The sequence below is a fragment of the Myzus persicae genome, unplaced genomic scaffold, assembly GCF_001856785.1.
Source record: "Myzus persicae strain clone G006 unplaced genomic scaffold, MPER_G0061.0, whole genome shotgun sequence".
Lineage (NCBI taxonomy): Eukaryota > Metazoa > Arthropoda > Insecta > Hemiptera > Aphididae > Myzus > Myzus persicae.
Genome location: NW_019103539.1, coordinates 113,586 through 257,764, shown reverse-complemented (window position 1 = coordinate 257,764; position 144,179 = coordinate 113,586). Strand labels below are relative to the sequence as shown.

The 144,179-nt window shown below is 29.0% G+C and overlaps 12 protein-coding genes, 1 long non-coding RNA gene and 2 pseudogenes across 18 annotated transcripts in view; 7 read left to right on the top strand and 8 right to left on the bottom strand.

Annotated features, from left to right (window-relative positions):
• LOC111034705 (ATP-binding cassette sub-family A member 3-like) overlaps positions 1 to 9,994 on the top strand; it is a 17,443-nt gene extending 7,449 nt beyond the window's left edge. The window contains exons 8-21 of the mRNA XM_022316039.1: positions 1 to 208; positions 719 to 783; positions 2,417 to 2,529; positions 3,391 to 3,625; positions 4,242 to 4,465; positions 4,522 to 4,804; positions 4,871 to 4,996; positions 5,075 to 5,290; positions 5,362 to 5,625; positions 5,693 to 5,934; positions 6,009 to 6,156; positions 7,126 to 7,336; positions 7,409 to 7,625; positions 9,137 to 9,994. The exon at positions 1 to 208 is cut by the window's left edge and continues 107 nt beyond it. Coding sequence (XP_022171731.1) covers positions 1 to 208; positions 719 to 783; positions 2,417 to 2,529; positions 3,391 to 3,625; positions 4,242 to 4,465; positions 4,522 to 4,804; positions 4,871 to 4,996; positions 5,075 to 5,290; positions 5,362 to 5,625; positions 5,693 to 5,934; positions 6,009 to 6,156; positions 7,126 to 7,336; positions 7,409 to 7,625; positions 9,137 to 9,316 — 2,732 coding nt within the window. The 3' untranslated portion in view covers positions 9,317 to 9,994. The remainder of the gene's footprint in view (positions 209 to 718; positions 784 to 2,416; positions 2,530 to 3,390; positions 3,626 to 4,241; positions 4,466 to 4,521; positions 4,805 to 4,870; positions 4,997 to 5,074; positions 5,291 to 5,361; positions 5,626 to 5,692; positions 5,935 to 6,008; positions 6,157 to 7,125; positions 7,337 to 7,408; positions 7,626 to 9,136) is intronic.
• A 1,296-nt stretch (positions 9,995 to 11,290) lies between these two features.
• LOC111034707 (zinc finger protein 706-like) lies at positions 11,291 to 13,059 on the top strand. The gene is made up of 3 exons (XM_022316040.1): positions 11,291 to 11,667; positions 11,780 to 11,929; positions 12,876 to 13,059. The coding sequence occupies exons 2-3, from the start codon at positions 11,786 to 11,788 to the stop codon at positions 12,966 to 12,968; spliced, it is 237 nt and encodes a 78-aa protein (XP_022171732.1). The 5' UTR covers positions 11,291 to 11,667; positions 11,780 to 11,785; the 3' UTR covers positions 12,969 to 13,059.
• Positions 13,060 to 13,161: 102 nt separating this feature from the next.
• On the bottom strand, positions 13,162 to 15,542 carry LOC111034706 (annotated as a pseudogene).
• A 14,525-nt stretch (positions 15,543 to 30,067) lies between these two features.
• On the top strand, positions 30,068 to 41,774 carry LOC111034702 (mutS protein homolog 5-like). Its single transcript, XM_022316032.1, has 15 exons — positions 30,068 to 30,189; positions 35,536 to 35,662; positions 35,733 to 35,804; positions 35,941 to 36,020; positions 36,107 to 36,282; positions 36,694 to 37,023; positions 37,580 to 37,704; positions 38,085 to 38,214; positions 38,310 to 38,500; positions 38,629 to 38,674; positions 38,746 to 38,887; positions 39,349 to 39,571; positions 39,646 to 39,795; positions 39,906 to 40,525; positions 41,582 to 41,774. The coding sequence occupies exons 1-14, from the start codon at positions 30,068 to 30,070 to the stop codon at positions 40,191 to 40,193; spliced, it is 2,202 nt and encodes a 733-aa protein (XP_022171724.1). The 3' UTR covers positions 40,194 to 40,525; positions 41,582 to 41,774.
• An 89-nt stretch (positions 41,775 to 41,863) lies between these two features.
• LOC111034712 (uncharacterized protein C45G9.7) lies at positions 41,864 to 43,614 on the bottom strand. The gene is made up of 4 exons (XM_022316043.1): positions 43,220 to 43,614; positions 42,973 to 43,101; positions 42,825 to 42,902; positions 41,864 to 42,746 (listed from the first exon to the last, which is right to left on the bottom strand). Exons 1-4 carry the CDS (start codon positions 43,274 to 43,276, stop codon positions 42,636 to 42,638), a joined length of 375 nt encoding a protein of 124 aa, XP_022171735.1. The 5' UTR covers positions 43,277 to 43,614; the 3' UTR covers positions 41,864 to 42,635.
• Positions 43,615 to 47,945: 4,331 nt separating this feature from the next.
• LOC111034699 lies at positions 47,946 to 53,178 on the bottom strand. Its single transcript, XR_002604574.1, has 4 exons — positions 51,654 to 53,178; positions 51,265 to 51,355; positions 49,807 to 50,121; positions 47,946 to 48,149 (listed from the first exon to the last, which is right to left on the bottom strand). It is a non-coding gene; the product is annotated as an uncharacterized LOC111034699 (long non-coding RNA).
• Positions 53,179 to 58,292: 5,114 nt separating this feature from the next.
• Positions 58,293 to 62,585, bottom strand: LOC111034700. Its single transcript, XM_022316031.1, has 2 exons — positions 62,493 to 62,585; positions 58,293 to 60,485 (listed from the first exon to the last, which is right to left on the bottom strand). Exons 1-2 carry the CDS (start codon positions 62,583 to 62,585, stop codon positions 58,293 to 58,295), a joined length of 2,286 nt encoding a protein of 761 aa, XP_022171723.1.
• An 8,129-nt stretch (positions 62,586 to 70,714) lies between these two features.
• On the bottom strand, positions 70,715 to 79,298 carry LOC111034704 (the record flags this gene model as incomplete). The annotated part of the gene is given in 21 exon segments (XM_022316038.1): positions 70,715 to 70,944; positions 71,003 to 71,164; positions 71,235 to 71,316; positions 71,406 to 71,501; positions 71,573 to 71,680; positions 72,446 to 72,600; positions 72,676 to 72,749; positions 72,814 to 72,851; positions 72,853 to 72,999; positions 73,075 to 73,238; positions 73,320 to 73,384; positions 73,453 to 73,583; positions 74,693 to 74,835; positions 74,917 to 74,996; positions 75,061 to 75,194; positions 75,261 to 75,355; positions 75,625 to 75,904; positions 78,175 to 78,319; positions 78,382 to 78,458; positions 78,523 to 78,726; positions 79,167 to 79,298. Coding segments are annotated over 21 exon segments (2,616 nt in total), but the record flags the coding sequence as incomplete, so codon positions are not given.
• A 6,396-nt stretch (positions 79,299 to 85,694) lies between these two features.
• Positions 85,695 to 109,481, bottom strand: LOC111034703 (eukaryotic translation initiation factor 4 gamma 3-like). 4 transcript variants are annotated; one of them, XM_022316033.1, is made up of 31 exons: positions 108,930 to 109,481; positions 101,967 to 102,107; positions 101,849 to 101,895; positions 99,904 to 99,966; positions 98,970 to 99,044; positions 98,643 to 98,694; positions 97,710 to 98,020; positions 97,468 to 97,569; positions 96,856 to 97,258; positions 92,932 to 93,068; positions 92,308 to 92,515; positions 92,078 to 92,238; positions 91,891 to 91,995; positions 91,616 to 91,816; positions 91,160 to 91,297; positions 90,636 to 90,839; positions 90,492 to 90,568; positions 90,278 to 90,422; positions 89,711 to 90,005; positions 89,363 to 89,457; positions 89,140 to 89,273; positions 89,007 to 89,077; positions 88,759 to 88,940; positions 88,497 to 88,681; positions 88,358 to 88,437; positions 88,144 to 88,292; positions 87,132 to 87,239; positions 86,966 to 87,061; positions 86,802 to 86,880; positions 86,570 to 86,731; positions 85,695 to 86,512 (listed from the first exon to the last, which is right to left on the bottom strand). In XM_022316033.1, the coding sequence occupies exons 1-31, from the start codon at positions 108,985 to 108,987 to the stop codon at positions 86,310 to 86,312; spliced, it is 4,467 nt and encodes a 1,488-aa protein (XP_022171725.1). In that variant the 5' UTR covers positions 108,988 to 109,481; the 3' UTR covers positions 85,695 to 86,309. The 4 variants fall into 4 exon arrangements, with proteins under 4 accessions (XP_022171725.1, XP_022171729.1, XP_022171727.1 ...); XM_022316037.1 differs by lacking the exon at positions 108,930 to 109,481 and adding an exon at positions 104,342 to 104,451 and having other exon boundaries at positions 86,310 to 86,512; XM_022316035.1 differs by lacking the exon at positions 108,930 to 109,481 and adding an exon at positions 102,475 to 102,648 and having other exon boundaries at positions 86,310 to 86,512.
• Positions 109,482 to 116,355: 6,874 nt separating this feature from the next.
• On the bottom strand, positions 116,356 to 118,751 carry LOC111034693 (solute carrier family 35 member E2-like). Of its 2 annotated transcripts, XM_022316020.1 has the most exons (9): positions 118,635 to 118,751; positions 118,198 to 118,357; positions 117,989 to 118,127; positions 117,804 to 117,919; positions 117,368 to 117,500; positions 117,250 to 117,303; positions 116,987 to 117,190; positions 116,754 to 116,916; positions 116,356 to 116,502 (listed from the first exon to the last, which is right to left on the bottom strand). In XM_022316020.1, the coding sequence occupies exons 2-9, from the start codon at positions 118,322 to 118,324 to the stop codon at positions 116,452 to 116,454; spliced, it is 987 nt and encodes a 328-aa protein (XP_022171712.1). In that variant the 5' UTR covers positions 118,325 to 118,357; positions 118,635 to 118,751; the 3' UTR covers positions 116,356 to 116,451. The 2 variants fall into 2 exon arrangements, with proteins under 2 accessions (XP_022171712.1, XP_022171711.1); XM_022316019.1 differs by lacking the exon at positions 118,635 to 118,751 and having other exon boundaries at positions 118,198 to 118,606.
• A 51-nt stretch (positions 118,752 to 118,802) lies between these two features.
• Positions 118,803 to 120,673, top strand: LOC111034694 (eukaryotic translation initiation factor 6). The gene is given in 2 exon segments (XM_022316021.1): positions 118,803 to 119,055; positions 119,812 to 120,673. A coding segment is annotated over 1 exon segment (741 nt). The 5' UTR covers positions 118,803 to 119,055; positions 119,812 to 119,841; the 3' UTR covers positions 120,583 to 120,673.
• A 49-nt stretch (positions 120,674 to 120,722) lies between these two features.
• Positions 120,723 to 122,583, top strand: LOC111034690 (annotated as a pseudogene).
• Positions 122,584 to 122,814: 231 nt separating this feature from the next.
• Positions 122,815 to 131,654, bottom strand: LOC111034688 (chromatin-remodeling complex ATPase chain Iswi). 2 transcript variants are annotated; one of them, XM_022316013.1, is made up of 21 exons: positions 131,393 to 131,654; positions 131,168 to 131,317; positions 130,324 to 130,395; positions 130,073 to 130,251; positions 128,510 to 128,749; positions 128,270 to 128,411; positions 127,734 to 128,021; positions 127,602 to 127,670; positions 127,415 to 127,524; positions 127,173 to 127,338; positions 126,976 to 127,116; positions 126,565 to 126,759; positions 126,226 to 126,507; positions 125,851 to 125,963; positions 125,660 to 125,786; positions 125,454 to 125,567; positions 125,079 to 125,204; positions 124,918 to 125,017; positions 124,673 to 124,824; positions 124,443 to 124,603; positions 123,288 to 123,549 (listed from the first exon to the last, which is right to left on the bottom strand). In XM_022316013.1, the coding sequence occupies exons 2-21, from the start codon at positions 131,273 to 131,275 to the stop codon at positions 123,288 to 123,290; spliced, it is 3,147 nt and encodes a 1,048-aa protein (XP_022171705.1). In that variant the 5' UTR covers positions 131,276 to 131,317; positions 131,393 to 131,654. The 2 variants fall into 2 exon arrangements, with proteins under 2 accessions (XP_022171706.1, XP_022171705.1); XM_022316014.1 differs by lacking the exon at positions 131,393 to 131,654 and having other exon boundaries at positions 122,815 to 123,549; positions 131,168 to 131,275.
• Positions 131,655 to 132,440: 786 nt separating this feature from the next.
• Positions 132,441 to 135,945, top strand: LOC111034689 (nucleolar complex protein 2 homolog). Its single transcript, XM_022316015.1, has 13 exons — positions 132,441 to 132,588; positions 132,652 to 132,911; positions 133,040 to 133,149; positions 133,231 to 133,346; positions 133,409 to 133,572; positions 133,745 to 133,972; positions 134,027 to 134,215; positions 134,281 to 134,400; positions 134,467 to 134,598; positions 134,674 to 134,889; positions 134,971 to 135,228; positions 135,291 to 135,400; positions 135,772 to 135,945. The coding sequence occupies exons 1-13, from the start codon at positions 132,441 to 132,443 to the stop codon at positions 135,866 to 135,868; spliced, it is 2,148 nt and encodes a 715-aa protein (XP_022171707.1). The 3' UTR covers positions 135,869 to 135,945.
• Positions 135,946 to 137,350: 1,405 nt separating this feature from the next.
• Positions 137,351 to 137,897, top strand: LOC111034708 (28S ribosomal protein S21, mitochondrial). The gene is made up of 2 exons (XM_022316041.1): positions 137,351 to 137,400; positions 137,469 to 137,897. Exon 2 carries the CDS (start codon positions 137,490 to 137,492, stop codon positions 137,751 to 137,753), a length of 264 nt encoding a protein of 87 aa, XP_022171733.1. The 5' UTR covers positions 137,351 to 137,400; positions 137,469 to 137,489; the 3' UTR covers positions 137,754 to 137,897.
• The last annotated feature ends 6,282 nt before the right edge of the window (positions 137,898 to 144,179 follow it).

The window sequence follows — 144,179 nt, the reverse complement described above, 5'->3', positions numbered from 1 at the left end:
ATGTTGACCAAGTGACCAATTTAATTCAACAATATGTGCCTGAATTTGTGTTGATGGCTGATATGGAAATTCAAATTATATTTAATCTACCAGCTAGAAAAAGAAATCAATTTGGTGCCCTATTTTCTGCCCTTGAATTTCAAAAACAAAATTTTCACTTGAAAAGTGTTAAAATAACTAATCCAACTACAGGGGACATATATCCAAAGTAATAATATTTTTATATATTTTATGACATAATACTGAATATTAATTTACATTCCTATGAAATATATAAACTTTAATGTAGGATAGACAATAAAAAGAACTCAACATTGAATAATGGTTTTTGTGACAGCAATAACCAACGGTGAGAAGTTCATACATGCTTGTAATTTCTTATACTGTCATCTGTCCTTAATTGCATTATTGTGTTCACTGACTGTTGGTTGTTCTTGTTCGTGAATCACGTGTAATTTAATATTTAATACATTAAACGGTTAAATTATGTTCAGAACATTTTAGCCATTTTTCACAATAGTTTTTGTTGAACTGTAATAAATTCAATCATTGTTATTGTAGATATCATTTACACATGTTAATAAATATTTCTGTACAAATATTGTAATTTTCAGTATTTATTGTAAATAATGTATATATATATATATATATGATTCGAGATTCTTAAAATTATTAAAAAAAGATGTCTAGTCTGAACATATAATTTTTTTAATTTTAGTTCAGTCACAGCTGGAGACGATGGAGATGAACAAAAACAACCATCTAATAATGAAGTCACACAAAGTAAATTTTTTATTTTTTATTTTTATGAAACTATAGCAAAATTAAACATATTGTTGGTGAGCAAATAACAGCTTATCCTAAATTACACCCTTTAAATTAAAAAAAAATAGTTAAATTTTGTACTCTACATTAATTATTTATTTATTTAACATGTTGACTGCTTACTGACGCCAATTAGCGTCATGAGTATCAATCAGCAACGTGTTTGACGCCAAATGGCGTCCACAATATATTAAAAGTAAATGGTTTATTACTCGTTAAGCATGGCTGAATGTGGTTTTTTATTATTTAGCGTGATTAAACACATGGTTTAAAATATGTATTCATACTCCGTTTAGATGTATGTACATATAGGATCAGTTCCTTTGTACGTAAAAATATGTACCTTAATGTACGCAGTGGGCGGGAAATGCAAAAATACATACGCAGTCAATGTGTAAATCAAATATTGTGATTTTGTATTTTCACTCAGTATGCTCGCCCCCATTTTAATCTTTATCAATGAATTTATTCAGACTCTGGTTTTTGGAATTTTTAACTGTACTCAAACACCATTTTTTGAAATTGTTAAGATTTTTTGTACTTCTTAAGGAGTGCTCCGTTGCTTTCCAAACTTCTATTTTTCAGATGAAAGCATCCCTTATTGTAAATTATTTAGTGGATACCTTTTTTTATTACATTTTTAAATCTGAAAGAGTAGTTTCTCAGTTTTAAAATGTTTATAATAAGAATAATTGTCCTTAAAAATGGTTTTCATATATTTCTTTAAGTAGTACAAAGATCTCAAGACTTTAAAAATATGGTCTTTAAACATATTTAAATATTCAAAAAATCAGATTTTGAATAGCTACATTCTTCAAGAAAAATGGACAAGCATGCTTGGCGAAACACTCTGTATGTATGATATTTGTATTGATAATTTTAGATAAAACATCTTGTCTACTATCTTAAAAAAGGATTGATTCATGGACCAATCCCTGTATGATATTTCCCCAAACAGAATATGTTGTAATTGGTTTTCCATTTTTATAGGGAACATATTATATAATTGTAGTAATTATATTGTTAAATGATCTAATTATTTAGTATTTTTGAAACATTTATAAAACAAACAATAACTAATAAATCAACTGCAAGAAATATATTTTTATACAAGAAACTTGTTAGTATTGTACTTTATAATGTAATTTTTAAAACACATTTCCTTTATGTACTAATAAGTCTTGATTTTATAACTCTTTATAATTTTTAAAGCTATAAGGTACTTAATGTTTGAAAAAATAATAAATTAAATACATAAATTGTAATTTATTTTAAATAATACAACTCTAAGGAGACAATCCCAAAAAAATGTACAAGAATTATAGTTACAAAACTGTAGTCTTATTTTAATTTTTAACTTTTATACTTGCATTCATATTTAATTTCTTTGAATTTATTAATTTGTCTGTTAAAAAACAAAAAAATTAAGTCTGAAAATGTACTCTCTTAATTTAATTAATTCAAATTGTATGAACATTATAAATAAAAATACAATTCTATATAGTACATTTTTAATATTTTATTATATTGTTATATTTTATCAGTTAAGTATTACTTAATACTAATCATTGACTATCATATATTTTTTTAGCATTGATGCCAAAGTATACAAGTGGAATATTTTTAATGAAAAATCAGTTTAAAGTATTATTGGAAAAAAAAGTCATTTATACATATAGAAGATGGCTTTTATCATTATTTTTTGTAAGTTATATTTTTGTTCTTTATGTTCCCTAAAAAAACTTAATTAGTATCAAAAATCATTGTTATTATTATTAGTGATGGTTTACATGAATACCCCAAAAAAATGAATAGATTTCTAAAGTAGCTTATAATTAATTATTGTGCATATAGCATATACCTAATATAAAAATTATTTATTAAAAAAGAAAAAAATTTTTGCAACTTTTAATGTTGAAAAGTTTGCCTATAACTGATTTAATAATTCATGAAGTTCAAATTCATTGTAATTCGGATATTTTCGATATATGCAATCATGCATTCGGATAAATATGAGTTACATGCTTCGACACATTGATGAGTTCTATATAGTACTCTAGTCTCTAACAGCTTTTGGAGCACATTTAATGTATGCACCGGACCTATTTTTATCAAGCTATGGAGTAAAGTCAATTGTTAAAATAATAACACACCATCATGCATTGGCCATTACTGCAACCACTGTGTTCTCATATCTCTTAAGGTAAACTTTTAACCTCCCAAAGTACCAACTAGATCCAATTTTCTAACTGAATCCACATTGAAGTTAAAGATTGAACATAATCTAGACAAAAAATATTAAATATTATTATACCAATATATTTATCGCTCCACTCAGAATCTAATATACATGATAAATTATTGTTTATGGTTAATATATACACACACAGTTAAAAATTATTATTTCATAATTGTACTTAATAAACACATAACAATTTCCATAAATATTCACTAAAGTTGTTTGGTGTTAAGGTAATAAGTACTTTAATATGCCAGGCTAATGAGGTGATACCTGATAACATACAAATAGCATTTAATTACCAATTGTATTCTCATTCTTTCCAGGGAATTGGACCAATTCTGTTGGGCTTGTTAGTTATGAAATCAACTAATTATTTAATCAATCAAACCGTGGTTTCTCAAGGATTAAATATATCACTTAGTACCTACGAAGATAGCAGTGTCTTTTACCGTGCTGGAGATAATTCTCCTGAAAATTTAGAACCGACATTTGTAGCTATTTCTAAGGCAAATAAAGCTACTGTTAACGAAACATCGCCAGAAAACAATATAATTGATGGTAAGATCTAAAAAGCTTTATTAGCGGATTTATTTCATTAGCAATTTTAACTCGTCAGTACATTATGTATACATATAAAATTAAAAAGTGTACAATTTAATTCAACTATATCATTATCACAATTTAAGTTGTATTCGAACCATGATCATTATTCTTTAAAACATTTTATAACATGTCAGTTCTCAATAACTTCTTCTATCATCATACTCTTATTTTTTCTTTTTAATGTTAAAGTCCTTAGTATAAAGTATATTGAAATTAGGAAACTTAAATATTATGAATTGGATGAGTCACATTTTAAATATATTTCAATGTAATATTATGCTGAATAAATCAATTGAATGTTATGCAGAAGAGTTATAGTACATTTTTAAAGTTATAAATACGTTTATTTTTTTTTTTTATTTACTGAATATATTATATACTAACAAATGTTATACCACGGCTCCAATAAATGCACCATTGATTTAAAATTATTGTTACTTAGAATCTAAAATATTTATAATACTCAAAAAATCTTGAAGACTACATATTTTAATCAACCAATTTGAAATAATCGTTCATAATTGTATTGTCAAATTAAAAATGTATTTATAATAAAATATTTGTTTTATAGATCTATTAAAAATGTGCAAAGATGATGTATTCAATTATAGAACAAATCTTATGATTGCTGGTGACTTTAACCGAACAAAATCAACTGTTATATACAATAATATAGCTATTCATACCCCTGGAATTGCAGTAAACATGTATTCCAATGCTCTACTACAAAAGTTGTCAGGAAATAATGAATCATACATTTCAACTGTTAATGAACCGATTCATATAGATAATATGGTAAGGTATTTATAGTAATTAAATATACGGTTGAGATACATTTTTTTTCTTTTTAGAATGTATGTGATGAAAGACTTGGGATGGCATTAGTATTTCTCTGGATCACTACTTTCACACCTGGATTACTGTATTTAATTGGATATTTTATAGCTTTACCATTAAATGAAAGAGTAAGTGGCATTAAGCACTTACAAATGATGACCAAACTTTCACCAATCATGTATTGGGTTACTTGTTTCATTTGGGACTATTTTTGTTATATAATTGTGGTTTTATTAACATTGGCCGGTATGTATTTCTTGGATAAAAACGACATATTTACTGGTTCAAATGAAGTTGGTAAGTTAATTTACTATAAAGTTTAAATTGAATGAATAATAGTTATATTAAATATGATTTTTGCAGGTGCTCTATTAACATTATTACTTATTTATGGATGGAGTGCAATACTCTATGCATATGTTTATAGCTATTTAAAAAATACCCTTGTCAGTTCCATGTTATTGTTTATTGCAGTTAATTTTATAATAGGTATTTTATATACATTTTTTTAAGTTGCAGTTATTATAATTTACATTATTGATAATGCTATGGTTAATTATTTTACAGGAATGTTTATAAATACTGGATTGTATATTTTAAAAGACTTAATTAGAGAGAATAATAAAACTAGTTCCTTTAACACGTTAAATATAATAAGGTTAATAGTTTTAATTGTTCCACATTTTTCATATTCATCATGTATATCAGGATTTCTACAAATAACATGGGAAAACAACATGTGCAAAGTATGTAAATCCCCTTTTATGGATGAAAAGTGTAAAGGTAAGTACTTATATATTTTTTTATTTTATGCCAACTGTCATTATTTTTAATCCTATACTTAAACATTTTAGATATGTATTCTACACGAAAAAGTTATTTTGTTTTCAAATCTGATAAAAATCCATATGGCATACTAGAAGAAACTTTATTTTTATTATTTAGTAGCATATTGTATACATCTATTATCTTATTATTTGATTATAAAATATTTCATCGGATATATCAGTTTGTTTTTAACAAAATCATTGGCACTGGTGTTAGCTATAAAGATATGAATGAAGATCCAGATGTTGGTGGTGAAAGAGACAAAGTTGATGCAGCTAAATCTCTTTCAAGTAATTAAAAATGTCTGTATACTAATTATTAGTATATTTAATTTAACCCCATGTTTATGTTTTTTAGATAATTCTTCATCACCATTATTGCTAGTTGATGACTTGGTTAAAAAGTTTAGTTTTAAATTCACTGGGGTCAGGGGTATAAGTTTTGCCGTTTCCCCGGGTGAATGTTTTGGCTTACTTGGTGTGAATGGAGCAGGGAAAACCACTACATTCCGAATTTTAACTGGTGATACATTTCCTTCAAAAGGTGACGCTTCTATTCTGACGGATAAGTTGTACAAGCTCAGCTCTAATATAAATCAGGTTAATAGAAAAATAGTAATAATTATTTTAGGATTTAAAAAATTTTATATGAATTAATTTATAATGCTGTGTAGTATGTTTCTTTGATTGGTTATTGTCCTCAATTTGACGCAATAAATGATCAACTCACTGGAAAAGAAACTTTAAGACTAATGGCAATTTTGAGAGGAATATCGCCAACCAACACTAAAAAACATGTTGATAAATGGATTAAACTTTTAGGTATGTAAAATGAGATGTGGAGGTTATCTATAATGTTTATTTATTAAAATTATGAGACTGTATTTGTATAATAATAGTCAATAGACTTATTGAATTTAATATCAATTATAAATATATCATTTTAAAATAGATAAAAAATTAAATGGTTAAAAATATTTTATGCTATAATTCAAGGCCGTAGCCAGAGGGGAGGGGTCCAACCCCCCCCCCACAAATTTTTTTTGGCCCGTATGAGTGAATACAGAGATATTGAAATTGACACTGAAGATGTTATCAGAAGATTTTCAAATACTTCAAAGAAAATTAAATTAGTATAGTAGTGTTGTAGTATATTATATATATTTAACTTGTTTACTAAATTATAATTAATGTAGAAATATAAGATAATGTGCGTAGTAACTTACCAACATTTAAAAAAAAAATGTCATGTTCTTTATTTAAATAATATTTTTATAATTTCATATTTGACTACACAATATAACATATTTATACTCTACCCCCCCCCCCCCCCCACAAAAAAAAAAATTCTGACTACGGCCTTGCTATAATTTGCCATTAAAAAGTATCCACACTGTAATTTTCATTAATTTCCATTTATTATAGTTTATTGATTTTACTAAATAATTTATTACTTTATTAGTTTTTTTTTATATATAATTCTGTCACTTTTAAGTGATTTGGTTTCAGGTACAAATGGATAATTAATTAGAAGTTCTGTACTTTTTTATGCGTTATTCTTGTTTTAACTTGATGTGTACGACATTAAATCTTTAGAAACAGTGTAACTTATATTTTATTATTTGTGCTAGTAAGCATTAAATATTAAAATAATATTAATATAAATCAACAATTTTTTCTAAAAGTTCCTACAAAATAATCATAAACTATTCATATTGAATACTTAAAAATGTGTATACTATGATTAATATGTTTTTGTCAGCATTTTCATTATTATTATCATTGTTATAGGTCTTGAAGAATATAAAGATCGAGTCTGCGGTAAATATAGTGGTGGTAATAAGAGAAAATTAAATACTGCAATGGCATTAATTGGAGATCCACCCGTTGTGTTTTTGGATGAACCCACTAGTGGAGTAGACCCTGTAGCAAGACGTAATTTATGGCAATTGTTAGCTGCTAGTCAAAGAGGTGGACAAGCCGTTGTACTTACATCACATAGGTAAAAACATTGTTTAATTTGTATATAATGTCTATATTGATTTATAATTATTTGATTTGCTTAAATACCCAGTATGGATGAATGCGAAGCACTTTGCAACCGTTTGACAATAATGGTGGACGGTGTAATGAAATGTATTGGTAATATACAATATTTGAAAAATCGTTATGGACAAGGGTTTACAATAATGGTAAAACTACGTTATATTGATTATTTCAATGTTACTGAACTAAAATCTGATATAGAACGTCAGTTTGCTCCAGACATTAATTTAAAAGACGAACATAAGGTAAGATTGAGCTATCACACTTTTTTTTAAATTAAAGTAACTACATTCTAGTCTATAAACTGTAGATTACAGTACCTTAGAGCAATGGTTTTCAAGTTGGTATGAGTGTGAGTTGTAATCAGTGTGAATGCGATTGTATATGGGTACTGGCCACTACTGGGCTATCTGGACATATCAATAGCACTGCCGAACAAAATCGAAAACCATGATTATTTGCTTAAAATACAATTCACTGGAATAACTCTCATGCCTTGCAGAATTGTTTGATTTCATTTAAATGATATATTTTTTTTACATTACAAAATGAGATGATTTTTCTACAGGTCTCATTTAACTTTGGTTCTTTATTTACGTTGTTTAAAACAACAATAATAAAATAAACAAAAACTTGTAAAAATTGGTTCTTTTTAAAATTTGTATTATATGGGTTGGAACAGCAGTCGCCAACCGGTGGTCCGCGAGAAAATTTAGGTGGTCCTCTGTAAAATAGGTAGAAATCAGCTAGAAATAAGTAAAGCTCTATGACTTGCAGTGATTACATTGGAGCAGAAAATTGCACGAAATTCTTCAACACAAACAGCAACAAATATCACAATAAAATTTAGTTAAAACTTGAATCTTTCATCATATTTAAAAATTAAACCTTTTTTATTATTTTACGTATGTTTTTTTAAAATATTAATTTGGTGTAAAATTTATTAGTATTGAAACGGTATTTAGGTATAAAGCTATTGTAAGCTATACATCGTCTGTAGAATTTAGAACATAGTTTTAGTGGTCTGCAAGGTCCAAAAGGTTGGCGACCACTGGGTTAGAAAATAGAAGTATAATTTTTCAAATCTAAGTCTCAGTTTTTCTTTCAAAAAAATAAAAATATTCAAATATAAAACAATCATTAAAAAAATACACTTAGCTTGTACTACCACCGTTGCTCTTTGCGTACAATCCTTGTAACTACGTTTCCGCCAGTTTCTCGGCGACGAGACTTCCCTTACCTGTACTTGTGGCAGTGTTATATAGTACACTTTATGTCACCTTAGAACATCTCGTTTCATAGGCCTGACTTATCCTAATATATATAAAATAATATTATATCGACGACTGTCTACGACATCTGTAAGGCAGTTTTGGAGCAAAAAAACAGGTCAGCTCCATAAACGCTAATAACATTATACACATAAATTCCGCAATTGGTGGTTTTCAATTTTTTAACTTTCATACTTTTTACCTAGATTAATAAGGTTTAAATTGTTTATTTATGAGAACTTGTGTTTTTTATTAATGTCCCTCATAATGTTCACACCACTAGCTTAAAAGTTTGGAATCTTAGTTCTAATTTATCGAGACTCCTTTCTAAACAGTATTGAAATGATTTAAACTTTATGTATTATTAATAAGGAAATTAATATAGATATACATTATAATCAAGTTTCTTTTGTATCTCATGTAATAAATTAAACCAAATTAATTTTTATAAAACTATTGATATTAAATTGTTATTTATCTTGCAGGGTTTATTGCATTATCACATTACTAATCCAAATATACCACTGTCTGAGATATTTGGTCAGATGAAAGTAATTAAGGAACATTATACTGCAATTGAAGACTACACTGTTAGTGATACAACACTTGAACAAGTCTTCATAGCATTTGCAAAAAAACAGGCAGTTTTAAATACAACAGCTTAAGGTTTTGTTTGAATTACTTTTGCATATTTTTACTTTTAAATTTACTTTGTGTTATTTTCTTCATTTTATTTATTAGTATTACAAACACAGTTCCTCAACTTACAAAATAAAACTGATTTAAAACTTGAATTTAAATCTTGAAATTGTTATTTTTAATATTGTTATTAAAGTATTTATACTAACTTATTAATACTTATTTATTGTACCCAAATTAATTGAACATTCTAAGAGGCTAGTGATAAAATATGTTTTATAATCCTATTAATAAATGTAAACATCGGTGATTCTAAATTTATTTTTCATTACCTACTAAAGTTTTTTATTTAAGCTTCGGCCTGATAACTTATACATTTATAGTATATTTTACTATTTACTATTGTTTCAAATTATATTTATAATAATCTTAAAAAATTATACCATAAAATATTATTAGAATTATGTTTATGCTTTGCACTTTCTTGTTACCAGATTCAATATGGTAGGTTAAATATTAAATTCAAGATTTCTAATTTTTTATTTTTGAGCATTAAAAATGTATGAACTCTGTATCCATCATGATAAAGTCAATTTAAATTGTTAATTGTCTATACTCTATACTTTAAATTCTGCACTACATGATATCCAAGCTTTTGTAAAAAACCTATATTAAATCTATGAATAAATATTTTTATAGATTCATGTTGTTTTTTTTTTAATCTATTTAAATTAATAAATAGGTATATTTGATTTATTTAAGACTGTCTCTCTATTAGTTTCTGCTTACTTGGTTAAATATTCAGTCATTGTTATTTTACTTAAAAATGAAAATATCTTCTATTATGAAAGCAAACCCCAATCAAAGTCCTAATCAATTAAATAACATGCATAAAGAAATAAGACCAAGACTTGTTTCAGCAAATAGAGTAAAAATGCTTCATTTTTCTGGTAGAAAAGTGAATCTAGTTGGTACTTTGGGCGGTAAAAGTTTTAAAATTCTCAATCGTTTTTAAAAGCAGCTGGATTAAGTAAAAAACAAAACAAAAAATTAATACAAGGTTCCTCGTAAGTTGTTGTTTGTTAAAATTAAAAAAAAGTTGAGCTTAAATTCACAATATTTTTTTAAGCGTTGGAATTTTTAGAATTTTGACAAAATTCTTAAAAATCACCAAAATTTGTAAATTATTTCGAGGTAGAAATTCATAATAATTTTTCTTTTTATATTTAAGATTTGAAAATGTATTACAAGATTCCTTAAAAGTTTGTATACCTAAATCAAAAAAAAATCTTTTCAGAAAGTCAAATTAAATTTTTATAAGCGTTTGAAGTTGATATTTTTACAACATTTACGATTTTCTTATTTTGTTATTATTCAAAAACGAATAACTGCAGATACTTGAAATTTACACCATATGTTAATTTTTTTTTATTATCATTTAAAGTTCAAATTTTATTAAAATATATTTACTTTTTTATTTTTTTGAAAGTAATTTTAATCTGTATCCATACTAGACGCAATAAGAAAATGTGATAAAGGTTAACAATGTTAACATATGAGGTTTTGTTGAAAGAAGCCACCTATTGATAGCACTTTCTGCTAGCTTAATAATTATTTATTTATTTATACATATATATTATATATATATATATATATACCATATATATTTAATTTAAATGAATTTAATTTAAGAGATCTCGACACCACTTACGCTTCAGACGTTTCGGAGGATTTCCAGATATTCTGTGAATTACGGTTTTACGCTATCGAATTATTACCCAACGGAATAATTACTCTATGGATTACCCATATTACCCATATTGGATAATAATCATCTTAAAGTCCTTAGATAACAACAATTAATGGGCGTACCAGTATTATCATTATTACAAATAGCAAATAACCACAACTGAGTTGTGGTGGTGATTGGTAGCAGTTGTTGTTGTCCCCGGTCGTGGTAATAAATGGTGATAACGGATGTCGGACTACAGACTGTCTACTCGTGGTGACTCCGACTCGTGACCGGTGAGCGTGAGTGCGTGACTCGGGACGAGTGGAGACCGGAGAGATCGACGCTCTTAAACGGCGTATCGCGTTTCGTAGTTTCATACATATTTTCTCCCGTTCACCCGCGGTCCCACGATATCGTACGACGGTCAGTAGCCACGACCTACCAAAATCAGTCACGAATCACAATTCACAGTGACGTGCGATCAGATCGTGCGATTTCATTACCATTTTCCAAGAGTGATCTCAGAACCCTTCCCTCGAACGTCGTGGACAGCCGAACCAGCGGCTGTCGATACGATCACTGTTGGATACAGTAGTTGATATAGTAATAAAGTGTAAAACGCATCAGCCATTTTTTCGCAATTCGGTAAGTGTGTTCAGCAACCTAATAAATTACCCAACTTAACCTATCTAATGAGTAGCGACCTTGTGTTTTTGTTTACTAAATATATTATTACCATTTTATTCACTACCATCAGTTTGTCATGGCCCGGGGACAACAGAAAGCGCAGTCACAGGCCAAGGCCGCAGAAAAACAAGCTAAGATGAAGAAGCAACAGGGTCATAGCGCCAATGAACAGAAGAAAGCTGCACAGAAGGCGTTAATTCACGTTTGCACTGTCTGTAAAGTAAGCTTATTTTGTTCTTATCGCTTGTACATATGGTAAAAGTACCTAAATAAGAATGTAATTTTGTTATTATACCTACAATTTGTAAACTTTATATAAATCTTTGTTTCTGTATTTATTTTGGCTGTTTGATTATTCAATTAAATAATACTGAAACATTGAAATTAATACTGAACATACTCAACTCAATTAAAAATTAAAATATCATAAAAACCAACAAGAGAACACAGCTAATTTCCATCTTATAATATGTTAGTTCATTCTAATATCAAAACTAACGGTACTCTATTGAAACTGTGATCTCAAATTGCGAAAGAAATTCCCGAGAATTCCAAAGACTGAAACAATACATGTGAGTGCTACATCCTCTTAATTTATGTGCATTAATAAAATGCTAAAACATGTAAACACATCTGAATCTTGTTCACATGAATAATTTTAATTGGTATCAACTTAAAATTGTTATTATTTATTATTTACATTACATCAAAAATACAAATTCATATATACTAATTAATTGTATAAAAATAAATAATTATTAACAAATGATTTCTAGAAGATGGTCAGATATTTCATTACCTTATCTAACTAGTTGTACTTTGTGTTATTGGTCATTAAATTAATCTAATCTATGTTTATCTTGTGAGTAACATTATCTCTAAACTATGAATAACAATACAGAACTAAATAAGTGTAAACGTAAATAATATTATAAATTCGCAGACAATTTTAAGCAATGGATCTTATACATCGTATCTTAATTTCACATAAAATAAAGACCCCTAGAATGTAGAATAAATATGCTTATATTTTTTAATTAGGTTTGGTAATTATTATTTTTTATTCAGATTTTAGTATTAATTGCAATAAATAATACTAGGTATATACTTAGTATAATGTAATTTGTTGTACCCCAATAATTATGAGTAAAAACTTTTATTTTTAGGCCCAGATGCCAGATCCTAAAACGTATAAACAACACTTCGAAAACAAACACCCTAAAAATGATATGCCTGAAGAACTGAAAGCTGTTTCATGAATCAATGGTGATCGATTAAATTGTATTTAATCAAGTGTAAAAACAAATACCTAAACTAAGTAATATTAAAGTTTTTTAATGATTGATATAATTGTTTTATTTTATTTTTATTTTATAGTGTCTGAATTGTATTATGTAACACTTTTTCTATACCCTTAGATTATGAAATCTATAGTACTTCTTGTACTTGTGACTTCCAGTGATCCAACACCCTTATTCCTCCTTTTTAAGTTTCTAACACCAAATTTGAATAAGGAATCATGTGTTTCTTACTTTCTTAGTCACACATTCTAAAAAAAGCTCAGTAGTTATTGTCAACTGTTTCATTTTGTTATGAGTGTAATGTGGATTAATATGTTTATTGACTTTAAATCATTATACTTATGAATCTTAAGTATATAGTACAACATCAATACAGCCCCAATAATTTTATTATTATTTTTTGGTTCATAAGTTTTTATTCAATCTATTACATTGAAAAAGAACAATAAGAACAATTGATGGTAAATAATGTAAGATAAAATAAATAAAAATAAAAAGGCAGATTAGACGGACTGCAGAAGCCTCCCAGCGGAAGTACCATAACATAGTAAAGAATTTTGTTAGGCTAGCAAGCTACAACACCACTGTCTTTTGAGTCGTTTAATTGGGTTGCCTGGGATAGAAGCGGATGATAGATCAGACATTAAGGGATTCTTATGGTGTGGTAGGCGGCTGGCTATTAAAACGTTTGTAGTAGGTTTTTGTTAGTTCAGAGACAAATGGTATGTTGTGATCATAATGTAGGGTGTGGTTGGACTTAGAATAGCGCTTTTAAAATTGTACATGGGTTTAAGATTGGAATCTTTAATGCGGTTGATGTTGGAAGTTTTGGCAGCGCCCCATAGTTGGATCCTATTAGTTCAAATGAGCCTGAGAAGTTTGTAGAGTAGGAGCTCATTGGAGAGCTTTATGTGCCTAAATGTTAGAAGTGGTCGAAAGAGTCGGAAACTGTCATTAAGTGTACAGATTTTGTTAATTATGTGAGGTTTTCAGGTGAGACGACGGTCAATAAGTGGGCAGAAGGAAGCGGTTGATTATTGAGATAAACTATTGGACATATTCCATGGCGAAGTGCAAAGGTACGGTGGATGAAAAAAAATGTATAGAGGAGGCCTGAGTGCCAGTCTCTATCACAAGCTTGAGAGACGTCAAGTTCAGTATAGTTTTTTCCTCCAGGGCAAATGCAATTCTGTCAGCCAGGCGATAAACCTGATAGATCGTTGAGTGACTGTTGCGGAAACCGAATTGAGAGTCGAGTAGTATTTTGGCTTCCTCAACTATTGGTAATATACGTTTGAGAAGGAGTTTTTCAAATAGTTTGGAGAGAGTTGGAAGGAGACTTATAGGTCTATAAGAGGAAGGACAGTCTGGTGGTTTTGTGGTTATAGTATGAGTATTATGATAGAGTATTTCCATAATATAGGAAAGTGTGATACATATAAATTTAAATGTTTTTAATTGGAAAGTATATAATTATAATTCATGACATCACTCTATTATAAAACACTGTTAAATGTTTAAATGACTTTATGAATAGTTTGATGTATATTTAAAGCTGATGGTTGAGAAAATGTTTTTTTACAAATATTGCATTTAAATGGGGGTTTTTCCCGTATGAATTCCATGAATTTTGATGTATTCTTTATGTGAAAATGATTTATTACAAATATCGCATTTATATGGTTTTTCTTTAGTATGAACCCTTACGTGAGTTTTAAGTTTCCTTTAAGTGAAAATGATTTACTGTAAATATCGCATTTAAATGATATTACAGACTTTTGAATATATTTTGTGTAATTAAAGTTGTTCCTTAAGACAATTGTTTTTTACAGACGACTAATTTGTATGTATTATCTTCAACAGTAAGAGTTTTCATATAATATTCTTTTAGTAAAATTGTTTTATTACAAGTTTTGTCATTCGATTTGCCAAATTTATGAAATATCATGTAAGTTTTCATGTCTACTTTCTGTACAAACGACTTTTTGCAAATATCACAATTAAATGGTTTAACAGCGTTATGAATTTTTTGTGAGTAATTAAAATTGATGCCTGAGAAAATGATTTTGTGCAAATGGAATATTTGTAAGGTTTTTCTTTCATATGAATCCAAATGTGAGTTTTCAAGGTTCCTTTCAGTGAAAATGATTTATTACAAATACCACATTTAAATGGTTTTTCAGAGTCAACATCGTTTTGAGAAAGGTATTGTTCTTTTTTATACGAAAGTACGAAACTGTTTTGTGTTTAGGATTAGGAGGTGTTAAATTTATAGTCGAGGCTTTAAAATTCAAATTGCAATTTGTAGGCTTGCCTTTTGTGTCATATTTTGTAGATGTATGGCACATAATGGTTAATGGATCATAATTGTAATTCTCTCTCATAAAAAAAACTTTCATAAATAGTATCATCAATTATGTCCACTTCAGTTTTTATTTGTGCTTTGAAATTTACTGCAGAATATTTAGAATCTTGCCCTGACCCAAAACTATATTTTAAATTAAAAATATTACTTTGAATTTTACAATTTATATTTTAAATATGACTTTCAAAACTAATAATTGAAATGAAGATAGCTAAAATGTGTAGCATGTGAATATTAAAAAAAAGTGGACCAGTGAGTATCAGTCTGCTGTAGAGTAGTTGTCAAGCATGTTATTGTAATGGATGTGTTGTATTTGAATTCAAATAAAGATCCTGAGCAGAGACGTTGTGTCACCTAAACTTGCATAAATACATGTATAAATAACCAAATTGAATTGCTAAAAAAAATAAGTTCTTAGATTCTAAGAGGTGCGATGAATGTATTAATTATACAATGATGAGGGTGTTTTTTTTTTTTTTTGGTTGTGTATACGATAAGTAGTCGATATACTGCTTAAAGCAGGATTAGGATAACATTAACAGGAATTAACAATGGATAACACCTGAAAATTTTAGTTTTCTAAGGAAACTTGTAAGGTTGATTAGAAATCGTAATTCGAACACCTTCTGAAAACTTAGGAGAATCATCAATTATTTTTGCCTAAGGCAAGGGGATGCGCTATCCCCTGCAATTGTCGGACTTCCCGAGTTTTTGGGTACTTGGTTCGTTTTTAAACGATGCTCTGCGAGATCGTCTTATTGTGACTTTAAGTGATGAGGCGTGTCAACGAAAGTTACTTGGTATAGACTCTCTGACGTTTGAAGGAGCACGTAAAATTGCTTTGGATGCGGAGTTTGTGTGTAAGCAAACATAACAAATGAATAATAGATCACAAGTAAACTTTGTCAATAATGGGAAAAAGGTGTCTCGTTATACACATTCGTCATCGAAGTCGGAACAAGTGGAACGAAAATTCTGGAGGAAAACCGTAGTCTGGGAAATCGTCAAAAAAGTGGTTAGTCAGTTCAGGATGGCAGTCAAAGTTCTCGAGCTCTTAAGTTTGGCCAATGCTTCAGACGCGGAAAGAAGCACGATGTTCGTACATGGCCAGCCAGAGAGTGGGATTGTTTCTCGTGTAAATTAAAAGATCATACGTTGAAAATGTGTAAGACAAAAATTAAAAATAATTTAAAGTATTGATTTAGTAAATGTGTCTCAGAATAGTGAGGAAAATTCACTTGTGATTAAAATCAAAGACAATAATAAAGTTATTCCGTTATTTGAGGAAGATAGTGGAGAGTCGGTTTCAGTTACGCTGAGTAAATATTTTATATGTACTTTAATAATTCGTGTAAACTAGAAAAAAAACTTATTCAATTAAGTTCTGTAAATTGTGAACCAGTTAGGTCTTAGGTCAAACACTTGTAAATGTCGAGATGTTAAATCAAAAAAATATTTAATTGTACTTAATTGTAAACGGGAAATTCTGTAAAAAAGTTTTATTGGAGATTAGATAGATTAGATTAGATTTAATTTTATTAGATTTATTTTTTATTAAGATCGACATCTTGGTTAGATAAATTATATTCGAACTGGAGATTAAATATGTGAACAATTAATAGTGTAGATTGCAAAATCGGGGAAAATATGAATTCCGTAAATAATAATAATTGTGTTCTAAGTTAAATAGACGTAATTAAAAATGTTAAACTCATGTTTCCTGGGGTGGTTAAATTAAATGATAAACCAGCTGATTATATAAAAAACCATGAGGTAAATTTATCTTTGAAAGAAAATAGCGTACCAGTTTTTCATAGATCATATAAAGTACCGTATGCACTAAAGTCTGCTGTAGAAATTGAGTTAAATCCATTAGAAGTTGAAGGGGTTATAGGTGAGGTTTCAATTAATGACTGGGCATCCCCTATTGTAGTTTTACCAAAAAAATAAAATTAGAATATTGTGTAGATTTAAAAATTACCTTAAATCCAAAATTACAAATTGAACAACACCGATTACTAAGAGTCGATGATGTGTCTAATAAGTTATCAGGGAGAAGTGTTTTCACGGTTATGGATTTAGCAGAAGCATATTTGCAATTACAGGTTGCCCCTGAAAGTCCTAAGTTTCTTACAATTCATATTTCATACTCATAAAGGGTTGTATTTTATGTTATGGAGTAGCGTCAGCGCCGAGCATAAACCAGTCAAGCGTGGAAAATATTTTAGGAGGTGTTTCTAGAGTACAAGTATATTTAGATGACATAATAATCTGTGGCTAGTCAAGGTCAGAGTGTGAGAAAATGTTAATGGGATGTTAGAACGTTTAAATGAGTATAGAGTAAAAGTAAATTTCGAGAAATGTCAGTTTTATTGTTCAAATGTGTTATTTCTAGGTCATAAAATAGATTATCAAGGAGTACATCCCTATGAAAATAAAATGGATGCGATAAGAAATGCGCCGTGCCCTAATGATGTATAGTGCAATTAAAATCATTCCTCGTTCTCATTAACTATTATCAACGTTTTATTCCAATGTCGTCATCTACATTAGCTTTAGCTCCCTTGTACAATTTAACAAAAAATAAAATACCTTGGAATTGGCCAGACGAGTGTCAGTTAGCTTTTAAAAATGTAAAAGAAGCATTAATAAAAAGTCAATTATTAGTCACATATAATCCAGACTTGCCTCTGGTAGTTACGTGTGACAGTTCAAACTATGGTGTTGGTACATTTCTTAGTCATTTAATAGAGGGAGAGGAAAAGCCAATTGTATTCGCGTCTAGTATCTTATCAGAGGCAGAAAAAAATTATGCACAAATTGAAAGTGAAGGTTTAGCAATAATTTTTGCAGTAAAGAAATTCCATAAATATTTGTTTGCACGTAAATTTAGTTTAGTAACTGATCATTTGCCGTTAAAATCAATTTTTCAGACCTGGGTTAACCAAAATCATACTCGGAGATATATTTGGCAAAACCACGAAAATACAAAGGGCTTAAAAGTACAAACAGGGAAAGGCAGTCACCTTATAATTTGTCACGCTGGGTCTCTTTCCTTTGGTTTTGTCAAAGATGCAAAATTAATTTTTCGTTGCAACTCTGGCAATACCAAAGATTATCATTCACTGATGAATGCTACTATCTTTGAAAATTGGTATGTGCAAATGTCGATGAACTTGGAAGAGCCCAGTGTTATTGTTATGGACCACGCGTCATATAATTCTGCATTACTCGAAGACTACCTGAAGTCAAATAGTAGGAAGGCGGATGTTCAGCAATGGTTGCGCGAAAAAAATATAGGCTTCTCCCATAGAAACTCTTGATGAATTACGGGCGAAAGTAAAACTTGCGATACCGCGAGGAAAAGTGTATAAGTTGGATCAATTGACACACCAAATGGGACACGAAGTGGTAAGCTTTCCACCTTACCACTGTCAGAATAATCCCATAGAATTAATTTGGGCACAATGTAAAGGGAGAGTGGCTAAAAAAAACTCAAAATTTAAAAATTGCTGATGTTGAGGTACTTGTCCATAAAGAAATTGACGCGGTAACTGCTGATGATTGGGCCAAATGTGGAAAATATTGCGTGAAAATTCAAGAAGAAGATTTCTATAAAGCAGGACTGAGGGACGAAATATTAGAGCCGATAATTGTAACAATTTATCCAGATGACAGCAGCTCGAGCGACGATGATGACGACGATGACGATGAGTAGAGTTTTATACTTATTATTAAAATTTGAAAACAATTGCAAATTTTTTTTTTTTTAATTTTTAATTTTCAATTTTTTTTTTTTAATATTTTAAATGTTATTATTATTTTATGTTTGATAATGTGATAATAAATTAATAAAAAATGTGTATTACAGAAATATGAAATGTTATGTCTTTATAGTAAAGGCCCATTTCATAGTCACACGTAAGAATATACGATACTCGCGCGTACCGTACAAGTAGCTGTGAAACAGGTTAGGTTAACAACAAGCCGTGTTTGAAATTACTTTATGCGGGAAACCATTCTTCGCAGCCCTAATGAAAAACGGCCACTAGGGCGCGTGACCGTCAAGCTTCTAGTTTCGACCATGAACTAAGATATATCTTAGTTCATGATCATGATTAAAGATAAACTGGTTACACAACTGATACATAAAATAATACGAATTTGTGGCCCCCTCCGTTATGTTCACTTTAGGCTCCTAAATTCAAGTAGAACTAATGTTTAGCGCTTCTAGTGGAGAATTGAGATAACTATCAATTTTTTTACATTGAATATTATCACGATTATAAATAGTAAAATTATAAAAGTATAAATAACAATATAACATATAATGTATTCAATTGTGTATTTAAAATGTATCATTTGTAGCTACGTATGTTGTAATACAAAATTTGTTTTTTGTTTCATACTTAAATAATACTTAAATAGTTTTGTATTTTGATAATATAATTTTTGATTAATCCTGATTAAAACTTGTACCAAATCCTAATATTATTAGAAAGTTGTTTTGCTCAGCATGCAAATTCTGAAAATTCATTTGAACAGACAAGAATTTTTCAAAATAAATAATTTACAGTTGAAATTCCCTTGTACTGAGCTTAAGCCTCAAGTTATGTGTGATATATTCACATACTATATAACTATGAGAATGCGTCAGTACACATATATGGTTAACCAAGAAAATAAAAAGAGCAATAGAAATAAAAAAAAATATCAAAATTAACTGACAATTGATAGCTATAGTAAAAATGAACATACAATTGTATGCCAATCTGCAATTCTGCATGATATTGTTTGCATTTTTGTTATTATTTTTCTTACTACAATTTTTTTAATTACCTATTTATATTGATTATTATTATATACTTTTAACATTATTTAAGATGTACAATGTAATGTATAATAATTTAATATTGAATGTCTAGTAGGATACAAGGTATAGGTAATACAAAATTAAGAATAATATAATATAGAATCTGTATTACTCATTTACTCATGTGTAATATCAATTTAAATTTTTTCATTTTAATTTCAAAACTGATAACTTTAAAATAAGTTTATGTTATTAAAAGACATATTATTCATCTTATTGTTGATTATTTATTAAATTTTATTATTACACGGTGAGAAATGAATAAAATGTATATATGTTGGCTGTAATGCCAATCACAAACGATATTACAAAATATTTGCTGCAAATCTGGTATAAGTCTGTACCTAATTAATATTCTATAATGTTCAAGTACATTGTAGTAATTTACAGAAATTAATAAAACATACTACTCATACTAGTACTATATCTAAATCCGTGGACCGTTGTAAAAGGTACTAAAAAATAAGTAATTAATAATATTTCTACTTCTTCAATTTTTGAAACTCATTTTGTAACCACTATTTAAGATTTTATCCCGTAAGCCAATTAGCCAGTCGTTAAATAGTTTCAACTTTTTGCCACCAAGAGCGCTACAGATTAGTTCTACATGCATTTTCATGACTGAACGGGAGAGGCCATTCTTTTCCCACTAGTTGTTTAAACAGTATATCTTTAATCGTGATCGAAACCATGAACTAAGATTTATCTTAGTTCATGATCATAATATTATATTATATTATAGCATAGAACACTATAGAAGCGACACTCACCCCTCCAATTTTATTTTCTTCATTTCGGAGCGACCAGAATGATGTTGTAAGCTTGGCGGTAAGGCATGATGTTACGAACATTTTTATCATCGAAATGCATTGCTCGAAATCAGCCCGCCAATTTTTTAAAATAAAAGGTCCCTGCATATTTCCACTCACTAAGATTTGTATAACCCCCCTTCCAAGAAATAGATGAAGTTGATAATTTATTTGATATATTTAATTCTCGAATGAAAATAAGGCCACAAGAAGACGATGAATCAGAACCTAAGGGGGCAAAACGATTTTGCTTACCTTTAAAAAATGCTGAATATCAAAATAATTTCTTATTAAAATGTTTAATTTTTTTTAAAATATAAATGTACAAAAATTTAATACATTAATAAAACAATGGCACAACATTAAGAAAAGCTACAACATTAAATCTCTGACAGGTTGGATGATTTCAATAGCAGGATTAATTAAATTACATATATATTATCAAAAGAATATGATGATGAGATTGAACTAATGACAAGGAGATTGAACCAAGATTGTTTGGAAAATTTATTTGGTACTATGTTAATTCAGAATAGTAACTGTCTACACCCCACAAATATTCAGTTACAGCGCACCTTCAAAAAATTATTTTCACTAAGCTATTTTGAATATAATGGAGGTGCAAATTGTTTGGAAGACATAGACTAAGTACTTAGTACTTTAAATAAAATACTAGCTGAGGATTTAAAAACAATATTCCCTGAAAACCAAAAGGTAATTCAATTAATCCGTTACCCATTGATGCCACCAATTACAGATCATAAGAATTGCCAGAAAGAAATGTTTTTACATATATGTATATGTGGTTATTTAATAATGAAGTATTATAACATGCATTCTTGTGAAACGTGTATAAGATATGGCAGATCTACCACAAAGTTATCTGATGAACTTTTTTTCACACACTTCAAATCACATCAACACAGCTCTATATCTATGTTTTCATCGTTAAAGGCTCCAGATTGTAATTTTTACCAATATATTTTTGAATTAGACAATTTATTTATATATCGATTTCCTACTTTAGCACCATCACCAAAAGTTGGGAAAAAACTTAAAACTTTAATGTTAAATGTATACTTTGAACATCCCTGTGAACAATTCCCCCATGACTATTTGTTAAACTTTTGTATAAGATTTAGAATTTATACTATTTTGACCAGAACTAAACGCAATTTGCGAATACCTCGCATGAAAAATAGAAAATTGCAAATTTTATGTCATTTATAAATATTGTTATGTATATATTTTGTTAAATTGTCTCATAGAAGGTAGATAATTCATATTTATTATCAATGATATTAAATAATTATGAATTTTAATAAAATCATATCCGAAAAACAAACTACATACAAATTTATTGAATAAATATCTTAAAAATATATTAACCATCATAAATTCAATATTCATATCATATAACATAAAAAATCGAAAAAAATTGATGTTATATATCAAAAAAATCTTATCACATTTTATCACATATTTATTGAATGAGTTGTAGTCGTAATAACAAGAATGATGTTGTAAGCTTGGCGGTAACAAGAAGTTACAAACCATTTCAAGGCCATTAAGAATTCTAAGCACATTAACATTGGCCGCCCGAGAGTGTCGCTTCTATAGTGTTCTATAATGATATTAGGTAATCGTGTGGTAATTCCAAAGATTGGGTACCGACTACCGGCCATAATCAAGGAGTTGTAGGTAGTCAATTTCTGGTTTTTCACTGTTACACGTTGTCGCTGTGTGCGTAGTAAGTGAACATTAGTGTGAGTGTTGTAATCTTACACCCTATCGTCAGCACCCGCGGGCCACAGCCCGAACAATTCATTGATGTCAATGAAAACAATAAAAATAATAACCGGTTTTTCGTTTTCCGCGGATTTTAATCTAAAAATTGTCGCGATTGTGGGTTGCATAATATGGGTCATCGGCCGTGGGGCAATGATATATACACTGACGTATTTACGTCCGTGGTAAAAATAAAACAATTTTCTTACTGGATCTATTTATTTACGACTATAAAAGACTTTTTGTCTGAAGTAATAATTAACCCCCAGTTATTAAAAGTAAGTTTTTTTCTAACACTTTATTTGAGCATATTATTATGACGGTATCAGAAACTTCAATTTTTTTTTACAAAATATTTTTAATATTGCTCAAAAATTATATATAAAAATGTATAAGTCATTTACACCAATATTATTTTGTATACTGATATTAAACATTAGTAAAAAAATTATTATAAACCAGTCCTCTGTCAAACCATGAGTCAATTAGTTCAGGTAACAATAAGGCACTCCATGTAAAATTTTACTAAACGAGGCTCGATTTTCATCCAAAATTTATCGTTTTTTGTAATTTTATCAACAACCATCCCTAGCATAAAATAATTAAATTGTAAATATTATTTTACTCAGCACTGGCAAACAAAATACCGGCCAATGCCGGGTCAGGACAGCAAATAATATTATACAATTTAAAACAAATAGTAATAATATAAAACTAAATAATACCTTTAGGTGTCCATACAACAAAGTAACAATATTTTCTTTCAGCTATGTGTAACTACCCCTGTATTTGATAATCATAATCATGAGAAGTTTTTAATTTTAACTCGCCATTAATAAAATTCATAAAGTTTAATTTTTTATTTTCAAAAGCTTCTTGAGGTGTAAAATCTTTTATTGACGCTGGACATTTAATTTCTACAATAGAATTATTGTAAATCAAACCGTATGGGCTAGCTGCTAGAAATGTTGATTTTTTGTCAACAAACAGACCACATGATAGAATGTTGATACGGCATGAACCGCATGCCATAATCTAAAACGGCCGTTCTCACGGCCAACAAATAATTACTAATGACGAGAATAAACAATACGGTTAACAATGTTAAGTCGTACAAATGAGGCGTTTTTACACAAACATTCAGAACAAATGATACAAGTAAAAACAATACCAATCGACCTGGTGATCGAAGACATGTTCACTTGTCAGAACGCACAAACAACCGTCAATCAAAAGAACACAAGTGCCGGTCGATGAGTATAAATATGGGCTTATATACAATACAACAACAAAATACACAGTTTAGTATTTCAGTTTTGTCAGTTCAACAGTTCAACACAACATTATTACCGCATTTCACTCCAAAAGACCGTAAGTACCTTGCACTACTACACCTCCTCAGACCACGAGGTAAGTACACCTGAGGTGTGTAAGCAGCCGGGTCACTCACCGCAATCGCACCCAAAGCACAGATCTCACGATCTACCATCGACATGGGCAGCCATCGCAGTGGCTCAAGTCGCAGCACAAACAATGAAACAACGAAATAGCTAACTCAGAAAAAGCCCAAGGAGCTAGCGTTATGAAGCTCAGACACCGGGAGGCAGCAACCTCCGCCGAAAAAGGACCCCAGCGTCCTGAACCAAAGTCACCGAGTCCCTCCAGCAACGAATTTTCCAACGCCACAAAGTCACCAAATCTTTCTTCAACAACCACCAACTCTATCGACAGCTGGGACAACAGCGAATCCCTTACCTCGCGCTCAGATATCGAACCACGTCATGTTAAACAAGAAAGAATTCCACCAATCATTTTAGAACCAAGTCATTGCATTAAAGCTGCCCCAAAAATCATGTCACTATTTCCGAATGGTTAACTTACGGCCAAACTTATCAACAACAACATCCATGCTCTAGCATTCGAATCTGCAATCTTTCGTCAAGCTCAAGACTCTTTGGAAAAAGCCAAAATACCTTTCCACACCTTTTCATTACCAGTGGATAGATCCTTAAAAGTCTTACTTCGAGGAATACCCAGCAACACCCTAGTACAAGACCTTCAAAACGAATTCCACGAGCTCAGTTTCGAAACAACCCGCATCAGACAATTCCTAAAAAAATGGAAATCCACTTCCAATGTACATGGTCACTCTTCTCTGCAATCCAACCAACAAGATCATATTCAATCTGACATCAATCTTCTACATCTCAATCACAGTTGAACAATACCGAGTTTCGGGGCCCTCTCAATGCTTCAACTGTCAAAACTTCGGCTACTCATCAGCAAACTGTAAACACTCCGCCCGCTGCGTTAAATGCAGTGGTGCCCACCAAACAAGGGAATGCACCGAAAACGTAGAAAAACCCACACAATGCTGCAACTGGGGAGGAGCAAATTTCAGACAATGCCCTGTTTTCTCAGCTCAAATGACCCTCAAATCCAAAACAAAAAACACAGCAGCTAAATTACCATCACCAGCCATTACGGCAAATTCTACACCTGCAGTTAAGGAACCCAGCAACTCGACCTCCTCTTATGCTTCAATTACTGCAAACCACTTGGACAAACCTAACAGCAAATCCAAAGATTCGCTCACCAAGCTTCTTATAGATACGATACAAAAAATATCATCATCCACAGATATCAAGGAAACCATCATGTCGGCCCTCTCGGCCATGCTCATGATTATCCATAATGTCTAACAATCTCCATATCCTATACTAGATCTGCCGTCTCCGAAAACGCCTCTAACTCCTTGAACTAGTTCAAAGGAAAAAAATCGACATTATTCTACTAAACGAGACGCATCTGAACAACTCCCAACAATTCAAACTTACAAACTACCACTCATCCATCACTAATCGTCCCCAACGGCTAGGAAATCGGCCACGGGGAGGCACAGCTATTAACCGAAAAATCGTTCACCACCAGATCAAGACCACTACATCTTCAATAGAAAATACCTCAATCCAAATTCAAATAGGCAACAAAGAATTAAGACTATCAGCGGTCTAAAAAAGACCTGATACTCCACTACTCACATCGGATCTCGACTCTCTGCTTAATACCTCCCACTACGTCGTCATAGCCGGTGACTTAAATGCTAAACACCAATTCCGGAACAGCAGGAGACATAATACAGCAGGAAGCACGCTCCCCAAACTCTCCGATAAGAGACGAGACATAGCTGCCCCGACTTCTCCCACTCACTATCCTGACAACCTAAACCACAACGCTGATACTAGACGTAGCTATTCTCAAAACAGGGAAACTAAGGTATACAATAGAAAATCTCACAGCCGAACTTTCTTCCGATCATACCCCTATCGTTCTTGAACTACAAGCCCATGGCACTGAAACCCTACCCTCCAGAGCTTTTAAACACGCGGATTGGACCAAGTTCAATCTCGATACAAAAAACATAAGCTTTGCTCTCAAGAAAATGCAAACTACAGATCACGTTGACCAAGCCATCACTGAACTCACAACAAAAATAGCTGCCCTCGTAAACAGTAACACCCATGTTACCAATCCAAAAGATCAAACCCGCAACCTGCCCATCAACATCCTAAACGCAATCCATAAAAAACGCAAATCGAGAAAAAACTGGCAACATACCAGAAATCCAGCTATAAAGACTTTACTCAACAGACAAACAGCCCTAGTCCATGATATAATGCATTCACACAGGGACAACGAATGGGTCAACTTTCTGAGCAACATAGACCCCACAAGTGAAGGCTGGACAAAGATCTATAAACTAAACAACAAACTCATGCACAAACGACCAGCTGCACATCCACTTTCGGACAATCAAAATATTCTACAATATGATGCTGTCGTCAAATCGGAATTATTCGCTGACTCAATGGAAAAACAATTTAAAACACCAGACCACACGACTCAGACTGACGAATTAGTCAAGTATGCCATTGAAGATCATTTTAAATTACCTTACATCAAGAACCTTTTCACACCTTTTTACTAATTTTTTCACACCCTTTTACTTTCTTTCTTCACACCTTTTTACTAATATTTTCCCAACTTTTTACAAATTGTTTCACACCTTTTTAATTTCTTTTCTCACACCTTTTTACTAATTTTTTCACACCTTTTTACTAATTATTTCACACCTTTATACCAACATTTCACACCTTTTTACTAATTTTTTCACAGCTTTTAACTAATTTTCATAAGTGTGAAAAAAGAATGTAAAAAGGTGTAAAAAGTTGGTAAAAAGGTGTGAAAAAAGAAAATAAAAAGGTGTAAAAAAAGAAATTTAAAAGGTGTGAAAAATAAGTAAAAAGATGTGAAAAAAGAAAGTAAGAATGTGTGAAGAAAGAAAGTTAAAAGGTGTGATAAAATTAGTAAAAATTAGTAAAAAGGTGTGAAAAAAGGTCAAAAGGTGTGATAAAATAAGTAAAAAGGTGTGAAAAAAGAAAGTAAAAAGGTGTGAAGAAAGAAAAGAGTAATTAAAAAGATGTGAAAAAAGGTGTGAAAAAAATTATTTTTTTAAATTAATTTATTAAATTTTTTACCTTTTTAATAATTTTTCACAACTTTTTACTTTCTTTTTTCCCACTTGATGTGTCTGACCTGAGCTGGAATTTTTTTAGGTGACTATATATTCTTACTTATTTAGATTCACCGTTTATGATGGTATAGTTCTGTATTCAAAATAAATCATCTGATAAAATTTTTTTTACTATCTAGATTTGGCAAATATGAGAAATTTTTATGTCAAGTATCAACAGATAGAAACTAACCTAAGTATTAATTAAACACAAATTTAGAAGTGTAGCATAGATTATATTCGTAGAAAAAAGTGATCAAAAAAATAAGAGTTGCAAAATTATCATGATAAAAAAAAATTTTAAAAATTTAAAAACAACACTGCGGTTGGATTGCTTACCTGATTAGCTGTAGGACATTGACTTCGATCCAACGAACTCAGATTGCTTACCTAGGTAGCTAACTTGATGCTAAACGATTTTCACTTGAGGTGACGGACTTGCTAAATATCCCAACATTAATTTCGAATTTACATTTTTTTACATACGAAAAAGCATCGGACATGCGACGGGAACCGTATTATTCAATTGCCGATTTTCGTGGGCGGAGTGAGATTTCTAGGCACTGAAACTGGAATTTCAAACATTCCAGCGTTGGAAACGAAACCTCCAAGACTTATCAAAAATCCTTATCACCTCCTAAATTTTTGTTTTTTGACCACCCATGACGTCAACAGGAGTGACTTCTATAAGTAATTTCAACGACCTTGTCGTCTGCATCGCCGAGTCTCACAAGCCCCCGAGTTTCACGACAGCGAGTTTCACTGGCAGCTAGTCTATTATAAAAGCTTAAGTAATTTTACTAACCTGATCGTTTTTCTGTGTTTTTCGATTTTTTACTTGTGCTGGTGTTCTAGTGACGCTACAATGCAAGCCGTTATCGTCATCTGCATAGCAAAGCAAAGCATATTTAATGGTCATGCCATCATAGTGTTAAATATAGGCGAATAGCAAAATTAAAAAATAAGCAAATGCAAAACCATTACTAAATGCTATAATATGAGATTATATATATATGGATAGAACTTTTGAATACTGTCACAAGTTATTTACGCAATTGTTTACTTTGCATGGTTTATGCAATGATCATTATATACCACTTTTATTTGCATTACTTCCAGACAAAAAAACTGCAACTTACGTAAATTTAATTAAAAATATCACACATTTGTGTAATGCACGTGAACTTTCTCTAAAACCAAATTTATTTATATCTGATTTTGAAGACGCAATTCATGTAGCATTGAGACAAGTCTGAGATGACACTAAAATATTTGGTTGTAGATTTCACCTAACTCAATCGTGGTATAGAAAAATTCAGGAATTAGGCTTATCCAACGTATATCAAAATAATAAAACAGAAGAAAGCAAGTGGCTAAACCATACATTTGGGTTTGCAATTTATTTCTCCAAATGAGGTCAGTAACTGTTTTATTGAAGATTTTATGTCATCGATTCCTAATGACATGAGATTTCAAAAATATGCTGATTATTTAGTTGACACATATATCTGTGAAGAGTCTACATTTCCACCAATAATTTGGGCTGCGAATATCGCGTCACTAACTCTCACTAATAATGCTTGCGAATCATATCATTCACGTTTTAATTCTGAGTTCTATCACCCACATCCTACTATTTACCACTTTTTGGATGTACTGAAATGATTTCAAACCGAAACTTTGATTAAAATTAAAAGTATACATCTTAAAAAACGAAATTCTACTAAAAAGTGGAAACTTTGGAAACTTTTCAACAAATATATGAAGACGTACAGACAAAGAAAATTGACAAAAAATGCTTGGTTTCTTCATTGAGCTATAAATATAAAAAAAAACGCAAGTAAGCTAAATATTATAAGTAGCTAGGTATTTTAATTCAAAAATTAAATGTTATATTACGAAAATTGTACATACTAAACGAAAATTTATATTTATACATTACAATATTTATACGTTTATTTATAATTATAACATGACTGATTTTTATATGCTTTAAGTAGAAGATTTACTTATTTAATATACATGGAGTTCGTGTTACTTGTGGCGCTAATTACAATTTCAATAAGGTGAACTATGGCGCAAATTACAATTTTTGTAGGTAAACGATGACGCAGATTACATATTGCCTTTTTATTTAGTTTTATTTGGCGCAAATTACCAAAATACAATTTTAGATGTGGCGCAAATGACATATATATTTTTTTTTTTTTTGAGGGGGGGGGTGTTTTTGGCGCAAATTACATAAGCCCACAAAAACAGTCCGATTCCCTAAAAATTAAATTACATATATACAAAACCTATCTAAGGCCAATGTTTACATACGCAGGACCAGTATAGGCCTCCAACATTGACCAAAATTCTTGGAAACAACTGGAGAGTACTCAATCAAGAATATTAAGAACCATCACAGACAGTCAATGGTTTGTTAGAAATACAACCATCAGGAACTTTGCAGGAATCCCTTCCATCAGACATCACATACACATTGAAACATCAAAACTAAAATCCACCATCTCAAATTCAAAATTTCTACATATCTCAAATATAAGCACAAGAACCTCACCTAACCAGCTATTCATAAACAGACCAATCTCCTAAATCTCCTTCTAAACAGAAAATAGCTAATTCATGAACCATATCACGCCCAACATGAAACCCTCTGAAAGAAGCATCAAAGCTTGGAACAGAGAAACTAAAAATAAAGCAATGCAAAAAAGCACTCGACCGACCAAGACACAGTTCCTTCTCCACCTTCCTAGACTTCACAACCAGTACAAATACTCACTGCTGACGTCTATGAAGAAAGGAAAAACTAACAGCTATCGCCGAATATAAGATCGAGACCGATCACCGCCATTCTCGAAGACATCGCCGATTCCGCATCGCCAGCCAACCAAGAAGAATACTACTGACGCTGGTCAATACCTACGGGCTTCGAACTCGTGACCCCAACCGTCAAATCATACGGACGGTTTAGCCCAGGACCCGCGGTACATAGCGAGCTTGAAGCGTTGCAGTCCATCAACAGGGGATCGGATAGACTGCCACCGTCAGACCTCGAAGACCACTGGCGGGAAGAATAAAATAGCCTTTGTCAGGGCTACCTAAACGTTAGTCAGTCTCCCCCAAGCGCGCCTGCCTAGGCCACGCTATCCGGACGGACCCACGAGTCAACGCCACTTTTCTAAGCGGGCCGAACGTGGCAATCCGTTCCCTTATTGTACGGAACCAAAAAACAATCTTCACATACCTGTCAAGATGGTCTCGACTCCGTGAATCGCACGGATATTCATTTATCAATAATGTATATTCATTATTTTGTAATTACCAATGTTCTTGAACGTAGACCTATAAACTTAACTACTTAAACTAATTTGGAACCACAGATATAAAAAAACATACATATTAATATATTATACCTACATATTATATCTGTGCTTGAAACACGGATTACTATTATTAGCTTGAAGCAATAAATATCGAGTTCCGCAAAAAATAATAATTATAAATAGTATTTGATAAAAACAATATTGATATCAAATAAGCTTAAAATTAATAGTCTAAAATTACAGTGAATTATAATAATTACAAAATATTAGTTCACATATAAGTTAGTATAGTATTATAAGTGATCGATACTGACATTCTATTGAAATTTGTTTCAAGTGTATAAAAAATAAATAAATAAATGTAACATACATTTTGTGTAATAATTTGTATAAAATACTAGCTGATCCCGTGCACTTCGTTGACCGTTAAAAATGCCATCTCTATATTCGACACACGATGGTGATAATGCGAGCAGTATATTATCAGGTAGGCAAGGCAATCCACCTGTGGTGGATTGCAGCCCCGCTAGGTGCTAGATTACCATCTATATTCAATATGATTATTGCTAGGATTTTAATGACCTAAAAAATACACAAAAATGCAGTAAAAAAAATACAAAAAAAGACCTAAAAATGTACTTGGAAAACCCAAAAAAATTTAATTTTAAAATAAATGTTACTATTAATTATTAATTATGATATATTCATTTTTATATTACACAAAAAAGGAAAAAATTTGTTTTAAGAAGTAAATTAAACAAATATACTCAAACTTGAGTTGACTTGTGAGTGTATCGTATTGACTACTAAATCTAAGCTATTGTATATGACTATATACCTATATATTTTTGGGTTAATTCGATATTTAATCTTATTACCGGATAAAACGACAATTAATTATATTACTTTTACGATTCATATCCACTTCGCCAAATCCCAATTCAACGACAACTCAGTTTCCCGACCAATATACCAGTTTTAAAAATATATTTTTAGTATTATTTTATTAATATAGGTATAGTTTAAATTTTCCCGATTCGCCGACAGCAGACAACAATTTTATCGAAAACGGGTATAACAGCAATAATATGTAAGTTGTCGATATCAGTTCAAAGGTAGGTACTATTAAGTAAGTACCAGTAAAACTATAAATTAATAAAAAAAAAAAGGCGTTTCAATTGTATGCATGTTTATACAGCAATATCTGATCTGCCCGATGAACCACTGTAGGCAACCAATAAACAAAAAAAAAAATACCAATTTTTACTAAATATATTTATATTTCTCCTATAACCAATAGCAACCGTATATAAGCAAATATTTCCTTCGTAAATCCCTGTTTGAGCAACTCCCCGGGTCGGACCTATCGGGTCCAATTGTAAATCTAATCCATCCAGGGCGTCACCCAAACGTATACAAAAAAATTCATTCAAATCGGTCCAGCCATTTAGAAGGAGTTTAGTGACATACACACGTATAGTAGAATTATAGCTATAAAGATATAAGAAAAAAAATTTAAAATTGGGTGTAAACAAACATTATTATTCAAAATGTATTGGCAAGCACTAAGCAATCATAATTTTGAAAAGGGGGGCTTAAGATCCTAGCTACAGCACTGGTACTAACCTAACGTAAAGTGTGTAGGTACTTAAAAACTTTTAAATATGTTAAACAATAAAGGATTTATTTGTTAAAATCAATCTGATAACATGTTGTCTATATATACCAAAAATAAATTTTAAAAAGCATTATATATCTTTATTTAGCATTAAAATAATTAAAAGCGCGGTAAAATGGAGCAATGTGTGAATGCGTAAAAGTCGCAGAATCGAAAACTTCATTAGGCTATACTATATAAGCCTCTAAACAACAAAACTATAAGTTAGACTGACAAATTGTGATTACACCATCGTTTTAAATCAAACTTGTTGTACACACGTACACACGTTTCAAAAAAAAAAATCAAGATAAATACCTAGTTGTGGAAAATTAGAGTGACGTTTGAATGCGTAAGAATCTCAAAATAGCGAACTTTCTCAGGCCATTGCTTTTAAACGAAATCCTACAGCCAAATTCTAACTTCCACCATAATTTTTCGAAGGCAAGCCTTCCTGACATTTTTTGTGCTTAAAATAGCAGGCACTGATATGTTTGAAGATTTTATGCACGATTATAATATTGGTAGTCGCCGAAAGAAAATAAAACCCAATGGGCAATGATCAGTGTTGTATTCGGGGAACGTTACACGAAACTACGAAAGCACTGCGCAACATTTTTCTTTTATGGTGCACTCCGTGGTGTATACCTATTAGGTTGAACAGGACGTAAACAACTGGCTAGTGGTTACGACCGTAAGCACTAAGCGACTACTTGCAAAGTTGCAACACATAGTTAGCTACTCAGACTTACAACCTGCTAATATTAAGTTGTTTCGTGTTTTTTTAAATAAAGATATTAACGAGTATCGTTAATATTAATGTAAAATTGTAACTACTTCCATTAAACATGTAAGTATAACGATTGACAATTCAATATTCCTTAAACTTATAAAGTTATACAAATAATGAAATAACTATTCAAATATACCCTAAAAAGGTATTCTAGTAAAAATGTATGATCTAGTCGTGGATCTAGAAAAATGTTCAAGAAGGGGTGGGGCACTGGTGCACCACTTTAATCTATGGGTTTTTTTGTTCACCCCCCCCCCCTCAGAATTTGGTTCAGCTCCCCATGTAGAATGTACCATTTGATATAACTCTCGCGTGACACAGAATATAAGGTTACCTATACGACATGCGTACTCCGCATTTCCGTCGCACCTACTCGGAGTGTCATGTGAAAAGGCTGAAGAGTATCTTACATATTGTTTTCGATTTCGTCCGAATGATATTATTATTATTCATCACAGTTACTGCAGTTACCTATATTTATACAGATTAAGTTTGGTTTTGGTTTCAGACGTTATTTAACTATATTATGACTTATAACTTATGAATTAATGAATTTGTCTCCGTTGTTTTAAATCATTATTAATACACATTTATTCAGTAACATGAAAAAATATAAGGTTTGAAAATAAATTTGATATTAGTTCATTATATATCATTGAAACAAAAAAAAAAAACAAAACATGAGATAATCAATGATCAATGAATGTGCCAATGAAAATTAATTTGAAAGGAAAGAAAATACAATTATACTGTAATGAATTTAAACATAATAATGATGGAGCTCCCTATTTATATTTTGTGAAAAATATGACTGAGTTGGCGTAAAAATTAATTGAAATTTGTGAAACATGAGTACCCAGGTATTAGGTATTTAACTTTAAATTATTTGTAATAATTTATTCTTTTTGAATAATAGCATTTTTAGTAAAATTAAAAATTAAAAATGTTTATACTCGTACTTTTAGACTCTTGAGTGAAGTGAAACGTAGGAAGTCAGAATTTTGACAAACTGCATGAAACATTTTCTTATAATATCTAAGATTTGAAAACATAATATAAGATTTCTCATAAGTTTTTCTCTTTTTAACAAAAAAAAAAATACTAAACTCAAATTAATTTTGAATTCAAATTTTTAAGACATTATTTATTCGACCATAAGCTAACGATTTCTCATCGAACAATTTTCTTATTCTGCTGTAATTCAAAAACAAACAATATTGTAATTGCACTTGAAATTTTCAACAAATATTTCTATTGGCATTTTCTATACATAAATACATAATACATTTAAAAAAATTGTTCAACTTTTTTTGACTATTTATATAGACAATTTCCATTTTTTAATTTTTTTTTTCTATTTTTTTCTATTGATGAAAATTGTTTGCTTCCCCAAAAAGCTTTAAAATTCAATACAAGGCTCCTCCTAAGTTATTATAATTACAGTTAAAAATAGTAAAGATACATATGCGTGATTTTTTTATAAGCATTTAAAGTTTGTATTTTGAAAAAAAATGTTTAAAATTACAAACATTTTACAAATTATGGTGTGGTAAAACAATTTTAAAATGTTTAATTTTTATAGCTTAGGATTTAAAATTTAAAACCTAAAATAAACCAAGTTTCTCATAAGTTTAGTTTATACCATATCCAAAAAATCTAAAAAATATATTAACACTGACTTTTTATAGACATTCTAAGTTAAAATTTGGACAAAAAATAACGATATGTTAGTAATATTGATGTAATCCAAAAACATTATTTGTGGGGATTTATAAAATTATAAATATTACTATTTGCAATGCCATTTTCAAAATATTTAGATTCATTTTAATCTACTACCTATTTGAACCATAAACCTATTCACACTGAATTTAATTGAAATAATGATTTAAAAAACGGGTACCAAACATTCTAAGGTAATAAACTCCTGGCTCCGGGAACCAAAATCTTTCCATCTTAATATTGACCGAGGACGAAACGTCGGTTACCGTATCCATATAAGTAACTAAGTATATTTAAATAATATTATTGAATTAGAAAGAAAAAGAACACTGATTAAAATTTTAAAACTTACAACCATTGAAGTTTATTGTCAGGTAGAATCTTATTAAAGTTCTTATGACGTATACTCACTCCGACTTAAGTACTAAACAATTATAACTACCAATATTGTTCAGCAGTAGGTAACACCTTCCCACATTTCTTCTAATCAAGCTCGGTGCTAATTGTTGTTTTCATGTATAAAAATACCTGCTTCAGTGGTTTGGTCTATTTAACTCCAACTACCATGTGTATCTTCAATCTTATCAAATAAGGTTTACTGTTTTCATATTTTTAGGGATCTGAGTAGAAGTGCAACCTGTTCGAATGCAATTGATTTTTCATCTGTTGATTATTCAAACTATAATGATGCAAATAACATTAATAAATCTGATTCTGATACTACATTAAACGCTGATGATAAAGTAATATATTATTAAAAAATAATATTTAATAGAGTTTACAAACTGAATAGTTTTGATTTTTAAATATTAGGATATATTTCTCTCAATCTATTGGAAAAATGGTATGCTGGGAGCTGCATCTTATAATAGCCAAATATCTGAAGTAATAAAAAATCATTAAAATAGTATATTACTGTTATCCATTTATGACCATATTGTGCATATCTAAATTTAGTATTTATAATAGGCACCTAGGTAACTAATGTATTTAATATCTTTTTTGGGGAAATTGTAAATAGATACAAATTTTGCACGATGTCATAGAAAGTAATTTAGACTTTAAAATGTTGAATGCTTTATTTATGCAAGTTAGACCTGCGTAAGTTGAATTTATTAAACTAAACTATTATATAATTATACTTAAGAAAACTGCCTACAATTAAAATTGTAATATTTGTATTGTAGAAATATCGTAGTATGTAGTTTACAAGGTGGACATTTTTTAAAAATTATTAAGCAGTTAGCTCATAATGGCAAAATAAATATGTATTCTAGTCCAACTAGTACTGATGATTATAAATCAGATGAGATAGTGCATATATTACCCAAACAATGTTTCAGTAAGTATCTATATTTACTACTTTTATAAAATACAACATAAAATATTTTATTATAATTTATAAGTTATAACTATATGATTAAAGAATTATTATGTATATTAGCATATTACCATCTATACAACTATAACCAATATAATGTGGATTCAAAATTCTACATTAAATTAATTTAAAAATGATATATTTATAAGATCTGTTAATTGAAAAACATGACTGTAAAACATAATTCCTCAACATATTTTTTTAAGAGCCAATTAGGTACTTAGCTACCCAGCAAAAGTTGATAAAAACAGCTATAACATAATATATGATATTATACAATATAGTTTATAATAAGTAATAGTCTTATTACATTTTTACACATTAATAATATTTAAAAAGGTACAATTTTTTTCTGTATAGATACAATTATGCATAGTACATTTTTATTTTTAGATTTCAAAACATGTGAGCAATTAATTTTATCCATGTCATTGGCGTCTGCTCCGAAAAATGAAAAGTCCCGCAAAATATATATACGCAGCTTAATAGATTTCACTCAAGAGTTAGCTGTATGTGCATTAGGTGCATTACTACATTTCTTGGACACTCCATTGATAAAATTAAATTTACCAACCAACTTCACAATAATGTCATTAAGAATTCTTAACATGGATAATCTAGTTTGGCTTGGTATTAGTACATATGAGTCATTGCAAATATTTTCAGTACATGAACACCCATCTGCATACAAATGGGCCAAAAATTCAACTAAAGAAGGCCCAAGTATTTTTAGTTTATTGAATCGGTGTAACTCAGTTTTAGGTTCAAAGTTTTTAAAGAATATTTTAGCCCAACCTACCAAAAATATTGATGTTATAAGATATAGACATGAATTTATAGAGTTTTGCATTAAACCTTGTAATGAAAGTGTAATACTCTCATTGATTAATTGTATCAAACATTGCCGCTGTGTGTTAGTAAGTATTTTATTTTCTTAATAATTGTAATTTATTGCTTGGATTTAATAATTGTTTGTATCAATTATACAATGTAGAGTATAAAATTTAAAATATATATCATACAATGAGGACAAGTTTAAATTATTATATATTATAATTTATAATATATTAAATACATGTATTATTTTAAAATTAAGATAAGGTATAACAAACGTAAATAAAATAACATTTTATGTTTTTAATAATATAATGATTTTAGTCTTCTGTAGTAAAAATTAATGCTGGTAATGCCTCAATGTACCAATGGAAATTATTATATCAAGTAAATATTAAGTATACTTTTGAAATTAAAATTTATTTTTATACAAAAATTAAATGAGTACAATCTGCACCATTTTTACTTACTAAATGTATATCTGATTATATATTTCAGACAGTTATAAATGCTGTAACAATTGGAGAAATTTGTGAAAGATATTCAGAGCAAATTACTTTTTTTACAAAGGTATGTTTTTTCTAGGCAGTAATAAATGTGATATTTAAACATTATTCTTTAAATATTGTACAGTGTACTTGAAAATTGTAATGATTTTTCATTGTTGAACCACCTATTTGAGAAACAATGTAAGTCCATAAAAGGTAATTCTGAGAAAACAAAAAAAAACTGTTTTTACGTTACCAGTGATACATGGTTATTTCTCTTGCATACTGAATATTTACAGTGGTAAAATTAAATTTTTTTTTTTGCAAATGTTCCCACATGATCCGTCTATAATTTGATAACATATTCCACACAAAATCTCAATTTCTGATATTTTGTGACTTACATCGTTTCTTAAATAGGTGGTTCAGTAACAACTATAGCAGAGTATAATATAATTATAGATTAAAGAAACATTAAAAGATAGTCTTTATACTATGGTTAATTCTATGTCCTGTATAATTGACTTTGAAAAATCCACTACCCAAGATAGATTTGTAGTAAAACCCGGATTCATACCAGAACTTGATGAAAGTACAGTAACATCTTTAAAATAACTTGTATAATGTAGATACTTATTGGTCAGGTATTGTTAAAAGATAGTTAGATAGATAATTATTATTTCATAGAAAAATCAAAAATTGAAAACATATCTGAACTATTAGATGAAATAACATTAAAAGAACTACAAGAATTACCTTCATACATTAACGAGTGTTCAATACGTAAAATGCCAGAAATTGGATTTCTATTGTGTCTTCCATTTTGGAAACCTTCTAATGTGATGACTGAAAATGATTATAAAATCCAAAATTTAGAATTTAAGGTACCTATATTTTTTATTTGTTTAATTTAAAATGTATAGTAACTTCATAATTAAGTAGTGTATTATTATTTATTACTTCAGTGAATTGTTTAAAATATAGAATATCTTTGTATTGATTGTAGTTTCATCTGACAGATAATGTATATTACAAAACTTCAAGGTGTTATGGTTAGTACACTACATGATTTGAATAAATAATTGTGTAGTAAGAGTATCCAATCTTAAATCAATGTTTTTAGAACTTGATAAATATTTTGGTGAAATTGAATCAAGTATTATTCAAGAAGAAATTCAAATTATGACAAAACTGTCAGAGCTTATTATACAGAACTGGATAAGCGATCTACATTTAATTTTAAAATTAATTGCTGAATTAGACTGGTATGTGTGATATAAATACTACATATTATAAAGTCTAATACACTAATGATATTATTTCTGCATAAATTAAATTTTTTTTTTTTAAATCTTTTTTTTACTACCAATATTATATTGCTATTAAAGCTTAAGCATTATTAAGTATTTATTACCTATTTATCATCCCCTCTCAAAAACCTACATCTGATTGTTCTAATAAAAAAATGTATTTGTTTTTTTGAGATCTAAGTACCTAACCTAGTATTTAAACGTTTTAAACTGTGATCTAATAGTATTTTCATAATTATTATTTCTTGTATAGATGGGTATACAATCAATTGTTATCATATTATGTATAATATTATTTTGTTTAATCTGCCATAATGCATATTATACAATTTAAATTATGCAAATATTTTCATCTAAAAGTTGTTTGCACACTTAATATAAAATAATTCTTCATTTAACAAACAAATAATTATTAGTTTAATAGGGTTTGCTGATGTTGCCAAAGATTTGAAATTAATAAAACCTAATATACTTCCTAAAGAACACTGTATAATAAACATAATTAATGGTCGACATATTTTACAAGAAAAATATGTGAATAAATTTGTGCCTAACAGTTATTATTCTTCAAAAATAAATCAATGTATCAAAGTTATAACAGGATTTAATTCAAGTGGAAAAAGTATTTACTTAAAGCAGGTCCAACATTTTTGTTACTTAATGAATTTACTTTCCTAATAAGCTGGTTATTTCATATTTGTAAATAATAATAGGTAGCATTAATATCATATCTATGCCATATTGGATGTTACATACCAGCTGAGTACACAGAAATAAGTATATTAGATCATATTCATACAAGAATTCAATCAACTGAATCTGTAAGCTCTTTAATGTCAGCTTTTATGGTTGATCTAAAACAAGTTAGTACCTATTAGTACCTACAAATTAAACATGATTTATTAAAAAATCAATATAAACCTCATATAACAAAAAAAGAAAATGATTTATATGATTTACTTATAACAAATAGATGTCAGTGGCATTAAATGAATCAACATGTAGCTCTCTCGTAATATTAGATGAATTTGGAAAAGGTACATCTGAAGTCAATGGGTTAGCTTTGCTACTAGCAAGTATTTGTCATTTTGTGCATAGACCATTACATTTATTGCCTCACATCATTGTTTCAACTCATTTTCATTCTTTACCAAATCTTCTTCAACAAATAATAAATAAAGATATTTTAAATGACAATATAAAAGTGAGTACCTACATAGTAGACAACTGTTTGAATAATATCATAAATAATAGAAATTAATAATCAACTAGTTTTTTAAATAAATGTCTTCTATTTAGTACCTTAGCATGAGCCACACGGTAGAATACTCCAAAATAGTATGCTTATATAGAGTAGTAGATAAAATAAAAAACCAAAATATGAGTATGGCTCACAGCATAGCAGCACAAAATGGTTTACCAACATGTATAGTTGAAAGAGCTAATAAGGTATAAAATAATGATTATGAATTAGTAAATTATTATGAATAATTAAAATATAAATTGAACTATGTATAAGGTTCTTCAATCAATCCAACATGATGAATGTGTAAGCCCAATGACAGAAAATCTCAGATACAAATTATTTTCTAGGTATTACAACAAAAATAGTTTTATTTTTAACATTTTTAGTTAAGTAGGTATTTACATTGTTTAATATATCATACATTCAAAATCTTATAAAATGTATTAATACGTAAAACTGACAGATCCCTGTGCAATTTTATTTGTGTAATAAGTTATAACTACATACTATAGTGTAAGGTATATGGTTATAAGAGGGTCACTGCAATGAATGGTGTTAAATTTGAATTCAATGATATAAAACCATTGCATACAAAAACGATTCTGAGCGAAGCGGTCTGTCAGGCTATAATATTACTTAGTAATTTTGCATATTCGGTGATATTATTGTGATTAAAGTAATTTTTTTTTTTTATTTATTATAATTAAAATGTTTCAACAAATTACATGTTATACAAGTTTGTTATTTCAATTAATACAATTTACAATTTAGAATTTAGAATTTAATTGGATAAAGTAATTTATTTTACTAGTAAGCATTAGTACTACCTACGCAGTAGATTAAATTCAATTTTTCCAAACTTGAAGTCATTGTGAGTATAAAATATAATAATATACTTTCAGAGTTTCAAGTATCCAAAAATAATATTTTTAATTTACAACAAAATAACATAAATCATTATTCTTGGTTACTTAATATGTAATTTTGTCCACATTTAATTATTTGATGAATGTAGAAAAACTTATAAAGATTCTTGTATTACATTTTAAAATCTAAAACACAAATAGAAATATTTTTATGAATTTCTAACTCAAAATAATTTCTATGGTCATAACATATGACCAATAATTGTAATCAGTGCCATGGGTCTAACATTGAACTAGGATCCATTACCATAACACACAAAAGAGACAACATGACAACTGTTGATGTAAATAACAGCTTTAGATACTATCTATAGCCGCGATGTAAATAGTTTTATTATGTAAAAATTAGGATGATATGGTTTTCACTAGAATTTTTAAGTATGTGTATGGGATGGGAACTTCATTCAGTTTCATGACAATTTATTACTGACTTAATCTAGCATACATTTAAATTTGAAACTTTTTCTGTTCAATTAGGAGGAAACATTTTATTGAAAAAGTACTAGATCTATTGCAAGACAAAATGACAGATGATACTTTCAAAGGACTAGTAAATGACATGGAAAATATAAGGTATCCGTAAAAATGCTAGAATTAAGCTTAATCATTTTGTTATATTTTCTTCATTCAAACTTTAACAACATAAATTATATGATTATAAAATGTAAAAACAATTAGAATATTAACATATGAAATTTAATTCAAGCTTATATCTAATTTTTAGTAACTATATATTGTATTAATTACATATAAAATTGGACGGGACTGTTAATAATATAAGATTATTTTACTAGTCTAATATGTTTTAACATAATATTTAAGTAATGGGTACTAATAATATTAAGTTATAAAGTTGTATTCTTACACCTAATAAAATGCAGTTTATACTACAAATAAAAATAAATGTATAAAATTATTTTCATTAAATTTTATACTGGGTAACTTATCAACATATAGAAAGATAATTATATTTAATTATCTTAATACATTTTAATATACTGAAACATCTGAAGAGTAATGTAAAAATAATATAAGCTATAACAACAAATAAATTTGGTTAAGAACATTTGGAATAATTCTAGAATTTATATAATATAGATAAATATAAATCAAAACAAGTATTTTGTTTTCAAATGGAAAATTGATTTAAAATTGGAACTTTTAATAATTTTTAAATCAATACGTATAAATTACAGAACACCCGTTATTTTAATTTGTAATACATGAAATCTCAAACATGAAAGAATAAAAAATTGGAATATAAAAGTAAGAATTGAAACTATCAGGGTAAATGCACAATAACAATGATGATCAGTTTTGATATAAACATGACCATATTTAAAAAAAATATAATAACATTACTTCATTTACATAGAAATAAACTAAACATATAAATAAAATCATTTATTTTAAAATAGGTGGTATAAAAACATTACCATCTATGGGTAAATAGGATAAATAATTTAATTAATTAATAAACCTTTGGTTGTATGTAGTAATAATAGATGACTTTTTTCAAGTTTGTAATATTTTATGTTGATGTAACACCTCTTCGAGCAACTAATAAATTTAGTATTTTATGCTTCTTAATATAATCCACAGCTTTTTTATGGGTTACCATTGTAAAATCATATCCATTACACTAAAAGAATTTAAGAAAAATAAAATAAAATAATTTATACTTAACTATTATTGTTTTATAGATAATATATGCTGGTACTTGTAATATTTTGTCATGTATACGTAATCCAGACCTAGATGCGGGACTTCCATCATGTACTTCAGTTACATAAATACCCTTAAAAATTAAAATTGTAAAATGGTTGAATTAAATATATATTAAATACTCGACAAATCTAAGTTCTCACATTATCTGTATATCCTTGAGGACTTTTCCTAAAATCTTGATCAATGCCTCCACCAATTTTGAACCCGCATTTTAATAATTCACGACCATCAGTATCAATTGCAGATTCTTTCGTTAAAGTAATAGGTATCTAAAATGATAGGTAATAAATATACTTAAAAGTTATATACACTAAATTGTTGTATAGGTACACTTCAAAGTTATTAATAAAAGTATTGGTTTTAAAGTATTTTAAAATAGGTACTTACACTAAGGCATTCCATGGCGGTGCCAGGTTGATGAGTGAAAGCCATTTTAGCACACATTGTGTATGGTTTTTGATTAACAGAGCTCGATGGGAAAACACAGGGACGAAACCTTTCAGATAGGTACCAAAGTTATGTTATTACTTCTAACACAAATATTATTGTTAGATGTCAGTTTGTCACAATACAATTAATTACGGCGTTAGTTATTAAGTAGCATATTCAATATTGAATGCTGAATAGAATTATAGAAATATGTGTGGCAGTAGTATCAAACCATAGTATCCAACTATCCGATGCTGTAGAGCGTAGATGTAACTGTTAACTGTAAAGTGTAGAATGAATACTATCAGCTCTTCGGCTTCTCACAACGGTGTGTCACTGTGGTTTGTGACTGTGGTGTTATTGTTAAATATATCACGGTGACGTCATACGATTACTAAGTCTTATCACCAATCAAACGTTTCTTACTTTTATTGTTAAATTAATAGGTAGATAATATGGGTATTATCATAAAGGCTAAAATATAAAATAAATATATTTTATAAATAGAATTCTAGTCTTATGGGTATTAAATCCAGTGGCGGATCCAAGGGAGGGGTAAAAGGGTAAATACCCCCCCCCTTGAGCTTATTATATTTAAATTTTATAAATTTATTTTTAAAAAAAAATGTCGGTTGAATTTTTTCGTTTATTTTATAAAAATGTTGTCATTGATCCCAGTTTGTAAGAATAAATTCTAAATGGTGAATATTAATAAGGAAATAATGAGTAATTAATGTTTATATTAATAAGCATATTATTAAGTAGGTATGAATAGTATCTGATGGATATATTTTTATTACCCCCCCCCCCTTGATGAATTTCTGGATCAGCCCCTGATTATATCATATTTTTAACCTAACCTCAAGAATCATCTGCTACGATTTAATAATACTCCAAATGTATTACTTTGAAGTTTGAACCATGAAGAATAAAGATATATGTATATGTATACATACATCTATATTCTTCATGCTTTGAATCACGATGTAGATATAACTAGATAATACAGTGTATATTATAGAAACTCCACAGAATATGTATACATATTTTTATATATCTGTGTCCTGTGGGCTGTGAGTAACTGGGCGTCGAAAAGTGAGTCGTAATTTGACGACATTGTCCGCCAGGAGCGCTAAGAAGGTCGATTTTTCAAAAAATACCGTGTAGCGGTATACGCATTTAAATTTTAGGAACTAAAATTCCCATTTTTCCTTAATTATTTTGGGTTTTCACATTTCTAAAAATGACTGTAATGAATCAAAAATAAGCTTGTACAGTTGTACGTTGCTATTCATGATACATGACCTTAGAATAATATATTAACTTAGTTGTAGTTTTAATGGATAGTAATTGACGATAAACGGAAAAAAAGTCTCATATCCACCTACATATCATCTACCTATCATACATTCATACGTATCCAGTTTCATATTAGAACGGTTGTACACGAATGTAATTCAAGTGTGTAACCATGGAACTTTCTTAAGTCAAACAAGGGAAATAATATAATTGCACTAGACGGGCATACTTATACTATAAAAAAGATATGCCAAAGTATAAACCGATGAAAATGTTCCAAAAAACTTCAATGAAATGTTCAGCAATGCTAATTACCATTTTGAAAATTACAAAAATCATACGATTTGAAGAAGAACACTGTCATGGTGCTAATCAGTGGCGTATATAGGGGGGCCCCCTAGGCCAGAGTCCATAGTGAAATTGCAGGTTCAATTAAAGCATTGCATGTATAATTACACTGTTAACAGTTTTTCACCATGATTAAGTTAGCCGGTTGATTAAAGTCTTTTTTGAGGAATCAACAAGGAAATGTTATATTGACGGGACTTGCTTTAATGACTTATTGACTTTGATGTTAAACTCATAGTAAGATAACATTAAAATATACAAACGACACTGTCAATATTTTTAAAAAAAGAAACAAAAAATTAATTTTACATAATAATTATAAAATTGAATTGCGCAATTTTTATTTGAACTGCAGTATAATATGTCATAATATTATTAATTATATAACCACGCAGCTGCTCCCTTAAAAATGTATAATTATGGCTATGCTGCTTGACTAGTGATAATTGATAAATTGGCCCATACTGAAAATAATTCGTATATATGCCACTGGTGCTAATAAAGGTGCAATAAGAGCCATGAAAATCAAACAAATGGTAAAGGATTGTTCAATTCAGACTTGTAACAATCCAGGACAAATTGTCAATCAAGCTGTATTTTATAGTAACAATTTTTTTTTAATAATTATTTAAAGTTCAAATATTGACAAAATACGTAAATATGACGAAAATTTGCTAATTATTTTGAGTTAAAAATTCATAAAATTTTTCTTTTTAAATCTAACTGACATACCGTCTTTGCTCATACTGAGGTTGAAAATCGATGCATTATTTCAAATACTTATCGTGGACACATACACAAAAAAAAAATCAATACATTTAATCGCTCCACTCAGAATTTAAAAATACCATAACCTATGGGATATGAATAATCATAAATGTCTATAATGTGGAGTATTATTACTAACAGAAAAATAAATTAAAATTCATCATTATTTGTACCATGGTTTTAGATGAGTGGACATCTTGTGGAAATGAAACATTTTTATTGAAGGATAATGGTCCAGAGTCAAGTGAACGGATTATAATTTATAATATTTGCTTTAGATAGTTATAATAAGACATATTTTACACATCTTTTTTTCTGAGACTTTTTTCGGGGAACTTTTTTTCCTATAATATCGTAATTGACGGGGTTAAGCTTAAGAGTAGCTAAGGTCCAGAGACCAGAATTTCCATTTCATATTTTTAAGATTATATATTGTTATGATTAATCGGGATCGTAAGTGCAGATTTATAAATATGGGTTGTATACTTATTACTTTTTAGTACATGAGTACATCTGAGTCTGCGTGTCTTATTAACTGTTATTGTTGGTAATCCTATTATTTATGATCATTAATAAATAATAACTCAAAAGCAGAATAAATAAAAATACCGCTCATCCCTATATTAATATTTAAATTTGATATTAACTTTAAGTATCATTATGATTCTCTTCACTTATAAGTGCTGCAGTGCTGGAGAATAATACCAGATGCAAGTATTGCAATTACGTTATTTATTACCTTCCTCCAGGTGTTCAGAGGGCTCTCGAGGCCGTGTGTTCGAGAATTCGATCAAATACACTGTACAATATAAATGTATAGGCAAATGTACATATAATATAATGCAGTCAATAATAATATATTTTACATTAAATGTCTTACCTGACTTGTAGCTGTCTCTGGGTTATGCTGTAGCCTGTAGAAGTTTTAGGTGACAAAAATTAATTATTCAAAATACTCGAATCAAAATAATACAACACACTGATCATTGCTCGTCATGAGGAGTCCAGGTTGTCGCTCGTAGGATTCGGTATAGAGAAGTTGTTACTCTGGTGGTGCTCATGCACTGGCGAAGGGACGACCCTGTTGTGCCAACCAGAGAGTGATAGGCGGGCAGGCGGATTCATCAAAAGCATGTTTTGTGCATCCGAGAGGTATAGATTTCTCTTCTGCGACAAGGACCCTTTTTTACCATATCTTTTCTCTGGCAGTATGTAAGAAACCTACACGCCCTACGCTTTATCGTTACAAACATAAGTATACGTGTCAATTTTTTAATCCGTGACCGTATATTATAAGTAGACTATTTTTGTCTGTGAGTGACTGACAATAATTTATTGGGGTCGGGAGATTTCCGATTTGTGCTTGCGACAGTTTATTACCGTTTTAAAGAATTGCTTTAATGATGTAGAGCATATCATTACAGATGTGTGAATATAAATCATTATAATTTCTTACCTGGTTGAAGTCGATTGGATGATTGGATTGATTGAATGACAATGGAATGAAAACGAGAACTTATTATTTTGATGTTGGAATAATATAAGAACACAGTTATTGTATTTAAGTCACGATTGACGATATTAATTTGATACATCACAATTCATAACAAGAAATGAAGGTCAATAATTGATTAAGTTAATAAGTGAGAAAAGACGGTGTAAGCTGTAAGAGACAAATTGGCTGTTCGAAACAGGGTAGGTTGCTGAAGTCAGATTAGCTGTGGAATTGAAATTGGGTTTTAATTATATTTATATTGTTGTTATTTATTTTAAAAGGTACACAGGTACAAAATGTGTTATTGTTACATTTTGTGTTTTTAATTACATTGCACATACATATAGTTATTAGTATTTTGTACTTGATTTATAGGTCATAGTAAAGTAAATGATACACTTAGTTTATTAGGTTTATGAATGACATTTTTAATGGTAATATGATGATATTAAGTTATGAAGTAAGTATTGTGAATATCATTACATTACTTACTTAGAATTTTTTACGAATTGGTAACTACCTTTTTAGTATGATTTGACTATGCACAGCAAAAAAAAAGAATTTATTTTATTTTCTTATTTATTATTTGAAACGTATGAAAATAATGCATAGGTATATATTTTGTTGTAAAACTAATAGAACAAATAATTGGTTTACAAAAATGATAAAAAAAAAAATTATACAAAAATTTACATAAAATAGTCTGTGAAAATAAATAATTCACTAACAAAAAAAGACTTATAAAAATGAATAACAACTTATACAATTTCTGAGTTGTAAGTAAAATTTACAAAATTAAATTCGGGTCTAAAAATACCAATTTGCTAGTGTAGTTTCTCTATTTTCTTTTAATAATAAGTGCAAAATTAGTTTTTAAATTTTTAATTAAAGTAATAATTGTCATTTTGTTCATTTGTAATCAGTGTATAAGAACATAATTTTCAAACATCTCGTACAAATGCTCTTTCTTGCCAACGTCTATAAATTACACAAATACACAATACATATTATTATATTATTATTATTATTATTTCTATATTATTATACTTATTATTATTAATCGATCGATATATCAACACAGCAGTTAAAGCGTATAGTACAAATTATAATTTGATGAAAATCAGCAGTAATTATTACAAATATATTTGGTTATTCCATTTTTTATTTAAGAGAGGACGTAGGTATACAAACCCCCTTTATCATACAACAATCACCAATGTCGTGTCATACTGATTTTATAATACTTGAATAATACTGCACACTGCGCAGTCAGGATGTTTGGAGCAACGATTTTTAATTTTCATATAAGTAGTTAATGTTATTGATAACGGCAACCAGCTCCAGCAAACTTCCAAGAGGTAAAGTATCTCCTGGGTAAAGTTAATTGGCTGGACTACTCTAAACTAGTTTTCCCAAATAAATAAATCTAAATAAATGAATCCATTTCATGTACTCAATAAAATATTTCGAGGGACCCAACTCCTGAAATCTCTGAAAGTTTGAACCCAAAAAAATTAGATTATCTTTTTGTTTTGATAGCAGTTTAAGTGACATCTAAATTCTAAATCATTTTATCATGTAATAAAGATTCATTTTTTTTTGTAAAGACGATGAACTCGTAAATAGTATGTCGTAGTGTTGGATTTGAGATTTTCTCATAATGGGGACAGGGGATATAGGTACCTATAACTTTAATCTACATAAACTGTAATGTATATTATAAAAGATTTTAGATTTTTTTTCATAAAACAAATATAATTTCTTAGGAGAGTTCAGGAGTGTGCATTTTTTTTATCTACCCGCAGATCAATCATATACTCATATCTACTTGTCTATTCATGGTAATGAGCTAAGAAAGTATGACCGAACATTATTTATTTATTTTGTAGTACTATAGGTTATAGCATCATGACAGATTTTAAAAATACAAAATATTTTAAGGTATCTAGTCGACAAATAATAACGTAGGTTAAAAATTTAAACATCAATACATCATTAATGAATACGTTTAATAAGAACGTTGAACGGTGCAATATGTGACCCTAAGGGTCACCCGAAGTTACAAATTTCTCGAACAAAAATGTCTATACAACATAGTAGGTACATACTGTTTCCTGTTTGATAAAGAGGAGAGTAACCAATATCCATTAATGAATCGGGTTAAGAAAACCTATAAGATGTAGTTTCGTGTTCATTGATTTTAATCATTATAGGTAGGTGCACTAGTAGGTATTATACGTAGGTAGGTATAGGTACACACTACACCAGGGGTCTTCAAACTTTTTATGCAGCGGGCCACGTATTATTTTTTAATAATCTTGCGGGCCGCATTCGTAGTAAAAACATGTATTTTATACAAAAATTCAGTTTTATTATTAATATTTTCATGATTACATTTTAAATTACAAATTATTCTTATAATTATAAATACTATAAATTTATCTTATCGCTTATTTCCGATAGCGATGGCTTAGCCGTTATAATTTTATCGAAATAGAAAATATACATGCTTAATTACAAATGTGATCGCGGGCCGCATATTATGACAGGGCGGGCCGCGGGTTGAAGACCCCTACACTACACACTTATTGTTATTTATAAAATATAAGAATAATATAGCCATATAGGTACTCACAATGTTTCAATGTTTGTGTCTTCTTCAACCATGATCAAATGTTGGTTCCGAATTCTTATTCAAATTGATTGTATTTAGTGTTACTTTAATTAGTATAATACAATCTGTACATTTTGGAATTTTGCACCCGCACGTTTTCTCAACGCTATGGACAATAAACGCAAGCGTTCTGTTAATGATGATGATGATGTTCACAACATCCAAAAGAATCCAAAAACCACTAGTAGACAAGTACCAAGTACACGCCCACGATGCCGCTGTTTCTGACTTTGATAACTCTTCTCCAAATTCTCAATTCTAAGTCCGAAATAAACTCTGCAAGTTAACCCGAGAATCAATTGCTTTAATAACGAAATATACCCATTTACAATAAACTATCTTTATTAATCGATTGATAACAGTGCTAAACTTTTATTATTATCAGTATATAGAATAACGTTTGTGGTAACTCGATCGTTTAAATAAATAATTGAGTGGAATATATTAATATTAATATTGCATATTTTATTGTATGATTTAGTCTCGACCTCATCAGACGCATATTGTATAGGATGGGCCCCTTGCGCAGTTTCGTAGAAGGAAGTAAGAGTAACGTTCATTCCCAGTGATTGAAGTTTCGTGTATAATATTTTAAATATATATTTGTTTATTTAATACCTATATACGATACTTCAGTGCGACTTTCCTACATTTTTTAGTTGATTTTTTTTTATATTTTATTTTTTACGTATACCGTTATAATCTGAATATGCAATTAAAAACGTCAATATATAATAAATATACATTTTTCATTCGATGACAATGTCAAGGCCCCTCTACTAAAAAATAACATATTTTCTTTAAGATAATTCGTTCACGTTTGTGTTAAAAAAAAATAGTCCTTTATTTTGTCAATTATTTGATTTTTCGAGTCATCTGATTAAACATCTGAAAACATTTTTAAATTCTTTGTAATATACTTGAAAAATACTTCCCCGATATTTGAAAACTGAACTCTTCAAGACGTTAACCGTTTTAACCATTCAAAATTATATTTTTAAATTTTGAATTCTAAAAATATTAAAATGTTATAACCTACCCAATATTTAAGTGGACAAATTTATTTAAGAATGTAAGAAAGTAGCATTTGATTTAAAATATATTTTCAGGAATAGTATCTAATAAATAGGTAATTTAATACAATAATTGGCAAAAGATTGATAATTCGTTGAAATATTGTAAATTACTTACTACGACACAGTTATACACGACTCGGAAGCACGAGTATAGAAAATGGCATAATTTAATGTATTAAACATCAATACTCCTTAATTTTTAATTCGATCAATAACGAATCCCCAATAATATAAATTAATAAATCAATTATAATCTACAATAATAAATAAACCGAAAATTAATAAATGAATAGCATTTCATCATAGATTGTCTAATATATTATAGGGAAAATGGGTTACTTACTTAATTTACCGGGAACTTGAAATCTTAGAGTGCACAGTACGTTTATCACACCGGTGTCGGGGATGCGATCTGATGAAGTCGAGTCTAAAATCTAAATCATACAATAAAACAATATTAATATTAATTTATTCTAGATACTGAATTATTGATGTATACGATCGAATCAACACAAAATTTGTTATATACTAATAGTAATAAAAGTTTGACTCTAATACCGATTGATTAATATCTATACCAGGACAAATATAATTTGTTATTATATATTATATATCGCAGTTGACTTTTGGCTCAACTTACAGAATTTATTCTGGAATCGGAATTGAGAATATTGTTGATTACCGAGCTGTAAAAAATGTACCTGAACAATGAAAACGTCGGCGTGTACTTACCTACAACATTACGGGTTTTGGGCATTTTTTGGACGTGGTTATCATCACCATCATCAATTGCAGATCGCTTACGCTTATTGTCCATATCGGTGAGGAATCGTGCGTGCGAGAAATTTATAAATTTACAAATTGTATTTTATACTTATTAACGTAACACAATCGACGTGGATTACAAAATTTAAACCCGAGCAATTACGTTACCGGTTGGAGTTAAACTGAATAATAATTGTGTATTTTTACATCGAAACCAATCGATCGGCAGTATCTCCATGGTTGCGTGTTTAAGAGTTATTTTTCATTTTCAGCCATCTATTAAATAAACAATGGGTAATTATTACGGTCACATTTGCATTATTATATTATTTTTACACTTCAGATTTGAGCTTATAAAAAATATCGTTATGTTCGAAGTTTAATCTAGACTAATATCGCCGACCATTTGATTTTGACCGAAAAATACACATAATACATACCTAGTTTAATTTTAAAAACAGAATAGATTTATTCTACCTGAAATTCCATATGAGATCGTACGGACTGGGTGAAAAACGGATAGAATCGGCAAACCGCAACCCACCACGGTCCAGATACTATATCCGTGGTTTTCACCCTGACGTCCGTGTCCAGGTATATGGCTCACCGCTTTTCACGAAACGTAGTGTCCACGGGTATGGCGATGGTGACGTCATAGAGTAATATTACTCTATGGGTGACGTCCGTGTTTCTAGCTATTAGTTCTATATCATTCAACCGTATAGTACTCTGTTGTTTCCGCCATAACGAGTCGCCGTCTTGTGCGCAGTCATCGTCGTGGTAGATATCGTCGGGACTGCGCGTCGTTGTCCGCGCCCTAACCTAACCTAACATGACCTGGTCGCCTAGCCGCCTTGTCGTCGTCGTCCGTCGCGCCGAGAGCGACCTAAGCAGCCGGGCCCGCGTCGAGCCGCCAGTAGATTTCGCGGGGGTCAACTATCACGAGTGCGTTAGACGCCAGGCCTGGTGGCTTGGCCATTTTGTTAGATTTTTTTAAATTTAATTTAATTTACGGAATATTAGTAAATGTTAAATGCGTCAAACATTTGTTTCTATTAAATTATTGTATTACAAATAATAGTACATAGTAATGGCCTCGCACAATCGTATGAGAAAGCTTAAAAAATGAAATTACAAAATATTTGGTACATAAATACATACATCAAATAAAATCAAAGCAATGTATCGATATTGACTGGTTATATTTATAATAAAACATGGAAATAGATAATAATTTATCATAAATGCAATTGGTAAGAAATCTAAGCTATTATCTAAATTATTATTTTAAATGTATAAATCTTTTTTATTATATTGTTTATAATTTATGTATGCATTTATTACTTATCACCTTATACCTACTCTAACTAAGCCATTAAAACACAATATATAATTATTAATACAGTGGACGCCGCTTATAAAGATCTAGGACTAATGGACGTGGGGACAATAGGACGTCAAAAAAATATGATCAAAATTTTAAATCAGTAAATAAAATTAGTAAGTTATTTATATTATACTATAGTATTTATGCGTCAAGCAAAAACGAATATACGAATTATTTATTATATAAAATATTAAAATTAAAAATGTATCTAAAACAATTTTTTATTACAATTATGGGTACACCAGCAATTAAAATACAATATCAAAAAAAGTTATTTATAATAATTATTATAATACGTTCAAAATATAATATAAAAAAAACCTTTTAGATATTTTATACATATATATGTAAAATATTAATATATTATAAAAATATTTAAAATACATAAAATATCTAAGAAGTTTTTTTTAAATATTAATTCAGAGAAATAGTTTGAGCGATTCCGCGTAAAAATGATATTTTAGTTCTTATTATAATTTAGTCTGTTCTACCAGTATGCACACAGGCCTACATTCTCTTTTATACTTACATCGCCAAAACCGTTTTAAACCATCAGAACTAAAAGCGTCAAATAAGTACATGAAACCGTCATCCAAAAGTACTTCACCATCGCGATTTGATTTAATTAACGACATTTTACATGTATATGTATATTGTATACTTGTACGCAATAATTTGTACACGACTAACACGATAAGTGTTACACATTTTCGTGTATCGCCGTGTTTCGATAAAGTGTGATGCACACAAAAAAAAAATAACGATCAAATTCAATCTATAGGTAATATCTAGGTAAAATTCAATAATAAAAACGATAAGGTTCGATATTATACGATACCATTTGTTATATTATGAACATTTAATATCAATGGTTCTATAATTTATAACTTATAAGCATAAATCAGAATTATTTATTTTCAATTTTTTTAAATATATTTTGATGATGATCTATTAAAATAATATTATTTATTTAGTTTATATTTTTTCTTTTTTCTTACGTTCAATTGTTCCCACGTCCAAGCGGCTACGTCCATCTTCGCCGCTTATAAGACTCACAGATATATAAGGTTCAGCCGCTTATTAGACTCAAAATCGTCTGAAACGGTCCGGACTTATCCTGCAAATACATTATTTTACATTCAGATAATTGTCTGAAGCCATGGTTCGTGCTGTGGTCGCCGTGTATGCTGCCGGACATGGGCATAATATAATATATTAATACAATTTGTATTGGTCCACGTCGACTTGCAGGTCATATCGGAAAATTATAGCGACTCTCAGGTTTTGTTGTTTTTTTCTGCAGAGTTATTCTGATGTACCGTCGAATTAATATAGTTTATCATTTTGTACATTGCGTTCGTTTGTGTTCCGAACCGTTTTCGCATGTCATTAATTGTTGTGTAATATTACTAACTAGTAACTATATACGTCAGCCCGTTACCACCCACGCATGAAGTGCTGTGGCTCGTGTTTTGTTGTTGTTGTTGATTCGGCATCACGCATCTGTCGATGACTCGCGGTGTGTATTGTTTCTTTTGTGGGTGATTAAGCCGGGCTATCTCACGGTCACTTACGACACTTTTCGTTGCCTCAGTGAGCAGCTTAACAATCACGACCGTCACGACATTTGAACATAATCGTAAATCACTCACACAAACGGCCATTAGACGATAGACCGATTATAAGGCCAGTCGACTGCGATTGATCTTGCTGATTTAGCCCTAGCTGTGTGAATGTACCTTTTTTTTTAAATTTTTGCACTTTTTGTGTAACTATATTGATATCAATTCCAGCATGATTATTATTTTTGTTATTTAGTTATACACAGTATTGGTTTTTTTTTTTTTTGGTATTTGCCCTTTTATTTGTATCAGTGTCATTCGAGGACAGTGCAGGGAAGCGTGTGGTTGACGTGGAATCAATCTAACCTCTGAGAGCTTTTTCCCCGTCATTACGTCCGCTCATAAAGCTGTGTCAAGACCGTCGCGCCATAGTTGGGCTGTTTTGTTAATTTTGGTTAGGTACCAGTACTAGCAGTACTGATATATACTTGCAATTTTGCACCGGCCGTACGTAACCACGTATAGTGTTATATAATGTACCAGGTGTCCAGGCGTACCCTTTTTGTTGTGGTGCCTTTCGCGACCCGTCTATATACTTTTTCCAGACGACGCATATTATGCTTTAAGTCGTCGTCAATATACATCGAATTTGATATTGGTAAGTCGATATCGTGCTTTTTGTAACGCTGTGCAGCCTTTAGCCTCCCGTTATTCAAGTCATCAGCATGTGAATAGTATCTGGTGCATCTGATCTAGTCAACTGGTATAGACATCGTTGCTTCAGCGCAAATTTTGTGCGTGACTGTCAGCAGGGGCGGACTGGCAGCCATATTATATAACACGTTGGGCATTTGGCCTTACATTATTTTTAAGAATAAAATATGAAAATATACGAAAATGCGTCTTGTATAGTATGACGAATTCCAAACACTGGATAATACACAATGTTTATGCCGAAAATTAATGAAAATTCACATTTTATTTTTGTCATCGGCTTATTCTATAATCTATTATGTGGTAATTGTCCACAATTAGTGTATTAACTGGTAAGAAAACGTAATAGTATATTAGTATTTTGATAAAAAAATTGACAGTTATATTCATTAATTTCCTGTAAAAGATGGCCAGAAGTCTTAAAATCACTGACTGCCAGTCTACAAAACCTCGTGTATGCTCACACAATGCCTTGTTAACTTTCCTTGACACCCCGGCTAGGGCAATAATATTTTGCACCCCTATTAAACGTACATATTTAAAGATTTGTCGCCTTTGAAAATATTACAACATTCGGCACCATCCTCTCCCCCATTGGCATTGCACTGTATAGTCACAGTGGCGATGCAACCTCGGTCACCGGGTAATTGTGCTGCATTAATACTGCACTATTATTATGAATGTGCAATTAATTTTAATCCCGACAGCATTCGCTGCCTGAAAAACAAAAGAAAACTTAACGAAGACACTGCTAAAAATATCATCAGAATGCCTATTGGTCTGTATGACTGTATCCAACATTATATATGCCTATCCAAGTTCCATACGAGAAAAAGCCATTTCACACAAACAGATTAATTGGATATATTATAATATGTATTTAACAACTGTATATTCTCCTAAATGTATAAAAATAATTAAGTTCTAACAAGTAGGATCCACTTTGCATTTTTTAAATCGTCCAAGATCGCGATCAACTGTTTGGCAGCCCCTGATAAATATTATAATTTATAGTGTATTAGTGTGTCGAGCTACCATAACCATCGGCATATAAAATATTCTATTATATGCATAGATACCGGTCAGGTCCTTTGTGCAGTTTTCCAAGATTATCAAAATTTTCAGTCACAATAAGCCGCAGGCAGATGTCGTCACTGCACCTGGAGATACCTACTGATCATTGTTTGTGTTCACCTATATATATAATACACGGGGTTTGTAATTATTTTGTAATTATTGATTTGTTATCATTACTGTTAGGCTGTCCTTAAGTGACATCTTCGTTGTGATATTTTATATTTGTACAGCTAATTGCTCACCGTTTGCGCAATTACAGAATAACATTTGATCAGGACGATCGGGTACTATATATCGTTCGTCGTCTACATCGTTGAATTTTGTGGAGGATACCCGTCATTGAGCAGTAGGACTACAAATCGTAAGGTTCGGTCAGTGTACATGCATATGCTCGTGTTGTGTGTCCGAGTGTATCACCTCTACTGGTCGTCATGGAAATTAAACACTAGCCCATTTCGCTTATTATCTGTTCTTAGTTTTGCGTTACCTCTTTCCATCACTGTCCGCTTACTGCATACCGAATATCGACTCGTCTGCTGCTACCTCTGTACCGGGTGTAGTATGTCGTTGCAACGTTACGTCATTATTATAGCGTTAACAGTTTCTCTGCACTGCTATAAGATGTAACGTTACATAACGCCAAAATGCGCAATGATAACCATTTATATCGCCAGTTCCTAAGTCTTAATAAAAACAGTTGGCCAGAAATCAACGGCGGAGTTTAGCCATAAAGGTCAGGCGTCTGCTATAGCCTAAGATGTGACCATAATATTGGTTCAAAGCGTATAAGCGAAAAAGCCCAAAGTCGTATGTGAAAACGGTTTTGTGAACGAGTGCGCAGCTGCAGTGAAAACGAATATATTTAGCTCGGATCGAATGCGCGGCGACGACGCGCGACGTGATGATATAATATTAATATACAAAATTTAAATAATAGCTAAATGCTCTGAGTCTCTATGAATTATCTCTTGTTATAACTTTTAATAATATCGGTTCATTAGTTTCTGGGATTAAAATAATCATTTCACTTTTATATACTATATATATACTACAGAATGTAGTATGTACACATAAAGAGAATAATAATAATTATCTTTATTACTTAAATCATTTTACACAATATTTAACAATTTATAACTTAAGCTATAGTTAAAATATATTACATTAATAAATGTAATGATAAAAATAAAATAAAAAAGGTGGACAAGTATAGGTACCACTCTGCTGTAAAGTAGTTGTCAAGTAGGTATATAATTGTAATGGGTACATAATGTTAGATTTGAATTTTACGGTGAATACGAAAAGTGATTCTTAGTGGAGATGACGTGTGCCATGCGTGTATAAATAACTAGATTTAATAATTAAAACAAAATTAATAAAAATCGAAAATATAATATATCATGGCTATAAATAACTTTACTTCCCGGTGAACTTTTTTTTGTGTTTTGTTTAAGGTAGAAAAGCATATAAAGAATCTTTTATTAAATTTTCAAATGTTAGCTATAAAAACCAATATTTTTACGAATTTCTAACCGAAAAAACATGTAATTCATATGAACATAATCGAACCTATGTGTTTTTAATATTTTTAAATTGCTATAAAAACAACTTGTAAGGAATATTGCATTCAATGTTCAAGCTTTTTTTACCTAGTGAACCACATTTTATCTATCATGGTTTAAAAAAAAACAATGGAAATCTCTCATGGCTATAAAGAGCTCATGAAGTGACAAAATATTTTGGAAATTATATCATGAATTGAAAAAATATTTAAAAAAACATACATAATTGATAGTATTGCTTAGAATCTTATAAAACCGTGTATTAAGGTAGCTAGGGGGCATATAATTATTCATGATCATTTTCTCAGGTGTCTGCACTTATTACGTACCGATTTTTCGTAATGATGCGATACAATGCAACACCTACGGCGAATAGTAACATCGCAGCCGAAACTATAGCGACACCACTGCAACAGGAGAAAGTGATGCTGGCGAATAGGAGCGATCGACCACCGCGGCCGCCGCTGCTCCAGGCGTCCCGGTGGATGAGTTTTTTCTGCACATCACAAACGTACCCGCCGTCGCCACCCACGGTCACCACAATACGTTGAAGCCGGCCGAGAACGGTGGCCGTGGTCGTGGAGGTCGGCTGGCATACGATCTCGTGCCGCGACAAGGACGTGACGTTGCAACCACCCGTCGAATTTCGAAACTGGACGGCCACGTCGCCGGCCGCGTACCCTTGGGCCGACGAAGACGGATGGCCTCTGCTTATGACGACGGCACCGTCGCGGATTTCGAAATCAACGTAAACGGGATCGGCGTACACAGAAAACGGACTGCGAACGGCAGTTGCGGACAACCGTTGCTGCTGTGGATGCCGCACCGGCATGTCTAACGGACGACCCTCATCACAACCCCACGCCTGGACACCAAAATCCGGAAACACTGCGGTTGTGGCTACGTCGACGGCAGACAACGAGCGCCGCATGTCCGGTGACCGGCATTCCATGAACGTGTCATTCACCACTCGGCAGCCGGTGGTGTGCTGGTATTTGGTGCCGTCCCTGTCGTGCACGTAAAAGTGTGCGTCTGCCAAGCAGGAAAAACGGACGCCGTGGACTGGCACCGAGGTGCCGCCTGAAACAATGCCGCTAAACGTCTGTCCAGCTTCTAACGCCGCGTCACCATTCTTACACAACGTCCACGAGGCGGGACTTTGGACGTACTTGATCGGACCACCGTCGAACTGGACTTTCACCCGGGCCGACGATGGGCTGGAAGAGTTATAATTGCTGTGGGGGGTGGCCACGGCGGTCCGGCAGACGATCGTGTGCCTGTCGCGTGATACAGTGTCACATGTCATGAGGACCGTTTCGCCGACTTCTGTTTCGTTGACGTTTGATACGATAGACACGCGTACGGCGTTACCGATGTCCAGGAATCGGCCGCGCACCGTCAACGTGATGCCGCCGGAAATAGACCCGCAGATCGGACGCACGCTCGTCGTCTCGGGATCGACGAAACCGATCACTTCTGAAGATCTGAGAGCGAACCTCGTATTCTGCGATGGCCGTGTCGACGACGACGCAGACGAGTACACAACTTCGGCCGGACCTGCGGAGGCTACAGCGGTGGTGACCGACGGCTGCAGCAAGGAGCAAGTTATCGTCTGGTCGTCGTACGTCGCCGGGTCATCGCAGAGTCGTCCGGCCACGGCCACCGTGACGGTTCTGTTCTCGGCCAACATCCGGTGGTTCCGGACGGTTATCGTCATCGTGGTGGTGCCGCCGCCATTCCGTGGCACGTTAAGCGGCCGCACTGACACGATGCTGATCTCGGCGCACCTTATGCGCACCACGTCGTCGTCGTTGTCGGCGAACAGAAATTTCTTGTCACCGTCCGCGTCTCGTTTATCGTAGATCTGATACGACCCCGTACACGGGTTGCTTGTCGGACACCATTTCAAGTAATGCTTGAAGCCTCTGTCGCTCCACAGGCACGTCGCGCAGTGGTCAGCAGCTGCGGCCGTAGACGCCGCGCAGTCGCGGTCGTAAATGGTGTAGTAGTGGTCGGCGTCATTGTTGAACTGCAGTTTTTTGTCGCCAACCATGATGTAGATGTAGGAGATCAGAGCTCTCGCGCCGTTCGCAAAGTACGACCATGGTGTGCGTATCGCCGCACACGTGATTGAGTCGTCAACCACCAAACCCCGGAAGTCGCAGGACTCGATGCAACACGTGATCGTACTGCTGTTGAGGAACGACGTGACCGCACCGTTCACGTCGTTTGATATCTTGACCGTGTACTTAAAAGACACGCCGGCTACGGACGATTTGTTGACCACCGTGAACCGCGGACAGTGCATCTCGTTATGAACTGTTAGATTGCCATGTGGTTTTTGTAGCAGATTCGTGTTTATACACACTTGCAGTTCGACGGACCAGCTGCACAAAGATTTGTTCGTACATGTCATGCATGTATTGAAGTCCGGGCAATCGATTTCATTGATCGAATCGGTTTCTAATGAATTTGCGTGTAACGTGAACGTAAATACCTGTAAATGCAATAAAAATAAGAACGGTTAAATACTAATACTATACAACAATATTTTTATAAATAAAAAAGCAAATGTTTTCAATTTTTGATTAATACATATTAAGTATAATTTACATACCTATAATATACTCCTTAAAATTTTTAAAAACGATTATTCGTTTTTAAGGAGTTTGGACGAATTACAATAAATTGTATTTTTATTTTTTAATACCTAGGTATTTATTGATTGATATTTGATATATAATATATAACTGTTTATTTTGTCAAAGTTTTTTTTCAATTAAATTACACAATACATGAATGTTTTTTATAATATTACCTATTAGTATACAATCTGTTCATATTTTGTGTAGTAAGCATAAGTAATACAATTAATTTTAATTATATTTTAAATGATGAGGGGAGGGCCCATTGGTTTGCTCCACGCAATACTATTACAGGATTATCAAAGGTCATCGACGCAGCCACCAGTGCGATATAACTATTCATTTACGGATAGACACATTAAAGGTGATCATAAAATTATGTACCGACTTGAACGATAGATTCCTAGCTGTTATCCCCTGGGACACTACAATTTTTCGTTTTTAGGAGGTAAACAAAGAAATAACAAAAATCAATTTTAGCGAACAAATTATTATTATTTCTATTACATCCAACTTTTCTTATCACGCCCAGATGATATAACGAGACAATACTACAATATGAAATAGCTGTTGGATCAGACGACGCATTAACTGCAAAGATTATAATTTACCAATTATATACTATTATAATTATTAATTACCATAATATAAGCATTAAGCACTAACACAAGATTATCGAATTATTTTCCATGGGTCATAATGACAGTAGTATCACTAGTATAGTAGTATCGTATTAAAAGCTAATAATAAAAATGAAAGTAAGACAGTATTTCACTATTGTCTATTACAGACTTCAGTATTGACTAATTATCGTTGACTATTCTCTCTATCCGAAAGTTTTATCATATTTTGTGATACACAATATACAGAGTGATTCACCATACATGCTCACCCTTTTTTTCTTCAATTATGCAGTTATTCAAAATCTAATTTTTTAAAAAAATTTTATATATTCTTTAATTAAGACCGTACTTATTTTCAAATTCTTGAGATTTTTTGTACTATCTAGAGAGTGTCCTGTGGAGATACGAACTTCTGTTTTTCAAATAAGAACACCCCTATTCAAATGGTAAAAATATTATTATTAAACATTATTTTTATTATTATATTGAGCAGAAGATAATTTTTCTGAAATGTTTGACGTATCAAAATCAAAATCCGTACGAGTAGTTTTTGAGTTTTTAAACAATTTGTGTTCTAATAAATTGCAAATTTTTGTGATGTTCACAGATTTTATCAATATTTTATCTTCAGACACTCATAAAATATTATTGTGGATTTACCCTCAAATTGCTTATAATTATTAATCAATAATCACAATAACTTGCCATGGCGTATATGAAATTCTAATACACACATTTGGTGAACATTTTAAATATCTATCTATAAGGTTATTTGTTTCTGAGTTACACAAAAAAACGATTTTATCTAAAACTGATTTGCGTAAAATTTTTGAACATTTCTGTGAATTTTTAGTCTTAATTTTAAAAATGACTAACTAAATTCTACTTTCTCGCTAGAAAATATACTCTAGTTAAAAATGGAAGCATTATTTTGACTAGTTATCGTGTATGCTATATTAAACATACACATAAAAAAAAATCACATCATTGTAAAATCCATAAATTCATCGCTCACTGTAAACTGTACACATTTGAAAATAAATAAATGTACAAACTATATTAAATATAATAATATTAATAATAACAATTGACAACAAAATATGTAAAGACATAAATGTATGTCTTGCATACGGGCCTCAACACTCAACAGGAGCATGTTCAGTGGGGCTCATGCCCCATTATCTTCTAGAATAATAATTGAAAATTTATAAATTTAAATACATATTATATACATACCATTAGTACCATTGAAATTACAAGTAAAATGTCTTTAGTTGAAAAAAGGTCCCAATTATATTCATTTTCTCTTGAAATTTTGCTGTCTACCATATTGTTTAAAATGTGTGATGAAAACCTTTAAAAAGAAACAATTACGGTTTTTTTAGATACCAATATTGTTTTTAAATTCTTGATTAAAATCTTTTTGCGAAGTATTATAATAGGTATATGAACCCGTTATTAAGGAAATTATTATATTGTGTACAACACTGTACTTATTATATAATAATATAACTTATAAATGTATAATGTGTATTGTTCAGAATGTATATATTTTTAATAGTTTATGCCAAAAGGCAATTTGAAAAAAACACATGCAAAATAAATTAAAATAACAATATACAATATCAATAACTATAGTTAAGTAAAAACAGGATTAGCTGGTATATAATAAAAGAGTGAACAAAGATTAATTATTGGGTATTATTATTGTTATATATATATTATATTAAATTTTATATATATTATATTTATTATTGTGATATTATTAGCATTACAAATTTACAAAACATGCAATGGGGTCGATGTACCATGTACGTGTACACCAACTAATAGCTGTACCTATAAGCGCATAAGTTCTGAACTAAGCGATGGCGATTTGGGTTCATTATTTTATAAGAAAATAATTTTATAATTTTTTCCAGTACAAATAGATTTATGCTGCGGAATTTCACTAGATTAGGTGAACTATAAGGGGATAACCTTTTGTTACTTAACTAGATCAACATGAGAACATAAATTAACATAAGTACTTACCTACTTTAAGAGCCAAGAAAGAAATATTTTCCGATTTCCTTGTTATTTTAAAGAGCGTTACTAACTGTTATAATGACAAATTTTTAGGTACTATATTATTGGGTTTTAAAGTATGGATACACTTACAAAAATTCAATATTATAATAATACATTTAGCTTTAAATTTAGAGACACCCCTGCATTTTCATCTAGAGATGATAACAGTATCCACACAAGTACACAACTCTTATATAAATTTACAATTATATTTATTATCTATTGAAGACCATCTTTAGAAAATATAAATTTAATTTGATACATATTTTAAGAAATAATTGCATAATAATTAATAACGTACCTGTAATATATTAAGATCAGTTCGTACTATTTTTCTGAAAAAAATGTGAAACTCATTTGAATAATATAATTGAAAAATTAGATGTTGTCATCTAATACCCTGAAGCACTACAGACTTGTAAGTAAATAATAACTATTTACAACGATTCAGAATCGATTAATTATGTTTTACTATGACTTATGAGTTCCTAATGAGTGATGACACAATGATAGGTATCCTATATAATATTAATATATTATATAGCTATTAAGCTATACGTAATACAAAGGCGAAGAGCTGTTTCAATGGAAAATACATCCATAAATCTACTAACTAGATTCTTGCTCTAATGCTCTGTATTAATAATAATAAACCAGAGTAAAACAATGCATCAATATTACACGCGGTACATATATATAGCTTCTAACAGAAATATAACGCTTGCATAATTTAAGTACTTAGTGTCGTATTTACGCCGATAATTTCTGACGTAGGGTATGCCTGATGAACACACAATTAAAATATAACACTTTATAACTGGGTTGTTCTATCGCGATCTCATTACGCTATAACTGCTTAAAAAACTATTTTTGTCTACTCATAATATCTTCTATATAATATTAGGTATAGCTTAATCTGGTTTCTAATCAACTTTCTAGTTGCTACATTTTGTTTTTACTCCCTTAAAGTCAACAAAACTCGGGGGCGGAGTGGACAAAGTCGGCCCACTAAGTTTTCCGTAGTTTGCCGGCCACTTACTATTTGGCGGCCCTTGGCCCAAAATCGTTTTTAGTCCATCATTTACTTCGTAAAGCTTACTGACTAACTTTTAATAAAGACAATTTACGTAGAGCACAAGAGCGTCTCCTTAATACTATAGCCACATAAAATTATGTGTCAATAGCCAGCAGGTACATCAATGTAAGTAATATAATATAACTACATATTTTTAAATTTATAACTTATATGTAATTACCTATTAAGCAAAAAAGTGTCAGTTCCATGGGCGCAAATTGACTAAATTGTTTGGAGGGACTCAAGCTCCCCTCCCTATATGCTATAATATAAGTAAAAGTATAGTACTAATTACTAGATTTTAAACTGGGGGGACTTAACCGAAATTTGGGGGATCAAGTCCCCTTAAGCCCTCCCCCCTATTTGCGCCAATGGTGGCTTCTTTTAATAAGTCAGTGAATGCTAGGATCCGTTACACCCGCTCAAACACATGTTGTAAAAGTAAAAACAATTTGCAGATTTCATATTAAAAAATATAACACTGGGGAAATTATTAAATAATGCACCAATATTACATGTGTGTGTAAACTAAAAATACTTTTGCTACACAAATAAATAAACTTCACAAAATGTTTAAAAAAATTGACCTTGGATTAGTATAGGCAACAGATAACAGATAACAGTTAAAGTAGATACCTATTATAGTGACTACCTAGGTACATGTTATATACATTATAAGTTATAACATAAAACTTTATTAGTATAAGTGTATAACTATAACTATTTTTAATGTCCTGTTATCGAAGCACGCCAGAATAGCAGGATTGTATTACTTGTAAATTACTATCAAAATAGGTATCTAATCATTAATGAGTAACCAGAGATAATAACTAGGTGTTACTATTATAAGAATTACACATTTTTAAATGACGTATTCTTATAAAATGCAATAAAATGTTGAAATATAGCACAATGTTACAACATATGATTACAGAATAGTGACAAATGGCAATATACGATAATTAAATACATATGGCAGAAAATATCTCACATTTTTTGGAGAACTTGAATTCCTAATAATATAGATTTTAAAAAAGTGGGTTGAAGGTGCGTAGCCCCCATATCCCATAAACAGTAAACAACAGTTGTTACCTATTGCGCGTACAAATAAGTTCATAATATTATTTAAATAAATTACATCATTTAAACTCAATATCTATTTTATATAAATTTAGTAAACGGAGTAGCTGATCGATGATAATATACACGTCATGTTATTTATAGGTTTCTGTTTTCTGTAGTAAAATTCATCAGATATTATTATAATAATTACTTAGTACTTACTTGATGAACGATTGATTTGGGGGACTTGTGATTATTTTGGGGAATTCAAATACTCTTAACCACCCCTCAAATTCCTTCCAATTATTATAAGTAGTTATTCTAATATGAAAAAATAAAAAAGTGTTATTGAATATACTCATTAGGTACATTAGGTATTTCTACCACCTTCAATCTGAGTGAAAATGTGAAATGCTAATTTAAAATTATTAAACCAGATACCTGTAGGTACCTACCTGTAATTTCCCCATACATAGTTAAATATTTATTACTAACATAACATTTTGAATTATAACTGTATATTAATTGTTTGTATGGTTATAGGTACCTTATACATATTATAATATTATATATAAATATATAATTGTGAAAGTACGAATTTTGTGTGCATTTATCTTAATTTGATATGTATAATAATTAATAAATAGGCACCTATGCCCCACACGAATACAAACTGAGATTTGGACGTTTCCCCCGTGTCTTTCCCCCTACCTGCCTCACCCGACAATTTTAGCGGTGCTGAACATTTCGCACCCGAATCAAAGTATAGTTTTTTTACACATAAAAAAACACCGGAAAATAGGTTCTTTGCTTTTACCCGAAATATGCGATCATCATTAAAGGCATCTATTGACTATAATCATCATGCACGTAATCCGCATGTGATGTCTCTGTCTTACACACATGAGACATGAGGTGATTTACATTTTACAAGATCCCACCACGAGACATTCCATAATATTCTGACTTATTCAGTTCAAATGTTTTTCAATGAACAATCTTTGCTTAGTTAGATCTATAATATCTATAAATTATATTAATGTTGATATCTGCATGTTATCGGTTATAACTTATAAGGTAGGTATACTATTAACATGGTATAAATACACTACAGCGTGTTATGTAAGTATCTGGCTATAATTTGATTAATTTCAGTTTGAATGTTAAAAACAAAATAATATGTTAAATATCGTCATAATATTATAAATATAATATTTTGCACTATAGTAACAAGATTTGTTTGTTCACATTAAAGTTTTTGAAACTTATTATTTACACACCAACTATACGATCAATTCAAAATCGGAAAAACTTAAAAGAGAAACGCTGTTCATTACGTAGAGTTGTAGACCACCGTCCACCGGGGAACGTCCATTACGAGGAACATGAATGACAACTAAAGAGACATACTGCTGCAAACGAAGGACGAGAGGACTAGTGGACTAGAGGGACGTCGGGCCTTGATGCCATTTGGCCGATGACGGGGAAGGACGGGGACCTTTGAGATGACTGAGCCATGTTCTCGTTCGGCATTTGCGATGACAGTTTGACGGGGTGTACTACAGTAATGCGGCCGAAAGCTGGTCGGTCAGCCGGCGGAGTTGGAAGATAAGCTCGACGACGATGAATATAGAATATGGCATGCAGTGGCACTTGCAGCAAAAAGGATCAAGGTTAGCAGAGTTTGGAAATCAGCTAACGCCGAAGGACCACTGGAAGCATATTATTATGTAATTGAATTGCTACTCACCTGTGTTCGTTCTGTGGTTAGGCAAGCGGTCGGGAAAAGCGGACGAAAAAGCCAAATTGCAGATCGAGGTGCGTGTCGGAACCGGAGATGGCGACCTTATCAGGGAGGAATTAACAGAAGTAACGGTGAAACTGAATTGGGTAAGAAGCAAGGTACGCGGCAGTTCACAAAGAATCGCGACAAGAAATGTGACAACATTTTAATATATAATATATACAAAATATATTGAATATCAAAATAAGTTATAAGTTATAAGCTTACATTATAATGAACTAAGAATGTTACAACTTATTATAAACCATAATAGACATAAAAATGTCAAAGAATCGTGAAAAAAATCAAACTTGTTAATTTTGTTTCAAAATTCAGCATTCAATTATAACCGGAAGTTTTCAAAACCAAATAGTCCAAACCTAACCAGAATTATGGAATTCATGTCTCTCTTCTTAGAACGTTCACTGCCAAGCTCATTACCCTTTTACCAGTTTCACCGTCAAGTCCAAAGTTTCTCCTGCAGTCACCATCTCCGTGTCCAGCGCACGGGGCACACCTCTCGGTCTGCAACCAAACTTTCTTGTCCAAACCGCACGGCTGCGGATTGCCTATACTAATAGAATGTACACGTGGACGAGGGCAGCAATTCCGGCGATTGCGGTCCTTTGGAAAGGACTTATTTTCCCAAAAGCTGATCCTGATCCTGCTCCTGCATACCATATTCCTCGCCGTCGAGCACCATATCCTCTTAGGCCGTCGAGAGGGTACTGCCGGCTGAACCGATGTCGGATGCACATTGTAGTGCACTGCGCCGTCGTCACCGCCCAACGAGAACAACCCATGTAGGCTGGGCGTCCTGGTCCTTAAATCCTATGGTTGTCTTTCGTGCAGTATGTCTAAAAGGCGGAAATGGAGATTCCCCAATTTCGCACCAGCAGTTCTCCTTAAAGATTTGAACGGTTTCCTGAAATAATCGTCGGCCAAAAGCTGCTTTGTTTCAGATGTAATAACCTGAAAATCTTGAAAAAATGTCAACGTTTGATAAAAATAAAGGAAAATGTAGTTTAATATTGATTATATATATATTTTTTTCAAAACTTATAATAGTACTAATATAGTTAGTAGCGAGTAATTTACAAATATAGTGTTCCAACGACTGGCACACCTATTTGTCAAGTAGGCCAATACTTACGGACTAGCGCAAGTAGCTAAGTAAAAAGTTTCCACAGTCGGTTAAGTCAGAGATTCCCAACCTTTTTAGACTCACGGCACCCTTGGTCGTTTTCTAAAAATCCGGAGGAACAATAATAAAGACTACTTCGGTTTTATTTATAGCAGTGCATAAGTATAAAATAAAAGTAGTAAGACATAGCTCTAAAGTCTATTATACAAATATTATATTTTACTATACATTTATTACTACACAATATTTTTAGATTATCAAGATTAATTAAAAATTAGGGAACTTATGGTATATGGAACTAATGTGACACTTGGGCTTGTTTTTTTTTTTAGTTTTTTACACAAATACTTTATATGTGTTCGAATAGTTGAAAGACATACTCTCATTTCTTCTTAAATGAACTCCATTTTCACAAATTATATGAAACACAATAGGTTTAAATGTTGTTTATTATAGTTAGTTATGAGCAGTTTTATTACACACAGTGCTATATTTTCCATGATAATGTTTTCTTAAAAAATATATTTCAAATAATTTCGCAGGACCCTAAATAAAGTTCACGGCACCCAGGTTGGGGATCTCTGGGTTAAGTTATAACAAGTATCGGCGGTGGGGGAGTTACTTAATATGTATTTTGGATTTAAAAATTAATATTTAGTCAGTGTTGTACCTACTGGCAGTCATCGTGTAGTGTATAGTTAATAGTTTATAAAGCCAAAAAAAAGAAAATTTCCGAGCACCACGAGTGACGACAATAAAGTATTGACTTGTATGTGGCTTGTGTGCTTCATTTATCGTAATGTATGGAGAATACTTAGATTAAAAAAATTGTACAAGTACATATACCGTCCCGGGCTTTCGGCGTTCCCACTACATGACAAGTATACACTAGTGACGAATATTTGGCAAGTACACCAGTAGTGGGAATCCTGTTTAAGACACTAAGACGGAGACAACACATGCGGGTGCAAGTCCTCTTAAAAAATGTGATACATTCATGAATACCATAAAATGTTCATACGTTAGAACTTAAACGGCTTTCATACGCCGCTTTCGTTTCCCACCCATTAAGCTTCCTCTGCGACTCTGCCTACCTTGCCCTCTCCTTTGAGAATTACAATCTCCTCCACCATCTTGTACAAGATCCAAAACGTCTCCGAATCATTGAGCACTTAGGCTCTCACTGGATAGTCCAGGGGTTGATCCTCGAAGCCTGGGCCAAACTGCTGAAGAGAATGGCACGAGGCGCGCGCCGAGATCCTCCTCCCTCATACCACTCTAATACTGGCACTCGAATAGAGTGTGGTTGACGGTCACTGGCGTCATTGTTACTGCCCTGCTCATCCAGTTCAAGTAATACTGGAAGAGATAAGACAGAGGCATCTTCAAACATCCAAATATGCCTACCTAATCTAAGTTATTGTATATCTACCTATAACTACAATTTTATTGAACCGTAAATTCACAGTGGTATAAGCTCAAAATTATAATATAGTTATTTCAATAATTCAAAGAAATCTTTTATACCTGGACCATGTGCATTGAAATAAACAAAAATAAAATGTTTACAACAATCGGAGTGCCGAGTGAGTAGATCAGGGCCCACCTTGTTTTCAAAATATATAATTAATACTTTTTAGATCATTAACTATACCTACATACCTAAGTTAAAATAATTGTAACCATGAATATTATAACTATATAGATTTTTTTAATCCTCGAGATGCCTTTGTTTACAACTCTTATTTGTTTCATATTTAATATTATTTTGAGATACTAAAATGTAAAAACACTAAATATCACGAACTACAGACTAAGAATTAAAATAGAATGGAATGAGTGAGCTAATGTACAAAATTCTAGATATTCCTTCTAATCAGCATCCATTAGAATTAGTGCAAATTTAACATTCAACTCATCCTTACATATTAGCCTTCGATTTCCACAATTTATTAACCTCTTTACCATACCACAGGCAAACGGTTCTTCATTTTCAATTCCGACTCATCATATCTCTTACAGGCATAATTCCATAATCAGCTTCCCAAAATAATCTTAATTCAACTTAGTCTCAGACCTCAGTACTCAACTGACAACTGTTTATGTATACCAACATAAATATATTATTAACTTATGTATTAAACTCAATGACAAGGCGTTTAATTATAAATAAATAAATAAACAAACAAACAAAACAAACAAAACCATTAAAAACCACTATGTACCAATATATTTTGTGAATTTATAACTAAATAAATTCCAAAGGTAATAAATGAAAAATTAAGAAATATTTAGAATTTTTTTTCTTATTTATAAAAGTTGATCATAACATAGCATCTACAATTATATAAAATAAATTGAAGAATATTTTATCAATTGATGTATATACACAGCTGTAAGTTGGTGCTGGTTTAATCATAGATGATATATTTTATATTATCAAGGGTACACTACAGATCAGTAGTTTCTTCATATTTTTTTATGAATAGTTCAAACGATTCTTTACTTATTACTCCATCCTGATAGAGCTTATGGAAAAGTTTCAATGCCATTCCTAATGGAAATACATTCACATTAATGAAGAAATTAAAAATTAAACAATTAGCAACTACCTCTTGGATGTTGAAGTGACGCAGACATTAACTGAATGCCGCACAGACACTGAACTTCTCGTTCCTGGATTTCAAGTTCTAGAAGTGGTTCAAATCGAATATAGTAGTTCAACAATTTCACATGAACATAATTAAAAAAATCCTCGTATGAATGATTTGGTTCTATAAGTTAAACGTTTATATTTAATAATTGAGTAACTATTTTACCATAATTGCAGAAGAAGTGACTTACTGGAACATATAACCATGACAATAGCTATAGTTAATGCTAGCACAAACTGAGGGCGTTTTATTATTTCTGCACTTATATTAATCTAAAATCAAAAAAAAAAAATAATATTGTTTGCATTATATGACTGATACGTGCAATATTTCAAATGTCTTGAACCATCATATTACTCACATTTATCCAACTATGCATTATGTCGTACAGAAGGTCACAATCATTTGGCTTAATTTTATCATACATAGCAATAGATAAAAGGAAGACACCAATTAGCTAAAATTACAAATATTAAAATACAATATAATTTTAAAAATACTCGCTTTTTAAAATATTTAAAAGCTTACATTATTTTTCAAATATTTATTTATTTGGTTATTGGGCATAAATACGTCAATAGTAACATTATCAGAAGTCCTCCACTTATTGTAAATCCATAATATACCACCTAGTTGCTAAAATTACAAAAGTAGTGGTATTACAGATCAGGCGAACAAGGTGTCATATAAGTTTATTACATATAATTAAATTATAATGAAATAAATGATTTAATTAATTAACAAATACAGCCATACAGGTTATCCAATATCATAGTTTCAAAACCACTATAGATAGGTAACATCAATGCAATCATTTATCGCTCTTTATTTTAATTTAGATTTGACTCACAAGTCAGACTCCTATCAAAAAAGCACCGCTTAGTCAAATAAAAAATAAATTTAATGACTTAAAATAATAATTATACATATAGGTCAATACACCATAGACCGGCGGGCTTTCAAGCTGGATCAAGCAACTGCTTTTGTCAAACTAAGCTTTTGGTAGTAAGCCAACAGCAGTCATCAACTCCAGTCCTCGATATCACGGAAAAAGGTCAATAAACCATCAAGAGACATTTGTCTCGGGAGACTAGAAATGTATCAGCAGTACTAACCTTAATAGTTAATATTTTAAAATAAAATATGATTAAAAAACTGTGGGAATCTGAGCCCTCCATAATTGTGTCGATGATTATCATTTGATTCTTATTAATAAAATAACTAACCTATCCATACAATATTGAGGTAAAGAAATCTATGTGGATGAAACAAAAATATACATTTTGATTACAAAATAAACTAAGTTCAGAAATTAACATTATAAATGTATAAATAATAACTTTTATTTATTACTATAATGAACATGAGAAAAATAGAACAAATAACTTTAATATCACTTACTTCTTTAATATTCTGCGTTTCTTCAGAACCATGAATTTTATTTAAAACTTCTATAAAAAATAAACTAGAATTGTCTGGTCGTATTGATGTACAAGAATCTTTTAAATTGGTAAAATCAAAGGAAGCATTCTGTGATAATAATGATGGAGCTATAAAGAATTTATTTAAGTTAAGAATGTTTGTATACTTCAAACAATTGATAAAAACTATAAATAAGAAATTAACTATAATGGCAGCAATATAGGAGAAAAATTGAAGGTAATCCACCAAAAAATCATTCCAATATTTAAGAACAGCATTAATTCTTCAAGTAAAAAAATATTAATTAAAATTGATTTAAATATTTTATAATCTAAATAAATAGTTACCCTTGATTGATGGCTACCATAGAAAGAATTTTTTTTTTTTAAAAGTTCTGCAAAAAACTTTCCTACCACCTTTGTTCGGGCAATAGGATTACTATCTAATGTTATAAGTGACATTGATTTCACAAACTCTTCATGCCTTGTGCGGAATACTGATGATTCATCTTTTGATAGTAAATGAATTATATTCTATATAAAAAAAGCACAATTATACATTATAGTTATCTAAGTAATACAGTAAATATTTTTGTATTGAATACATACATCTAAATTTTGCAGTTGCTCAAATTCTAGAAGAATTCTTCTACATTTAATATTAATTGTATACGCAACTACAGAGTCCAATTCTAACGCTAGATCTTCTGCTTTCTCAGAAAAATTTAAAGAAAGAGTAGATTGAGTGAATTGCGGCATAAGACCTGCAACACCTTTTAAAATATAAACAAAAATTATTATTTATAAAACAAACATATTTATTGAAAAATAAGTCAATCTACTAATTGTTATACCAAACATAATCCTTTGGTTCTCTTCAGTTTCTGATAATATTGGCTTCTTTATTGCGTTATTTGATCTAAAAACATTTTTGAAAGCATTAATATTCAATATAAATGATTAGATACTTTAAAATTAAAGATTTACATCACTTGTGGAGTATTGAATGATTCCTTATCATCTTTTGGAACACCATATAAGTTACTGCTTGTAAACCTTGTCCGTTTCGGGGGCAATAAAATAGTAACTGAAGACGATTTTTGACTGTTGGACGATTCCTAAGAATATTTATAGTATTTACTAATTTAATTTTAGCCCTTCATTGGTTGTGTGGGGTAAATAATTTCTTGCCTTAAATATTATAGTTTAATAACTATCATAAAGTCAAGTTTCTTAATTTATTGCTATACTTTATATATTGCTAACTATTGTTATAATGCTCATTAACGCCAACGGGTAACCAGAAGAGACAGCTGCCCAGGGCCCCGCGCATCGCACGGCATTTGATGATTTTTAAACCTATAATCTTGCTTTTGGAATTAAAAATACAAGTCCCGTCTACAGTGACAGTTAGTGGGTTTTTAATATAATAATTTGAATACCTATGATGAACGAGTGAGAGTAAAAATAAATTATAATGCTGGCGACATCCAAAACAATTTTGATGTTAAAATCTTGAATCTTTTTTTAAATTTTTGGGTAACACTTGTATTTAGTGTACTTAGGGTACCTAAACATTTAATTTATACATATTTCATTTCAATAAATATTTTAAAAATTCCTCTACCTAAGTACTAGGATGTGCCAGCAAAATTTCTTTTCTTACGAAAAAAAATCTGTCCCGGGCCCTGCAAAACCTCCTGCGGCGCTGATGCTCATCTAACTTTATTAATCATTAGAGTCTAGTTATATTGGATCAGAATAATTTTATTTGATCAAAAAGCTGTTTATTACATATTTTTGGTATATTTCTACCCGGCATGATGAATAGAAGGTTGATGATGTTATAGCATATGTGTTGTCTCAGTCTTACAAATATATAACATGGGGAAATTTACACTCAGAGGAATACATTTTGTTGACTTAAGATTTAACATCATAAGAAATTATTGTATAAGACGGTTAAAATATTATTATCTAGGAAATCTTGTAATTATGTTTTAAGCGGATTATGGGCATTTTAAAATTGTATTATTTTAACTTCTTTATTACCACCCACAATTGAAAAAACAACTCAAAATGTATTCGCAAAAACACAAATTTCCTAATAGGCAACAAATTACAAACAATTTAATGTTTTTTTGGTTAAAAGTTATTTGTATAGATTATTTTTTCAAACTTTATGTGATCATAATTTATAATCAATTTGTTTGTCTTAAAAACTTACATCAAGGTTCTCATATTTTAAATTTTCACATTTCGCAAAGTCTAGTTTTAAAATATGTTCTTTGATAGTGTCCTTGTGTTGTGAACTTGAAGAATTTATCAAAGGAGTTGGTTGAGCAAATTGAGGCTTCAAACTCGCTACACCTGAAAAAATATTAATTAATATATATTATTTATAAAACAAACATATTACATAATATGTATTTAAAAAATAAATCAGTTTACTAAATGTCATTCCAGACATCACTCTTTGTCTTTCTTCAGAATCTGATATAATTAGCTTTTCAAATGTGTCATTATTTGATCTAAAAATTATATAAGGCATTAAAAAAAATATTATTATTTACTTGAAAAATATTAACCACTTACGTAATTGGTGGAGAATTTAAAGAATTTTTATCATAATTTAGTACAGCATATGGGCGACTGCTTGCAAATTTTATATTTTTATCAGTGGAAAATGACCAACTAGATGGACCTAAGGTTGTCACAGATGTGTTTTCCTAAGAAAATATTGTATTTAATATTTTAGTTAAGTTGCACCCTAAGAATTGATTATAATATATTACCTTAAAACCTTGTAGTTTAGATTGGTCAATAGCGTAATTTTGTTGTTCATACTTAGAATTATTTTTATCAACATTCAACAATTCCTTATTTCCTCCTTGAAAGTACATTCAAATGTAAGCTACTATACTACTTATTAACACAATTTAATACGCATAAGTGCTCAACAAAAATTTCATAATAAATAAGTTAATATGATTTTGGAATGATTTTTTAACAGTAAATAATTAATTAATATTAAGTAATATTTTAAATGAAAAATTAGACAAAATACAAAACCATTAGATTACTTTAACGTTCAATATAGGTAATATAAATTTAATAATTAATACAGATTACTAATTATGAATTATAATAGATACGTACGACGACCATTTTTATTTTCACCATCCCTACATTTTTTATCACCACGATGATCTCGTTTGTCAGATCTATTAAAAGCTAGTGATGTAGATTGTTGTTTAAATGCTTTATTGTTGACATAATTTACCAATTTGGGTTTATTATCAACACTTGGTATCCACTTATTTGTTCTTAAATTAATGATACTCTGTATCATGAACATTATTCTTAAAGAAATATTGGGTTTAATTATTGTATTAGTTAAATCTTGAAGTTTTTTAAAGGTATCATTTAAATCATAAAACTGAAACAATAAAATATAGCTTATTAACTTTAAATTCAATAAATCAAATAAAAAAACATTTTAAATACAGTACACCATTGGATATTGATGTTTTTCAGAATCAATGTTTTGTTTGTTAAACGCATACTGTATGGTACATATGAGTAGCAAATTACAGTTGGTGAGGACCTCAATCATCACCCAAAGACTATACAGTAAAACCTCTTTATAACAGAATCGCTTGGAACCAACATTTTTTTCTGTTATAGGGAGGTAGAAAAAAGTTAAGTTTGAAGAATGTACAAATGTGTTAAAAATTATATTTTAGGTAAATATTTTGTAGTACGTAAATTTATACTTGAAGATTATATTGTGTATAATAGGCACATATGTGCTAAAAAATTAAAACTAAGAATTAATAAAAACATATTAAATACATATAACTTATTTATAACTAAAAAAAATAGTTAGTAATATTTCATTGCTTTCTGTGGCTAAGAGCAACACGTTCAGCACACTTTTGTGCTTCTGTTGTTAATACGAACAGATTTTAATTTGAAATTGTGGCTGAAAACTCTTTTAACTCTTCTTAATATGACATGCCGATTTTAAAATCTTTTATTTTTGACTCATCACTAGTCTTGCTGTCATCATCATTGTTTTCTAAGATTTGAAATTCCTCTTCTTCTAAAAAAAATGCAGAATGTAATGAAATCTTTAATATCAACATTGGATGTAAGACACTCTTCATTTATTTATTTCGAAGCATTTTCTGGTAACTTTATATTGGTTCCTTTATTTGAAAAAACCGGCTTTATGAAAACCATTCTGCACTCATTCAGGTTTTACACAGTGGCAAGCAAACGCTATAAAGTTACAGTCCAGGACACTTATTGATTTAGCAAACTAATAGGATGAAAAGCAAATATCATTCTTGCATAAAAATGATTGTAGCAAAAACTTGGAATAATAAGACTTGAACATGTAAATCACTCCTTGATCCATTGGTTGGGTGACTGATGATGTATTTGGGGGTAGCATGAGTATATTCATATTAGATAATTTAATTTTTGAGTGACATACAGCATTATCTAAAAATATCAGGACAATTCTATTCTGAGATTGTATATCTGCATTAAGATAACGCAACCACTGCTCGATTATCTCAGTTGTCATCCAGGCTTTTTTTTTAAATTAAATTTCCACATGGCAGGTAATAAAAAAATGTCTATGTTCTTAAAACATTGTGGTTTTTGAGACTTGCAAATAACTAAAGGTTTCATAATTTCCCCAAACATATTACCACATATAAGCACTGCTAAACGATCCTTTGCTTTTTTTCCTCCAGCACATGACTCACTCTTTAGTACTATCAACTTAAGTAGGAAAACCTCTAAATTAAAAAAATCCATATCGTCTGCATTTTACATGTATTTTGCTTCATATCCAGCAGTCAGTCCAAATTTTTTGTTTCCACTCAACCACAGTTTCTTGATAAACGTAATTTCAGTTAGAAAAAATAGACCACTGAACAGTTCACATTTACAACATTTTACTATCAGTACATTACATATCTAATCTTTGCTACACTATACATCTACACGCTTAAAAGAAAGTAATAAATAAATCACTATGGCAATCATGAAACTGAATTAAATATTTTTATTTTCCGTCTTATAGAGCTATAATTACTTTGCAAATTGAGTCACAAAAATGGACCGTTTCTGTTTTGTTGAGGTTCCATCTTAGAGAGGTCAATTTCATATATTATTTGAACTAGGACTATTGACATTTTCTGTTGTAAGGATTCTGTTTAATAGAGGGTCAATTATAGAGAGGTTTTACTGTATTACATATTATATTTACACTAATAAATACTATACAACCAGAATAATTGAATATTGTTCATTAAGTATTATTTCCAAATTTAAAATAAAATTAACACATTGTTTTATTTCATTACAGAATGTAATAATAAAGTAAAATCAATTTCAAATAGAATACCTATTTTTCTTTATGAAAAAAATGCTATTAAAAGATGCAAAAGAAAAAGTATCTAAGAATAATAGATGTAGCACTATGATATTTTTAAAAAAGTTTTTTATTTAGAATTATCTGTTAAGAAAAATAAAAAAGGACATTAGAACAAAAATTTGCTGGGAAGCTAAGTAAGACTGTTCCCTAATACTATTGAATTACTATACATTCAAAGTTTGTCAAATTATACTACTTGAAAAAATATTTTTAACTAGTATTTCTAATAAACATAATAAAAAAAAGTTTAAATTTACTTGTTCCAATTCTTTTCCGGCAGTCTTTAATAGATTACATAAACACTCGAGTGGTACTTCGGCATATTTAGTAGATAAATTCTGAACGCATAACAACATAATAATTGGAGGAAGAAAATTTTGCTTAAATAATTCACCAATAAACCTAACAAAAAAAAAAAATATAGGAACTTGAAATTACTTTTTAGTATTTGATTTATATTTTACTGGCAATTTCCTACAGAACGTTTGCATAATTTTCTTTTATGTTCTAAAAACTCTAGTTGAAGTTCTTTTTTCTTTTCCTAGAAAATATAATAAATATAAATAAACTAATTATATTTAATGGTGTCAGTATATTAAAAATACTTGATCTTTGCACAAATGGATTTTAGTATATTTCTTAGCAGATTCCATTTCTTGATCTTTGTCTAATTCAAATAGGCTCTGGCATTTATTTACAATCAAATGTTTAAACATTGCTTTTTTACCATTATTAGAAATTACTTGTAAGGATTTCATAGCTGAACATAAAGATGCACAAAGAGGGGCAAACCATTGTTCTTCAATTGCCTATAATTAAATGGACAAATTAGTTCCATACATTTATTCCTGTTAATAATAAACTAAAAAGACCAGAATTTTCAAAAGGTCATAAATCATAATAAATGATGAATGAAAAAACATGTTTTGGGAGTATAATTGACTAGTTTTAAAATCATTATTACCTTCTACTAAAGCATGTGTCTTAAATTGTATCAACTTAAAAACCAATATAGCCAATCATATTATAGACGTAGTAAATAATAAACATTATTACAATAGATTTAAATAAACACAATAATAGAGGTTTTGTATTTTGTAGTATTATAAATACTATCAATTATATCATCATTTATAATAAAATAAATAACATTTAAAATGGCTATAATATTAGTTACACCATTAGTTAATCAATTGTTGTACGGAATATTTTTTTATCTATTATTATATATATATATATATTATATTACCTTTTCAAAAACTAAATCAACAGTTTTCTCTAGACAATACATATTGTCAATAGGCAATGCCTTAAAACGCTGAATTATTGAAGGCATATTATGAGGGGATATTTCATTCAAAATTGATCGAACATTTTTGATTAATTCCTGTAAAAAATGTAATTTAGATATAAATATTAAAAATATCAATAATAGGTGTACTGTTATTGTTTTAGTTTTTAAAATACCTAATACATCGCGTGAATACCAATATACCATAAGCATACGCAGACTACAATTTCTGGTCAAACCTGAGATATTTTAGGGCCCAATTCTTGGATAGAGCCTCTTATTATTTTGTATCGTATACATTACACAATCTACTTATAAATTTACAACTCGAATAATATTTATTATTTCAATGTAATTAAAAACAAATTTGTTGGGATAAAAAATTGTTTTCATGTTATCATATATTATAATATATAAATCCCATAACATAAAATAAAAAAAAAAAACATATAAGTTAGCAAATAAAATAATTCAAGTCATAATAAGTTTTTACTATTAAACTTTATTTATTTGTTGTCATTTAATATCCAGGACTAATTAACACAGTATTTCATATTGTCAACTAATAGAAATGATTAAATAATAATAAAATTAGGGTTAACAGAGTTTTAAATGGTCAAACTTATTGCCCAACATAAATACATTTAAGTCAAGTATTGTGGGTGTAACAAGTATTATGTTACCTAAAGAGACATAACTTAAATGTATGGCAATAAATCCAATCATTTAAAACTCTGTTCACCCTAATTTTGTTATTATTTAATCATTTTTATTAGTTGACAATGTAACACTAGTACACTATACATACTAATTAAGTCATGTATATTTAATGACAAATAACTATCACTACTATTCATCTTGTAGTGTTCTCATACAAATTAATGTGTCACATCACTTTTTTTTAAGTTATATCACTTCTATGTCAAATTACCACTGACATGTAATAAATAATAATTATAGAGAGCGGATTTTTAGGTTTTTACATAAATTTATTGAGAACAGAATTAGAAGAAAAATGTATTTCGCATATTAAAGCATATTTCAGAAATTAGAGAATATTTAGCTTATATTTAATATTTTTGAACAACATTTAGTATTATTTATTGTTAAATTGTACATATTTGTTAATTTCTTCAATTTAAAAATATTTTTTTCAAACACTTTTTTTGTTGTCACTTAAAGAATGAATGTATACAAAATTAATTAAACTGCATATTATCAACGAAAATACTCACTACTTATTTGTTATATTGTATAACCTTTATATTTATGCTTAGTTTTAGCATATTATTGGCGATTGCGTATTTTATGAAAAACAATTAAAAAACATATCGCACCATATTCAAAATTTATTTACATTAAATTATAATATATTATAATATTAAAGATAACTAGGAGGTTCCGTCTCCTGATTACTTAGCTCACTTACACCCTAGGGGTCAAGATATCCCCTTTCTGTCTAAAGCGGTTTCACTTACCAATTGTTTTACTTGTGATTGGAATTCATTTGGAACTTTTTCTCCTCCTTCATTATTCTAGATTATATTTTAAAAAATTGTTTACATTGAATTTATATTAATTATTTGTTATTGAAAATGATTTGTAACAATAATAATTCTTAAGTTGGATTAAAATAAAACCTAACTCAACAAATTGTAGTTATAAACTGGGATTTGCACTTATAAGCATAGCAGTATTAATGGTTTGACATAAAATCAAGCAGAGTGCTATGGAAGCGAATGTCATGTTACATGAAATGTATTTTGAAAATTTCATGTCTATAAATAGCTCAATATGAGTAAAAATGTAATAAAAATGTATAAAAAAGTTGAAGACTTCTTACATTACTGCATTGTGTTAATAAATTGAAATGAAAAATTAATACTAAATTCTTATCTAAAATTCTTAACTATTGTTCCAAATTACAATGCCACAGTTATACGGGGAATACCCAGATACCGATCGTGACTGTTTCTAGCCTCTGCCACCAGTCTCAAATCACAATTCGAAATCCGCACAAGGCTGCAATACCAAATTACCAACACGCTACCGTTGGTCGGTGGTCGGTGGTCGGTGGTCGGTGGTCGGTGGTCGGGTGGTGTCGCACTGTCGCGTCAGCGGGCACTCGACGTGGACTGCGGATGACGAGAACCCCGGCGAGTACCAATAGGGTGGCATGGCGGCCAAGTGCCACGTGCCACGGGCCCAGGGCACCAGAAGGCCGGGGAGGACCCTTCAAAAAATGTGGCGATTTAAAAAAAAAACAGGTTTTATTTAGTAATTTTAGTTATTAATAAAACTAAGTTCTAGTAAAATTAAATCACTTTAAGGGGGCTGCCGGGCTGGAGCGTGTTTCATTTTCCGTCGAAAACATAGCTCACGACTTAAATCACTACGCCCAAATAATGTTCCAAACACGGATTTGTATTCGTAACTAAATTATCTATGCTTGACATTTTCATTTTTCTGATTTTTATATTTTTTTACTTAGAAATATACAAACAAAAAGAGCAAAAATAGATCATATTCATAGTTCAAATTGAAATAGATTGATATAGAATATGAAAAATGTACGACAGTCAAGGCATAGTAAATGTAGAGGAGCCAGAGGAGGATTCAAATCTTTCAAAATTGAAATCGGAACATCCTACTATGAGTAATGAATAATGATTGAAGTCACTGGCAGAGTTTTTATGAAAAAAAAATCTTTGAAATTTTATAACGTAATATGTGATTGACACGTGCATGCGCAGGTAACATTACAGACGTACATATCCGGCGTCACTATGATGCCCATATACAACGTAATTGGTATTCTTCCGGGAATCGTACACAACTAGTATGATTATTAGTATTATAATATGTACAGAATATAATATTATTATACATAAAGGTTTAGGTAATAGCAGGTTTTATATTTTAGCTATATAAGTTAATATATTATTATGCTTAGCCGCTTAGGTATTCAATTATATTTTACATTATACAGGAATAGTTAAACATGTTTGTCTAGAGTTCTAGACACTGGAAATATTGAAATTTTTCTAAAATAGTTTAGAACTACTTACAAATATTAAAATATGAGATTTATTTCTTTCGTACACGTCAAGACGTAAGTAGTACAGTCGTGCAGACACAAATAGTATGAAACCTAAGCTGGAACTTTTTTATTTGGAACATCTTTTGCCGAGCTTGATAAAAGAAGAAATATTAATGACGAATTAAAAATAAATTGTTATAATTAATAAAATAACGGATTAATGGTAGACAATACACATTTGATATGAATTATGATATTATCCATGTAAAACTTTTATAACCTAACCAACTATTGTTAAATTATTCAAAATTTTAAAAATAAAGTCATCATTTTTGTACCACTAACCCATATTTATATTGTTGAATGCAAATACTATTGTCTTGCGGAGGTGTCATTGCAGTACATGAAAACTGTGTCTGGCTAAAATTACCGCCACTTCAATATATGTGGAGGAAATATGTGTGAGGCACATTAAGGTAGCCGGGTGGTTATACTATTAGAATTGTAATTTGTAGTATTGTTATTTAGCTATAAGCCTATAAATCAATTTACCAAGAAGTATTGTTTATTATTTATAACCATGTAATTAAGTATAAACAATAAAAAATTAATAAATAATAATATTATTATGTTATCGTCATTAGTATTATTGTAGATTAGTGGAAATTGCAGCATGTCTATTGTCTAATGACAACGGCTAAAATATCAAACCGGTTTTTAGACGAATAGACGATAGTGTAGTTCGGAGAGTACATTATTACGAATTACACACACGAATCTTCATTTACTTCCAACACATTTACACAATTGCACATGGCATAATATACTGCAATATAAAATGCCCATGTAGTTTTTACTCCTTAGAATGTATTACGCTCCAGCCTCCTTAAAGTAAAATAAATGTAATAACTAGAAAAATGACCGATACCCCCAATACGCTTATAGGTCAATTATAGATTATATTTTTATGTGCAGCGTGCCAGCGTTTGCCCGCATACGCGCGGCAATTGCGATATTACTAAATTAGTATAGATGTATAAATATAATAATTATTTTGGAACAGAAATAACAAGAAAACGCACTCTATATTTAGAGCACGGTTTAAGATAGACTATCTTAAACCGTGATTTAGGGTACAACCACAGATTATATTCCACAGATATATCAATATAATCTGTGATTAAACAAGATTTTCAAGAAAGAATTTGGAGTGTATCGATACGTATCGGTCCAATTTTGAGCGTTCAGGTTCAAGATGTTACACGTGCATTATACATTATACAAGCGATACGTACCGACCCGTATCGGACTCGGACTCCGATACGAGGTGCCCGAGGTGGTACGTAACTATTTCGTATTGATACGTATCGAATTTTTCTTTTTGAAAATACTGCCAGACTGGAAATTGAAATAGCCGTCGCTTTTTCGATATTATTTTGTCGTCAGTCGTGAGTCGTCACTCGTTGAACCAAATAATTAATATTGTGATCATGTCGAAAAAAGTAGGTACCTATGAGTAGTGGCTATGAAAAGAGTAAAAAAAAATGGAAGAACAAGAAAAAGTATCAAAATAAGTGGTTATTTGTGTTAATTAAAAAATGAGATACATATTATAATGTGTAAACAAAAATGACTATATTATTATTCATGATAGTATAATAAATATGTTTTTATTATTTATTACCTTTTATAACAGGGGTGAGTCTAGACATACATTGTGTGAGTAACTGCATGCTCATCATATCACAAATTTGTAAGATCAAGGGCCCGCTGGATTTTTTTGTCACGGGCAATCGAATACAATGTACATGTACTACTGTATAATATATTAATATCCTGTACCTAATATTAATGTAAATATAAAAATTAAATTAAAAACCATTTCAAATTAATTTTGTATTATAATTTTTGGCATTTTAAGTGCATACTTAATCCAATTTTTTTGACATTTTTTAGGGTCTTTAGCACATTAATTCACAGCCCTATTTACTAGTATCTCTACGGACGAAAAATTAATGTTTTTGTGGTTCCAATTCATAATTGGGAAGTATTTATTATTTTTTTTACTAGCTTTTACTTTTAATATTACAGCTCAACAATTTTATAATACTTAATTTTATATACACGATAAAATGTTTATAACTAATATATTTTTAATTATAAACATTTCAAAACTAGATTTTTGTTTTGTCTTTGGGGAGGGATTTATTTCGAAATCGAAATACCCCCCCTCCCATTTCCCCAGTTGCCATTTGTACACCTCTGACTTATTACAATTTTGAGTTTCTACCTACCTTGAAAAATCGGGCAACGTGGTGACTCTTAGGAAAGTGCTTTGAACAATGTGAAAAAAAATTGGGAAAAAGTTCAATATAAAATTGGTACTTCGATAAAAAAGCCCTGTTCTTTTATGTATTAAAGAAGCATTATGATTTATTTTATTCCCTAAAAATACGTGAAAATGTTCATTTTATTTTATTAATATGATCAACAAATTTTGAAATCCACCGTCACAACCTATGTAAATCATTATTATGCAGACCATAAACTGTCATCGACGATGCACCTATATTATATGATTCATCATTGAATTAAAATGTCACACTTAAGTGCATTACTATGATTCACCTACTAAATGAGTAGATGTATCTTAGGAGTTCGGTTACCTACTAGTCTCATTTTTTTTATTGTTACAACTATAATATATTGTCATTTACAACTATACATCATAGGTACCTACCTATGTCGTGAATAAAATATTTTTGTAGATAGATCATAGCAATTGAATTGACATGAAGAATAGTCCGGCACCAAGTAATAATTGTAACGTATGGTGTGCAATTCCAATGAGTATGAGACAGAATATTAATTGACAGCTGATCTTTATTTAAACGATTGTCATCATTGGTACTATATAATACAGATATAAATCAAATTTAGTAGACCTAACAATGAACTGTTCCACAAATAACAAATTATAACATTAGCATGTTCATTATACTGGTATATTGAAATGTCAATGTTACTACTGGCTATGGTTATGATCTGAAATAGCATACGCACACATATATATATATAAAAGTGACTGAAAAACATAATTTTTAATCGTATAAGGGTAATAAAAAATATTATAATTTTGATTATTAAATTAAAATCATTTTTATAATTTTTTTTAAAGTTATATTATTATTTCTAAGAAACATTTCACGAATAGTCGCTACCAGTAACTGGTACGAAAATATATTACTACTTGTTAATTATTTTAAGATAGGGAAGGAAAAAATAGTTCAAAATATTAACAGATAATGAGAAGAGCATGTTAAAAAATAAAATATTTAAGTCAGTTTTTTTTACAATTTTTATTTATTTTTTTATTTTTAATATTTCAGAAATAACATTAACCGCAACTTTACACATTTTGAATTTATATATAACTGTACACAATAGTCCGACAATGGTATCAACGTATATAGAAAAATATAGTTTTTTCTCCAATGAATTATCTTCATAACAATTATTATTTTGTAAATTCGAATTTTCTATAATAACTTGTTTTATCAAGACACATTATAATTTCATACATGAAATTTAATTTTGAAATAGCATAGTCTCCATATTTACTGAAACGCGTTTTAAAAACTAATGTAGTTAATAAACAGACAATTATCAATTATATATTATAATTCATATAAATATACTAACAAAATTAATTTGTCATAATCCCATTGTCAAAAAGAGAAGGGGGAAGTAAACGATTTAGGTCATTCATTTTTATTTTGTTAAGGAGACTAGCTTTAGTATTAAGTTAAACCAGATATACAAAAGATAAATAAATTAAAATAAAACCCTTAACAAAAAAACACTGTATACAAATATTTGCAAATTTATAAATAATTGAATTCCAAAGGAAATAAATGAAAAATGGCTAAGTATTTAGAATTTTTTTCTTATTTATATAAATTTTTTATAACATGGTATCTACAATAAAATAAAAAAAATAGAAGAATTTTTGTCGATTGATGAATATTGAATACACGCAGACTTGAGTTAATGCTGTTACACTACTCAGCTGTATCTTCCTCATCAGAATCGTTTGCTGCAAGTGAAAGGAAGAATGAATTTAAAACCACAACAGCCATAGTTTTAGTTTCTAAGTCTTCATCAAATCCAGTTTTGAATTCATCCTCTTTTTTCCATAATTCAAACGATTCTTTACTTATAACACTATCCTGATAGAGTTTATGGAACAGTCTTAACACCATTCCTAGTGGAGAAAACAATGTTAGTAATAAATCTAAAAATCTAACAGTTGGTAACTAACCTCCAGGATGTTCAAGAGCAGCAGACATAATTTGAATGCCATACAGACATTGTACTTCTCTTGCCTGGATTTCAGGTACTGGAAGTGGCTCAGACCGAATATAACAGGTCAACAATTTCACATGAACATGATCAAAGAAATCCTCATATGAATGATTTGGTTCTATAAGTTAAACGTTTATATTAAATAATTGAGTAACTATTTTTTCATAATTGCAGAAGAAGTGACTTACTTGAACATACAATGACAATAGCTATAGTTAATGCACGCACAAACTGAGGACATTTTATGATTTCTGCACTGATATTATCCTAAATCAAAAAATTGAATAACAATGATCAACATGCGTATACAATGAAATAATTTAATTTGGATGGTTACAATTATTTTACTCACACTTATCCAACTATGCAATATATCATACAGTAGTTTACTATCAGTCATTTTCATTTTATCGTACATAGCAATAGATAAAAGGAATACTCCAATTCGCTAAAATTAAAGATATTAAATACAATAGAATAAAAAATACTCGCTTTTTTTAAAATGTTTAAAAACTTACATCATTTTTAAAATATTTATTTATTTGGTTATTAGGCATAAATACGTCAAGGGGAACATATTCTGACGTCCTCCACTTATTGTAAATCCATAATATACCACCTAGTTGCTGAAACAACAAAAATAGAGGTGTTATAGATCAGGCAAACAAGGCACAATTTTAAGTTAAAATAAAACATAAAATTAAATTGTAATGAAATAATTTAAAAATATAGGTTATCAAAAACATATATTAAATACCACACAATAGAGATGTAATTTCACTGCAATCATTATTTTATAAGAGGACAATACAAATACATGAGTTGTCTCTGTCTTACCAACATATAACATAACAAATTCTACATTTTAAGTATTCAATAAACTCAGGTATGTAGGGGACAACAAATTGACCTATTGAATTAAGAAATAAGAATATTAATAAGTGGATCTTCCAGATTTTTACGTACATTTATGTTTAAACAAGTTGTGAGAATTTTAAAATTGTTAATCGTTATTTTAAAATGCTCATAAGTTGTTTTAAAATAAAAATAGTAAAAACTAGATAATATTGTTAATTATTAATTTAAAAATAGGTCAATTCTCATATTGCTCATAACAGATTCAAATGGACTATTCAGAACGTACAATTAGTCATGTTAAGTATTACAAATATTAACTTCATTTACTAATATTAATTTGGTACAGAATAAAATAATATAAATTATGGCAAAAATATAATTAATATTACCATATATTAAAAATAATGATAGATATGTAACGCCACCAAAGCAATCATTTATCGTTCTTTAATTAAATTAAGATTTGACTCATATGTGGTGCACAGTTGCCGGATACTTACGTTCCACATTATCCTACCACCACAATGCACCCCTTAGTCAAATTAAAAACAAAAAAAAAAAGAACAAACCTTCCATAGCGTTTTCTATCTATATTGGTTTTCAATATGAGACGATATTATCAAAATCATTATTTTTCATTTGAATATCCAATTTTACTTAACTACCACTTACTTCTTTAATGTTTTGCGTTTCTTTGGAACTAAGAATTTTATTTAAGACTTCTGTGAAAAATTTACTTGAATTGTCTGGTCGTATTGATGTACAAGAATCTTTTAAATTGTTAAAATCAAAGGAAGCATTCTGTGATAATAATAATGGAGCTATAAAAAAAAAATTTAAATCAAGATTGTTTGAATACTTCAAATACTCGCATAAATGAAGTTACCAATAATGGCAGCAATATAGGAGAAAAATTGAGGGTAATCCATCAAATAATCATTCCAATCTTTAAGGACGGCATCGATTCTATAAATAAAATTTTTTTAATTAATTACAAGGTTTATATACTATAAATAAATACCTACCCTCGATTTATGGCTTCCATAGAAAGAATTTTTTTAGATAAAAGCTCTGCAAAAATTTTTCCTGCCACTGTTGTCCGGGTAATTGGACTGCTATCTAAAGTTATAAGTGACGTTGATTTCACAAACTCTTCATGCCTTGTACGGATCACAGAAGTTTGATCTTCCGATAATGAATAAATTATATCCTATAATAGAAAGCAAAATTAAAATCATACTGTATTATAATTTATACATGATAAATATTTTTATCTTAAATACATACATCTAAATTTTGCATTTGCTCATATTCAAGAAGGATGTTTTTACATTTCATATTAATTTTATCAGCCATTTCAGAGTCCAATTCTGATACTGGTTCTTCAACAGTTTCTTTGGGCTGTGAACTTGAAGAATTAGTTGGAGGAATGGGTTGAGCAAATTGAGGCATCATCATACTCGCTACACCTAACAATAAAAAAAAAAAATAGTTGTTAGCATTTTGATAATTGACTAGTTTATAAGATGCCATACCAGACATCATTCTTTGTCTTTCTTCAATTTCTGATATAACAACTGGCTTCCGGGATGAGTTTTTATTAGACCTAAAAAATAATGTAAGGAATTAATGAAAATAATGAAAATCTAAAAAAATAAATATATTTACATAATTTGGGGAGAATTTGACGATTTCTTATCATCATTAAGAACTGCATATAGATTACTGCTAGTAAATGTCATGTTTTTCCCCGTGGTAAATGACCATTTGGGTGGTCCTAATGTTGTCACATTTGTGTTTTCCTAAGGAAATTGAATGTTTAATTATTATTATTACAATTTGAGGCATGTTACGTTATATTACCCTAATTATTAAAAATATAATGTATTACCTTAAAACCTTGTAGTTTGGATTGGTCAATAGTATAATTTTGTTGCTTATACTTAGTATTATTTTGAACAACATTCCACTCATTTTCATTTCCACCTAAAAAGAACATTTAAATTGAACAATAATGTAATAAATATTTTAAGTTATTAATAATTAAAGTTGTAAGATTTTAAAATGTGTTTTTATCATAATGAGTAATTAATCAACATTTTATAATATTTTCAGTGAGAAGATTAGACAAAATAAATCATTTAAAAACACATAAAAAATGAATTAAAAAATAACATAATTTTTTTAGTAGTTTTAGTAGATTACTTTATGGTTGTTTATAGAATTTTAAGATACTTACGGCGACTTTTGTTATCACCACCCCTGAATTTGTCATCACCACGATGATGATCTCGTTTTTCAGGTCTATTATAAGCTAGCGATATAGATTGTTGTTCAATTGCTTCATTTTTGACATCATTTTCTATTTCATTTATCATTTTAGGTTTACTATCAGTACGTCTAGGTATCCATTTATCCCTACGTAAATCAATGACATCCTGTATCATGAACTTTATTCTAGATGGTATCTTGGATTTCATGTCTCGAGACGTTAAAGCTTTCAGTTTATCAAAAGTATCATTTAAATCGTAAGACTGAAACAATAAAATATATATAGTTAGTTAATCTTAGAAGTTCAAAATATATTATTAGCTTAAATTTAATTTTCAAATTATGATAATCTACATCAATGAAGTTTTAATTACTTTTTAACTTTATAATGGGTAAATCAATTCTAATATAAGTTGTCTGAATATCATATTTTTGGTTTGAGTTATTTAGACAAACCCAAAATGTGCCATAACAATGTCAAGTTAAAACCATAATTTCTAATTAGCTTAAAAAAATAAACAAAGTTTAAATTTACTTGTTCCAATTCTTTTCCAACAGTCTTTAATAAATTGCACAAACATTCTAGTGGTTCTTCAACATGTTTAGTGACTAAATTCACGATGCAATACAACATAATATTTGGAGTAAGTATTTTTTGTTTAAACAATTCACCAATAAATCTAATAAAATACAATAAAAAAATATAGAAACTCATTCTTTATTTACTGTTAATTGTTATTTTAAATTACCGGCAATTTCCTACAGAACGTTTCCGCAGTCTTCTTTCATTTTCTTCAAATTCTAGTTGAAGTTCTTTTTTCTTTTCCTAAAAATTGTCATCATAATAAATTAACAACTATTATATTACCATATTTGTATATTGTCAATATTACTGGATCTTTGCACGAATTGATTTCAGTAAGTTTCTTAGCAGAATCCATTTCTTGGGCCTTGTCTAATTCAAATAGGCTTTGGCATTTACTTATTATTAACTTCTTAAAAGATGCTGTTTTACCATCTTTAGAGCTAACTTGTACCGATTGCATAGCTGCACATAAAGATGCATAAAGAGGAGCAAAACTTTGTTCTTCTATTGCCTGAAAAAATTCTTAGGTTTATTAATGTGAATAAATTAAAACACTTATCATGACAAAAATTAATCAATGAACCATAATATTCATTGCAACTATAATACGTAATTACTTATATTTGAATTATAAAATAATATGAAGATTCATCAATATTACAAAAATGAATTTTTTTTAAATTCTATAAAAAAAACTAATTCATGAAATAAAATGAAGGATCCATCAATTAACTACTGAGTCGTAACATTTTTTTTTTAAATTCCAACAAAAAAAAATGGACAGAAATTTGGACTTTTAACATTTTTGTTTATTATATAAATATATATTACCTTTTCAAAAACTAAATCAATTGTTTTCTCCAGACGCTCAATAGTGTCAATAGGCAATGCCTTAAACCGCTCAGTTAAAGAAGGCATGTTATCAGGAGTTATTTTATTCAAAATTGATCGAACACTTTTGTTAACCTCCTGAAAAAATAAAATTTATACAGAATAAATACCAAGAATATTTTTAAAAAAACCATTATTTTTACTTAAATTTTGTGGATAGATCTTAATTTAATGTACTTAATGAAATTGATAAATTTAAATTACTATTGACTCAAAATATATGGTTCTTACAACTATTTATCATCGTATGATAACATTTGACATTAGCTTACATAAAAACTAATCGCTATATCACACCATATATTCAGAATCTATTTACAATAAATTATATCTCAAAGTTCAACTATTAATCAATTGCTGGGTAAATTTATTAAAATTGAAAATTTTAACTCCTACATCATTCTTTTGTTCCTCTTCATTTTTGGTTTTAGCTACTTCAGACTTGGTGGCTTTTTTAGCAGCTGTTGGTACCCAAGCATTTTCAGTCTGATTTAATTTAACTTCTTCCCTTAATGAAAGAGACATATGAATAGTGTTAGGTTTTGCTGTTTTACTTGCTGTTTTTCCTTGACTACTATTGCGTTTGGCACCAGGTTGCTAAAAATTATAAATACAACATTTATTAATTACTGTATTAAGAAATTATCAATTCTATCAAACTGTATACTTACCATAATAGGCATACCACTGCCACGTTGGCTATTACCAAGTTTAAAATAGGAAGGCATAAATCCAGTTGCACTAGCACTTTGAGACCTTGGTAAATTAGGTATACCCTATAAAATATTAAATTATATAAAACAATAAATGAGTTTAATATTTAAATTTTAAATAACAAATTTTCCTTTAAAAACTTACACCTGATGAATTAAATTGAGGCGTACTAGATAATTTTGTTATATTACTCCAGTTTCTTAATACATCAGGCTTCTTTTGACAAACAGCTTCACTACCAAGTTGCATTAAAAATAATTTAGAATACACTTTTTTTCCAGTTGGGTTTGTAACACTCCATTGCCCTATATAAATATAAAATACAATTGTAGTTCTTGAGTAAACATAAAAAGATAAAAATTAAAAGATTTAACCTTCGGCATAAGGTAAATTGTCTAAATAACTAGGTAATTTTGGAGCTGCATTTTCAACGATGGGTTCGTGTTTAATTCCATTGTTTTGGGTTTCTTCCGGTTGTAGTGATAACTCTTCTGCTTTCGGAATAATACTTTCTTCTTCTTCATTTTTAGAGTTATGATTATTATTCTCATTCTCCTTGTTTTCTTGATGTTTTAAAATATCCTATAACATATACTTATGTTTTATATTTATTATATCGAAAAATAGTGCTTTTAGCTTTGAATAGGCTAATTTAATTAATATTAATATGACGGTTGCTGAAAGTATGGTACAAGATTGTATTCTACAGTCACAGACTATAAATTAAGTATCTCCCGATCAATTGGAAAACAATTAAGAGACTTGATCAATAAGTCAATCTTCAAGTAATTATTATACTTTTTATTGAATTAAAAATACAAAACAAATTGTATTTATATATATTATTTTTATCTGTGGCACATATATACAATAAAAAGTATGATACCTAAATAGTTGATTTAACAATCTCACTACTTTACTATATTGTTTCTACTTGGCTAAGTTTTTACAACCCATAGCAAGGTAATAACAGACCAATAAAAGCAGGTTTCACTCACTGTAGTTTTTGATTCAATAACAGGTTCAACAGTAGTAGTTTCAATTGTATCTACTTTTATTCCATCATTGGCATCTGATTTAACCAAATTCTTCTGCTGATTATTCTTCTTCTTAATTTTAGTTTTTTTTGGTTTAACTATAAAAAATAATAAAAATCAATTACATAAAGTTAATATATTTTATTCAAGAAGGAAATTCGATGATAACATTTTAAATAACATTATAGCAGATGTTTTTCTCACAAGCAATACAGGCTGCCAGAATAGTCTTAAATAGCTCAATGATGCAAATACTAAAAATAGGTGACAAGGTATACATTTATATATTGCTGGATCATGTGTCAGCCTCTACAAATATTTTACTATCAAAAATATGAAATTAAATATAGTTTAAGATCAAAAGTACACACAATACCATATAATATTCAGTTTTCCAAGTATTATAATATTGTTTATTTAAATAAATATAAGACTGGTACCTATAAATTAAAAATAATTTTTAATACGACAATTGAGAACCGCTGGATTCTATGAAATAGTCTTTCCTGCCTTCTTATTTTACCTTCACCTTCACTTATACCCATTTACCAATGATAGATTACATGAACAAACACTTAGCAAATCAATAGTGAGCTTATCTTCCCTTAAGCATGATTTAGAGGTTCATTGATACATTCATTTTATAGAACCATTGAATGAAAATATTTTTTTCATGCAACCTGGCATAAATTTTAAATTTATTCAATTTCAATTTTAAATAAAAGTTTAAAAAAAAAAGAGTGTGAACATGCAATCATCAAGACAAAAATTACAATTCTTCAATCTAAACCATTAATATTAATTTAAACATCAATACATGAATCGTCCCGAATGTAAATTTTAATGTAATTATATTTTTTTTACTACATATTTTATTATACAAGTATCCACATGTCATAACTTAATACATTTTATGTATTGGAGACAATATTACAAAATAGAATTTTTAAAAGGCATGAGTGCCAATTGCAACGTAACTCTCAAATTTGGAACATTATTTATAATCATAATTCATATACGTATATTGATAATTAAGGAATCCCAATTATACATTTAAAGGCCAAAAATGTCAACAAATCTCAAATTATAAAACTATTCAAGTTCATCAACTGCATCATAAATAATAAGGAAGTTAGATAAAATAAATTACTTCATATGATATACAAATTTAAAAAACAGTAAAGTAATCCAAATTGAATTTCTGCTTCCTGATAAAATTGTCTAGTCATAACTAGAAAATACATTTTTATGATCTTGGCTATAAAAAATTTCATTTGAATAATAATACTTATATCAACAATTTCAGTGAAATTCGAATTTTAAACAAAAACACACAGTTAAACTAAAAGAAAAATGCATATATTAGACTAAAATATTGGGATACAGTCATCAAGCTTTTTGCAATAAAAATCAATAAGTACTCACTAATAGGCCCCTTCATATTAATTCCAAATACCTAATATGACATTCTTCCGATTGATATTATTATTTCGAAGTTATAAACCCTTTTATAAAAATGAAGTTCTAAGAAAATAAAAACACGTGCGCATTCAATGGTATGAAAAATAATAAAACAATTTGAAAGGCAACAAACGACCTCTGCATTTTGCAAACAGTTGATACCGGTCAGTAATACCAACTGCATACAATTCGTAAAAAAAAATTAAATAGCATGATAAATCAGTGCAGCCATTGCACAATATTGTCACATAGAAATTAATGAAAATGAAATTTAACCTATAACCTTATCTTAATATATTAAATTAATTATTAAAGCAGGCTATGGATAAATAAATAAAATACTTAAAAACATTTACGGTGTTGAATCTAATTACACCAAGTACCTATTCATTTAATCATTTCTGAAACAAACATGAATGAGAAATAGATAACTCATATCGAGGATATTGTCTAAACGTAATAGAAAATAGTATAAATATGTAAGAATTTCTCAAGTAGGTAGTCGAATAGAAAACCACTGCGAATTTGGGTGGATATCCATGTCGCAAGAATTTAAACATTGATTGTCCCGTATTGATATTTATAGTATTTGATTAAGTATATGGGAAAAATATAATTAAAATTTGGAATTATATACACCCACCAAATTCATTATTAATGTATTTATTAAAAAACAATTACGTGATTAAACTTTTTACGAGTAATCTATAATTTTCTACATCATAATTTGAAGGAGTCCGAGCCAATTTGGGTTTGTGGTTGCCATTTAAATAAAAAATAATAATACGAAAAAGTTTAAATTTGACACTAATTACGAATAACCTTGTAAGATTGTAACAAAACATCTGACCACTTTGACGTAGACAAAGTAGTATACATATTGACATTATACACAAATGAAATAATTATTGTGATATGTTAAGGGGATTCGATACCGTCATTTTCTGTTTTTGTCTAACACACGCGTGACATAGTAATTTAGACGTGTTTTTTGCCAAACATACTAATTGATCTAACGAAGCGATAATAAATCTGAAAACAGATTTGAATTTGTCGTTAAGTCTACTTAAAATCGACTTTCCCACATTTTTGATATTATCCCCCAAATTCCTAAAAATGTCATATTAAAAAAGAGCATTTAAAAATTTTTGTATTTCAATTTTCGGAGAATTTTATATCAAAAAATCATAAATGTGGGATAGTCGATTTCAAGAAGACTTGACGACAAATTCAAATCTGTTTTTAGAATTCTTATCGCTTCATTTGATCAATTGGTATATTTGGCAAAACTATGACTGTCACGCGTGTGTTAGACAAAAACAGAAAATGACGGTATCGAATTCCCTTAATACAGAATGTGGTGCGAACGATGAGAAATCACAGATAGGTGACTAATTTATTAGTGAATCTATATTTCCAATTAAGCAATATTAGTAATCAATATTATGTAAGGTATAGTAACTTCCTCATATTTTGATCTGACTGCAATACCACCATATGGCAAACGAGTAATAATTAATACATAATCTTATTTAGATGAACTCAATTTTAATTCCCCGAAAGTTGAAATTCAATGATGGTTACAATATAAAAAAACAGAAAGAAATATTGAAAATGTTGAAAGCACTTTTTCGTTGAGGCGTTTAAAACACGAGCTTGCAAAAAATAACAAATAATTGATAGCATAAGAGAGCATTTCCTTACTTAATCATAATTCATAATCAAGTATTAATATGAGACAAAATCAAAGTCTCAGCAAGGGTACCCAAAAGGAAAAGGGCACACTCACTTGTTATTTTGGTTACTAATAATTTTCTTAATTTTCTAAAATAAAAAACAATTCAACTACATTCTTGACTTTTGACTTTTTTCCCTATACCTCCTAATTCTATATGTATGACAACTTCAGTAATTATTCCATCAACAAACATCAATCGAATTGAACAAATACTTTCAAGATGGTAATGATATCATAAGTAGAAATATTCAAAAGAAATTCATCATGTTTCACTTTTAATTTTCGTTAAACTTCTTTATTACAAATAGTTGAAGCTAAATACATATATTATTGAAGGTCTATTAAAGTTAGGCTGAATGCAAAAAAATGTTAAGACATTTGGTTAGCATGTTTAATTTAAAAGTGCAGCGGCACTTACATGTCATTTTACACCGATATAAGTAAGAAATAATAATATTAAACATGTTTGTATTAAGGTAAAAGTGAAAATTATTGATCGATTAAAAGACGTTAGAAGCCATAAATATAATACAAAAGAACAACCTCCAAAACCTTTCTTTAGCACTCCAGGCTTTGAAGTGTATGTATCCAAGCATGGATAACATTGAAGTCTCTATGGTACTCTTCTACTTTACCAGACAATTTAGTTAAATTATTTTGGGGGACCAAAAATATTAATTTATTACCTGATTTAACAGATTCTTCATCTGTAGTCTTTTTTAAAAGAATAGGATCCTCTGAAGTATTGGCGACATCAGCATTTTGCATCTGTACTTCAGGAGGTGTAGTAGAACTTGGTAATATATTTGTTGGTGTTGGTTCTATTTCACTCTCATTAACATCTAAAGTGGTATCTTCAGAGTTAATAGTCAAACCACCAATAGAAATATCAATTGCATCACTTATTGCAACAGGCACTTCTTCTATGTTAGTAGAATCAACACTTATTTCTTCAACTTCACTAATAACTTCTTCAGAAACCTGAGTGTCAACTTCTATGGCTTTTGAGGGTACTAAAGTGCTTTCACTTGCCAATTTTTTGACTTGTGATTGGAATTCATTTCTAACTTTTTCACCTCCTTCATTATTCTGAAATACATATTTAAAATGTTGGTAAATACTAAATTTATTAATATTTAAACTAATTTGTGGCAATAATTTAAAAGTTGGATTTGAAAAAATCAATAAATTAACCAACAAAGCAAGGTGAAATGTAACTGAAATTAAAATAAATAACCATGGGACAACATACATAATTGAATATTAAACCACGAACCATAAGGTAAAAAAAAAATTACCAGATTATTATCAGATGATTTAGTGTCATCTTTTTTGACAGCACTTTGTACTTGACTTTGGAATTGACTTTGAACTTTCATCTTTTCCAATTCATCAGCACTCTAATAACAAACCAGGTACATTTAATAAAATTATGTATTAAAATGTAACTACTACAAAAATACCATTGTAGATGTGTATTTTAATAAAATATATACAATTTATAAAGTTGAAGTTATAATTAAGATCAATATTATCTTACCGGTGGCCCTTGTAATGAATTATTTAAGTCAACTTCACGGCCTGTATTAGGATCAATTATTTGAATAAGAACTTTTTTCCGTACAGGTCGAGAAGATGCTTCAGTGATTTGCATTGGGGTAGTTGATGGTTGCTGTGATACTTGTTGCAAAGGTTGTGTATTAGGGGTCATATCCATTGGTTGAGACTGAACAATGAGAGATTGTCCATGGGAATTTTGAGCATTACTCATATTAGCTACAGGAGGATTCTGTGGCCCCTGTTGTAGATTAGACAGCTGTATTGGTCTTGTAGGTTGAGAATAAAACAAACCTGAAAGTTGAGATACCATACAAAACTATAGAAATTAAAAATTTAACAGTATTACAATTACAGTTAGTAAAAGATGATTAGTAATATGATAATAATGTATATAGCCTCTTAATACTAATAGTTAATAGTAATGTAAATATATAATAAAATATTCTGGGGAATTTAGGCTGTTAAACAGCCTTCACTCAGAATAGTTTTTTTATTAGATGCAATAATTCAAATTCAATGTATCTATTACAGTAACAGTCTAATGAGACAATGGTATATTAGAAACCTACTATACAGCACACTGAAATTTGACTTCTCTTATTTTATAAACTTAACATATCACTTAGTAAAAGTTAAGTTAAACTCATGCAACTAATAAAAAAAGATCAAAATGTTTGATCAATTTTAAACAAAATGTATGTAATATTAAGTTATTTATAAATAAAACAGTAAACACTATATTTTTGTAGTAACAATTCCTACAATACTGCACAAATATTAAAGTGATAATAAGTAAGAAATTAATTTTACCTGAAATTAAATTAAATGAATAAAATAACTATTAAGTATAAATAAGTAATAAGTATCAAAATAATAATTATGTAATTTTAAATAGTATAACTTGAATGACTACCTTGTTGATTAGGGTAGTTTACATATGGCATTATAACGGCTGTCTGTGAAGCCTAAAAGAAAATAATATTTTATTTTATTATTGTAACAAACATTTGGTAAAGTATAATTAAATCAATAATTTAAACAAAGAAAATGTTATGTTTTTGGGATCTATAAATTTGTCAATATTAAATATTGTAAATACATTTTATTGAATACAAATACAAACAATAAGCAAAACGTTGGTAATTATTAATAATAATAGCAGATTTAAATATATTATAAAAAAAAAATAATGTATGACAAATAATTAATTTTTATAAGATTTATACTAAGAAATAAATACCTGCTGTGGAGTAAATGGATAATAAGCTGGGTGGTTACTGGTTCCTTGATAAGCCACATTTCCAGGCAAATATAACTATAAAAATAATGTCTCAACATTAATAATATTATTTCCATTCAGCCAAATTTTGAGATATTCTAATAATTAAGTTAATAATTCCAACTGATGTTCTGCTTGATCATAATTCTGACCAACAAATTATAAACAACTAAGCTATGATTATGATTATTATTGATTATTAGGGATTAATAAATGTATATTATTTAATTCCAACACCAAGATACAAATTTAGTTCCAAACACAACTACAGAGATAATACCTTTTTAAAATGTATGTTAGTATAATAAACTATCAGTGTTATTATTAAGTATAATACAACTAAATTATTAATAAAGCATATGTTAAGTAAAATCATTTTAAACGTTAATAGCTATAAAGCTAGGGAATAACATTAATTCCAATAAAATATTAAACATTAAATTAAAATACACAAAATCTTGATATTATCATAAAGTCATTACCATATTTGTTTAAAAAATATTGAATTCAATTTGTGTTCGAACAAAACATAAAACATTTACTAATGGTAGCACCAAATACATTTGCCTCCAAACTCAGATTTGAGACTTAAGATCAAATTTAACTTACTGTAGAGTTAATAATTAAAGTGAATTTATTATTTTCCAATATATGTAATAAGATATTTTAGTTGATGGAATGGGTCCTATAATACATATTTAATACATATATAGTTATCATAAGATAAAAATTAAATTATATAATATATTGTACAAAATTGAAAGGTACGAAAGAGTATCGAATTGTATAAGCTAAGGACTGTGTAAGTCAAACGATTTTACTAAATAGAAGGAAAATATTAAGATTATAAATTAACTTTTTTTTTATCAAATCAGTAATTTGCATAGAAAATTACCTGATATTGGAAGGGTCCTCTTGGTAAATTACGTGGTGCATTTGGTCTTATATGGTGGGGTAGCTGAGCACAAAAAGCAAGCATTAATATACATAACAAAAATTAGTTTGGAAAAAGTTAGACATCATATACACTAACACAAATAATTCTTAGTATTAACTTTAGCAAAAATAGTATTGAGATCAAATAAATATATTTTTTTTTTTAATTTCAAAATGCAATGAAAGAAGAATACAAATTATTCAAGTGATAAAATTGTTAATACTAAGGTAAAAAAATATTTTTATAATCTCATCACTATTAATTACCATATTCAGACAATTACTAGCCCAATTTATTATAATAAAAATGAAGATTGATACACTCAAATAAAAAAAATATAATGTAATTAGATAATACATTTAATTAATATAATTGTTGTACATACATAATTGAATTTTTTTATGGGTATTTAAATAACTTTTAAAAAAATTATTAAGAACAGTGCAAAGGGCTTAATTATTGTTTGAATGGTGTATCTTTAAAGGAAAACAGGCTATTAGGTCAGTGAATTTTCTAACACCATAAAATACCACAAAAAGCTATTTAGCATAACACCAATGTTAAATAGGAATACATCCCAGTATCAAACACATCATACTCCCAGTTATGTTGATTGAACCGTAAAGAAAAAGTACTCTTCTGTTACTTATTGTCAATAAGACTTAAATATAGTTTTAATTAAAATGTTGTATTATTTCATGCACTTTAATATTTAAATAACTTAAAGTTATACATCAAAATTTCTATTGATTTACAGTTAAGAGAATATTTCGGTGTCTAAAACGTACAACAGTTAATTTTGATTCAGTTGGACCAGTTTTAGATTCAGAGAGTAGAATTGAATGTATCAATTTTACAACCATGTGTTTTTTGTGTGTGCGTCTGTTACCACCTTAATGAGCATTACAAATTCTTTAGTTTTAACTTTAAATTCTCTGTGTTTACCATTATTCTTGAAATTTTCAAAAAACTTAGATTAATTTGAAGGTATTTACACTACAAAATCTATTCATAACATTTTCAGGTACATTGGTATTGACTTATAAATTAATAAAAACTAGGAATATTAAGTGAAAAGACATAATAATCATTATATAATTTATTATGCGATTTATTTTTTTCCAAAAGCGCAGAAATCTATCAGCATATATCATTATTACTAGAAATTATATTGTATAATTAAATTACCATTAAAGATAAATCATATAATATTAATGATACTTTATATAAAGGCAATAGAAATTATTTGTTTAGTATAGGTATATTTTATCACAACAATTACTGAGGAATTACTGCTTTAGTTTCCCCCTTCCACCACAAAGGCAATACACATACAATTTGCAACCAGAAACTTGGCTAGAAGTTGATGTTAGGAGCATTTATTTAGCCTTAAAAAAAAAGAAAAACACATAATCGCAAAACTAATACATTTATTACTTGGGTTAGAATCTAAAGGTACTTGTTAAATCTAACAGATTTAAACACAAACGGATGATGTTCTTACCATACAGTTTGGTAAGTTTCATAATAATTTTAAAGCAAACGACACATAGTTGGTTATGCCAAAGACAAATTTACTATATAGTACGTTTGTAAAGTAAAGTTAAGGCAATGCATGAGTGTGATTTCCTCATAAGTAACATATATTATATTATATAAATATATAAATAAGTATACATATCACACGTGTATAACTTTTTTATGATACTTAATTACTTTCTGCAATTTAATACAATACTGTTCATTAGCTATTTATACAGAAGTTCGTAGATAATGTTCATGATTATAATTAAAAATGTTAATTTATTGAAAGTATTATTTAGTAATAAAATAATGCAATATTTTATTATTTAATAAAATTGTTATATAAGTACTATATATTTAGTTATATCAATATACTTACAGTTTGCTGTCTCTGAGAAAGATGTGCAGGTACCATTTGAATTTGACCTAAAATAATTATTAAATTCAAATTTAACAATACAATTTTTGATTGTTTAAACATATTATATTTTACTTACCATGGGCCATATTAGTCATATGATTATTTTTCATATCACTAACGTTGTGTGCACCTGGAGTTACATAATGTCTTGGATTACGTGGACCACTAATTACATACCCCGGATTTTGGACTACAGCCTGGGGAAACTGATTAGGGTCTGAAAAATATATAAAAACGAAATACAAAATTTATTGATAATGATATAGCTGAGGATATAGCAATTTGTATTGGTACTTTAAAATTTGTTCATAGAAAAGGGAAAATTTCAAAAATATATTAAATAAATGCACTTTGACAAATATTTATCAGGTTATCAGAAGTAACAGAGCTTAAATAAAAACAATCATCACACAAAAAAAAATAGTAAAACAATTAACTAAGTATTGATAAATAATATTTTGATATTTTACAATATTAAAAAAACACTACATAAATATTTTATCCATTTAAATTGATTAATTGTTTATTGTTGAATAGTATATTAAATAAATATAACATATTTCTTAAAATAAATATAATCGTACCATTCATGATATATGTAAATAAAAACTAGTAAAAACATGTACATATGTTATGGTATACCATAGAAGATCGAGATTGGATGTATAAATAATTAAATTAATAATTATAGTATATTAAATTAAAAATTATTTTGCGTTTAAAATAGCTGAACAAACGTGGCTGCCAGGCTGGCATAACCACTACTACCTACAGATAGATACTGCCTATGCACATGATGCAACAGCTGTTTCTCTCCCCTCCCCACGAACACTATCAGCAACAGCGGAACAGGGCTTCTTAAACCACGACATCATTAGACTTAGAACTTATAAGTTATAATCTTTATTATACACTAATAATAATATAATGAGTATTGTCAACGATTATTAATTACTATTAAAATGTAAATATTTTAATTATATCTAAACGGTAAATATTTACTAATTTTAAAAAAAGAAAGTACTGAGGTGTATGAGTAACTTATCTTTTCTATTAATTTAAAAATAATTGGGTGACATTATTTTTTGAATAGGTACTTTAACATACAATTATAGCAGTGTAACCTAATTGTAATGAAAATTAAATGTTGGTCTTAAAAATCACTCGATTCTTGCAAATTATACGATTTAGTTACGAGTGTAACTTACGAGTGTTCTAGCTATTGTTATAATTTATTACCTTATTATGTGCTATTTGCATTCGGTAGTTAATAACTAGAAAATATTTTAGATGGTTGCGAAGTGTCATGGCTTAAAAATACTCAATATTTCTATAACTAATATTTTAGCTAGATTTTAGAGATACAATTAAACAAACAACTTTAAAATACGTAACATTAATTTCTATTTTCAGCTTTGGTTTTTCCAAAACAATCGAATGAATACAAATATTAATAGATAAATTATATTAGAAATACATTTTTGGTACTCTCGGCAAAATAATATATAACATAAATAAATAAAATGTTGGAATCAAAAACCGAAAAATAGACATGACAATATAAGTAATACAGGAGAAACAATATACATAGCCGATTGTGTGTATTTACAATAGGTTTTTTTTCTGTCTGCGATCAAAATTTGTGGTAGTAAAAATGATCCGATTTTCTTTTGTTTGTACAAACATAAAGAGGTCAAAATTGAAAATTCATTAGTTTTCAAAAACATGAGGAAAAACAAGTGAAAAAAGAAATGATGTAAAACCAATTTTTGGCGCAACTCAAAAACTAATAACTGTAGACACTTGAAATATTCACAAAATATTTATAATATTAGCATTTTTCATCTAGAATTTCATAGTTTTTCTTTTTATAACTAACAGGACATTTAACTAGAAGATTTCAAATAAATTTTTTTATGTTTATCAAAAAAAAAAATTAATGAGATATTTTTTTTAAATTTTTAAATTGGTATAGGTATGCTAGGATTATTCAATGTAGGTATCCTCTCAGAATCGTTTTTCGTATGGAATGAATTATCATTGAAGTCAAATATAACACATTTCAATGATATGCTCAACAACTACTGTAGGTACAGCAGAGTACCCATTTATTTTTAGATTGTTTAATGAAATATGGAAATATAATTATAAATGTAATGGTACAAATATTTTTAATCTCAGACAAATTTCTAAGCCTTTGGGTACCTACATAATAAATTATATAAATTAAGTATTTAAAAATTGATTTGCTGTAGACATAAAAATATTTTTAAATTAGTATATAAATGTATTCATAATAAAATAATATACCTCATACTTGTTTGTTAAAATTAAATATTTTCTCAATTAAGTAATTCATTTCATTAGGTTGCATGTATAATTATAAATTTTGTTGTTAATGTAATATTTTGAAATAGCTCATAGATATTTAAAATAAAACTTTGTCTTTACCTCACTAAACGTCTGACCAATGTTGAAAGTTATTCACAATATGTAGGATGCAAGAAAAGTATAACTTAACTAAACATTAATGAACAGTTTATAAATTAATATGACAGCAATAGGTATTGAAAAATGATAGGCTACAGATAAAAAGAGACCACATGGCGTGATTATTTTATATTTGTTATTAATCTAAATAATCAATATTCCTACCACTTAAATATTGTTTCTTATCTTCAAAATATTTGAAAAAAAAGTAAAAACATATTAACATATTAAGATAACAATTCTAGGCTCAATTTAGGCAAGACTTGAAAGGGTTTAGTCTCATTGAATCATCAGTTAATTACCTTATCTATGGTAAACTTGGACTTCGTTTTTCAATTGATTTTATTCTTTGATATTTATACAAAAAATTTTTTATTTGCTTTTGACCAATTACAATAGTGTCGAGATTAGAACAAGGATATACAATTTATGTAGTGACCCACACCCTTAGCCCCTACACTGTAGTTGCAGAATCTGTAGTCGGTGGGGGGAGTATTGAATTTCTAAAAATTGTTTATTGTTAAAAACAAAACTACAAATAAAAAAACCTATTATAATATCAAGTTTTCTGAAAATTATGACTTAGTCTCCCAACCATGTTTCTGGAGCCTACTTGACTATAGCTTACTTAACATATTGAGTTTTGAAATGTAACCAAATTTTAACCCTTTAAAATGTCTAGTTGTAATATTGTTAAGACAATCTTTTGTATTTTCAGAATTTTTTTGTAATTATTATTATTACATAAACCAAAATTACAAGTTTCATTGATTGGTCCTTACAGATATTAATTGGCGTTACTTTGTAGATTACAAGCTCAGTGGTTCCTCTGATGATTATTCATTGGCCCAAAATAAGTAACAATTTTTAAGACAAAATATGCAATAATTTTAGCTTTTGTTAAATGTACATTATTCTATATTCTGTTCAAAATAAGATGATGACCAAGATGAAGTTATAGAATTTTGATGTCTTTGTGTATGTTTAGGTTTCTTACAAACCATGGGGTGTTTGTTATCGTTCTTAAAACTTTGTTTTTGAAAATTTGCAGTTTTTTTAAATGATTTTGTGCGCATTTACCCCAAAAGGGCAGGCGTATGTGATTAATGGGCACAGTACTTGCTTATAGATAAGTACCTAGGGAAATTTTGTGGCAAAGATATCCTATTTAAGATAAGGAAGAGCATCCCTAGACGTTGATAGGCTTGTGTAAGTTGAGATGAGAGGTGTGGCCACCAGGTTAATATTTTGTCAAACGTTACGCCAAGCCTGTTATTAATTACATAAAAAAGTTACCACTATTGAATGCCGACCCAGTAACCCATTCTTTACTGAATTACCAAAAAACCAAGCCACTTTCCGTACTATAAAATAAATTGTTAACTGTATGACACATGTATGACAATTTTAAAAGATATATCACAGGTCATAGGTTGTTAAAAGAACACTATAAAATGTATATTTTAATAGCTTCAATGAGATGACTAACTAAAATATAGGGTTTTACTAAAAGGTCATCTTAAATTACCAAAATTTATTTATTACTTAAATTACTATATAAAATCAAATTTAAATAGTCTCGCATTTGATAACATTATGGTTGTGTGTTTGCTAACAGTCTGACCATGGTCATGACGTGTCTACCATCAACCTAACCATGGTCGGGCATCTACTAAAATCCTGATTATGGTCGGGGGTATATCCATGCTGTAATTTTTGTCATCATCATTGTATTAACTATACTATAATATGGACTGCAAACAAATTATGGACATTTCATAGAAGAGCAAGTTAGAAGGCTGTAGTGCCATCTAGGTGACTTGTCTGATCCTAGCACCTAATTCCCATAGTCATATACATATATTTTAATTCTTTATCTGAGGCCGATCAGAAAGCACTAGATTGACAATGTAATCTGCCTTTATTTTTGAGTTAATTCGCAAATTGGCAATTACCATACACACTATTATTATTTGTTATATTATATTATTTATCTTTTAGTACATTAATACCAAGGAATATAAACATTTTTTTATTATTATCTATTTATATTAAATATGTCATGCAATAACTGTACTAATTTAGTCATATTTTGTATACTGTGGGTTTACCGATTTGGGAACATTCTATTCCTCAGGTAGATTATGTTGAAATATAAAAGACTTATTGAAATCTAGGTAATAAATTTGGAAGAGCTTCAAAATGTTTAACCCTTTCCACTAATAAGAGCAAAAATTATATTTAATTAAATAAAAAGTCTTTTATTTGATACAATATTTGGGTACCTAGGTCTATTTTATTTCTCATTTTACTAAAGAAATATATTTGAGACTTAAAATATAACATCAACATTGACTGGATGAGTCATTTCAAATAAATTTTGAATACCTTTAAAAAAAATGTTTGAACAGTAGGGAATTTATCATACATTAATAAAAAAAATTAAAATAACCCTTATGCTACAAATTGTTTGAAGTTCAAAAATTCAATAAAAAACTAATGATTAGTATTTAAATACCTAGTTCTTATTTAATCAAATTTGATTGTATGGTTGATTAAAATAAGCCTATCTAAATGCAAAATTAATATCAAAAATAGAAAATTATCATACAAATATGTACTAAGGTAGTAATAGGTACTATACTACAGCTATCCTAACTTCTCCAAAAAATTGCGGATTCAATCCAACTGTAATCCTACTAAAAATGTAGTGTTCTGTAAATCGATGAATACACTGTTCATGTCAAGCTATAATTTTAGTTTCATAATCTACAGCAAAACATTTTTTAAATTATTTGTATTTGTTTAAATAAATATTACGACATCCCTAACAATTTTACAATAATATCTGCAATAAAATAATTATTGTAAATACATGCATATAACAACAGTGCTTACCTATCAAAGTACTTTTTTAACATATATATAAAAAAGTATACTAGTATTTAAAAGTAGTTCACTAATAACATTTTTTTTTACATTGTAAGTAGGTACCTACACTTTATTATATTAAGTTTATGAGTTCTAAATGTTCTACTAAATACCTATACCTTAACAGTTAACAAACTGAACTACCTAAATACCGAAAATTAAGTGAAAATGGTTTTTTTAAAAAAATGGCTTGATTCAATACAAACTAAAACATTTTTAGGGCAAGGTAACTCTGACAAACTTTTTTTTTCTTTATTATTATATACACAATCTGTACCTCGTGGGTAAGATACAAAATAATACATGAAAGCTTGATAAAAGCAGCCACCCAGTGATGACACTTAAATTTCTGACAAACTTAAAAAAATATCTGTATCAGTACATATATTTTATGTAGGTTAATGATACATGTTACTGGGCATATTACGTACATTATTTAAATGAACAATTTGGTTGGTACCATAAATTATCCTAAATATTGATCAGTGCTGTATAATTTTATTGATTTTAATATTAGTATTAAACACAATATTGGTAGTACATAAAGCCAAAATAATAAAATAGGCTTCTTTTTTGAGATGTTAATTGACTAAGTGGAACTAGATCACAATAAAAATTGCATTGTACTTAATCACCTTAAAACATAAACCAGGAAATTTTTCTATTTGTATCCAACTATTAATTAATTAAATTTGGTGCTATCATGTCAAAGATATCAACCATATTTTGATTTAATTCCAGATTTCGTACCTTTTAATTAAAAACCCTCATTAAATAGGTTTATATAACAATGTGTTTGAAATGTTTTAACTATTATTTACCTAAGTGTTGATATTAAACGAATAATGTTATCAAGTTACTCAAAGAGAACAGAGATTTAATATTCTTCAAATTCGATGTTCAATGTAGTAAAAAAATATACTAAAATACATAGTTTTAAATGTTACATACTTTCTATGTTAAGCCAATATAAATACAATGTTAAACTAGTACAAATAGAATACCTAATTTACAATTAATTATTCATAAATAAATAAGTAGGTAGGTAAGTTGAAATTTTAAAAAGACAATATTAAATTAAAACTATTAAATGATAACCACTGTTCATAAGAAAACATTGATTAAAACAACATCACAATAGATCGGGGAGCCAATTGAGATACACTTAAATGCTTGGTAGGTATTCACTATCATTAACACTATCCGTGGAGTTCTAAGATAACCTTTGGCATCTAAATAACAATATACAAAAATGCCAACAACTTGATCTTGACGTTCTACCGTTGCTGAAGATTTTAAATTAAGTGTATTAATTTCACTGGAATTTCATCTGTACCTACTAATATTACATTGTAAGTAACTGCATTCACCAATAAATCAATGCTTTCACAGTTGAACGACACTTGGAAGATTTCAGAAGTCAATCCAGATGAATATATTTGTTAATATGAAAGATTAATACTGTGATAACATTTAAGTTGGGTCCTACCTATGTAGATACCTTCACTTCACATACCTATTTTAATATCTACAATTTCTTTTGAGATCAATAATTGACTAGGCGTTTTTATTATAGGTCGAGGACATTGGAAAATTAATAGTCAAACGCATTACTAACTTGAATACATCCCTTCGAATTTTCTCTGATGATTCTGGTTTTGGCCTCGATTGTTCATGCTCACTGTGATCGTTTGTGCGATGCTACGTTAGCGCCGAGCCTCGGTATTCCGGTTGTTAACGATATTAACCTGGCCAACATATCGTATCAGTCGTGATTCGTCAATGGACGAACCGATCGGAAAATAGTCATCACAAATATACACGAAGCGTACGAAACGCGATCAGGATGGATAAAAAATCAAAAAATGAATATATACGGTTGGCAGCCAGTGCCAAATTGGGTTGGGCACGAATTATGTATATAAAATATACGAAATTGCGGTAAAAAATTAACTACTTTGAAAAATACAACGACAACTATTACTAACACTATACAGACGATAACACAAAACGTTGGTAATAATAAAAAAGAAACAATTCGTGTGTTTAATAAAAAAATTGATATAAAATGGGCTATAAGATTTGACGTTTTACACAGCCATATTGCATACGAAATTTTTAACAATACGCACGATGCAGTCACTGGCCACTGCAAGCTTGTTTGTCATGTGAACGGGGGGAAACTCGGTGCCACCAGACCGGCCAACCTTTATGGTGGTAAGTGGTAACTATCGACAAACTCGATTAAATTTGATGTTTTCAAATTCGAAAATGGGTATAAAAATATATCGTTTGTATAGCAATTTATTGTCGTTGAATTAAAATCAAAAATGTTAAGACTGAAATGTATTGATGATGAATGATTATCAAAAACAAACAAAAACTATGATTAAATTTATTTACCGATTATTTCTTGCTACTTCGATTATTTCTCGACGCCTCACGCTTCACATGTAGGCATGTAGCTGAGAACCACTGAAAACTGCAATGTTTGTGGAACTTTGAAAACGGCTGATAAGTGATAGCGTCACGCTGTCACTGGCCACTGGACTCAGTGGAGTGTGGACCCGGATTGTCCGGATCGATGGATATTAGATAATATATTAATGGACTAAACTGAAATTTAATTGTTTTAGATCTCTATATTATCTTTAATTTACTTTACATTAAATCGGCTACTGCACAGAAATGTCAGAAAAACAGAATAGTTTGAACTGATAAATATGGGTGCACAAAAATAATGTGTAGTATTCAATATACTTGTAGTTAATATAATGATATATTTTGTTGTACCGCCAACGAGGAAATTGTTTATTATTATCTGTTGTCAAATAAAACGGATTATTCTAAGTTCCAACTATTCTAGCCAGTAGGTCATTAATGATTAAAATTGTAAATTACAAATGTTACCACCTATTGTACTTTTTTTTATTAAATATTTGTATACCTACATTATACTTACAATAACACAAGTCGTCGATCTAACATAAGACATTCATTATTTTCTAAAACGATAATGAAAAAAACCATGTTAGTGTTATCAACTATTAACGGGTTCAAAAATAATTTTTTTACATAATTTGAAGACATAAATAAACAATTTTTTACATTTTTTATTGTTATAGTTTTTTTTTATTTTAGAGTACCTATAAACAATTATAAACACAATATTTTTTGGAGTATTACTGTACATAACAATTTAAAATAGTATTTCGATTAACTAGTTGATTATAATTATAATTTAAAAAGGTATTTAAAGAGTAACAATTGGAGTGAAATGGGCAGAATGGCTCAGGGTCCAAGAGTACCCGCACACATTGGCAAACTATCCACTCTCCTCTCATTAAAACTTAATTAACAACAACTACTTAGTACTTATAATTTATTCTGGAACGAATCCAGTTTAACTTTTGGGAATTTTTTTTTTCAAAATATATGTCAAATTTTCTTTAATGGTTATGGTTAATAAACATCAAAATCGTTTTTTCAAGCTTAAAATACCAAAAAATAATATTTAGTACAGTATGCTAACAGTACATTACTGTATAGTAGGTAGAATTCATTTTAGTGAAAACTTCACATTTATTACATTACTATTTATTAATTATTATAATAGAACGTATAGGCAACTCTAAATAATTTTTTTTTCGTTTCAATTTCCAATTTTTTTCAAAATTTTACTTCACAATGAAACCCCAAAATGAAACCTATTGTAAGTATAGTATTACATTTCCAGTTATATAATGATCGAGCCTAAAAATTGCAATAAACATATCAAAAAATTCAAAACTTCAAATACATACATAAATTAATCTTAATATTTTAAAAACTGCATCTTGTATTTAAAATATTTTTTTCAAATCATAATTTAAGAAATAGTAAAATGTTTCAAAATTTTAGTATCAATAACTTTTGAGTTACATCAAAATAAAAAAATCGCTTATGCATAAATCGTTAAAGGTGTTACAACATTTAAATATATAAACCCGCAGTCGATTATTAAAAGTTATGTGGTAGTGTTATTACGGTAAACTTTTTTTTAATGACCAAGAAGATTAAAGTTTTTTAGAATTCACTAGAATTTTCTTTAGAATAAATTAAAAGTTTTATGAGTTTTAAGTTCTTACCTACAAAAAAAATTACAAATGTTCGTAATTTTGATGTATTTTGTAAACATTTGAACTATTGAAGCTAATAAAATAATTGAGATTGTATATTTACGATATTTTAGATTCTGAGCGGAGGAATGAATGTGTTGATTTTACAATAATGTGTGTTTGTATTATTTTTTCGCGTCTTGGGACAATAAAAATGTTTCGATTTTCTTCAACAGCATCTTTTCTGATAGGAAAGTGAATCTAAATAATACTTTGGAGGGGTCAATAGTTAAAATTTCTCAATGGTTTTCAAAAGCAGAGAGAAAACAAAGCAAAAATTTAAGAAAACACGAAATTTTACGTCAATTCGGTTTAGGTTTTTGGTGTAACTGTTGAACAAATTACCGTAAATACATGACATTTTCTCTAAATGTTTGTATAAGAAATTTTTACACCAAATAATTTTCAAAATATTTTGACTCATAAGTTTTTGGTTGTGAAATTAAAAAAAAATTGAAAACATCTGAATATCAAATGTTGACAATCATTTTCAAATTAATTTTTGAGTTAGAATTAGAAATTCCTATTTCCTAACAATTTTTATTTTTAAATTACAGATTTGAAAATTCAATAAAAATTTAGTTATTTTGTTGTAATACAAAAATATTATTTGTGGATCTTATTCGTTGGAAAATGGAGTTCTATTAAATTTGTATGAGCGTTTGAAGTTCAAATTTTTGCAACATTGGATATTCAGTCGATTTCTCAAGGAACGATTTTATTATAATTTAAAAACGAAATCTTTTATCTGCACTATATGTATTAATTGTTGACTGTTGAGCTATTATAGTTTATTACTAAAAGCTAATAAAAAAAAAAAAAACTTTAGTTACTTGAAATCTTCAAAATATTTTGACACGTTTTGAGCTACTGACATTTTTCGTTTTTAAATTTTCCGTTTTTTTTTTTTTTAAATGTCAATGTAATTTTATTTGTTGGATCAAAAAACTTAAAAAATTAATATAAGGTTTCCGATAAACTGTTACAAAAGCAGTTGAAAAATATTGAAAATATTAGATACGGTTTTTTTCAAAACTAACTATTTAAAGTTTAATTGTTGACAACATTTATCAAATCGAAAATTTAAAAATTATTTTGATAAATGTACATAATGTTCAACTTTTATAGTCAAGGATTGAAAATTTAAAACAAGGTTCCATTTAAGTAGATTATTCAGTGACCAAAAAATAAAACACAATTTTTTATAGTTATGATAGTTTATAGATGTTCAAATTTGGACAAAATTATATATTAATAACCAAAAATAATGATTTAAGTTATTTCGTTATACACACAATGACATTACAAATGTAATTTTTTTGGTAAAAATTAATTTTACCTACTGTAGTCTGTAGTACGAAATAATAATGCCTTACAGTAAAATCAATTACTTTATCACAATAATATCATAAAATATAGTAAGTAGGTAATATTAGAGGCTGACAGACTGTTTTCGCTTAGAATTTATTTTCGTGTATACAATGATTTTATATCATTGAATTCAAATTTAACTCCATCCATTAAAGTGACCCACTGGCCACTTGTAACCTACTGCAGTACAGCAGAGCGACATCCACTTACCCGATTTTTATTTCTGTTTACACAACTTATGCAAGGTTTTATATTTTTCCAGCATTTTTACCAAAAACAGAAATGTTATACAAGTTTAAAAAACAGTTTTAAAAATAAAATTTAGTAGCAGTAGTGGCAATAAAAGAGCCAATCATGATAATATTATAAAATGTCTAGGTATTGAATAATAATATGAATATTCGGTGAAAAAAGATTATCGTTAATTTTTAGTAACAACAAAACTAAAAAATTGACAACTGATTTTGTATAAAATTTCTTGTTTTTTATTTGGTGGAGGGATGGGTGTAGATGTATCAATTTGCTGACTCACCATCTATTTGAATTCCATGTTTTTTGACTGAGCTTATTTTTATCGTCGATAATTAAAAAAAAACTAATGAAATTTGTTTCTTTCTTATGGCTATAAATAGCTCAAAAAGAGTCAAAATATTTTTAAAATTTTAATACGCATAGAAAATGCAAGTATGTAATGTATAGGTACGAATAGTTACCGGTGAATTTGTGTATACAAAGCAATTGAAGATTTTACAAAGGAGTTATTATATAGTTAACATTATATTATTGACATATCGTAGAACCTATAGTCCAATTCTCGCAGTCGTGAAGTCATGCAAGTTGCTGATATGGGTCTCAATAAATACAATGACTATTTTTAGTTTTTACATTAGGATTACCTGCTTTAAAAAAAAAATTTTAAATGTAAAAATTATTCAACAAATGCCTATAATTTTTAATTGTTACGAAATAGAAATTGAAATTAATTTTAATCCGACTAATTTAATGTTGATTGGGTATCATGATTTTGTGAATACTAATTTAAAAAAAAAAACAAAAATGTGGCGGGGGTGTGTCATATTTTTACTTAATTATAAGTATAGTGAATAAAATACAAGGGGGGGGGGGATTAAATTTGGAGTTTAGGCTGCAATAGTCCTAAGATTATTTTTTTTTTCTGTGAACATTTTCAACCAAAAGACCTGATTAGGTACATATAAAATATCCCGACATTCATCATTAGTACCTAATATTGAGAGTTAATTTATGGATTTTTTTATACATTGATATCGAGTTAATCAGGCACTAATCATATTATAGAAAGATGGCAAATTTGACATAGTGAACCTTTTGTTATATTAATATCATATTTTTAACAGTTTTTTTTTTTATAAAATTTAGACTTTGAAGAACGAATCCATGACAATAATGACAAAAAATAGAAGCTAAATAAGCCAAGAGTGTATAGACATTAAAGGAATTTTCCTTGAATATATATTAAATATATAAATAAAGGTATACTCACTAAAATAATTTCATAAGATTACAACTTAACTTATGTTTGAAAATGTTTTTTTTTAATTTAGATTTTTAATCTTAATGCCTCAACACTTATTTTCAACATATTTTAGTTGCAATATGAAAAACTTAAGACGGAACCTTGCATTGAAATTTCAGAAATTTATGTCGTTATGTAATTATGTTATAAATAGGCAACTACCTACCTCAAAAAGCTTTAAAATATTTTAGATTCTGAATAGCAATGAATATATTTTATTTATACAACGATTTGTTTTTTATTCGTTTTCAACATTTGGGATCGAAAAATGCTTTGATTTTCAACTTAAGTAATTTTTCCAGTCAGAAAATTAATCTAGATGGTGCATTAAAGAGGTAAAAAATCCAAGTGTTTTTAGAAAGGAAAAACAAAAAATGAAAAAAAATAACAAAACACAAATTTTGAAAAATTTCGATTTTATTTTGTGGTGTAACTCAAACATTTGTAACCTTAATCACTTGAAAATTCGACTATTTTGATAAGCATTTTGCATTTATGGCAGTGGCGCAACTAGGGGGGGGTGGTTAAGGGGTTGTGACCCCCCCCCGAAATTTTTCCGAGGCTTAGTGTTATGTTTTTTAGCCGCCGTAGTTAAAAACACATAAAAAGAAGTAAAATAAAAGAGGCAGTCTACGACTCCATTGTAATCCTGATTTTTTTCCTTTAATCTCAAAGTTATTGCAAATATTAATTACACTGCCAGTCACAACAGCTACTGGAGAGAGGTATTTTTCATCCTTGCGTCGACTTAAAAATTATCTCAGAAATACTACTGGTCAAATGAGACTAAATGGATTGGCAGTCCTCAATATACACCATGATATTAATGTTGATCCATCAATGATATAAATTTTATGGTAATACATTTTGGAGCTACATTTTTAATCTACATTTGTTTTGAATTTTGTAAATTTTTTTTAAAATAATCATTATTGATAAAAACTATTTCACTCAGTAACTAGCTTGACAATTTAATGCAAGAGTCATAAGATGTTTTAATAGCAGTTCAAAAATATTAAAAACAAATAAGCATGGTTATTTTTTATATGCATTGAAATTTGAAATTTTGACCGAATTCATCAAAGTCTTAAATATTTTCTTATTGATATATTTGATATTCAGCAGTAAATTAACGAATTCCAAATGGTGAGTAGGTATGAACGCATGGTTTTATGTTCGAATTTTGTTATCAGAACCGGCTTGTTAATCAATTTTTAATATTTTTTTTAATTTAAAAACTCATAACTTTAAACACTTCCCATTTTCACAAAATACTTTTAATAAGAGTTTCATACATGGTCAAATATTCAAAATATATTATAGCCATGAGAAATTTTCCCTATTTTTTAAATTATTCTTTAAAAAATTTTAAAGTTTTTTTTCTAGATAACATTAGAAACTGATAAGAATATTTTTACATTATTAGAATCCCAGAAAGTTGTTTTACCTTGAGGAAAGTTATGCTATTTATAGCCATTATAGCCATGAAATATTTATGATTTTTATTAATTTTTTTTAAAAATTATTTATACGTTTGCTAGGATTGAAAAGTCAATACACTGCACAGAATCTAAAACTTATTCACCAGTAACATATCTAGAATATCGAAATGGGGGAAGGGAGATAAATATAAATATATGTAGTATAATGCATAAATAATAACCATCAATTGAATGCAATAAATCAAAAGGGGTGGGCTGAAAACACAAATGTTATAATCACTACATCTTAATGATTGTTAAATAAAATACATTTTAAATTGATTTGTTTATTAAGTCACTTTTAAATATTAAAAATAACACAAATAATAACTATATACCTGTTTTAAATTATGATTTTTAAGGTATAATTTGCTTGGCAGTTGGCCCATTCAACATAGTTTTTGTTAACTATATTTTACATGGTTAGGCCATACCTTTAGATAAAACATTTTTTCGTTTCAAGTAAAACAAATGAATAAATATGTTTGACATTATAGAAAACATTGCTATATTTATCTTAATAACATTATAAAATATATAATATATAAATGTTTAAGTATAATAATATTGTTTATACTAAATTGTTCGAATTTTGTATGGAGAGGTTAAATGTATTTTATCAAATTCCTGAAAAAGAAAATGGTATTAAAAGGAATTCAAATACAATAACAAAATAGCTTATAACATGCAAGAATCTACAAGATTAAAAAATTTAATCAATATAATTATTTAAATCTAATGGAAGGTAAATACCACAACAGCAATGATGCAAATTAATAATATATATTTGGTTTTACTTAATATGTTAAAAACACAGGGGAAAAAATTATGATAATAATCTAATTTTCAATTCAAAATAACTATTGTTTATTACTCACAATGTTTGACTGGCGATTAATATCATACTGTTTTACTTTATTATATATTACAACTCCCGCAATAACTATGACAGTACCAAGCCCACTCAAGAGAGTAATAGAATTTCCAAATAAAATAATTGACATCCATATGAGAAATGCACGTTTGACAGTATTGGCCACACTAAATTGATTAAATATGAAATTTAAATTTAAAATCTAAAATATAGACTGAAAATTAAATTAATTATTACCTATAAGTAACTGGACTGATATAATCCATAAGAACATATGCTGTAATACTTTGAAAATGGAAAAACACTCCATTTAATACAAACATCAGTAAAAGATATAAACTAGTATTAGAAACCGCATATTTGATGTCAACTAATACTAATGACACAGGAATTTGAATAATAATTGAAGCTAAACTTGTATAATATTGTAATTCAGCAGGTCTTAAATATAAAAAAATTTGATTATAATGTATTTGAATTTTAAATTATTTTAAACTTACGTATATTTGAATTTATCGCCACTAATCAGCATTTTTGAGTAAACATTTTGTAAGCTGAAGAAAAATGTAATCATACAGCATTAATAATTTGAAAAAAAAATATTTTAAATATTATTACCACTCAGTAAAGTTGGTTGCAAGGGCAGCTATAAATCCTGGTAGGTTAAATGAAATTTCATTTGAAGAACATAATGCCAGGCCAACCATTATAGGAACTAAAGATAGGCTTACCAAAATACTTGTTTGTTCTCCTAAAATAAAAATATTTTCTTAATATAATCAATTCTATTTGTAGTAAAAAAAATAATGTTCTAAATTTTAAGAGTATTTTTTTTTATTCAGCTTATACTTATGTTTATTTTTTCTGATGTTTATAAAACTTTTATTTATTTCATTTGAGACTTAAGTTATTAGTAAGTACCAGATAAAGTGCATGTTACATTAAATAACTTTAAATAGATACTATATTATCTATTGCAAGACAAACACAGTTGATACTGTTATTTACTTCCATAGACACCATAATATGTATATTAATACTATATTCACCTTACCTAATAACAATTTTGAAATAAATACGGTAAATATTGGAGCTGAACTTTTAATTGTTTCTGTAAAACTCACTGCTACATAATTTAATGAAATAAGTCCTAAAAGTACTGTAATAAATCTGTAAGTAAAAAAGTTACAGTTATGGTTTGGGGAAATTAATTTACATTTTTATAAATAATAAAATTACCGTGTACAACCAACTAAGCACATATGGATATAAAAGTTTGGAGGTCTTTTGGATCGCTGTGTTGGTTGTTTGTACATACCACATGGTAAATACAGTTGGACAAAGCCACATATAGTTGTCATAATCATTTGAGATGCTCCTTAAATAACATAAAAATCAAAAGTTGAATATTTATCACACTCAATATCATGCATGACAATTATATTTACCCAGTACAGTAGGATCTCCATTCAAATAGGAAAGGATGTACTTGTTCAAAAATAATGTACATCCGCTAAAGAAATACCACAAGACCAAGAATGCGATGGCCCTGAACGATTGTAAACCATCTTCCATTCGTTTCTCAGCAATGGTAACAGATTTGGGCAGCTGAGTCATAAATGTCAGTTTTATATCACATTTATACAAGAACAAAAAATTAAAACAAAATAAAACTAATAACTACATGGTAAGTAAGAAAATGTGTAGGTAACTATTAATTGGTAAGGAAACTGTCAATGAGTGAAATACATTCAAGAAGATTTTTTTTGTCGAATAATAGACACGTCACGAATAAACGATACCTATTTCAAAAAATGTTTTCAGCTCATCGTTTTGAGTCTTATCTTATCATTCCTAACGATACAATATCGTTTTGTATACATACTAGAACATAGAACCGTATATAGGTATCAACCCGGTAGGTTTGTATGAGCGTTAGTATCAAGTGGAGTGTTAATTATGAATTACGAAAACGGCGTCGTCAATTATAGACGGATATAATATTGTTCCTAAACAATTTATCCATAACCGTGGTTTTTAGGTTAATATGAAGTGGATACTCAACAAAACGACAAGTAAATTCACCTTACAAGGAAAAAAAGTACCGATTTCGAAGTTTGTATATCGTACATAAAAACCGATGGTACAACATCGATATATTAGATAAAAACATCGATGTTTTTCGCAAACTTCTAGTTCAAAGTGTTCAAACGTCAACGCCAAGCCGACAAGGTACTAGGTAGTAGGTACAGTCAGGCTAACAGTTCGAATTATACGTTTTTGGGAAAAGTATATTAAGTAAAAACGTGAGTATATTTAAGTATATGATACATTTTAAAGTTACTTTTTTGATGTCTTGAAATATGTGTGCCTCAGTGCTGTTGGCACTAGAGTTGTGATGAGTTGATGTAAAAACAAATGCATGTGACTTGTTTTGTGAAGCCAATAATGGTTTAACAATAAATTTAAACGAGTGAATATTATTATGTCGGAGATTACCCTAACGGAAATTATTGACAGTATGCCGTTCTCGCTTCCCTAATTTTGCCAAAAGGCTGTGAAGTTATTAGTGTAACTTTTAACAATAGGTACTGAATACTTGGATTGGAAATATTTCACCATCTTAGTCTATATTGAGTGTTTTTAGTTTTTTTTATACAATTTCCTCTTAAATGAACTGAGTTTCAGGTTTTTATATTAATTTATGTTGAATATTCAAGGACTAACTATTGTATCGCAATTTCTTAATGATGACAAACCTCTTAAAATGTTAAGTATCAAAAAAAAAATTCGTAAGGAGTACAAAAAATAGTATAAATTATCATAGAGTTATAGGTAATAATATATATATACAGAGTAATGTTTTTCATGTGAATTAGTCTAAATGTTAAGCTATTATGCATTAATGTGATTTTATCAAGTTCTTGTCTGATTCACATTAAAAAATTCTATAAACCTTGTGTTAGGGTTAAAAATGTTGTCTTATTATTTATGGTCTATATTGATATTTACATGTTAACATATAGTATGACAGTTGTTCTTATTTCTAACTTTTTTTACAGGATTAGTTGGAAATATATGATAATACAATAATGGCAGTCCGAGCACAGTTTGAAAACAATAATGAAATAGGGGTATTCAGCAAGCTGACAAATTCCTATTGTTTGGTTGGAATTGGTGCTTCAGAAACATTTTACAGTGTATTTGAATCAGAACTGTCTGATATCATACCTGTTATTCATGCATCTGTTGCTGGATGTCGCATTGTTGGCCGTATGACAGTTGGCAACAAAAATGGGTTACTATTACCTAATTCGACTACCGACACTGAATTGCAACACATACGCAATTCGTTGCCCGACAATGTCAAGGTACAACGTGTGGAAGAACGTTTATCCGCTCTTGGAAATGTAATGGTGTGCAATGATTATGTAGCACTAGTTCATCCTGATTTGGACAAAGATACAGAAGAGATACTTTCAGATACTTTAAATGTTGAAGTGTACTGACAAACTGTGGCTTCTAACTGCTTAGTAGGTTCATACTGCGCTATATCTAATCAAGGAGGATTAGTACATCCTAAAACCACAGTGGAAGATCTCGATGAATTGTCTGGTCTGATTCAAGTTCCTCTTGTAGCTGGAACAGTAAACCGTGGTTCAGACGTTGTAGGAGCTGGTATGGTAGTGAATGATTGGTGTGCTGTTTGTGGTACAGATACTACATCAACTGAAATTTCTGTCATCGATAGTATATTTAAATTAGATCCAGATGGTGTACACAAAATGAAAAAACTTAAAGGTCCACTTATAGATAGTATCAAAGCTTCATAATCATTAATAATTATAAAGCACACTTAATGTTTATACTATTTATATTGTCAATGTACTTCAGTTATTATAAAAAAAAAATGTTGTTTTGTTTGTTTCAATTTACTCTAATAAATACACAAAATATTAAAGAGCATATTATTTTTAGCTATTATTTGCTTATATACATAAAATGTTTTTCCCCCAGTGGTCTATATCCTTTTTTATTTTAGAACAATTATGGACATTGATATCTGTAATTTGATAGATGAGGAAGATGATGATAATCAAGAAGAAATGACTGCTCAGAAGGTATGACAAAATGTTGCTTGGCTAAATGAAAAATTTGATCCAGAAATACTGCTATATCATACTGACCGTGTTAATTATTTGCTAGAAGATATCAAGTGAATGGAAGGAAACCTTGTCAAATTATCAAAAACTGATCCCAAAGTGGACTTGTAAAAACTTGAACTAGAACGTTTTAAATTTATGATAACTAGCTACTTGCTACTTAAACTTAGGTTGGAGAAGATTTGTGTGAGTGCGCTTGAAGAAGCCACTCGCTCTGAAGAGGATGCATATTTATCACTAGAAGAGTTGATGTTTGCCCTGAATGACGACAATCATTTATATGACTCTATAGTCTATACTCTAACATGTGTGTAATTTATACAGTAACTTGGATAGAAAGAAGTAAAACAATTATTGAGCCCAATTTAAATAATTTTGTTTTTTTTAATTGTGACAATTATATAGACAGTGTTATTATAATAAATATATTGGAAGGGAAGGAAGATGATATTGTAGATGGTTCTTAACATTTGATGGCTTATAGTTCAGTTGCCGAATTTGTAAAAAGGGGTACTGTTCAATTGGTTTTTTTTTTTAAACTTTTATTTACAATTAGTTTCAACAGTTAAGTATTAACAAGCAACATCAAAACATAAGTAATAAGATATAAGTTATTTACAAAACAGACAAGAAGAAATTAAATTAAAAAGCCTGTATGGTTAAAAAAAGATAATATATTATCAATGATATTTTTTTTCTGACAAGAGAGGATATTTTTGGTGTTGAATAGGTGGTTAAGTTGGAGTGATAGACTGGGGCAGTTGAAGATGAGGTCAGTTATGTTACAGACCAATAAACCATTGTGTCATTGTTTAGTGTATAGAGAAGAGAACTGTTTCATGAAGGTTTGAAGGAATGAGGAGAATACTATACTTTTCCCGGAGAGATTGAGGTATGAATTAAAGGCATTAGATGAGAGAGCTTGAAGACAGGAAAATGAGTCAGTGGTGATAAGACATTTATTTGGTAGTAAGGAAGGTATTATTTCGAGAGCTTCAATTATAGTTGCGCATTCAGTTGTTAATGGTGATGTAGTGGGTGAAAGGTTATTAGAAAAAGAGATGTGAAATTGATAATTTATGTTACACTAGCTGATCCCGTGCACTTTTTTGCCCGTTAAAAATGCCAACTCTATATGAGACTAGATGGTGATAATGTGAGCAGTATATTATGCCTACCTACTGTGGATTGCAGATCCCGCTTGATGGGTACTTTATATAAATAATATGTTTTTATTTTTATTTTGATTGCGGACTTGCCAATGAGCAGCTATAAATGCAACTCAGCCACCTTGGTAGGCAGTGTACAAAAATTCAATTGTATGCATGCTTATGCAGTTAGACCTGATCTGCCCGATGAACCACTGTAGGCAACCAATAAACAAAAAAATAAATACCAATTTCTACTAAATATATTTATACTTCTATAACCAACAGCAACTACTGGCTATAAACAAATATTTTCTTCGTAAATAATAAAATCCCTGTTTGAGCAACTCCCTAGGTCCAATTATGAATCTAAACCATCCAGGGCATTACCCAAATGCACACAAAAAAAATTCATTCAAATCGGTTAAGCCATTTAGGAGTTCAGTGACATATACATGTATAGTAGAATTATATATATAGATAATCAATTCAAAAATATATTGATTAGATATGCAACTCATCATATATTTGATACATAAAATATTATATTAGTTTGAAATAAACGGATATCACATGTATATTTTATATCTTTAGTCGTGCATGATACATTTCAAATAAAACTATTTCTGTCAGCATGTAATAGTTTGGTCTAACAATAACATTTATTCAAAACTATATTGGTTGTTATTACAATTGTATATTATTTTTACCTTCTAAAGTATAATAATAGTTAATTTGAAAAAACTAATACAAATTATTTTATATAAGCATGTCAAATATGTTTGAAATTTTTATTTTCAAATAAAGCATACGCTCTGTAAACATGTTACATATTCCTACTTAATATTCTGATATTATGATTGATAGTATACAATAGTTTATTAACTAATAACTATACTTGAAAAAAAAGTGAAATTATTTTGATAAATAACTTGTTTAAGTGAAAACCATCACAACGTATAAAAAGTATACTTTTTTAATTTTAAAATAATATTCATATAAAAGTGATAGCAAAATAAAATAAATACAGAATAAGAATACATATTATATTATATCAAAAAGAAATGTCAAATGTTCCTTTATATACACAAAATTATTTAAAGAGAATAGTTGAACTATACTTTTAAATTTTAATACATTTGAAAAAAGTTCACAGTACTTAAAGTTATAAAAAAAATACAATTATTATGTCTTAACTAAAAAAACTTGAATGCTTTTGAAAGATATTTACTTTTTCTTTTTTTTGGGAACTGGTGATTTGGGATCTCCAGCATCAGCTTTATCAACCTTGTCAGCTTTCTTTTTAACCGGGGCAGGGGATGGTGCTGGCTTCAAATTCTTTTTAAGCAGTTTTTTCTGTTCTCTTTCTTTTTCTTCCAATTCTTGGTTTTCTCTCTCTATTAGCGTAATTAAAGTGTTACACCGCCTTTGTAATTCATTAGCAGTACGACTTTTAATAAACCAATCAAATCTAAATTGAGGAGCACACCTAAGAAAGATACCAAATATTAATAACCTAAAATGCTTAACTTTTCTTTGCTAACAAGATTTCTTAAAAATAACTTATTAAAACAAAAATATACAGTAGAAATTGTTCATAATGACACTGGTTGTAGTTACATATCGGGTTTAGTGCCCTTAAAGCAAAGGACCCCAAAAAATGTACAGAAAAGTTTTGTTTGTTAAATTTAATTGGTTATTATGGCCTATTTACCTTGGTCCCTTGAACTTCATTATAAATAATTTCTACTGTACATCATAAATATGAATAATTAGAGACCACGATAGATATTGTTATGTATTTAAAGTATTGTATGAAAAGTAATTTGTCTTGTTTGATGTAATAATTTTGAACATTTATTAGTAATTTCTTGGGATTTCGATGTTAAAAAGTTGAAATTAAATTGTAAGGCAGAAAGACTTGGATAGTTTTTATTCATTTTTTTTTTTAAGAAATTGAAAATCACTATTTTTAATTTTAAAGCAATTTATGAGCAGTTTTAAGTAAAGAATTGTTTGTACATTTTGAAATGCTCATAACTTGTTTTCAAATTGAAATAAAAAATCTATGCCATTGACTTGATAATATTCTTACTTCTAAATTTGGTAATAGGTCAATTCACTCTAAAATTAAACAGAGTTAAATGAATTATTCAGAATGTACAATTTGCTAAGATATGCATTTTTAAGATGGAGACAATGCATGAAGGTATGCATACATTCCTTTTAAATATTAAAGAAAAGAATCATCAAGAATATTAATAAATAATGTTTTTACATTTGTATAGTAATTTCTCACATGCCACTAACATTATTTTACAATAGTGACATCAGTGGTGGTAGTAACTTCTCTTATTTTCTATATCCCTAACTTAACCTTACCTTATAGCCGCTCTCAATTCTTCATACACATTTTCTTTATCAAATCCAAGTTTGTGAAGCATGCAAACTAAAAATCTATCTTCTTCTTCAGTATAATTTTTGCCCTTGTTTGCTCCATAAGAAATGCGCAATTGATGAAATGGTGCCCTATACCTTGTCATCTATTGGAACATTACATATTAAAAAGGTACTGTACACAACTTATGAATTAATAAATAAAAGTATATTACTTTAGCATCTAAAGCTCTTTTAATGCTAGCTCGGCGTTGTATTTTGGATTCTCCTCTTTCAATTTGTCCCATAATTCTATCGATATCTTGGAACTCATTACATCTTTCCCAAAATACAGCACTGTATTCTCTTACTTCTTCAGCAGTTTTTCCTAAAATGAATACGTATTATATACATATTTTTTTAAGGTACAGGATCATCGAGCAGTATCAATAGTTTAATGGAACAATTAACTAAAAAATACCTTCTACTTCTTTTGATATATTATCAATATCATCTCTGCCATATTTTTCATTAGCTTTAATAAATTGGTTAAAATCACGTTTATTCCAATTTGTAAAACCCTAAAAACCAGAAAAAAATTAATCAAAATTATATAAATATGAAAAACAGAATATTTTTTACTTTTGTTAATAGAACTTCTTTTTCTGCCTGTTCTTCTTCAGTAAGTGGTTGGGCTTCATCAATTTTTTTTTGTTCCTCTTTTTGTATTTTAGCTGCATCAGCTCCTAATTCTGAATTTTTTGGTACCTGTTTCAATCAATCATTCAATTAATTTAATATATATATTCAAGTTTGGAAAATCAATTCAAATCTTGTAAATAATTAAACTTGTCTGATATGATATACATATTTGACATAGTTAAGTAAAATAAAATGACACAATGATTATTATATGTCTTTAACACATTTAACATTATAAATCTTTAGTTTAAGATATTGGGCCCATCCCAATTCTTGTTATAGACTACTGTATTTAACTTATAAATCTTAACTTACTTTGTATCCAACAGTTTGTCTATAATAATAAATTTCTTGATCAAGTAAATCAAATAAACGAGTAGGGAAAAACTGGAAATCTTGAACCAATGGCTGTTTCGGGGGTCGAGGTGCCTAGAAAAATGTTTAAATGTACATTTATTGTTAATAACAAATGTATACACATTTATGAAATCAACTTATATAATTTACATATTATTCATTACCTTAGGTTGTTTAGGTTCAGATGTTCTGAGTGCTTCGCGAAAATAGGCATCTACAGCGTAATTAGCTTTGCGTTCACGTTTAGGTGGTTCTATCCAATTTCCGATACCAGTTAACTTTTGTTTTTCTCTGTAAATAATAAGTAAAATTAAATCTATTTAACACCTGACATGAAACTATCATACTATTATACCTATAGTCTTCCCCTTCAAAGGTGTACAATGACGATTCTGTTTGAGCATCTAATGTAAAATTTCTCAAAGATGACTCTCCTAAAGACTCTAACTTTTGCTTCATTTCTTCCGTCTAAATAAACATAAATATACATATAATACTGTAGTTACATCACAATCAAATAATCCACAACAAAAACTATTAAGTTGTAAACAATTTATCCTAACAATAATTTTACTTTTTATTCATCACCATTCGTTAAAGTTAATCTGATAAGTTTTATTTTCAAATTAACATACCATGATTGGGTTGTCTCAAAAATCTAAGTTTATAATATAACTTATAATAATAAAATAATTGTTTGCAATTAAATAATAACATCTTTTGATAGTACCTTTTCTTCACCTTTCCGCAAAATAGTATCAATATCTTCATCAGTAATTTCAGAATCTTTAGATTGGAAAACATGATTTGCACCATGTCTGATCATGTTTAACATTTCATCTTTATTCAGAGTATTTTTCTGATTATCCATCAATCGACCTTGTTGAATAACTAATTTGTCCAACCTAAGTTTAACTTCAGCTCTTTCAACAATTTTTTCTTCAACAGTATTTTCAGTAATGAGACGAAAAACTCTAACTTGTTTTTTTTGTCCAATTCTATGAGCTCGATCCTATTAAAAAATATAATTAAATGTTTGTTTAGTTTTAAAAGAATAAAATATACCAACCATAGCTTGTAAATCCATTTGAGGATTCCAATCAGAGTCGTATATAATAACAACATCTGCAGTAGCTAAGTTAATACCTAAACCACCGGCTCGGGTAGAAAGTATAAAAACAAACTTTTTACTATTCGGTTCATTGTATTCATTAATTTGACGTTGGCGATCTTCATGAGGAGTTTGACCATCCAAACGACAATACTATAAAATTTTTTTGCAATTAAATTTATTTGGGTAAAAAACTACAAAAAATTTAATTCATAATAGAATTTTCAAAAATATTTATACATTTTATTAAATATTGATTCTCATTTAGTAAATATTCAACATTTTTTATGACATATCCAATTATAATTATTAAGTGAAGGTTTATATCAAATTAAATACTCAATAGAGTATATTATAATTAATACATACATTATATCCTTTCCAGTGCATGTAATCCTCCAAAATATCCATCATGCGTGTCATTTGACTAAACACTAGTACACGGGAGTCCTGTTCTTTTAAAGCCTTCAATAACTTATCAAATACAACCATTTTTCCACAGTTAAAAACCTAAAACATCATATCATTAATAGTTTGCTTTTATTTCAAGTTATGAAATTGCATACAATATGTTCATCGGTAGTATACGGAGGACCTGGCTCTGCACCATCAAAAAGATATGGATGATTACTGCACTTTCGTAACTGCATAAGAATATTTTGTAGTCTCATTTTCTCTACTTTGCCAGCACCATTAACTACATCTATATCTTTCATCAAGACCTTGGTATACCTTCAATAGACAAGCCATTAACTAATTTTGTTCAACACATTAAAGGTATATATAATTATATATTTTATATATCTACCATTCTCTCTGTAATTTACTAAGGCCAACATAAACTTTGACTTCTTTTTTGGGTTTTAGACGTTTTTCCACTTCGGCTTTTAATCTTCTTAAAAGAAATGGTCTTAATACCTACACAAGCATTAAAACATATTTTAACAAATCATATTTTGTCTAGTTTAAAATAGTTTTACTAAACATAAACTTACAGCATGAAGTCTCTCAATTAAAGCATTATCTCCAAAACAATTGTTTGTATTAAACCATTGATCAAAATCCTGTTAAAAAAAAATGTGAAATTAATGTTTAAATAAAATATTTTCAATCAAGTAATAACTTACATCTGATGAATTGAATACGTCTGGCAGTAAAAAATTCAACAGCGCCCACAATTCATGCAAATTATTTTGCAATGGCGTACCAGTTAACAATAATCGATTTGTAGTTTCAAACTCCCTAATTATTTCGGAAAGTTTACTTTTTTCATTTTTTATTCTATGAGCTTCATCAATTACTAAATATCTCCATTGAATTTTACGTAATACAGCTCTTTCGCGAATAATCATTTCATAAGATGTAATACAAACATCCCAGTCTCCAGGAATAAACGTCTCACGAATAAATTTGACCTAAAATATATTTGAAAAATGTATAATAAGCACACTACAGATCAAATTTTAAATTCTCATTTCTTAATACTTCATAGGTTTTAATTACAAAGAATAAAACAAATTATATCAATAGAAGTAAAAAATTATTTCAGGTTGTCAGGAACATTCAAACTATTTAATAATTCAGATAGAAGATATTTGAATGTTTATGCTTGAATTAAATGCTATTCTTTAGTACTCATCACAAGTAATTGATATTAACTTACCCGCGCGTCTCTATCTCCAATCAGGCAAACTGTTCGAATTGTGGGACACCATTTCTTAAACTCATTAACCCAATTTTGTAATGTTGATTTAGGAACAATTACCATGTGAGGTCCAGGTATATTTCTGTAATGCTTCATATATCTGCATACAAATATATATATATAAACAAAATGTAAAGTTGAACGAAGTAGTTAAATAAATAAAAAGTCGTAAATACAGACTCAATTAAAATCACTTACCCTAAAAGTGATATTGTTTGTAAAGTTTTACCAAGACCCATTTCATCAGCCAAAATACCATTAATTCCATTTTCATACAATGATATCATCCAATTTAAACCACGTACTTGATAATCACGTAATTCACCATTTTGTATATAATACGGAGATTCATCAAACTGTGTGATAAACTTATCCGCTGCCAACGACTCTTTTAGTAACTCTTCATCTTCTTCTTGTTCAGTTTGGCGATGGCGAAGACTATAATATAAGATCATGATATATAATATTAATTTGATATTAAATTTAAAGACATAATAACATAATATGTTCATTCATTATTTCAACACTTTTGAATCATAAGAAAAACTAAGAATGAACAAAAATAAAATAACAAGACCAGACTTTATTAATATATTTCATATTTTATATGATTTTTAAGTACAAATGAGAAATATTTACATGGTAAAAGATACCGACAAAAAATATTTGGTAAATCTGAATTTATATTTGTTGTGGATATATGACATCTTCCTTTAGCTTTAAGTTATTATGTACAAATTATTCCTTAATTGTAGGTACTATAAACCTGCAAGGGCGTACATTTTTGGCCCAGCCCTGTCCAAAAAATATTGTGAAAAAAAAACCCTGGCCCAGTCCAAAATAATGCTAAGCTCGAAAAAGCCCAGTTCGGTTCATCAACTTTATCCTCAGGGGATACATTTTTGAAATTTATTTGTATAATAATGTACTATGTATGTACATACATATAATGCTATTATTTATTATTTATTGTAAATTATTACATTTTTATATTTTTACAAATTATTATTAACTTCCAGTCATCAACAGCTGAAGCTCCCCCACAGATAGATTTAAAAGAAATATTATGCCCTTTTCCCCAAAAGTTCTTTATCAATCACACTGCCTTCACATTTCCTTAATTTTCGTCCTTCATTTCCATGTTCAACCCACGCTTTATAAATTTCTTCTGTGTTAGACACAAAATATCCGTAATCTGTGTTTTTCCAACTAGAAACTTTTCTGCCAGTGCACGAATTCCTACGTTTCTGTTGTTTTTACAGAAATCTAAAATGTCAACTTTTTCGAGAAGCGACAACTGCTTTCGTTTTAACGTGGTCATCGTGTCGAAAACCGTCATTAACTGACATACTTTTGTCATAACACATAACCGCTTCACTAATAACCGAATTTGTCGTAATCTTATTGTCCCATAACGAGTTTGTTATTGTAATTACATTATTACAAGAGTACATATGAATATAAATATGTATTATTTTCAAATAATGATTAGGGATTTACCATTATTTTGAAATTCCTTAATAAAATAATGTCCGTTATTCGAAGAGTCCACTATTCAGAGATTTTCCTACTGAAAAGTAGTAAAAATGTCCCCATTCCCCAAAAAACTTCCACTATTGGGAGGTGTCTGTTAGTGGAGGTTTCATTGTATTACCTACATATATATATATATATATTATTTGTTAATTGTTATTTGTTCAAAAACATTTCCTAAGTAAAATATTCCATTATATCTATGAAAAAGTATAGGAAAACACTTACTCGGCAGAATCCCCAGTTTCAGCTTTAGGTTTTCGAGGTCTACCCTTAGCTTTTTTTGGTGTATTTCCAGTAGCACTAGCAGTACTTGATCCATCTTTTTTTTGATTAGCTGTCATAAAATGAGCAAAGATTTCCGTTTGTTTGAGTAGATAATCAAACCTCTTTCCTCGATCAGTTTCCTACAGAAAGAATAAAATGTTGTCAATACAAATTGTAATTAAGTAATTTATTGTTAAAAAATGTATTATTACAACTTTGACACCAAAAACTTTTCCTTCTTTTTCTTTGGATGGAGATGCTTCATTTTCGGATCCAGAATTATTCTAAAAAAATTAATTTTATTACATTTAATTTAGAATGAGATGAACAATAGTAATTTCTAGCTTTTGATCAAACACCACTAACTAGGATTAGGAACATCGCGTTTGCAATGATGCAATTTTTATTAGTTAAGTACTCATGTCAAATATATTTGTAATACTCAAAAAAGTTAATTTTATATTTTCTCATTTGTTTCCATAAAAGAGAGACACATTAGTTATCAAAGACTAACAAAAGTATAAAATGCTAAATATATGTTCCATTTCTTTAATGTACATTAAAAATCCTTAGAATGAGAATTTGAGACAGATTATAGTTAGAATGAGGAATCGTCTACACCAAATATTTACAAATCTAATAAGTACCATTTACAATGAACCTTTCTGTTTCCTTTTTTCCATTTTCTACTAGCAACAGGAACTTGCTCTAACCACATATAATGAGAAAAACTCGTTGAAACTGATTTCTACTGTAATTCATATTTATCAATTTCAGCTGCATCTCAATCAAATATTTAAATATGGAGAATAATTGACGAGATACCATAGTCAATATTTTAGTTTTGAAGTTTGATAATGGGTTAATTTACTCCATTAACACAACATTAAAACCACATACCTAGGAGTTCGGTTTATTATATATATGAGAAATTATATAGATAAAATAGTATTTTAAGATATGACAATTCATTATGCAAAATGTACCCACCCACCATCATAGGATCAGCAAAGTATCTACAGGTACATAATAAAATAAAATACATTTAATACTAACAGTATTCTCCGTTTTTGAGTTATTTAAATTTTCTTTTTTGCCAGGTGATTTTGTGTTTTTAGACGGCTCGTAGTTATCATCATCAATTTCCATGTCAGGACTGTCCATTTCAATTACACACTTTGTAACTGGTGTAATACTACAATCACACTATACACCAATTTACCATTAGAATTACGATCGTTTAAATTGTTTAAAAATTCGTTTAAGGTATTAAATACTTACCCTATTCGGTTAAATGTATGCAAGTAATACTTAGTGATTATTAAAAAATATCAATAAAATCTATTGACAACAAGACAACCACCAATAAGCAACAATAAACAACCCAATTTATAAAAAAAATGCAAGTGCACACTCAGAATTAAACCGCGAAAATGGAAGAGAGACAAAAAAAAGAAGTCACCGCGACCGCCGCTATACACCAACGGCAAAGCATAGTAAATTACTCGTAAAGTCGTAACAGTCGTGACACAAGCAAGTCGATAACTACCGTAGTACCGTAGATCGTAATACAATTTATATTGTTGTCCTTGTCTGTCAACTTACAATCAACGTTTCTTTGCAGTGCTGCCATCACGATGTGGCGTCAATTTTGCTCATTTATGGTTGTTTTATAATCTGTGGTTCTGGTGCATGGTTATAACCGGAGTACCAATCAAAGAACAAGACAAGAATGTATATATTTCCAAATACATATTAATATTAAAAAGGTTTGACAAAATATAAAGTCGTCATATCCGTACGCCATGTCGGCATAGCGTTAGAATTACTATAATTTATACTATGTGAATTGAAAAAAAAAATATATTTATAACATAATTAGTTTAATGTGGCTACATTATTAACTAATATTTATCAATTAGTAATATAATATTATTTGGTAGAAAATTTTGAATAAGGCCTATAAAGAAATTGTATTAATAGGTCTAGAATATGGACTACAAGGTTTAAAATATACGGTACTGTGTTTGGGTATAATCAAAGACCGTGGTATAATATGTTCATGATTACTCGTGAACCTTAATCTACCTGTGCTCTAACCATAGAGTAAATAATATGTGATTACCACTGTTAGTTAGTTTTCGCTGTTATCAATAGATAATAATGCATGCACGCCGCACGATCTTGAATCTATGGAGTGTGAAACCAATTAACCAAATCACGTGTGTTTTGAGTTTTTATTATATTGAGTATTATAATTAAAAACTTCTAAAAGCAGGTTAGTTATTATATCCAAGAGAGCCCCGTAGGCAACGACTCGTCTTTTAACATGGCTCCGAAAAGCGTCATGAAGAAAAAACAAATGAAAAACAAGAAACCAGCCAAAGCCTCAAAAGTGGTTTCTAAAAAAGTTGAAGTGATGAGCGATGGTAATGATGATTCCGATGATGGATCATTAGATGCCATTGAATTTAACAGTGAGTAAATTATTAGTTAGAAAACATTTTCTAAAATAGTTGTTATTGCCCCTTTTGTTTCAGGCGAATCTGATCACGATGCAAGTTTAAGCGAGGGTGATGATGGTAATGTGTACGACAGCGATGATTTGGACGAAGATTTAGAAAAACTGAAAACCTCTGACCCAGAATTCTATAAATATTTAAAGGAATGTGACAAAAAACTTGCCAGTATGCCTGAACAAGATGGTGATGAAAGTTTTAATGATGATGATGATTATGATGAAGATGATGTTGAAGGAATAAAATCAGAAAAATTACATAAACCACCTACTAATTTAGAAGTAAGCAATGCATAGTATGTAAACTTTGAGGATTGAGTTAAAATTTAAAAAAAAAATCATTATTAACCTAATAATAAATTGTAATTGTATTATTATATTGTATATTTTAATTGTATTGAATATTTTAGATTGGTAGCGATGAAAGTGATTTTGATGAAGGACCAAGTAATAGTGGAGGAGATTTAACTGTTATTACTTTGTCAATGATAGAGACTTGGAGACAAAAGCTTCAAAATTCGTAAGACCCATTTATACATGAAAAAAAAATTTACTTGATGATATGATAATAAACAAAAAAATAAATAAATTATAACTTTAGGAAACAAAAACTCAAATACATTACTACAGCATCTAAGGCAATGACAGCAGCACTTCAGCGTATAACAGCAAATGAAATTAATAAACCTACATGTTATAAAGTTGAAGGAAGTTCGGGTAATTATACATATTTAATTTAAATTGGAGAAGTTTATTTTAAATATTTCATATTTTTTCAGTATTCAATGCTGTACTTCAAATGTGTATGTTTGACTTGCAACCTGCTCTTTTGAAATTTTTAAAACTTCCCCCTGGTACGTCATCAAAAAACATGATTTCTAAATCAAAACATTGGAAGAAAGTAAAAATGACCCTACGTTCATATTTAACGGATCTAACTAGAGTAATTACCATTTTTGATATTTATGTTTTAGTAATTGTAAAATTTGATATAATATCTTCATTGATACCTGTATATTATATACTTAACATATAACTAGTCTTAATTTTATATAAAAAAGCGTAACTGCTTTCCAAATTCATAATTACTAAGAATTACATTAAAATGTTTGTAGCTATTGGCAACTGTTTCTAGTGAAGATATTACCTGTGTACTACTTAAACATTACCACCAAATGATACCATTTTTATCATGTCTTCCAACAATTGTTAAACCAGTTTTGAAAAGGTTTGTAGCACTATGGAGTGCTAATGCAAGTGAAACAGTTAAAGTTGTATCTTTTTTGTGTATTTTGAAGTTAGCCAATAGTGACTTATCATCTTATCTAGAAATGATTCTGAAGGTAATTCAATTATTTATCTGTAAATATTTTTGTAATAAATAATGTTGTTTTTAGGCTATGTATGTGGGATATATTTCTAATAGCAAATTTGTAACTCCAAATGCTTTACCTGGGATTAACTTCATGAGACAATCATTGTCAGAAATGTTTACTATAAGTGAATCAATATCTTATAATCATGCATTTTTGTATATTAGACAGTTAGCCATTCATCTTCGATCAGCTGTAACTTTAAAAAAAAAGGTAATGGATTAATTACATTTTTTAGTTTATATAAATTGTAATGTTATAAAACAATTTTGTTTAAGGAAAATATACAATCAGTATACAATTGGCAGTATATATATTCACTTAAATTGTGGACAGATGTTTTGTGTGCTACATTAAATAAAAAACAATTGCAAACTTTGGTTTACCCTCTTGTTCAAGTATGCTCATTACACTTAAATAAAATAAAAACTTTTTGAATATTTAAAACAAATACATATTTTTAGATAATTGTTGGGTGTGCAAAACTTATACCAACAGTACAATATCTGCCATTAAGATTTCATTGTATTTCAATGTTAACCAAGCTAAGCAGAGAAACTGGTAAATTTATACCTATTCTACCACATATTTTAGAGGTATTTATAGATAAAATTATACAAGACCAACAGAGGTTTTCTTTATACTTATATAAAAAAAAAAATTATTTTTAGGTACTTACCATAGTAGATTTTCAAAAGAAACATTCGAAAACATCGATGAGACCAATGGACTTCACTTGTATATTACGTCTCTCAAAATCACAATTACAGGAAAATGTATTTAAAGACGCAGTTATTGAAAATGTACATAGTGCTTTTATGGAATATATTGTAATTGAAGCACATACAATCAGTTTTCCTGATCTAGTAGTACCATTTATCATCAAAGTATGTTTTATTTATATTTCTTAAGTATATAGTTAAGTTTAAACTTAAATTATTGTAATAAAATCACTATTATTTATTTAGATGAAAGAGTTTCTTAAAAATTGTAAAAATATTAATTATACTCGAAAGTTACGTACTTTGTTAGACAAAGTGAAAGAAACATCAACTATAATAAGTGAAAAACGAGGAAAAAGTGGTCTTTTACTTCATGACTTAAAAGGTATTGAGGCATGGGAATCTGATATTAAGTTAGCTGGTACTCCTATGTCCCAATATTACGATAGTTGGTTCAAAATAAATCAGCAACAGGTTGCTAGAAAAATAACAAATAACATTGCAGTAAGTTAATTCATGGTACAAAATTATTTAAGGTTGACTAATGTTAATTTTGATATTGTTAGCTTGGAGAATTCAATATTCCTACCTTAAAGAAACATAAGCCAAAAGAAAATGATGGTGGACCCGCTGAACTATTCCCTTCTGATGATGAAGAATATGAACCTAAATTTGGGTAAGGCATTATTAGTTGCTAAATGCAGCATTAACCTGGCCAGTCAATACCAAGTCAGTCCAAAATAAAAAAGGGATAGAACTATAATGATAGATACACATTCTTAATTATTATAGTTTTTAAATTCATTGTTGAATTTTGAACAAAGTCTTTTCTATAATAAACACTGATCTTATTATTAGTTTATTTAAATTTTAAGTGAAAATTATAAGATTTAAAAAGAATACAGTTATTAATAACAAGGTTAGTACCTTCAATAATGTTTTTGTAACATATTCTAATTTTCTGTACTAAATTACCAGTAGGAAGTCTATACAAACATTTTTATAAATTTTGATTCTATAATAATTAATGTTACCATCTGGATCTAGGTCTTCAGAAGATGAAAAAGATGATGAAGATGATGATGATGTTAATGATGATGATGACGATTTAGAAGATGAGGATGAAGATGATGACAACAATTAATTGATAACTTTTTATACATTATATTATTTACTTTTTATTTTTTAATACCTTTAAAGTTAAATATCTAGTAATTTAAATGTTGTTCTTGATTATTCATAATAAAAATCAATAAATAAAAAATGTCTATTACATATTTTATTTGGTGTACTCTTCTCGTAAGGTTTTATAGTACAATTATAATTATATGTAATCTACCTATCTGATTGACGCTGGATAATATTGTGCCATTTGTAGCTGTGAAATGTGTGAATTAACTAATTTCTACAGTATTTTTGAATTTCAAATAAATAGCTGAAATTGTAATTCTTGATAAATGATCTCATTTTGTTCATACTTAAATCTACAAGGGATCTTGTATTTTCAGGTTTTTGGTTAAATCTATTTTTATCAACAATTTTAAAACCCTATAGATAGATTAATTTAACTTTTAATTCTAAATATTTTGGTAATTTCATTGACCACAGAAAATAATAATATAATGAACAGTATAAACTAACTATTTTATAAGAAAATTTCCAATATCAAAATTTGAATTTTGTGAATTCAAATATTTTCTGAAATTATGCTCAACTTCTTTGAATATTCCCATAATAATCCCAGCTATAAAAATTCGTGAGGAACATTGTATCTTAGGTAAATCTTAGGTGGGTATGAATCTTTAAAACTGAATTTTTATGTAAAAATAGTATGCAAATTTGAGTGATTTTGAGAAAAAATTCATCCAAAGTTCAAACTTTGAATTCGTATTCAAAATATTGTAAATGTATGTGAACAACTTATGACATAACGGAGAAAGTGGAAAGTGCTATAATATTACTTCCCCAAATAATCTACCTTATCAAAATAGATAGATGCTTTGAGAAAATATTTAACATAAATTATTCCTATGTTTTATCTTTCTTTGAAATATTATTTTCGGTAAAATTTCCGAATTTCCGAATTTCGAATGATTAAAATTAGTAAAATGAGTTGATAACCTATATTTTAACAGCCCAATAAGACTATTGGACGTTTAAAGATTGTTTAACGGATGAACAAAATTGTAATCGTTCGTTAGGGAACTAACGGTCATTGAACTATGTAATATTAATTATTAATATTAATTGAACAATATACTATACATAAATATTACATAGTTCAATGCTAATGGTTCATTAAACGCATAATATAACTATATAGTTATATCATGGTTCAACGCTTAGTAACTAAAACCTGTAATAATGCCTCATTACATAGACCCGTGGTGAATATTGATGGCAAAATCATGAATTTGGCGAGATGCGATTTCTTTATTAAGCACATGTTTATTTAGTCATGATTTAGTAATTGCACTTGGGTAGTTGGGTGGTGGTGGTAGCACTTTGTTCTGTGGTAGCACTGTCTGAGAGTGATAAATGATAATCTGATTACCTATTTATCACATAATATTTTGTGATATTTTCAATTTTGATTTTTTAATATATTTACCTACCCAATACCCATAAAAATTAGAATTCGGAATTACAATTTACAATTGATTATCGAGGCATCAAGTTAGTGTGAAGCTCTAACTATTTTTTTTGAAAATTGTTATAAGTATTAATAACTTATATCGTTATAGTGTTAATTGTTCACATTAGCTATGAAACATTTAAAATTCATTTCAAGGACTGTATTGGTGCGGAATGAAAATGTGGACGAAGCCTGCCGTGTTTTGAACCGAATAATGGGTTCTGAAGGTTTCTTGGATCAGTACAGAAGAACAATGTTTTATGAAAAACCAACTCAAATGAGAAGGAGGATTAATTACGAGAAATGTAAAGCCATATACGATGAAGACATGAAGCGCAAGATTAATTTTGTTCTACGCAAAAACCGACCAGAGCCTTTTCCTGGATGTTATTAGTTAAGTTTAGTAGAAATATTTATTTTTACATGTCTTATCATACAATATTGTTAGCATAAACCTTGTAATATTATACACTTTTATAATTATAATATCCTGTATATTTGGAATTCAATATAGCCTACTTATAGGTATTCATTTTGATTTCTGAAGTTATTTTATCATTATAATAGGTGTTAATTTAATGTAGAGATGTAATATACAATCCATTACCTATGTGAGGAAAATATGATGTATTTTAAAGTAAAATAATTTTACTTAAGATCCTACTCTAGTTTCAACTCTCATCGAACTTCATTGTCTTACTCCAACAATAACTTTATAATTATTATTTATTTGAGTAGACTCATGTTTGTGATAAAAATATCTTTGGTAACCAGTGGATTTTAAAAGCAACTAAATTCAAAATTATGTATCCTGTACGTCCCTTATTTGAATCAAGCCAGTGAATGAGTGCCTTGAAAAAATGTTCCAAACAACACTTTGGTCCTTTATTTTTAATCATCCATCCCCTACATACCTCCAGGAAATAATAAATTTTTATTATATTCATTTCAAATATTAAAATTCGATTTTAATTTATTTAGGTAAGTAAGTTTACTTTAAAGGTCTGAATAAAACAGAATAATACGTTGAGGTCTAAAAGCTTAAGGTGAAAGTCACTTTATATTTAATTTTTTTATTTTGTTTACAAAATATGCTCATTTAGTTTCAATTGTTTGCGCCTATGTGAATTATAAGTAAGTATACTTAACTTGTATCATCAACTTATATCAGGGTTCAAAGTGGGAAAAAATTCTAGAGGGGACTAATGTCTCCATATGGTTTTAAGCGTTCCATATATAATTTTATGTATAATGTCTAATGTATAAAATTCTAATTCGTTAAAGGGGATGCTTTTTAACCACCGCCAAAGGTAGGGGGGCTGAGTCCTTCTGCGTCCCCCCCACTTTAACCCCTGACTTACATTGATTATTTGAAAACATACTGTGTGATACTTGTTCGGTGCTCTATTCATGAATTGTCTGTTATTTCATTCATATTAATATTAAACATCAATTTATTTAACTTATTCGTTGATTAAAAAACTTTTTGGATATTTTTTTTTTAAAGAAAATTATTGGTTATTTCTTATTATCAAAATTTGATCCCAACTTTTGTGGAGTGCTCAGCTCCCGAAACAAATTTCAATGGGTGATCAAGTACCCGTTTACTAGGCGCTTATGGTTCTAATCACGCCACAAGCTCTTCGTTGATTTTGTATTAATTTGTATTACGTCTCATACTCTTATGTCAACTTACAAAAATACAAAATGTTGGTCATTGACCCTTACGTTTCTTTCTGTTAAACCTATATAAATACCTAATTTAAAAGTGATCTTTATCTTTCGTGTCAATAACAATTTTTACTTGTTTTACATTTTTGTTCATAATACTTTATACATATTATATATATTTGTATAAATTGTATATTTTAAGTATAACCTATTTATTCTTGATCATAAATATATAGTTATAATTGTTCTCAACTCGATGAAATATGTTGGGCATCTGCGTGTATGTTTCTAAAATAAATTAAGTACCTCTTCATACGTATAGTATGACTTGGTACACTACACTTAGAGCTGTAATTAATATCTATAACCTGCCAGTTATATTTATTAATTTTTAGAAGTAAGGATTAAGATTTAAGCGAGTTTTTTTATGATACATTGGTATATAATGTGAATTAGTCATTACTGATTACCATTTAATTATCTATTTATCTATTAATCTATACATCTAATAATCTAATTCTATAACATTTATTAATTATTTTAAGTTATATTGGTAGGTAATCACTAATCATTTTTCTAAAACTTCATCTCAATCGTATAATGATAATAATTGATAACAAACACTTCAACAATTACTGCCTTAGACTTTATGTCTAATGATTTTTTTTTTTTATAACTTTATTTAAAAAAACAAACAATCTAATAAATCTAGCAACCGGATTTGTATGCACATGTCTATAAGAATGAACTTTTTTAAATCCGATAAGAATTTCCCTGATTTAGATTATTCTTAGTAAAATAACACTAATTGTATTTTCAATTTTGCATATTTAGACGTTTTTGCCTATTAAATCCATATTTAATGCATATTTGTTGTTTTATAGTTCATATTATTTGTAAAACATATTTGTTTTTCATCATTTTTTCACTTTCATAACCTTATAAATTATAAATGTTTATAACTTATAAGTTATAATATTATCAATAAAATTATTACGAAAATGTGAGATAATATTTTATAAATTAAAGATAAAGAATGTTAAATGTCGATGAACTTAGTGAAGACGATGAAATACTTTTTTAAACTTTTAAATCATATTTATACCTTTTTTAATAATTAATTAATTACAACATATTTTTTACATAATTTTAAATAAAATGTTTTCTATTCAATTTTAAGTGGATATTTAAAAACAAATGCATATTTTTAGCATATTACAGCATTTTTAGAAGCATATTTTGAGGATTTTTTGTGCATGTAAACCCGATTCCTTGGCTAATAATTTATTCACAATAAGCCTTTATGCTGATGAGTATTTTTTTTTTTTTTGAGATGAGACATAATCCATGAAATGAGACACCTAATGGTGACACCTTATAAAAAAAATTGTTTAATTTTTACTGGATTTTTAATTGTGGTTTAGATCATGGCACCATCTTCTCTTTGGTCTGCGAGGCAGGTTAGGTTACAAACCAGGAATGGTGTCAGAATTCAGTGCTGATGTTATTTGATTTGGTTGGTTGGTTAGACTTGATCGGAAGCGTTTATATAGTAGGTAGTTTTGCAGTGTCATCTACAGTATTTCGTCCAATATTAAATGTTAAAATTAAATAATTTATAATAAAATATACCTATCTAATGATCTAAAATTCTATAATTAAATAATATATTATTCTATTACTTTAGCGTATATTATACTTATTATATTACGTTACATAATAATATGTGTACCTACTACCTAATAATATTTATTAAATGTCTGCAGCTTTATGAGATAGTGATCACATTAATTGGTTACCCACTATTATATCTCAACTTTGGAGTGTATTGCGCCTTAAGGTTTTTATCTTAATTTTTGTCTATACAAGAACGGCTTGGTAATATTTTTTTCAAATATGTACATTGTACATAAACTTTCACTAATGGTGGCTATACTTAAACGATTTTGGAAGAAACAGTTTGGGCAATTGAGATTAATTATGTAGTTTATACTCATTTATAAAAATAAAATTATCTAATAATTATAAAAATATAAAATATATAAGATCCTTAGAAGTTATGGTAAATATTACGACTAGCTTATATAGGGAAGTAAAAAAAATGGCAGTGAGAATTTAAAAAAGGTCTGGAGAGTGTACAATTATTATTGGATCTAGGGGTGCTAATTTGCACCTATATGAGACTATAATAGGTATTAGGTAGTTCACTATTAAATATACATTGATGATTGATAACGTATAATATGTTTGTTTATGTATTCAAGTAGGTGCCTCTGTGGTAGATATAATAGTATACTATAACTAACGCGTAGGTAGGTACTTGCGGTGCAATTATAAATAATTATATTGAGGAGGGGCGGTGATGGGTTACACCCGAACAAATTGCGATGATTAAACAAACACTATAAACTCATTTTTGTTTTTTAAGGTGTAATGAAATGAATATCGAATATAATTTCAAAGAGTTTTTCTGTCAAAACTATATAAACGAAAACAATTTTTAGTCTTTACAAATTATTTTTGTTTCCGGCATTGATAACTAGATTCGTTAAAATTGGCACATCTCAAACGGCTCCCGTTGAAAAAGGTATTAAGAATTTACGAACAGGTAAATTCTTTAACGGCTGACGATGATATCGGTATACCGATGTACCGTATACCACTGGGATACGGTATACCGTTGTATAGTTTAGATTTAACCAAAAATATAGGACACATTGATAATATCGAAAATACCGAAACATTGAACATATTATTATCTATACCGACATTAAATGTGGGCTGTGTTTAGCTTCCCTTTCCTTGACCTCAAATGGCTATGAATCGTTCCACGCCAGATTCAACTGCGGATTCAATTCTGCTCATCCTAATATTTTCAAGGTTATTGACTACTAACCCAAATACAAGCGGAAATGCACATTAAAGTTCGAAGTCTAAAATAAAAAAATAAAAAAAGCCTGTTCTTTTATGTATATATAATTAACTATTTATAAACTAGTTCCTACCTACATTTGGTTTTAACTCATATTGGATTTTGAGTATTTTGACGATATCTGTAAAAGTATTGTATCATACAGAATTCATATCACTGAATCGTAAGTATTTAGGCTATAAATGTTATGTTCTAAAAGCAAGGTCACTAACATTCACCTTCTGTGAACCGTTATCCGTGACTAGATGGGTATGAAGTAAATCTGGATAAGAGTTACCCTGAACATAATAATAATATTATAAAGTTCCACATTAATGTACGCTTTTTTTTTTTTTGGTGTATTGGAGTATCAATAATTCCTAAGCCGAATAATCATGAATGTTGTATGCATAATCGTTTAAACTTGTTGTATGATTGAAAAAACATCTAAAAATTAAAATATTATTGAGGGCGTTGGAACTGGCTATTTGTTAAGGGGAAAATTGTAGGTAATTTCTATTTTTGTATAACGGTTGGCAATAACCCTTAAACAGTCCTTAAAAGACAATCAAATTTTATTTTATTTTAATGATTTAAAATAAAAGCATTTGGAGCAATCAGATTTTTATTTTTGTTTATTATTTACAAAATAAAACTGTATTTAAATCACATTAGTCTTTGATTTTTTAATTAACTCTGAATAACGTCATAAAAGTACTTAATAATTTGAGATTGTTTAGACGCCTACTACAACTTCTGTAAGTGGAGTTTTGAAAATCCGAGTCAATGCGGCTTGTTTCGTCATCATATTTTGGGCAAAAAAAACTGTCAAAATCTGTCTATTTCACGTGGCATTTTCTCATGCATTGTTTTGTATTCATCACCCTGATATTTTCCAAGTTTCTGTAGTTGTGCCGTAAATGCACGCGTAAACGCAATACATTTTACTTAACAGTATAATATGCTGTTTTTACATACCACAAATGGCACTTTCAAGTAGTGTAATAAAATATAATAATAACCATCCACAACATTTTGTTAGAAGCATTTTTCATTAAACTAACATTAAACATGGTAATTCACCAAGCATGCTAACCCCCATTTTTTCTTTAATAATGAATTTATTAAAATTCTGGTTTTTAAAATGTTTAAATATATTCAAAAACATTTTTTTCAAATTCTTGAATTGTTTTGTACTATTTAAGAAATGTCCTGGGGTGATACAAACTTCTATTTTTCAAAGGAGAACCTCAGCCTCTTTTTTAACTGTAACTTATTTAGTGGATACTTTTTAAAAGTTTAAAAATTCGAATGAGTAGATACTTAGTTATTAAAATGTTTATACAAAGGATAAGATCTTTAAAAATTGTTTTATAAAATAGACGTAATATTGGAAATAGTATTTATTATACTCAGGCCAATTTTTACAAATTATTAAGTTTGATGAATTAATATTAACGACTAAAATGTTCGAATTACCATACTCCCCATATCTTATAAGGCCGTTACTATGGGCCTTTTATCCACGGAGAATGTTCTCAATTTGTCTGTAGCATATAGGTATTGAACGAGCACTTAATATAACAGTAGGTTAGAAATGCCAAGTGTCTAGTTTAATATGAGTCTCAGTAGGCATAGGTTAGGTTAGGTTAGAATTCAATATATACAAATCTAGGAATAAAATGTTTTGACTTTCTTCTCCTTTTTGACATTTTGATGGAACGTTATTTGTGAAGTTCATGTCGCATGATTGTAACTGTTGCAAAGTTGTTGTTGTTGTTTTTTTTTTTTTTTAAATTAATAATTTATTATCAAACAACAAAATGACATACAGTGTAACATTGTAACAATAAATTATTAATTAATCTACCTCAATAAGCAATGCTTGTGGCGAGGTAGATGAGTTGATAGTGTACAATATAATATAATATTTTTAAAAAAAAAACAAAGAAAATAAATATTATGATAAGATAAACAAAGAAGAACTAAATTTGTGATTTCCAACAATATTAAATACTTAAATTCTACAGTTCTTAAAGTTCAAGAAATAAGTAATTGACAATAGCTTTTTTATTACTTATAAAATTATTCGTACTTACATTACTACAAATTATTTTTTTTAGGTACAGCGGCAATGAATTAAAATTAGTTGGACCTAAATAGTCCACAAACTTTTTCCCAAAACTCTTATTCGTGTAGCTTACTGGCATGTCACATGACCTATTTTCCCTTTTGTTA

Excerpts from the sequence above, each read along its gene's own strand:
- LOC111034688 (XM_022316013.1), bottom strand. The coding sequence starts at position 131,275 with ATGGACAGTCCTGACATGGAAATTGATGATGATAACTACGAGCCGTCT. Across the intron at positions 130,396-131,167 it reads ACTCAAAAACGGAGAATACT|AATAATTCTGGATCCGAAAA; the intron begins GTTAGTATTAAA and ends TAATTTTTTTAG. Across the intron at positions 126,760-126,975 it reads TGCACTGGAAAGGATATAAT|TATTGTCGTTTGGATGGTCA; the intron begins GTATGTATTAAT and ends AAAATTTTATAG.
- LOC111034700 (XM_022316031.1), bottom strand. The coding sequence starts at position 62,585 with ATGGTAGACAGCAAAATTTCAAGAGAAAATGAATATAATTGGGACCTT. Across the intron at positions 60,486-62,492 it reads TAATTTCAATGGTACTAATG|GTATTTACGTTCACGTTACA; the intron begins GTATGTATATAA and ends TTGCATTTACAG.
- LOC111034712 (XM_022316043.1), bottom strand. The coding sequence starts at position 43,276 with ATGTGTGCTAAAATGGCTTTCACTCATCAACCTGGCACCGCCATGGAA. Across the intron at positions 43,102-43,219 it reads CCGCCATGGAATGCCTTAGT|ATACCTATTACTTTAACGAA; the intron begins GTAAGTACCTAT and ends CTATCATTTTAG. Across the intron at positions 42,747-42,824 it reads TACATGACAAAATATTACAA|TGTAATGGATATGATTTTAC; the intron begins GTACCAGCATAT and ends AAATTCTTTTAG.
- LOC111034693 (XM_022316019.1), bottom strand. The coding sequence starts at position 118,366 with ATGACTCAGCTGCCCAAATCTGTTACCATTGCTGAGAAACGAATGGAA. Across the intron at positions 117,920-117,988 it reads TGCTTAGTTGGTTGTACACG|ATTTATTACAGTACTTTTAG; the intron begins GTAATTTTATTA and ends TTTTACTTACAG. Across the intron at positions 116,917-116,986 it reads ATCAGTCCAGTTACTTATAG|TGTGGCCAATACTGTCAAAC; the intron begins GTAATAATTAAT and ends TAATCAATTTAG.
- LOC111034689 (XM_022316015.1), top strand. The coding sequence starts at position 132,441 with ATGGCTCCGAAAAGCGTCATGAAGAAAAAACAAATGAAAAACAAGAAA. Across the intron at positions 133,573-133,744 it reads ATTTAACGGATCTAACTAGA|CTATTGGCAACTGTTTCTAG; the intron begins GTAATTACCATT and ends AAATGTTTGTAG. Across the intron at positions 134,216-134,280 it reads CTGTAACTTTAAAAAAAAAG|GAAAATATACAATCAGTATA; the intron begins GTAATGGATTAA and ends ATTTTGTTTAAG.
- LOC111034708 (XM_022316041.1), top strand. The coding sequence starts at position 137,490 with ATGAAACATTTAAAATTCATTTCAAGGACTGTATTGGTGCGGAATGAA.
- LOC111034703 (XM_022316033.1), bottom strand. The coding sequence starts at position 108,987 with ATGAACAATCGAGGCCAAAACCAGAATCATCAGAGAAAATTCGAAGGG. Across the intron at positions 90,423-90,491 it reads CGTTCTGTAGGAAATTGCCG|ATTTATTGGTGAATTGTTTA; the intron begins GTAATTTAAAAT and ends GTATTTTATTAG. Across the intron at positions 90,006-90,277 it reads TTGGAAAAGAATTGGAACAA|TCTTACGATTTAAATGATAC; the intron begins GTAAATTTAAAC and ends TTATTGTTTCAG.
- LOC111034707 (XM_022316040.1), top strand. The coding sequence starts at position 11,786 with ATGGCCCGGGGACAACAGAAAGCGCAGTCACAGGCCAAGGCCGCAGAA. Across the intron at positions 11,930-12,875 it reads ACGTTTGCACTGTCTGTAAA|GCCCAGATGCCAGATCCTAA; the intron begins GTAAGCTTATTT and ends TTTTATTTTTAG.
- LOC111034702 (XM_022316032.1), top strand. The coding sequence starts at position 30,068 with ATGAAACCCTCTGAAAGAAGCATCAAAGCTTGGAACAGAGAAACTAAA. Across the intron at positions 35,663-35,732 it reads CATTAAACGCTGATGATAAA|GATATATTTCTCTCAATCTA; the intron begins GTAATATATTAT and ends TTTAAATATTAG. Across the intron at positions 39,796-39,905 it reads TTATGGTTGATCTAAAACAA|ATGTCAGTGGCATTAAATGA; the intron begins GTTAGTACCTAT and ends TATAACAAATAG.